Below are 125,723 nucleotides of genomic sequence, written 5' to 3' on the forward strand. Positions count from 1 at the left end.
GTGAATCCTCTCACCCTCCACACCTCTGGCCTGTATCCCAGTTCTTGTATGCATAAATAAATAAATCTTTGGGAAAAAAAAAAAACATGCAGGGGAAACCAAATTGGAGAAGATGCAACCAACCAGCTCAGAAAGTCCTGACCCCAGGGGAAGAATGTCCAGGGGAGCCACGTGAGCCCTTGTGCCCACACCACTGGAAAGAAAAACAGCTGGTGACCACACGGGGTCCTTCTGATGAGTCTCAGACTTTAGAAGCATGAGATCACCTGGCTAGCTCTTTAAAATGCTGGTTCCCGGGTTCCATCCCAAGTGATGAGGATTCAGTAAGTCCCATGGAGGCCCAAGAACCAACATTCATCAAGTAGTGAAATGCTTCAATTACACTTTTAAGGAACACTCCTTTAGCTGGTGCAATAGACCTGTCACCCACATGTGCCTGAGAAGTCCCTGATTTCTTCCTACACCAACCCTAATGCCTTATTCAGCACTGGCCTCACACCCTCCCTCCATCTCTGGACACACACACACACACACACACACACACACACACACACGAAAGGAAAAATCCTCCATAAGCCCCTCCCGAGTAGTGGAGATCTACCTAGGATGCTCAAGCAAGGTTCAAGCATGTGCCGTGGCAGCATGCATAGCATTTCCCTGCCAACCTCCCGTTTGTGCCTCTCTTCCTTGGTCTCTTCATAACACCATCAGGCTCCATCTCTCTCTTTCTCTCCTGATCTTCCCCAACTGTTCTAAATGTCTGGTCTCCTCTCTCCTTCAGATACTGCAGCTTTCAGCCAAATGTAACCCCTTCCCAGTTCTACCAACTCTGAGTACTCAGAATTTGCCAGCAAGATGCCCTCTACCTGCTAGGATCCATACCTGAACCTTTATTAGGTGAGCTGAGAGTAACAGCTTCTCCCCAATAGCCAGAACAAGGGTGGATTCCTCTCTGGTGAAGCATCAGTGGGGAGGAGGCCAAACAATTGACAGCCAGACACACCAGGAGACCCAAAGACAGGGTGATTACATGGGTGACAGAGGCCAGTGGGCCATCAGGAAAGTGCAAACTAAAACCACAATGAGAACCATTTTATTCTAGGATGGCTAGAATTAGAAAGTCAGATAATACAAGTGTTGACAAAACGTAAATTGGAACCCGCATATATCACTCATAAAAATGTAAAACGGTGTGGCTAATTTAGGAAACAGTCTGTAAGTTCCTCAAAAAGCTAAACTTAGAGTGATCCTATGACCCCACAATTCTACTCTGAGGTATGTACCCAAAAAGCAGAAAACATATACCCACACCAAGTCTTGTACATGAGTGTTCATAACAGCATTCTTCACAATAGCCAAAAGCCAAAAACAACCCCAATGTCCATCAACTGACAAAAGGATGAACAGATTGTGGTATATCCATACACACTGAGCAGAATACAGGAGACTATTATTCAACAATGAAAAAAGAATGAGGTAATAATACAAGTTACAACACCACGTGAAAGAAGTCAGTCATGAGAGGCCTCCTATTGTGTGATTCCATTTACATGTAATGTCCAGAATAAGCAGAGCCACAGAGACAGAAAGCAGACCAGTGATGGCTGTGGCTGGAGAACACGGGGGGCAATGATGATTGCTCCTGGGCACAGTGTTTCTTTTTGGAGTGAAGAAGATGCTGTAGAATTGACTGTAGTGGTGGCCGCGCAAATCTGTGACTACACTGAAAACCATGGAGTTGTATGTTTCAAATAAGGGAATTATGCGGCATGTATGTTATATCACAATAAAGCTTATCAAATTTTTTTTTAATAGAGAGAAAGAAAGGGCTGTCAGCAGCGTACCACTGGCCTTTCAGACATGCAGGCCTGTGCTGAAAACCAGCTCCTTAGCTTACTGACTGTGTGGCTTTGGGTAAGTGACAACCTCTGTTTTTTTTTTAGCTTTTTAAAAATTTTTTATAGTGACAACCTCTTGAAACCTCAATTTCCTTCTCTATAAAAGAGGGACATAAATACCTACCACATGGGTTTCCTGTGAGTGTTGACTAAGATCACGTGTGTGAACTGCATAATGTGAAAATAGAACACAGACTAGATCCCGCTCGGTAAGTGGATGCTAATAGTAATATCAGTAATGGTAATAAAGGATGTGTCTTGCATGACCTCGGAGGTCTTTTCACTCATTAATTAATTCACTCATTCATTCATTTGCTCATTCATTCATTCAGTAACTACATACCAGACACTCACTTCTCTTGAATCTCACACTGTTCAAGCCCTGGGGATGTAGCTGTAAGCAAGAAGGAAAAATCCCTGCTTGTGTGAAGCTCACACTGAGACACAGGAAAGATCAGATCGGGACAAACAAGGGCCTCCAGGTCCTCTCCTCTCCCTTCCCCTCCCCTCCCCTGAGCACAATTCACTTTCAGGTTTTGTACACTGCCCTTTAAATAAGGTCATGTTTGAGGCTAAAATTCCCAAGACTTAGAAATCCTACATTCCTCGAGTAGACAAAAATTCTGCCCACTCTATTCTCAAAACATCTTGAGCTCCATTTGGGGGCAAACAGGGCAACTCAGGTGTAAATATTCCTTCCAAATTTCACCGTATGACATGATTTAAGACAGGCCCTCTTCCCAAGCCTTACAAAATTGAATTTCCCATCACTCTCAGTGAAAGCTCTGCTTCCTAGCACAAGCAATTCCAACTAGTCATCAAGATTCATGCTGCTAATAGGGCTTCATGTCTTTCTGATTCAGTTTGGAGCTTTCAAAACTGCCTTGATTAAATTTGGCTCTTCCGAAAATGTCAGTGGCTTTGATTCAGGAAGTGTGAATTCTCAACAAGTTTGCCAAGTGTAGGATGCTTCTCTTCGTCATACTTTCTTCAGTGACTAAGGACTATGTCTTACACAAATGGGTACATTTTTAGCCCAATGGCTGAGGAAAAACACTTGCCACAATTAAACCCCCATTTCTCTTTGTCTCACAAGATCCCTGTGTTGTGTAAGTCACGTCATACCCAGGCCCCCTGAACACATCAGCTGTGCAGGTTCTGTGTTTATTCAGCAGTGGCCCTTGGTCAGGACGACATGGCCTTAGCTGCTTCGTCTGCCAGAAGGTGTGCTTGGCTGCAACAAAGGACCTCCTTATTTTCAAAAGTGTCTGCAGCCTCCTCTGTCTCCTCATCTCCATCCTGATCACACAGCAGACTCTCTGATGCGATGCATTTGGCATTGGCTGACAGCGCAGACACAGTGATAGTCCCCTCTGGGAAGCAGCTCCAGGAGCTGGTTGCTGCATTTTCTGACAGATGACAGGGGAGGGGTATGAAGAGACCAGGTCCACCTGTCCTGTAAGAGCCTGAGAACTGTGACAATGCTCCCCACCCCCCCCCATACACACACCCACCCCACAACGGCCTAGAAACAAAGAACAGGGCTGGAATGGGAGTGATGGGGAGGCTGCAGGGGGATCAGATCATGTATTGTCGGGAGAATCTGGAAATCATCGCTGCATTTCCTCACGCATCCTGCTTCTTCCCCAACATCTGTGACCTCCTGGGAGGCGTGGAAGACAAAAGAATCTAAACCTTGGCTTGTCTTTTAAATTTTAAAAGTCAATTTTGAGTTGTAAGAGTCAGAAGGACTCAGGACATGAAATTTGGAGGTAATCCAAAAGCCTCAAAAATCTGTGATCCATCAGAGCATTTTTCCTGCTCCAGAGGAAAGTTTGCCAGGATGGAAGGAGGGAGAGCCTCTGGGGAGCTACGTGGGGACCAAGGGAGGTGAACACTGGGGGTTTCCCTGGAAATAGCCCCTTTTTCTGACCCACTGCCAGATGGAAACTGTGTGGGTGAAGAACATGACAGAGGCCTGGAAGGAGCAGGGGTGCCGGGGAGAGGGCGTCCCATCTAGGGTTACCAGATAAAATACAATCCATGGAACATACTTACACTGAAAAATCACTCTTTCTTTACCTGAAGTTTAAATTTAAATGGGGTACCTGTCATTTTATTTGCTAAATCTAATAGCCCTACTTTCACCTCACCCCTAGGGAGACCCTCAAGGCCCCCTTGAAGAGGAAGACAGACAAGGAAAGGCTGTGGGCTCACGGGCCAGTCAGCCTGGGGACCGCTGCCACCTGGCGGCTAGCGACAAGACAAGGAAAATGATCGATTATCCAAGGGAGCCCATTCTGGATCCCAGAAGTCAGGTGAGAGAATACAGCTATCACCTCCTGTGGGACCCATCACAGATAGCATGATGCGAACTGAGATGCGTCACCCAGAGCAGCTTTCACACACACACACAAACACACACACACACACACACATGCACTGCACCTCTGCACAAAAACAATAAAACCCCACACTTACCAGACACTTGCTAGCTACCAGTGTCTATATGCAGAACTTTATGCTCCACACTCTAAACACCCTGCACTTTCCCTTGTCATCACCTCTCATCCTTGGAAGCTCCCACAAGGTAGCACTTTTGCCTGATGAGAGAAAAGACAAAGAAGTCAAGTACCCCAGGGTCACCTAGCTGGCAGGTGACAGAACAAGGTGTGAGGCTGGCTGTTCAGTTCCAGAACCCACACTGTTCCAAACTCTGTGCTTTCCAACTCACATCACTGGGCATTGGCTACAACAGCAAGGCACAGAAACCTCAGTTAACAGTGACTGAAACACACCAAAATTAATTTTATCATGTTTCTATGTGTGTATATGCGTATACAACGGTATATAATACATTAATGTTATATAGTATTTTATATATATATATATATATATATATATATATATGAGATGCCAAAGTGGGCAGAAGCCAGGACTACTGTGCCAACTCCACAGAGTTCCTTCTACTTCCCTCTACCATCTGTCATTGACTTTCAAACTCGTGATTCAAGAGGGCTGCTGGAGCCTCAGCCATCACATCTGTGTTCCAAACAAGAGGAAGGAGGAAAAAGTATGGGCTCCCTCCTTGCCAAAATCTTCCTGGAAGCTCATGTCCCACCATGATGTTATTTTGCTGCAAGAGTCGCTGGAGGAAGTAATCTTGTGGTTGGTTGACAATATGCCCAGCTACAATTAGGAAGAAAAGGAGAAAGTGACTATGAGCAGCAATAGCTGTCTCTATTACTCCATCTCCAAAATGTTTGGGTCCCTGGAACTACAGTCCTCTAGGAGATTTCCCTGCAGCCCAAACCCCTTCCTCTAACTCCACCAGAGGTGGCTTCTCAAGGCATCTCCAAGAGCTAAGGCTGGAGGGCAACACCCAGAAAATTCCCAAGGACTCTCCCCTCATCCCTGCCAACCCCACTTTGAAGCACCCACTGTTCTGATTTCACCATTGATTCATTTGGCCTTTCCTAGAACTTCAGAGAGACAGAATTGCAGAGCTTAAGTTTTTGGTGTCTGTTCTTTCCTGCACTGTATCTGTGGATCCGGCCCTGCAGTGTACACATGGTTTGTTTCTTCTTTCTGCTGTGTAGTGCTCCAGTAGGCAAATGTGCCACAACTGTCCATCCACGCACCTGCTGAGGGGCACCTGACCTGTCTCCACTTTGAGTTATCATGAGTAACCTGCACAAGGCTGTTTATGGATATTGCTTTTGGTAAAATACCTAGGAATAAAATCACAGGTCAGATAGGCCTGAGTTATAGGACAGATAGACATTTAAACTGTTTCTGTAACTGTCAAGGGATATTCCAGAATGTTCACAGCATTTTACACTTCCCCAGGTGACATGTGAGCGTTCCACATGGTGTGTTCTAGGGAAGAGCCCTGAGGATGACACTTTGTCCTCACCTGGACCACAAGGGTCCGGTCCTGGCAAGATCACGCCGCCGAGGTCCTGGGAAGCTGTGGCAGGGGACCTTTTGCGGGGTAACCACAGGAGGCTCGGGCTATGGAATTCCAGAGCAGGAGGCCCCTACAGCACAGCCTGTGATTGAGGGAGGGTGGCAAAGGCATTCCTGAGATGGTAGAGACTTGAGCCCCACACTGAAGATGCTCAGGGATCTCCTGCCAGCTTTCCTGGCTGCACTGCCCCCCAGGAATGCAGGAAGACATCAGATATAAGAAGGGGGGTTAGCAGATGAGCTTCAGACATCCAGGATAGGCGCCAAAGATGAGTAATGGCCCCAAAAGAGAGCCAGAAATATCTTCCTCACAAATCCCTACATATTCTAAGAAGCCAGGATGCAAGCATCCCTCTGATCTGGAGGAGAAAGAATTTGCAAGGGTAGGAGATGGGGGTAAAGCTCTTCTCCCCAGTGGAAAACATATGGTTCTTGGAAGAGTTTTCCAACAGTCTTAGGTAGGAACTCTGGAAAACTGACAAGGACTTTGGTTGACCAGATCAAGAAGCATCTATTTCTTCTGATTTTACTGTCTCCCTAACATTTAGTCTCTGTCACAGGCTATGACTAGTGACAGTTGCATGGAAATAGGTTGTAACACACCTGGTCTCAGAGATGGTACAGCCTCGTAGTTAGTAGGAGGGGCTCTGAAGACCCCATTCTGGGATTAATTCCCCACTCTGCTGTGTGACTTTGGACAAGTTACTGAATGTCTCTGTGCCGCAGTCGCTTCATCTGGAAAATGAGGAAAATGAAGTAGAAAAATCTACTTCACAGATTTTTCTGAGGAGTAACTGAATTACTATATATAAAGATCTTAGAGCAGACCTGAAATATAACAAACCCTTAATAAATTATGATTTGGGGATATTGGGAATTTTAGTTTGAAAGTTCAGTTCTGACTCTAAGAAACTGAGACACAAATCCAATCCTGGCTTATGGACTGGAACCACTAAGTGACAGAGCAGTAATTCCCACTTCATCTGGGTGGCTCCAAAGCCAGGTCTCCATCCCTCACACCCATTCCTTTTATCTACTTGAAGTAAACTGGGCGGAGTGGTATCCTGCAGCCTTAGGACATGGTGCCAGTGCCACCTGGTGGTGATGCTGCCACACTGCCCAAGGCTGGGTTCCCACTGAAGACAGATGGAGATGTCCTCAGATCGGAGGCCAACCATGGGCATGTGACCAATGGATGTGACGGGTCCCAAAAGGCTCGGGAGTCTTGCTAGAATCTCTCCTTGAGACAAAGACTAGTCCAGGTTTGCCTGTGTTACTAATTCATCTCAGTGTTGTTAGTTTGTAGATTGGCTTGTGCAGAAGACAGAAAGGCCAAGGACGTAGGACAAGGACAGGTAGGTTTTGATGGGGAAGATACAATATCAGAGGGCCTCGGAGAGGTCGGCTTTGGGTGGAGCACAAAGTGGGAGCCTCCTTGATACCTTTGGCCCCACTTGGCCTTTCTTTGTCAACTCCGACTCTTAAGTGGAAGAAGGTGAGTGAAGCCCTTGATAAGGACAGCGTTCTGAATCCTGGGACACATCAGCCCTGTGTCCCTGTCCCATTTTATACCCTTGGGCAGTTCTACTCTCTTGGCAGTTAGTGTTCCTTTGGGTTGTTCCCATTTTCTGGAAAATGCTCTCCATCCCTTTAAAGGAGCAAAGTCTTTTTTCTTCTACAAGATCGTCAGAGGCAGTCCTGTAGCACAAGATGCATTGACAAAAGAAAAAACGAAAAGGAGGTTATAAACACGTGCCCCTAGCGTGTAACCTAGGGGACCAGGCAGGAACAAGTGGCTCCGAGGGGTATTTGGAACTTACAATGCATCTTAGGCTAAAGGAAAAGTTGGGGAGACAAGCTATGGGAAGGCGACTAGAAAAAGCACCATCACAAGGGCTGTGCAGAGACGTTTCTTGTGCAGCCACAGGTAACTCCTCCACTGCAAAGAGTGGCTCTCCTCTTCCTTCCTGGTCAGGTAAAGGAAGATGTCCCTAGAAATGGAAATTTCCTTTATAATAAATGCAAATTCCTTTGTAAAAAAAGGCAAAGTTGTGCCCTGTTTCTAGAGCACTTCCTAGATCTACTCATTTTCAGTGACCTTTAGCTCAAAATAACCCATATGCCGAGAGGCATCCTTGGGGGTGGCATGTTCTGATGACCCTCCACCACTCCAATACTAACACCTCTATGTAAGTGTATGACGATGGGACCCAAAAACCCTAAAATGTTAAGGGGTGCACATTCTAAGAGTTTGGCCATTCACAAAGGCAAAGAAAGTATACTCTTAGTGTGAACAATCTTTAATTGGTGTGTGGAGAGAGAGAGAAGAATTTCAAATAACAGATTTCCAGTAAAACTCCAAAAATTACCTATCCCCTCAGGGGCAGAATGTCCAACCAAACAGGCTCAGCTAGAAGGGAGGTCATTGAGACCCAAAAACTTGCCATAAATTTAAGGCACCTTCTATCAGGGAACCAAAAAAAGAGGTTAGGCAGGTCCCTTGTTAGGTCAAGCAAGGATTTCATCTTTGTGCCAACATCATAAAGATGTTTGAGGTTGCTGCTGGCATCAAACATTACAACTTTATGACAGGTATATATCACAAGGCAAATAAGTTTCGGGTCATCATATATAACTGCAGGTTTTTCGCTTGTTTTGTTTTGTTTTTTATTTATTTATGCATATAAGAATGGGGGTGTAGACCAGAAGTGCCGGGGGTGAGTGGATCCACCAGAGACAGAGTGGGGAGCAGAGGGAGAGACAGGAGAAGTCTGCTGCACCGTGTGGGTTGCTCCCTGGATGGCTGGGATCAAAATCATGCTGCAGAGGCTGCGGATAGCTTCATAGTGCTGTGCTTAACCCCTTGAGACACCAGGGAGGCCCTATAACTGGAGGTTTTAACAGCTCAAAGCTGCATCACTAGGATGGCCCGACTTCTCCTTAAGGTCCTGAGGATCTGTGCCTTTGGGTCACCCAAGGAGACCAGAGGATGACACCCAGTGGGCTCTGCCCTGGGTCAGGACGCTGTGGCTCCAACTGAGGCCCTGGGAGGCTGGATCACACCCTGCAGTCACAGGACCATGGAAAACTTAAGAGAACACCGTGGTCAGAACTACTGCTTATTAGAACCAAAACCTGATAGTAAACAGGTCCCTGAAATCCCTCCCCTTAGAACACCTACTTCAGGAAGCTTGCTTTTAGAAACTCGTTCTCTCTGCCTTTGAGATGTTAGTATTCCCCTACCCAGAACTGTTTTAAGGACCTGAGCACTATCTCTTTGAAATGCAAACATTTAGGGAAATGACATGCTGGCTCTGACCTGGTCCTTGTTCCCTCCCAGTCCAGTGGGCACCTTGCTAATGTGCTCTACCCCACCAAGCATAAAAATGGAAGGTGTTTGCTTCTCCTCCAGATAAATACCCATGAACAAACCCAGTCTCGGGGGAACCCCCCTTCATTCCCCTCCATGCTCCTTTATCTTCCCTTTAAAATACCATCCTCGGGCCTCCCCGGTGGCGCAGCGGTTGAGCGCTGGGTTGCAAAGTTGCCCGCAGCCTCTGCAGCACCGGTTCGATATCCGGCTGCTCCCGGGCCACCGGAGGAGGGTCCCACATGGCGCGCAGACCTCTCCTGCCGCCCGCTGCTCCCCTCAGCAGTGTATTTCAGTCCATCTGCCTGCTCTGCTCCCCGCTCTGTCTCTGGTGAATTCTCTCACCCTCCCGTGCTTCTGACTGTACCCAGTGCTTGTATAAATAAATAAATAAATAAATAAATCTTAAAAAAAAAAAAAAATACCATCCTCTCTGCAAAATGGACCCTCACCCCTGCAGCAATGATTATTATTGAACAGACTATTCTTACGCCTTTAACTAGTGTTGGGCTTTATCTTTGACAAGAGAAATGAAACAACTATCCACTGAGAAGGAGAGATGGGAAATGGGTTCCAACATGGCCAGGACCAAGTCCCTGATTCAGGCCATTCCAGGGCACTCCTTCATTCCTGCCTCTTAGACCCAAGTGATGTTCTGTGACCATATAATATACCCCTACTTCCTGCTTAAGCTAACTCATGTCAGTTTCTACATTTGTAATGAATTCAGCCTTCACTGAAAGCTTCCTCCTTCTGGAGAGGCCTTCTCAGGCTCTCTGCCTGGTTCAAAGCTCCCCATCTTTCAGCACAACTGCAGGCACTCCTCCTTGAAGCCTTCCCTCATAACCCCCTCTACAGCCCTGGTGCGTGCTTGCCTACCCACACGCCTTGAACATGGCCACACACCTCTTTGTTTACAGTTAGAGAAGTCCTTAGAATTGATATGGAAGTGCATGCCCCTCTGGACTACTATGCATTGTTTAGAGGAAACTGATACAGTTATCTAACATTGATTTTATGGGTGATAATTTACATCTCTGTAAGTTATAGACAGCTGAGAGCAATGCAAAATCATTCTCGCTAAGACATGTAAATAAATTCTGTGCAAAGGAGGAATGACTCTCCTCTCTACTTAAAAGTCAGTTTTGCATCCATTAGTACATTCATTTCAATATTCAACATTCCTAATATATCTATAAACGTGTCTGTTCTTTGGATTCTTCCCTCTGATCTAGTTGTGAAATTTTTATCAATTTTCTCACTAATGAGATGAATAAAAACTTTAACGTGTTTATTTTTATATCTGTACCGGAGTCATGATTTTTACCAGTTGTTGAAAACTTTCCTTTAATAGAACATTGTGGTATCTGGTTTTAATCCTCATAATAAAGGCTGCCAAGAACTGGATGCATCTGATTTATAGTGGGAAGTTTTGTTCACTACTACTGTCCTCAACCCCTAGTGCAACCCCTGACATATAGAAAGTACTAAAAAAATTATTTATAACTAAATGAATAAATCTTCTTGGCAATGGCAGGCAAAACTGTTGTCATCCCCATTTTAAAAACGAGGAAGCTGAGGCACATCACTGGAAATCAACAGAATAAGAATAAGAATAAGAAACCTGGATGTTTGAGGTCCCCAGATGAAAGTAAGAAAGCAGCGCTCACCCTGTGACGTGTGGAAGATTCAACTTCCACTCAGGGACCATTTCTGGCCGTAATCCTGAGCTGGCAGGCTAAGATTCCTTCCCTGTTTAGAGACCTCAGGTGAGACCACAGCATCCCAACTCTGGGTTTGACCCCTGACATGTCAGGGACAGTCTCAGCTTCTTTCCTCGATGAGGGATTACACACTCCAGCCCCTGAAGCATGTATTTATCCACATCCATTCACCTAAGGGATCACACAGTTCAAATTCCAAACTCACCTCTCTGGCTATGGGCACCAGGACCTAGAGGTTTTTCTCTTTTCTTATTTCTATTTTGTTTAAGTTCAACTCAGAAAACTTCGACTATTATTAAATCATTCATTCGTTCAATATTTATTAAGCACTTACTATGGACAAGGCATTGGGTATACAGCAGTAAGCAGAAGACAGAACACAGTTAACAAAAAGCCAAACCCAGTGTTCAAGGTCGATGAAAGGACCACCCTCAATGACAGAGGCAATGATGCAGCTGAGGTCTGGGGCAGACTGCAATTCCTGGCCTCCCTGTAGTTGCTTTGGGGTCATGTGACTAGTTCTGAGCAGTGAAATGTGGACAGAAGTGACTTAGTTAATGTAACCGTCCTGGGCTGTGACAGTGAAACTCACATGCACAATCCTCCAGGTTCATTCTTTGCTTGGCCATGGGTCGCCAGTCCCCGATGCAGTGACTGCAAAACGATGGTGCTTCCGTGAGTCTCAGATCCTGAGTGTATATTAGTCCCCCATTTCCTCTGCCAAGTTATACAGGAGAACTATTCCCTATAATAATTTGGGAGGTTATCATGGGGCTAGTAAACTAGTACTTCTAGGGGAAGCTTGGAAATGCAGCAATAGAAGGTGATATTGATCTCATTGGCAAAATATAACAAGAAAGAAAAACATTTGGGAAATCATTTGCCATCAAAAATAAAGAATTATGCAACTTGGAGTTTTACGTTCCCAAAAACAGTGACTTTTCTTGGAGATCCTAATTACTAGAAGATAAAATTGAAAAAGCTGCCAAGAATAAAACCCACCGAAACTCCAAATTTTAACAAAGACCAAACTAAGAATAGAGCTTTCCCACAGTCATCTGCTGGTCTTAAAGTGTCCCTCTTTTTGTTCGGAGGAACGAGAACAAGGGGGTTGGCACAGGAGAAAAAGCAAAGAATTATATTGAATCTGAGAACTAGATCTTAGAAAGCACTGTATTTATTGTTACAGAGACATGGAACTAATGGGGATAAAACAGACAATAAATCTACTGTTTTTGAACTGCCAAGAAAATTATCCTGGACTCAAAGAATACTGTGACTGCTCGCCACTCTGGTCCCTCAACTTCTTTTGTTAGGCAGGAAGTAGTTTGAGGATTCCAGGCAGCCCCAAAAAGAATACATTCCCAACCTCCACCTCCAATTAGCCAAGGACAATGAAGAAAGAACCTCTTCATAAGAAGAACCAAGACATAATGAAGAATCCTGCACCCCCACAATAGGGAAACACAATATTCACCCAATGACAGCTCAGAACTGCTTTTGAGATACATTTGTTGGTCATGGAAGAAGCAGTGCTATGAAGCTGGCCCGCTGCTCCCCTCAGCAGTGTATTTCTGTAGATCTGCCTATTCTGCTCCCCACTCTGTCTCTGGTGAATCCATTCACCCCCATACCTCTGACCTACACCCCACCTCTTATATGCATATATTAATCTTTAAAAGCAAAAGGAAAAAAAAAGAAAAGAAAACTTCTGCTCATGGGCAGTCACTCCACATCACCCTCCTCTTAACCTGCCCAGACTGAGGAGACCATCCATCTACTCTGTGTCTCTGTGGATTCACACACTACTGGATATTGTTGGTCATAGAATTTGGGGGTCACAGTTCTATACAGAAGTACTTGAGGCTGTAAATCTGGAAGAAATTAATAAGAGTGAGTGTGGACAGAGAAGGGAGATGGTCCAAATACTGAGGCGAGGGACACTGTGAGGTTTAGAAATCAATGAGATGAGAAAGAACTAACAAAGGGGCCCGAGAAAGAGGATTTAGAGAAGGAGGTGGAAACAAAAAGAGCATAGAGATGTAAAAGCCAAATGAATAAAGTGTGCCAAAGAAAAACTTAAAGACATTTCATTTGTGCACAGCTAAAAATGTATTCACATACCCGAAGAGAGAGCAGCCACATATAAATTGTCACTCTAAATAAAGGCAAAGGAAGGGGTTATAAAGCAAAACTCTCTTAACGCTTGTGGAATGATGTCTTGAATTCTGTCTTTGGGTAGGATAGTTGGCTGGAAGTCCTGGGGGGCAAGGAGGAGGCTGCATGCCCCTGAGAAAGTTGACAGAACTAGGGAAAGAATTTAGTTCTTTGTGGGGTGTCTGAGAAGCCCTGGGTAAGGTCTTTCTGTGGGGTCTCCACTTTCAGTAAGCAGATGGCTTTGGGGTCCCTCATTATGACTTCTCAGGCTCCTACTTGGTCAACCTTAGCTCACTGAGTAGCTGAGAAGGCTGCTGCTAGGATCACAGTTTCCTTCTTTTTTTTCTACCTTTCGATGTTTCTTAAGTATGTCCACAGTTGTATACCCAAAACCACAATCAATTTTGGAATACTTTCATCACCCCAAAAAGAAAACTTCTGGGCCTCCCTGGTGGCACAAGGGGTTAAGTCTCAGTGCTATGAAGCTGTCAGCACCCACTGCAGCATGAGTTCAATCCCCAGGCAGGGAGCTACTCACATGGCACAGCAGACCTCTCCTGTCTCCCGCTGCTCCCCTCAGCAGTGTATCTCAGTAGATCTACCTATTCTGCTCCCCACTCTGTCTCTGGCGAATCCACTCACCCCCATACCTCTGACCTACACCCCACCTCTTATATGCATATATTAATCTTTAAAAACAAAAAGAAAAGAAAAGAAAAGAAAACTTCTACTCATGGGCAGTCACTCCACATCACCCTCCTCTCAACCTGCCCAGACTGAGGAGACCATCCATCTACTCTGTGTCTCTGTGGATTCACACACTATGAAGCCCTTGGTGAGTGACTTCTCTCATTTATTACAGTGTCGTCAAGATTAATCCGCATGTATTGTCACTTCATTCCTCCTTGTGGTTGAATAATATTTCCATTTATGGATATACCATTTTTGTTTATTCAGTCAAAACATCTCAAAAAACTCATGCAGCCTCAACCTCTAATCTGTGGTTGAGCCACAGAGGTAGCCCTGGAGGGGGATTAGAGTTGAGACAGGGTCACAAGCTCAGAATTGTTCTCTTTGCCTTTCAAACATGGAACCTTACCCTGGGGTACTTGCTTGTGTCATTAATATCCAAGTGCTTTAAACTCTGGTTAATTACAGTACTTGGCTGTTGTCCCAGCTTTGGTCCTGGGTGGGGTAAGGCAGGTGTCTCACATACCACAGTCACAGGCTACAATAGTAGCTCCATCTGGAAGGAGATGGGTCATCTGATCTGACTCTCCCTACCACCTCCGTCACTAACTACTCTTGTTTGGTAGCCACAGGCTCAAGCCACAGACACCACTCTGCATTCTACTCCCACATTTTTCTGGTGGTATGCCCTCTGTCCTGCACGCTGACTCTGTGCATCCCATTCCTGCATATAGTCCCCAGATTTTAAAGTCCTCAATGTAGCTTGCGCAGTAGAGTTGACATCAGCAGAGAGGCTCCATATGGTAAGCTCCCCTCCCTCTCCTGACTTGACAGCTCCAGTATCGCCCAGGCACAGTTTAATTAGTTTCTCCTACCCCCTTCACCCAGCTGTTGCTCTTGATGCATACAATAGTCATCAGTTCATCACGCTGGGGTCATTGTCTTTGTTTAGGTGTAATTTGGTTGTAATATGGAGAGGAGTGAGCTTAGCCTCTTCACTTTATGCCTCTATCTTGCCGAAATTGTCACTTTTTGCAGTACCATTATTTAGTCCTCAGGTTGGGATAACAGCTGTAAAGTACCATTTAAGATGAAAGATTAGACAGGGGCGCAATGAAAAACAGGATATATGCAAATACCATAAGATGCTTCATATTTAGTTTCCTACCTCTCACCAAAAGAATAAATCTCACAAATTAGTTGGCCAATATTAGATAACCATGGGTCCTTTTATCTTAATTGGTTATTTTATTTCTCCTTTAGTGATCACCCAGGAATTATAAGCTATATTAGCTATTGTACAGGCACTCCCACACCCACCCCCTTGCTGGCTAGAGAACAGTTAAGGGAAGTTCTACTGTCTATGACTGCTTTAGTCATGGATATCTATAGTCTGTAGTATAATCAGCTTAATATATGGTCTGTAATATAATCTGTTGAGCCCCTGCTGCTTGAGTGTTGTATCTGTTATTTGGGCTGTAGTCAGGAATAAATGGTGGACCACACCCAGGGTCCAGGTCATAGTCTGAAGTCCAGAACAAAGTCCAGATCCAAGGGCCACGTCCTAGTCCAGGGACCAGGGTCAAGATCCTGGTCCAATGTAAAAGTCTAGGTCTAAGATCTAGATCCTTGGTCCAGATACAAAGTTCATGTCCACATCTCCCTTGCTGATCCAAGGTCAGTTGTCCATTCAAGTGCTCCAAACTTCAAGTCCAAGATTCACATCCATGTTCACAGACTGTGTCAAAGTTTAGAGGTTTGGGTCAAAGTTTCAATGTCAAAGTCATTTTGTTTGTTCTAGGTCCAGCTCCAAAGGTACAGTGTTTACATTTGAGGTCCAGGTCCAGGTCTGGAGCTTAGGTCTGAGGAATGAGTCCAAATTTGAGGGACAAAATCAGAATTCCATTGCCAAAGTCCAGGAGCATGGTCCAAAGTCTACATGAAAAATTGTCATTCAAGTCAGAAGTCCCTTTCTGAAATGCACATCCTTTGTCATATCTAGGAGAGGTCTGAGATCCAGGTATGAGATCCAACTCCAAGCTTAAAGGTTAAAGTCCAAAGTCCACGCCAAAGTTCAAGGTACTGGTCAAAAGTCCATATCTAAGGTTAGATCAAAGTCCAGATCAGAGATCTTGGTCTAAGATTCTGTTCCAAGATTAGAGACACTGATCCAAGGCCCAAGCCTATGACCAACAAGAGATCTAAATCCAGGTCCAAGTTCTACAAGAATATGATGATGCCCAAGGTATGGGTCCAGTTATGAGGTACAGGTTGAAGATCCAGATACCAAAACCTGCTGAGATTCATCTTATTTGGAACTTGTTTGCACAAATACTGCTTGGATTTGTTTTAACCTATTTTAACTTACAATGGAAACTTTTGAGAACACTCTGTGACTTGGATCTAGTCATCACAATTACTGCATGGATGTCTCTTATTTGTTCGAACTCAAAATAAGAGGCTCCTTTTCAGAATAAGTGTGACTCTCAGCTTCTTTTCATATATGCTGCTGAGATTCATCAATGTTGTTGAGAGGAATGTGTGTTTTTCAGATTTTGCTCAGATAATGTTGATGTTCCCCACAGTTTATTTTACGAAGCAATGAGAAGTTACTTTGGAGAAGGGTGTCTGAGGCTGATCTTGTTTGTACTAATGCTGCTTTGTTTCAAAACATCATGCATTGTTTTCATTTCCCCCAAGATGAAGTTTTCCCATTGTCTTGGTCCCTTCCCACACCAGTAAAAAGCGTAAGAAGACTCTGAAAGGTGGAGAGTGCAGACTGCCTAGGGACCTCTGGACTTAGGGACAACACAGTGGTGAGACCTTTGGTCTCCTTGCTTCCCACATACCCTGGACAGGGTATTTCAGAAGCTTCCAGAACTACAAATGGCACAGACATAAAAACTCCCAGAAAGCCCTGTTCTCTCAAATCAAAGGACCTTAAAAAGGGTGGTCTACCAACAGAAAAATTTGGCAATATTTCCTTACTCCCTGAATCAGACCCTGTCTCTGGCAGTTTGAGCAAAGCCATCGAGAAGAAGGGATCTTCTGCTCAACCCCCTCATTCCACTGAATAAGTAGCATGGGTGAGTCTGAGCAAGGAACGCATATTTCTTCTTTTCCTGGCAGAAGCAGCAATGCTCTGGTCCCCTCAAATGTGCTATCAGCAGAGCCCACAATGAGCTCAGCGTCCATCCCACCTGCATCAATGAAACTCAACACTGAAAACTGGGGCTACTCACCAGTCCACTGTCCCCCCCCCATCCCTGATGTTGTGAAGGCCAGTTAGGAGCTGAACCTCCATAAGCACCCAGCAGCAGCACACCCGAATGAGGCAGAGCGAGCAGGGCTCATTTCAGCATCGTCATCTGAAGTGCCCTCAGGCCCCACTGGGAGCTGGACCCCATGCCACCCTGCAGGGAGAAAGCCCTACGGGTCAGCCCTCCCTCCCCTCTCTCAGTGAGGAGCTGAACTTAAATCCCACTCAGTTGCAACAAGCAACTACCAGTAGACCCAGCAGTTACAGTATTGGGCATTTATCCCAGAGAACTTAAAACTCGTGTTCACAGAAAAACCTTTATGTGAATATTCAAAAGGCTTTATAATTGATTCCAATGTCCTTCAATGAATGAATAAATATATAAATTGTGGTACATATGTACTTTCAAATACCACTCAGCCATAAAAAGAATGAACTTTTGATACATTCAGCAACTTGGATGGCTCTCCAGGGAATTATTCTAAGTAGGGGAAAAATCCAAATGGTTATATACTCTATGAATCCATTTCTATAACATCCTTGAAATTACAAAATTACAGAAAGGGATCACAGACTCACAGTTGTCAGGGATAGGGATCAGGAAAGAGACAGGAGAGGGAAGGAGGGAGGTGGATGTAGTTATTTACAAAAGGGCTCCTGGAGAGACCCCTCTGGTAGACTGGACTGTTCTGTATCTTCATTGCTCCCAGGTCAGCATCCTGCCAACATCCACACAGTCCTTAGGAAGACTTTGGGGTGTGGCTGAACCTCCACAGGCATCCACTATGGTACTGGGGGATTTTACCATGGGAGGAGGCTGGGTGAAGGGCACACTGAATTGTTTCTTACAGTATAATTTCTTACTGTATGGGACTCTATAATTATCTCAAAATAAGACATTCAATTAAAAAGTTTTTCGAGAGCCTCCCTGGTGGTGCAAGGGGTTAAGATGCAACCTATGAAGCTATCCCCAGCCTCTGCAGCACCAGTTCGATCCCAGGCCAGGGAGTAACACACAGGGTGAGGCAGACCTCTCCTGACTCGCCCGGTGCTCCCCTCAGCAGTGTATTTCAATTGATCTGCCTGTTCTGTTCCCCACTCTGTCTCTGGTGAATCCTCTCACCCTCCACAACTCTGGCCTGTACCCCAGTTCTTCTATGCATAAATAAATAAATCTTTAAAAAAAGTTTTTTGAATACCAAAAAACTGTTATGTAGATACATCTTAATTTGTTCTTACAGTAAAAAATTACAAATCAGTTCATGATGTGTTTCTTGACTTCTTTTAGTCCAGGTAATCTACATTCGTGACTATATTTTAACCAAGCGTAACTACTTTTGAGACTAATTTCTGAGATTGAGTCTGTTTCCACTTAAACTGCTTTTTTCTCAAATGCTCTTTGATTCATTTTGCTTTGCCTGTGTCATAAGTAGTAGGTAGAGGTGAGAAGAAAATGTGTTTTTGAGTGTTTTTTCACATTTGTCTCTAGTTGCTCTAAAAAGCAGTAATAGGTTACTTTAGAGCAGAACATCTGAGACTGAACTGCTTTGTTCTAATACTGCTTCTTTCCACAAATGCTGCTAAGATTCATCTTTGTCTACAAAATTGTCCAACATGGTCTTTTAGAGCAATTTCTTCCCCAACTCTAGGATCCAATTTAGGATAAAGCCTTACATTTATTTGGCTGCCATTTCTACTTAGTCTCCTTTAATTCGGAACAATCCTCACTTTTTTGATTTTTGAGACATGGACATTTTTGAAGAGCATAGCTCCAGTGTTTTTGAAAAATGTTCATCCACTTGAGTTTGTCTGATTGTTTCTTCATGATTCGGGTAATGCGTTGGCAGGAATGCTACATAAATGCTATGTCTCTGAGGATCATATCGGGAGGCAAATGATGTCCCTTTGCTGGTGATGTGAGCCTTGAACACTTGGCTCAGGTGGTATCTGCCAGATTTTCCCACCCTAATGTGCTTGTTTTTGCTTTGTACTTTGTGGTTTCTTTTTTATAAGTAGCATGTCTCCATATTTGGAATATCCATACTGTGAGCAGAAGGGGGAATATCTCATGTGTTTGCCTGCTAAGATATCAATTCCAACAAGGTGGAATTTGGTGTGACCACTTTCCAGCTTCAGAAATGAACATCTCTCTTATTTTGTGTGCTTATCCTTTAAGCAACAGGAACCTGTTTTCACCCCAAGTCAAACACGCATAGGGTGAGTGCTGGTAGTGCCAGCATCTATCCGAGGGAAATCCAGTTCATCTACCATGATGGGCTGGGGAGATGGTCATTTTCCCAGGGAACTCCCAGCAGGAAAAGGACATCTTTCACCTGGGCATTCACTCACACCACCCCTCTCTGCTGCAGCAGAGGTGAAGATAGCCCTAGGTGTTCTTGCAAATACTGTTCAAATAGTTAATGTACCGTTTGTTTCTATGTACATGGACACATGTTATTTTTATTTCCTAGAAAGAGTTTTGTATTTGAAATTAATTTATTAGTAAAAAGAGTTCATGGGTCTACCAATAAAACATTATTGGCTTATTAATCAATACATAATTTTTAAATACATCATCATTTAATATACCCCCTTTCACTTTCAAAAGTATCCCAATTTTCTTAGATGTAAGATCTAAAGCTATAAAATATGGAGCAAAAAACTGAATGACAATTGTGTTAGCAGTGATTTTCTTGGATATGACAGCAAAGGCGCAGGCAACTAAAGAAAAAGTAGACAAATGGAACTTCACTAAAATTTTTTTAATTTTGCACATCAAAAGACACTATCCACAGAGTTAAGAGGCAACACACAGGCCTGAAAATTCAATGCAAATTTGCCCTTGAGAGAGCTAAAGTCCAACATATAGGCAGAGACAGGAGGGAAGAGTAGCTTTCAGCCCTGCTTTCAGCCACCACCCATGCATCAGCCCTTTCTCCATGTTCTGAATATCAGAGCCCTGAACCCCAAGCCCAATATGCCTCACTAATGCACAAGGGTATGTTCTTCACCTCAGTCAGTGGGTCAAAGTCCCAAGCCAACAACCAACCAGAGGGATTATTGCAGAATGTATCTCCATGAAAGGGAGCATCACAGTGCAGTGAATGGGCACCATTTTCCCTGCCCCCACTTACACCCTTGGACTACAATTCCCAGCATGATATGGGCTGGACCCCCTGAATGAGTGGCAGTGGAAGGAACAAAGTATACAAATTGATGGAACAACGGAGGGAGGGAGAGACCAACTCACCACCTCAATCTCTTCTCAGACCCCAGGAATTCAGCTCTTCACCCCCACCTCGTTCCTTAAGGAGCTGTCGGATTTGGAACCAGGCTCCTGGGAAGCTGGATTTGCCTCTCATCCCTTCTGGGTTGGTCTTTGCCAGCAAAACAAAACAAAACAAAACAAAACAAAACACAAACACAAACAATTCATGCTGTGACACACCTAAACCACTCCTGCTGCTTCCAGTCCATTCCCTCTGACTCCAAGGAAAAGCAGTTAAGCAACTTCAGAGCTAGTGTGAGTGTGAAGGGGGGTGGTGCTGGTCAAGACACCAGCCCTGCAAGGTGCCCTGTGTCCACTGGGGATTATGCAGGCCAACATGACACAACCCTGCCACATCTCACCAAGGCAGGAGATGGTGGTGCTCCAGGCGCTGGGGGGCCTGGTCACCTCCAAGAAAGGCATTAATCATCCTCCAGGGAAGCAAGGATTCATGAGACTCTAAATCCATCTATAGCTTAAGCTATATCTCTCCACTAACTAGAACATTTGATTATTCAGAACTTGAGCAGCCAAAAGGGAGAAACTTCCTGTGGAATCAGGAGCATATAGGTGTGTCCTGGGCCTCTGGGCCTCCAGAGCAATCACCAGAGCCCCATGTACTGTGGGGCTTGGGAATCATCTGCTTCCTCTCTGGGTTTCGGCTTCCTCAGAGATGGAGGGGGGCAAGGTGCCTCGCAGGGTGCCTCTTGGCTCTAACAGGCCTGTTATCTTTTAGCTCCTCTAGCATCTCCTCCTTGGTCCTCTGCCTTCATGAAGTAGGGGAGGGGGAGGAGGTTCAATCCTCCTCCAAACCACCAGTTGGCTTCCTGGGGCCTGAAACCTCCAGTTATCCCCCAAGCCTCCAGTCTTTCCCCAAGCTTCTAGAAGGTAACAGTGCTCCCTAGTCCTGGGGCTACCTGCATGCCACAGCTGGATGCCACTTGCCCAGGATGGTGCAAGAAGGCAAAGTACAAAATTAGGGCCTAAGGACTATGACATCCCAGGACAGGTGCATGAGAACAGTTAGCCCTGATTTATTATATGACCGTCCCCTCTCCTGCCTCAACTTCTTCATCAATATAATGGGCACAATATGCACACACAGAGTCCAGGGCCTGGCCTAGATTCCCCTAAACACCTATTCAGTTCTGCTCCCTGCCCTGGCAGGTTGCTAATCTGCCCGCACTGTGCTAATTCTCATGCCACAGGGCCAGCTACCCCTTTTGCACAGGGGAAATCTTAGAATTCCATCTTTAGGTGAATTGAGCAAGCCCAGCACAGCCTCCACCTATAAAGGCCTGGTCTAGCAGGAATCACATACTCCTTCTTCAGAGCCAACAGGGACAGTGGGATTGAGAGGCCCCTGAATAACTAGAAATTCCCCTATACAAGCATAGAGGCATTGCTGAGAATGAAAAATAAGCTCCTGCTGTTAGGTGGTATCACCAGCCCCCAGTGCTATTAGCAACCACCTAATTTCATGGAGAGAACTCGGAGTCTCAATAGCTTTGGACTCACCTCTGCTTCTGAAAAGATTATACTCATTTCTGAAAACGAATTGATCAGTTCTCATTGATTGACCTAAAAAATGCCAATCCATTTCTAGTACATCCTAGAGCTCTATTCTCATGCCTGGCCTCAAACCAAGTCCGAACCCCGACCTAGACTCAGTCCTGACCTTGTGGATGTCAGTATCCTAAAATAAACCTGAAAGCCAGCAAGACACAAGTGTTGTTACCTGTACTATAGTTTATAGAGATAGTAATATAATTATGACATAACACAGCATTGGAGTGAGTGTCACATTAAACATATGAGAATTGTGGGTGATGAGGAAGAGTTTCTTGACAGAAAAAGTTGGGTGAACTGAACACTCCTATTCATTTTGGTACCCCCAGAAGTCAGTTCAGACTGACACAGAGCAGGTCTCAGGAAATGTAAGAAAGGAAGGAACATGTTAGACCATGAAATGAAGAAAGAGAGCCTTCTAGAAAGAAGGAATAGCAACGCAGAAATAGAGAGTTGGGGGGCTGTGGCAGACAGTGGCTCCCGAGATCCCTGCCTCCTGGAGTGGACACTTCCTGCTTCCTGGTGTGGGCAGGAACTGTGACTGCTTCCAGTCGGTGGTACACAGGAAAGGTAACCTGTTAGATAAGATTACGGTGCCCATGTTGCTACAGTCACCCTCCCATCTCAGCTTTGAGGAAGCAAGCGGTCACGTTGGGGAGTCCTACATGAGAAGGAACCAGGTGGCCATTAGGAACCGAGGACAGCCCCCAACTGCCAGGACCCCCAACTTCAGGCAGAAACATGAGGCCCTTAGTCCCACAATTCCAAGGACATGAATTCTGTGAACAACTCCATGAACTCAGAAGCACATTCCCCTAGTCAAGACCCAGATAAGACCATGTTCTTGGCTGACACCCTGATTGCAGCGTCACGAGCCCCTGAAATAGAGGACAGTCAAGCTGAGTTCAGATTCTGAACCACAGAAACTATAAGATAATAAATGTCCATGATTTTAAACTTGTGGACACTTGTTACACAACAATAGATAACTAACCAAAGGCTGTACTGGGCCCTCTTGTCTTGGAGTCGCTGAGGTGGCCGAGGTGGCTGTCAGGTGACAAAACACTGGGGAGAGGGTTAGTATGAAACAGGTGATAATGACTATCTTTCACTGAGCAATTACTGTGCGCTAGGCATTAAGCTAAGTGCCTTAGCGTGCTAACTCAATCTTCACAACCCCTAGGATCTGGGGACTATTATTATCCTCATTTTGCAGATCAGGAAACTGAGGTACAGAGAAGTTAAGCACCTTGCCCAAAATCGCGCAGTTACTGAGCTGTAGAAGTGAAACTCAAACCAAGAAGCCGACTGCCTTGCCCTTATTTCAAAGTGCCTTGTCCCCCTCTCCAGGAGGGAGGGGCTGGGTGCCAGTCTGAGGAACTGTATGCTTCAGGTATCCAGAGCCCTTGGAGTGAGAACAGGGAAGTGGCACAATCATTGTGTGTTTTGGAAAGCCCTCTTCCATAGGTCGGCAAGAGGAGGAGGACCTGAGAATTATGGGTGACCACAGAGAGTTTCTTGTAAAGACAGGCCATGGGGAGACTTGGAGGCTGACACAGCTCATGGAAGACAGAGGAGCTGCAGAAGACACCCAGAATCGGGCACTTGGGGAAGGGCTAAAGAGGAGAGAACCAAGAGGCAAAGGTGAGATGCTGATAAAATGTCACCAAGGGGCCTCCCTGGTGGCACAGTGGGTTGAGTGCTGTGCTGTGAAGCTTTCCACAGCCTCTGCAGTGCGGGTTCCATTCCAAGCCAGCCAGGGAGATACCCACATGGTGCGGCAGACCTCTCCTGTCTCGCCCACTGCTCCCCTCAGCAGTGTATATCAGTCAGTCTGGCTATTCTGTTCCCTGCTCTGTCTCTGGTGAATCTTCTCACCCTTCTGCAACTCTGGCCTGTACCCCAGTTCTTGTATAAAAAATAAATACATTTTTTGGGGTTTTTTTTAATTTTTTAATTTTATATCTTTTTTACATCATTTTTCATTTTTGCGCAATGTATGCATTTTCATCTTGGTTATAGTCCCCATATAATTCCCACCCCCCTTGTTTTGATCCTACTCCCTCCTCCCCTCCTCCCCCGTAGTGTGTCTCTGGTTTATAGTTGCTTGTTGATTTTGATTTTTACTTTATTATAATTAGTCTTTTTCCTGGTCCCTTATTTAGGTTTTCTAAATTCCTGCTATGAGTGAGACCATCCGGTATTTTTCTTTTTCTTTATGGCTTATGTCGCTGAGCATGATCCCTTCCAGATCCATCCATGTTGCTGCAAATTGCGTATGTTTATCTTTTTTGAATGCTGAGTAATATTCCATGGTGTATATGTACCACATCTTCTTGATCCAGTCATCTATTTTTGAGCATTTGGGTTGTTTCCAAAGCTTAGCTATTGTAAATAGTGCTGAAAAAAAAAAGTCACCAAGACCAACAAGCCCTCTGGGGTCAGGGCTGAATCAAAGTGACCCAGTCCAGGCCTGGGCCCTGGCTACCTCCCCACCTCTGCCCTGTAGCCCAGTAGGCTGTTCTGCTTCCTCCTTGGGTATGGTGGTGCTGAGGGATACTGGTCCTCCAGCTAGCCCTTCAGCAAACTCTTCTCTCCCCCAGAGACTCCTGGGAAGTACACACCAGGGTAACTGTCCCTGCCTGAAACACACAGGCCCGGCAGGTCCAGCCAAAGCTACTATAGACTTCAGACCCCTGCTGTCCCACAGCACAGCTCACTCCACCTCCAACCCTTGAGCTTCTGACTCACCCCAACTCCTGTTGAGCCCATTTCTGCAGCTTCCACAGCTCCTACCAGAAAGGAAACAAAACCAGGCATTGATGGGGATAAGCCAGGTTTAAGGCAAACGCTGCAATTAGTTTTTTAACCTAGTGATTTACAGACCTCTAAGACATCCAGCAGCTGAGCCTCCCAGCAGCTAATCCTGCATTAGTTAATGAGGGTAGTGGCTTCCAGAGGGAGCGCCAGGCAGCTGGCACCTCTGGGTCACAGTACCCCAAAGTCAAGATGGGGGTTGGTGGCTGGATAGGCTCTGCCATTGGCCTCCACAGGAGGAAGTGGAGGGGCTCAGCATCACAGAGCTGGGGCCAGCCTGCCTGCTCCTTACTGCGTGTCCTCCCTCACTCTCCAGCCACAGCTCCACTGTGCTTTTGTGCTCCCACTGGCAACCCCTGGCTGTCCTCCACCAGCCTGCAAATCCCACTGGACTTTCACAGGCCAGCATCTCCATGGCAGCCTCTGAACCCCACTTGAGATGTGTTTTCCTTTCTCTAAGACACCCCAGCATTCTGATGGCCCTGACAACAATCTGCCTATTTTAACTGTTCTAGCCTTTCCTCCACACTGACCTGCCTTTACCTGGGGCTGAGTCCGGTTCAGCTGAGCCCTGTCCCCATCCAGCCTACAGACCTTCATTCAGGGCACCCCCTGAACACTTCGTGTAAGAGGAAGTCAATGCATGGGTGAGTATTTTTAAACAAATTAGCTAATATTTCCTCCCCTTTCTCTCCAACAGCTTGTGGACTTTGTCGCCATCCCTCAAGGAAATGGAGTAGAGAGGGGAGGTCTGCTCTCTCCTAAGCCTTTCCATTCATTGTCCCAGATTGTGTTTTTAGAAAGACTCAAATTAAGACCAATAGTAATGGGATTTTTTAGCTGGGCACGTGGTTACCCCTCCTAAAGTCTGTGTGTGTCAACTGTGTGACCATGTGACTAAGTTTTGGCAATGAGATATGAAAAGAGGGGGGCCTCCCCGGTGGTGCAGCGGTTGAGCGCTGGGTTGCGAAGCTGCCCGCAGCCTCTGCAGCCCCCGCTGCTTCCCGGCCACCGGTGGAGGGTCCCACATGGCGTGCAGACCTCTCCTGCCTCACCCACTGCTCCCCTCAGCAGTGTCTTTGGTCCGTCTGCCTGCTCTGCTCCCCACTCTGGCTCTGGTGAATTCTCTCACCCTCCCGCGCTTCTGACTGTACCCAGTGCTTGTATAAATAAATAAATAAATAAATAAATAAATAAATAAATAAATAAATATTAAAATAAAATAAATCTTTAAAAAAAAAAAAGAAAAGAGGGGCCACTCGCAGGCCACTCTGTTAGTACAAAGGAGTGTGCCCTTTCCTCCTCCTTTGCCCTTTCCCGCTGACTGGAAAGCAGAAGCAGCGTTGAGCCAACTTGGGCATATGGACAAGGATCTTCCCCTCTTGTGTCCACGCCCTTGTGTAACCTCCTTCCACACTGACTCAGAAGTGGCCCATGTGGCCACCAGAATATGGCAGAAGTCACAGTGTAAGACCCCCCGGGCCTAGTCACAGAAGGTATTGTAGCTTGCGTCTTGGCTTCCTGGATCCTTCACTCCAGGAGAAGCCAGACACCCCAGCAGAAGGCCCTCGAGCACCCCTGCGGCGAGATCCAGGTGGAGAGGTGCTTAACCTCCTGCAAAGCTACTCGTCTTCAAGTGAGTCACCTTGAGATTCACCTCCTGCCCCCATCAACCCTTCTGATGACTGTAGCCCTGACTTCAAACTTGTGAAGCTCTTACACCAAACCTACCCAGCCAAGTTGCTTCCAAATTCCACAGGCACTATAAGAGAGAAATAACTTTCTTAAGCTATGAAGTGGAAGAAGATATTAGATGACTATTATGTGTTAACTTGTGCCCCTGAAGTTCATAGGTGAACGTCCTGACCCTCAGTACCTCAGAATATAATGTTATTTGGAGATAGGGTCTTCATAGTTAACTTCAAAGGTAAAATGGGATGATAGGGGCCCTGATCCAAGATGATTGGTATGCTTATTAAAAAAGTCATCTGGAGACAGTCAAGCACACGGGAAGGACACCACGTGATGATGAAAGCAGAGATAGGGGGAGGCTTCTACATGCCAAGGAAGGACAAAGATTCCCAGCAAACTTCCAGGCCAAAGGCATGGAATAGATCCCCTCCCACGGCCCTCAGAAAGAGGCAAGCCTGCCGGCACCTTCCTCTGAGACTTCCCGCCTCCAGAACTGAGATGAGAATTCTAAGCTGCCCAGTATTTTGTTACACCTTGGCAACTAGGACAGACACATCCTGGAGACACAAATGTTCTGTTCCAGACCACCATTAAGCAACTCTCACAATAAAGTGAGTCACGTGGATTTTTTTGTTTTTTCCAGGATATATAAAATTTATGTTTACACTAGACTGGAACCTATTAAGTGTGCAATAGCATTATGTCTAAGTGAACAGTGGGCACACCTTAGTGAATGTGATACAGAGGCACACAGTGAGCACAGGCTACTGGAAAATGTCACCAACAGACTTGCTCAGGGCCAGGCTACCCCAAACCTTCAATTTGTAAAACATGCTATATCCGCAATAAGTCTAAGTACAATAAAATGCGTTTTGCCTGAACCATAACTGATGGAGATAATAACTGGGGCAGCAAGACAGAAGGACCATGGGCCCCAATATCACAGGGACAACCTCCATAGCAACTCCGGCTTCTATGTGCTCAAGAAATAAATGTCTATCTAATTAAGCCACTTTTCTTTGATCTCTATCACATGCAGCTGAAGCTGTATCCTAAGTAACACAGCATCTAAAACTTCCTCTCCACATGTCCGTTTTTGACAGCATCCACATGGAAATGGAGACCTACACTTCACTGTGTGGTGAGGGCTGCCTCCCTTCCCTGCTGACATTTAGCATTTCTCCAGCATAGCAAGCGGGGCGGGGCTGGCTAGCAGAGAGCAAGGCTGCTCCCCACCCTCCTCGCTCTGAAAGAGTAGCTCATCTTGGCAGAACTCAGGGAGAGGCCTAGGAAACCAATTCTCCCTGCTCTCTCTGCAGAGATGTGCAGAGGCTCTTTCTAGGGACAAAAAAGTACCAGATCTAGGAGAGATTCCACAGATCCGCAGGAGAGGCCGACCTTGGAAGAGTCAAAGGGAAAGCTTCTCTTCTCCTGAAAGAAGCTTGACAATTGCACTCTTCTGACCCTCAACAACTTGGGCCTGGGAGGCAGGGGTGACACAGGATTCAAATGCTTTCTGTTTCTTGTGACAAAAAGTCAGCACGCATTGGTTTAAGCAACTGAAAATTCCATGGCTAGACTGGCTTTAGGTCCTGTGAATTCAGGGAACTCTTTCTCTTGGATCTGATTTCTTTTTTTTTTTTTTTTTTTTTTTTAAGATTTATTTATTTATTTATACAAGCACTGGGTACAGTCAGAAGCGCGGGAGGGTGAGAGAATTCACCAGAGCCATAGCAGGGAGCAGAACAGGCAGAAGGACTGAGGTTCACTGCTGAGGGGAGCAGCGGGCGGCAGGAGAGGTCTGCGCGCCATGTGGGACCCTCCTCTGGTGGCCGGGGAGCAGCCGGGGATCGAGCCAGCGCTGCAGAGGCTGCGGGCAGCTTCGCAACCCAGCGCTCAACCGCTGCGCCACCTGGGAGGCCCCTCTTGGATCTGATTTCTATAGCTCAAATCTGAGGCAGGGAAATATGACCACAACAGGCATCCCTTGGATCCCAGCATGATAGAAAAGAGTGCTTCTTTCCCATAGTTCTAACGAAAGTTCCAGGGCCGGTGCTTATCGGCTGGAGCATGTATCCATCAGCATGGCTCTCACTGGTCAGGCCTGGAGCAAGTACCCACAACTGGAGCCAGAGTGAAGCATGAGTGAAGCTCCACCCAACCACTGAACCACACAGGGCAAGAGAAGGGGAACTGTAGTTTCCGCCCCAACAATCAAGGAGCCTCTGCCAACAGGCCACTGGATGACAGACGCGTTCTGGGTGGACGTATTTTTCAATGACCTGAGGAATACTAACAAAGTGACTCCAGCAACTGAATGGCCAGCACATGCCAAGCTGGAGCGACCTGGCTGTGGGAAAACATACCCCGTCACTCCATGAGGAGGGGAGGCAAAGACCACAGCCCTCCACTGGCCCCAGATTAAGGAACCCTCAGATCCAAGCTTTCCCATAACCTGGTGCTTCCCCTAAACCACAGATGGGACATTTCTTTAATGCATACAGAGCACTACTTTCCTCTTAGCCACCTGGTAGTTTCTCTGGTGGTGCCCCAATTGCCCCCAAATGTGATTTTGGCTCCAGCCTGCAAGTTTTCTGCCTTCTACCCATTTTCCAGACCCCCACTGTAGGTTACATGCACACACACATGCACACACACACTAACACATGCACACACACACATGCATGAGTATGCACACATTCCTCCTCCACCTGTAGTCCAAGGACCCCTCCCTGCTCCTCCATTTTCTTCAGAGCACAGTTCCCACCGAGCCCTTCCTCTAACTTGTACCACTGCAGAGGTCAAGCCCAGCCTGCAGGCCCCACTCTCTCCAGTGCCTCCTTGCAGAGGATTGTGGTCTCCCCAGTCAGCCTAGAGAATCCCTCCTCCTTGCTCCTTCTCTCCCCCTGCTCCCCCAAAGAACCTTCCCCTGCAAGGCAGAGAATAGCATGTCTACACACCCCAAGGATGGATAAATAATCTTATATCTGGAGCTACCATTAGGCCAGAGAACCAACAGCCAATCCAGGGTGGCTTCCCAAAGGGAGCAGCAGGTGTCAGAGTTCACTTGGGCCGCAGCAGAGCCACTGAGAGCAGCAGACAAGTGACTTGGGTCTGGGCAGAATCCAGAATAGGGAGGAAGTAAGAGAGGCTTACGTAGCTGAGTCTATTTTTACCCAGACCTGTGCAAACAGAGGTGTGGGCTGGTCCAGCCTGTTCTTCCCCTCTCCTGGTGCCTGGCCTCAAAGTCCCTTACCAGGTTGGCAGCACCCACTGGGTTGGGAGTCAGAGGGAGGGATGGGTGGAGGAAGGGCAGATGTGAGAACTGCCCCCAGGGACCTCAGGGACTCCCACTCAACTCTGGGCACTGTGGATTCAGACTCACAGGCACCTGCTTACCCAGAGCCAGCCACACATGTCAGAGTGTCAGTTGGGCTTGAAATAAAAGCCAGAGGTCAGCCTGGGGTCCGAAGTCAGGCTGTACTGTGGTCTTTGATCAGAGTTAGATATTGTCCGGAGCTCATGAGTCACTCTGGGCTGAGGCCAAAGATCGGGATCAGAGGTACTGGCTCATGGTTGCAGTTAAGGGTCAGACTGGGGTTAAGGGTCAGTGTAGGGTTATGGGTAACTCTGGGTGGAGGGCCAAGATCTGGGCTAAGGATCAGTCCATGGCCCGTGGTCAGACTTGGCCTAGAGTCAGAGACAGGTGAAAGCAGGAAAGGCCTCCTAGGGGAACTCCTGACTGACCTTCACCCACATCCACTCCAAGCCTATCATCCCAGCCAGGGTGGCCAGGAGTCCTCCCTGAGTGGGTGATTGACCCAGATTCAGGCCCCAAGTCATAACAAAGTGTCCCTGAGATTGTAAGGATGAATGCACTCCTGGCAGAAGGAACAGCCCTGAGAAAGGCCAAGAAGCATGCCGCATGGCTTTCTGCAAGCCGAACCCAGTCTTAGGAGGAAGACCTCACACCAGACTAAGGGGGGCCATGAAGGGTTTCCTCAGAGAGGGAAGCATTAGCAACTTGGGAACAGAGAGAAGGTGGCTTCAGTAAGAATCATTCATCCCCTCAATAAATATGAACAGAGGACTTCCAGGGGACTTGAGATACCCTGGGACCAAAACATCTGAAAATCCTGCCCTCATGGAGCTTCTGGCTCCACAATAATAAATGCAGTCAAGCACACTCACAGGTAAAGGGCATGGGACCTCAGAAGGTGGGAAGTGCAATAAGGAAGGTGTGGGCTGTAGGGCCAAGAATGGCAGGGAGCGGGCAGTTTGCAGCATGAAGTAGGGGTCTTAGCATTGAAGAGTGAGGTTGGGAGCCATGGGGGCTACTGGGGAAGAGCATCCTAAGCAGAAGAAGCAGCAAAGACCTGAAGGAGAGGGGTAGGAAGGAGTTCTTGGAATTGCAGGGGACCCTGAGCAGCTAACAGGGAAAAGCGGAGAAAGTGATACGGAATCTTGTAGGCACTTTGAACTAAGGATCAACCGCATCTCACCAAGTTGAAGAAGTGTTTTAAGGGCCTCCCCTGGTGGCCCAGCGGTTGAGCACTGGGTTGCAAAGCTGCCGCTGCCTCTGAGCATGGGTTTGATCCCCGGCCACTGGCGAGGATGCCACATGGTGCGACAGACCTCTCCTGCCACGCCCACTGCTGCCCTCAGCAATGTGTTTCGTCGGTCTACCTGTTCTGTTCCCTGCTCTGGCTCTGGTGAATTCTCTCACCCTCCCACACTTCTGACTGTACCCAGTGCTTGTATAAATCAATCAATCAATCAATCTTAAAAAAAATAATCAGTCTCGACAATTATAAATCAGAGACATCCTGCAGGGAGGAGGAGGGAGAGGGATCAGAGGGAGGGAGGGAGGAGCACAGGGGACTGAGGTGATGGTGCCAGGGTGCATTGGGGAAGGAAACTCTATGGGCCCTACACCTGAGAGGGGGCACAAACATTGTTTAAAAATGAACAGTGATGTAAAAAATAAATAAAATAATCAGTCTAGAGAAAAAGTTGAAATAACACTACAGGGTCACAATCAACAGACTCCAACCAAGGGAGGCCAATGGATTAGACCAACTCAGTTTCTTCAAAAGAGAACTTGCAAGGAAAAGACAGGCTGGGCAGAGAGCTGCAGGGGGCCTCTGCTTTAAATTCTAATTGCGCACCTTATTAAACAAACAACTATTAAAAAATGAAAACATGTACCAGGAATTTGGGGTTTTTTAGGTATAAAAAATGATATTGTATGGCACTGGTACCATGGTCTTTGTTTGCTTATTTAGCCTTTATCCTTTAGGGATACATACTGAAATATTTATACACAAAATGATTCGACGAAATGACCACAGTTGGGCTAGAGGCACAGAGAAAACAAAGTGATGGGTACATGGAAGTTCATTCTATTATTTTAGTCACCTTGCATTTTTAAAAATTTATTATTATTTTTTTTTAATTTTATATATTTTTACATCATTTTTCATTTTGTACAATGTATGCATTTTCATCTTGGTTATAGTCCCCATGCAATTCCCACCCCCTTGTTTTGATCCTACGCCCTCTTCCCCTCCCCCACAGTGTGTCTCTGGTTCATAGTTGCTTGTTGATTTTGATTTTTACTTTATTATAATTAGTTTTTTTCCTGGTCCTTTATTATTTTAGGTTTTCTAAATTCCTGCTATGAGTGAGATCACCTCGCATATTTTGAAGCTTTTCTTAATACATTTAGAAAACAATAATACTCAATCCAGCTGCTGAGGTCAGAGATGGGAAGCGAGTGGCACGGAGAAGCAGAGATACCAGGAAGCTGCTACGGTGAGGGTGAGCCGGTGCACAGACCAGCCTGTGAGCAGGTGGGAGATGAGATGAAGATGAACTCAGATGGGGGTAGTGAGCTAGGGGGTGTAGGGGGCATAGATGAGTGTGCAAGAATTCCACTTGCAAAATGGCCCCCCTTGCTCCAGCATTTGGCTTCCTCCTGTGCCCCTTCCTCTCCTCCCTTTCAACTTTCCCCCCTCCACCCCCCCTCACCTCCCTCCCTTTCCATCCCTTCTCCCCCAGCTCTTTGTCTTCCCTTCTCCTTCATCTCTCTCCTCCCACCTCTCTTCTCCAGTAAGCATTTTCCTGGCCTGGTTCCCAGCCCAAGCAGGTGGTCCCACCCAGCAGGTTTTTCTCTGCAATGGGGTTGCCAGGCAGCTCCAATTAGATTCCTCTGGTCACCACCCCAGCCTGGGCCTGCACCCTTCGTGCTGAAGGCTTCCCTCTCCAAGTTAACCCCAAAGAAGGAAAAGGGGTACTGATCTCCAGAGGAAACCCCACCTTAGTCTAAGCACTTGTGGTCCAACTGGCGGGGGGAATGGGGTGCAGCTGGGTGGGCCCATCTTGGCAATGAGAGCATGAGATGGCCTTGACCATTCTCCTGAGGAATGATTCTTCTCTTAGGCAAATGATATCTCACAGCAGAGAAACATGAAAGCTGGGAGGGAAGCAGAAGTGGCCTAAGACATTTCAGTCCAGGTTTGTGTTTTTAAGTGTCAAGCCTGGAAATTGACACTGTGGGGTAGGACAAAGGAAGAACTTGCTTGGGATTCTGAGACTACCTTCTCTGAGTAGTGCCCAGTTCCTGCCTGTTCCCCTCATGAAGGGGACTGCACTGGACACAGGCCTCCAAGATTCTCAGGCTCCAAAGCCTCAACACTACACAGGCTGGACTAATAGGCTCTTGGCACCAACCATGCGCCCAGAGGCTGGGGAGGATAAAAAGAAGGGTGTCCCTGACACTTTCCCAGAGAAAACCACTCAGGAACTCAAGAAAGCCTCAAGTTGTTTTTTCTGCCCATCTGGTGTAATGAGGGAATAAGGCCAAAATTAATTTGAGTTCTGGAAAATAAAGACAAGCTTTTTTTTTTTTTTTCAGACCCCAGAATTTGTGGACTGAGATTCCACTCCAGTGGAAATGAAGGCTGGAAAGAGAACCGAGGACTGCTGGCTCCAGTGAGCAGGGTCTGGGCCAGGCCCCAGGGTGCAGGCTGTGGCCCCTGTCAGTGGAGGTGCACCAGCCCACCTCATGACATAGGGGCTACCATCAGTTCTGTGCCCCAGGGATCCCAAACTATCTTGTTTCCACAGAGAGGGTAGCCACACACTCCCAAGAGCTCAGAGCCCAGAGCTGGAGCTGTGATGATAATTATAATAATAAATATGATCACGGGATGTGGCTGTATACCTGTGGCCACAATCCAGCTGTGAGGACCCCAGAGACCTTGTTGCCAGACATCTGCAGCGGCATCTGCAGACATCTGCAGACTGCCCATGGAAGGCCAGTCTTTGGGCCTCTTTCCTGAATTGCTCTGGTTTATGAAGCGCATTCTCCACGTTACTAGTTAGGGTCCCCTCCTCCAGTCTCAATTCCCATGTGGAAGGTGAGATTTGCCTCTATACACACAGCTCCTGGGCCCACATGCCCTCCCTCGTCGGCAGTGCCTGGCAGCACCTTGTCTGAGACAAATCAACTGGCAACAGGCCTGCCCCAGGCCTTCCTGACAGGCAATCACACTATCCTCCATGTCTCCGCTCAGGAAGTATGGTGATTTTGCAGCCCAATGATCTCACTGTCTCTTAATTTTCACTGCTAAGTAATTCCACATGAATGAAATATTAAATTATTATTAAATTAATTCATCTAGTAATTTATGTACCAATATCCATTAAATTAAAAATGGAATTGCAGGACCTTCCTGGTGGCACAGGACTTAGCACTATGAAGCTATCACTAGCCACTGCAACACAAGTTTGATCCTCGACCAGGGAGCTAACCCACATAACCCACCTCCCTGTCTCGCCCGCTGCTCGCCTCAGTAGATCCACCTGTTCTGCTCCCCTCAGTCTCGCCCACTGCTCCCCTCAATAGATCCACCTGTTCTTCTCCCCACTCTGTCTCTGGTGAATCCTCTCACCGCCCCCCACGCCTCTGGCCTGTACCCCAGTTCGTCTATGCATAAATAAATAAAAATAAATCTTTAAAAAAATAAAATAAGAATGGAATTGCCATTTACTTGGGCTCTCTTTGCCTTGGTTTGACATCAGCTACACCTCACAGAACATGGGGGAAGCATCCCACCTTCTTTTCCTTCCTCTAGCTGTTGGATTACATAGAAATTGTCTGCTCCTTCAAGGTTATTGAATTCTCCTATAAAACTCTCTGGGCCTGATTTCCTTTTTGTAGTAAATTTAATCATTGACATTTTTCTAGAAAAGGAACCATTTCACCTACAAGCTGAAATATTGCTATATTGGCATAAAAATAGCCTAACAACTTTTAACATTCTCTATTCCTGGAACTGTGTGCCTTTTCTTGTCTGTGTCCACTGGTTTTCTTGACCAGGTTCAGTAAACCTTTGTCTGTATACTTCAAGGGGCAAGTTTAATTATTTCATTCATTAATTCAAAATTTTATTTCCATTTAATTACTTTCTGCTTTATCTTTAATAAGTCTTTCTTTACAGTTATTTTGTTATTTCTTTTCTAACATATTACATTGTAAATTTATTTCACTAATTTTCAAACTTTCTCATTCATTTTCTACAAATATATATATATGGCTACAATTTTAACCAAATTACTATATCTTAGGTCTTAATATCCATTGCTACTCATTTCTAAATCATTGATCATATCAATGGTGATATCCTAAATACAAAGCTACTTAGAAGGGTAATTTTGTGTGTGTGTGTGTTATTAATTGTGTATGTGTATGTGAAATATTTCCAAATATACAGGAGAAAAGAACAAGAAAATCAAACCCAATGTATCCATTACCCAGCTTTATCAGATCTTAACATAATGCCATTTTTGCTGTAAACATATTTTTTTTTTATAGAGGCATGTTTTATTTATTTGTTTGTTTGTTTGTTTGTTTTGTTTATACATGCACTGGGTACAGTCAGAAGAGCGGGAGGGTGAGAGAATTCACCAGAGCCAGAGCCAGGAGCAGAGCAGGCAGAAGGACCGAAGTACACTGCTGAGGGGAGCAGCGGGCGGCAGGAGAGGTCTGCGCGCCATGTGGGACCCTCCTCCAGTGGCCGGGGAGCAGCCGGGGATCGAACCGGCGCTGCAGAGGCTGCGGGCAGCTTCGCAACCCAGCGCTCAACCGCTGCGCCACCGGGGAGGCCCTGTAAACATATTTTAAAGAAATAAAATATCCCTATGATTTTGAACGCCCTCTCTCCCCCCCCCCACCCCCCGCCCCCGTATGCCTACTATGCTTGACAGAATTCTAAAGTGGCACCCAGGATTCCTGCCCCCTGGTGTGCGGGCCAGGTGAAATCCCTTCCCCTTGAGTGTTGGTGAGTCTCCCAATCAGGTAGCCCTATTTTTTTTAAAGATTTATTCATTTATGCATACAAGATCTGGGGTACAGGCCAGAGTTGTGCAGGGGTGTGAGAGGATTCACCAGAGACAGAGTGGGGAACAGAACAGGCAGACTGACTGAAATACACTGCTGAGGGGAGCAGAGCGCGAGTCAGGAGAGGTCTGCTGCGCCATGTGAGTAGTTTTCTGGCCAGGGATCGAACCCGTGCTGCGGAGGCTGCGGACAGCCCCATAGGCTGGGGCCTCAAGCCCCTGTGCCACCAGGGAGGCCTCAGATGACCCTTTTTTAAGAGGGTCTGTAGTTCTGAAGTCAGAGAATCGCTGAGCTGCAGCAGATGCTCTTGCTGATGGTGGGGGCGCTGTGGAGGAGAAAGCAAACATTGTGTGTTGTGAACTGATAATGAGGCTCATGTGACTAGGGCCTCAGAACAGCTTCTAGGAACTGAAAGTGACCCCCTTGGTCAACTGACAGTAAAAAAAAAAAAACTGGGGACCTCATTCCTACAGCTGCAAAGAATTGAATTCTGCCAACAATTTGAAGGAACTTGGAAGAGGACCCTGAGATCCATTTGGGATCACGGCCTCGGCCAATACCTCCATTTCAGCAAAAGACCCAGATACCCCACATCTGGACCTGTGAGCTACAGGAAATGTTTTAAAGGACTAAGTTTGTGATGATTTGTTGCGCAGCAGTACAAGATAAACACTCCTCCTGTGTTCCATTCCTCTCCCTCTCTCGGCACTGGTAAAACACTTTGTGGGCGTTTATCCTTCCTCAGCATTTTTGGACTTCTACTAAGTATTTATGTTTCCATAAAAGTTACATAGTACTATTTGCTTATTGTCAACTCATGTAAATAACATCGTATTGTACATAACATCCTGCCACCAGCTCTGGTTGTTCCCCACCCTATTTTGAGAGATCCCTAGAGGAAGACGTGACTTCACTTCATTAATTTTGGTAGTTGACTGGAATTCCTGAGGGAAGGGTATTCAAATCTTCCACATGACCGTAGACTTGACAATTCCTCCTTTTTTTGTCTTTTCTTTTCTTTTATATCATCAGATGCATGTTTGGTTGATTGAATGCTCTAATAACACGCACTCTCCCTCCTAAATTTTCCATCATAAATTCCTCTTCATTCTCATTGACTATAATGACTGTAATTATTCCTGATATCTGCTTTTATGCTTCTATTTACATGATTTTTATTTCCAATCCTCCCATATTTACAAACTTCTGTTGACTTGTTTTCTTCTTCCTTCTTCTTAGTTTTTTACAAGTTACACAAAGGCTTCCCTTTTTTTTTTTCAGTTGCTATCCATAAATTTTTTACAACACACTACTTTCTGATGGCATTCATTGTTACTTAAACGCCATGTCTGCCTTATCCCACCCACATTATCTTTCTTTTCCAGAATCTCTGCCCAAGGTCAGCCACATACCAATTCACAGGAATGCAGGGCTGGAATGGGGAAAGTGAGTGGGGGGACAGAGCTCTCCTGTGGAGCTAGTCTGGACCCTTCTGGTAACCTGCAATCCAGCAGTCCCAGGAATGCACTCTTTTTTTTTTTTTTTAAAAGATTTATTTATTTATTTATTTATACAAGCACTGGGTACAGTCAGAAGCGCAGGAGGGTGAGAGAATTCACCAGAGCCAGAGTGGGGAGCAGAGCAGGCAGAAGGACCGAAGTACACTGCTGAGGGGAGCAGCGGGTGGCAGGAGAGGTCTGCACGCCATGGTGGGACCCTCCTCAGGAGGCCTGGGAGCAGCCGGGGATCGAACTGTTGCTGCAGAAGCTGCTGGCAGCTTCGCAACCCAGCGCTCACCGCTGTGCCAGCCACCTGGGAGGCCCCCAGGAATGCACTCTTAGGTGCCCTGGGTCTGTGGTCTTGAGCACCCCTCTGGGACTCATCCCCTCCCTGCCCTAGTTACCCAGAACCTTGCCTCTAACTCCACCTCTCCCCAACACAAACTAGCTGAGTCCAGCTATTGGACCCCAGCTGGGAGCAAATGGGTCCTATGAACACACAACTCGTACCATACACAAGGGCACACACTCACGCTCGTCCACACTTGTACCATACACAAACGCACAAACACTCGCGCACACACACACAGAGAAGGATGCCTTCTTAAGCTCTTGACCGAGAGACCATGACTGCCATTTGGAACTACAAGGAGGAAAATGGTCCTCCCCTTTGGTGTCTTCCCAATTCAATCTGTTATAGAACAGGGAGAGGGGCAGCCCAAACCCCGCAAACCTGCCTATTCTACATGGGTTCTGCCATCCGCTGCATCAACACAAAACATAGGAGACTTTAATGGGAAGGAACTTTAATAAAACTAGGAAACAATACAGGTAAGGCCAAGAGTCTAGTTTCTAAATGAAGCATCCAGAGTTACCCGTCCCCTCATGGGTAAAAGTCCATCCAAATGGGATTGGCCCACTCCCTGTTGGCGCAGAGGTTAAGCACTGGGTTGCTAGGCTGCCCACAGCCTTTGCAGCACCGGTTCGATCCTCGGCTGCTGGGCGAGGGTCCCACATGGCGCACAGACCTCTCCTGCCGCCCGCTGCTCCCCTCAGCAGTGTACTTCATCGGTCTGCCTGTTCTGCTGTCCGCTCTGGCTCTGGTGAATTCTCTTACCCTCCCGCGCTTCTGACTACCCGGTGCTTGTATAAACAAACAAACAAATAAACAAACAAATAAATAAATAAATAAATCTTTAAAAAAAAAAACAAAAAAACAAATGGGATTGGCCCAGAACAAGGCCCCAAATCCTGCTACAAGTCTAAAGCATCTTCCAGTGGGGACCCACAGAAAAGGATCAGAAACAACTGGACAAGCCCGGAAGGAAAAGAGCAAAATCAACATCAAGATAAAAGCTGCCATGGTCACCTCCCCACGGGTCTCACCCACATCTGTGTCACCCAGTCCACGACCAAAAGACAAGCGCAGTTTCTTCACGTGTCTCTAGGCTCCATGCGCCTCCTCCAGGTCTCCTTCTGGCTCCATCCTGCTTCCTTCCTCAGTCTCTTCTGCAGCTTCTCCTCCTCCTGCTCAGCTCCACCCTCCCTTGGGTGGGGCAGGGAACCTCCCCCTTTCCTGGGGACCACCCTGTTACACTTCCACCGAGACCCCCCAAGGCCAAGCAATATGATGACAGACTGCTAACTCCCTCGGACCCAACAGAGCCCAGGGATTACTGAGGATGGGACTTTCTTTTTCAGTCATCTGTCCTAGTGCCCAGACTGGGAGCTTCTGAAGGTAGGACTTAAGTCTCTTTTCCTTGTCTCCTGGAGCAGGAGCATTGCCAACCCCTTTCATTTTCTATGCCTCAGTTTCCCCTTTGTGATAGATTTAGAGGTGCAGCACTTGGATTTCCCCTGAAGAAAGAGCTTGCTATTCAGTTGTGAGGAATGCATTGAGCTGACAATCCCTAGCGGCAGCGCCTTCAGGATCCCCCACAGCATTTGAGCTGAGGTCCTGTACTTCCCAGACAGCCTCAGCCACTGACTGAGCACAGGAGGATGTGCAGTCTGTGCCCTGGAGCCCACTGTCAGGCTGGCAGAGGCTCTGGAGATAGACACCACAGTCGGCTTCTCCCTGCCCATCCAGCTTTCTCCTCCATTATCTCTCACAGCATTCCCTAGTCATCTGCACCTCTGGCTCTGCAATCCTATCTCATCTTATTATCTGCTCATCAGCATGACCCACCTACAGCTGGCGCTGTCCCCTCCCCTGCCACATCCCTGCTCTAAGGCCTTGATCTAAGGATCAAGGGACTGCCTAGGCTTTTTCAGAATGGGAACTGGCTTCGTTTCCTCACCTGTCAAGTCAGGACAATGGTCCTTCACCTACTGCATGCTCACAAACTTTTCTCCCTCATGCAGCTGCAGCACCAACAACAGATCCCCTAGGGCTCCCCTCAAACAGTGCTAGTTCTCCTGGAGGGGGACACCCCATGTCTATGTCACTGTGACATCTCCGGAGCCCACAACAGGGCCAGGCCAGAGTAGGTGGTGATCCATGAGGGATGAAGGATGACACTTGACACGTGCTGTTACAGAGGGGGAGGGAGCACAGCTTCTTTAAATGCCTGCCTACTTCCCTCTTGCCCTCCCTCCACCAAAGCACAATTTGGAGTCCACATACATTTTCTCACAGAAAGAACTGGCATCCCCAAAAGGGGTAGCCTGGGGAGGTGGTGAACACATCAGACACCTGGAGCTGCCAGTCTCACTCCAAGCTTGAAGATATAAGATGTAGGTCCCTTCACCTCAGAAGCACAGAGAAAGCAGAGCTTGCCTGTGTCCCTGGCAGCAATGGAGATGACTCTGGAAGGGAAGTCTTAGAACCATGACTCCTAGCAGAGGTCCCAGTCTGGCTTTCAGCCTGCAACCCAAGGCCACACTGTGCTCCCCAGCCCCCCTTATCACTCCACCACAGAAACTCCCACATTGATTTCCTGAGCTGGGAGCCTCAAAGTGGTGAGTGCACGACTCAGGGAAGTAGGGGAAAGCCTGGGGGAGTCAAGGGTGGCACCTCCTGCTGGGCTCTGGCAGGCAGCCAGGAAGCCTGGCAGGTTCTAAATGAGTAACTGCAGATTTATTCCCCACCACCAGGCCTGTCATCACGGGGCATGGCAAGTGACTGCCTCTCTCTCTTCCCCCCTACCTTCTGCACCCCTGTGATTCCTGGCATCCCAGCAGGCCGGTGGGGCTTGGGCCAGAGATGGGACAGGTGCCAGAGTACCAGAAAGAGAGACCGCAGAACAGAATACCCCAGGAAGGAATCGATCCAGGGGACATGAGGACAAAGAGCAGGAGTGGCTGTGACCCCACCCTAAGCCTGGACAGGTGGGCAAAGGCCAACACCAGAGAGACTCATGCTCTGAACTGGGTAGGAGGATGGAAAACAGATTCAAGTCGCTGCTTCCCACCCACTCAGGAAGCTTGTTTTCCCACCTCCTGCCTCTGACATCCACCCCTCCCCAGCCCAGGAGTCTTCCCAGATCATCGGATAATTGAAAGGGTGGCTTCCTTATCAGATCCCACAGGACAACCCTGCCAAGGCTGGACCTCTAACTGATTTCCCTACTGCTCAAAACCAGGACTGGACCTGCAGGAACAATTAGTTGAAATGCAATCAGATTTAGCCTGGGTTGAATTTTTTAGGTTATTTTTTTGTTTGTGTTTGTTTGTTTTGTTATTTTCTGGTTTCTGCTCCTTCTTTTACTTCTGAATTTGTTTTCTGCCTTTTGATAGGCGAGGAAGGGTGGGTCTACCAAGGGAACAGTTCTGAAAGAACAAAAGTAATTTTCATTTCAAGGAGTCTGCCGAAAACTATTTTCCCTCAGCACCTTCCTGGGACTCTGGGAACGGCAAGGGCATAATAGATGCCATGCCAGTCACTCTTCCTGCCCCCAGCCTGCCCGCGGGGCCACGAGCTAAGGAGGGGCTTCTCGTGGAGTGCCCTCCAGAACTAGGGAGAGACAGCCTGCCCATCCTGTGCTGGCAGCCTAAAATGTTCTGCTCTTCTCCCTTCCTATCAACCATGTGTTGGACCTGGCTTAAAGGTCATATGGCAAAGTGGGATCTGGTTCCCTCCTTTTCCCCAGTCCTTCCCTGCTCCATGCACTGGCCATTGCCGAAGACCCCTGTCTTCAGAGGGAACAGAACTTCAACAGGCCAGGGACAAGCATTAATGGTGAGATGTCATTGTTCTGCAGCTGGCTGAGCAGGTAGTGAGAGTGGAAAGGCAGAGGAGAAAGCAAATGCTAGACCCCAAAGAAGCCCAAATGGAGGAGAGGTTGTGTGCTCATCCCTTGCAGGCTTTCCCCGGACTCCCCAGAACTCCACCTCACCCCAGGTCAGCGGCCGGCGCTGTGGTGAGGGAAGTCCTGTTGGGTCCACACCTGTTGGTGAGCCAGCGCCTAGGATTCGAGAACCTTTTAAGCGGCTGCTCATGCACGCCAAGTGTAGGGGGACCTGCATCCCTCTCCCCATCCACTGAACACCTCCCGTCCCCAGCCCCCTACCATCTTTACCCACCACTAGCCCCATCCCCCCCGCCCCTACAGCCACCTCCGCCCCTCAACTATCCGGTCTCCAGCACCCCGACAGAGGGCATTGCTGTCACTTGCGCTTGGACCTCAAGTCCAAGAGCTACCGGAAAACGCAGCCTGGGAACCCGCACCTCATTTCAGTGACAAGTAAACCGAGCTCTGTGTCCGGGAGAAGGGGATGGAGTGTGGGGGCGACAGGCTGACCCGAAGTCGCCCAGAAGCCCATCCGCCGAACCTTGGAAGTTGGGCCCTCGAGGCAGGTGGCCCAGGTCCTGGCCCTTCTCTGGACCTCAGTTTCTCCGCTTGTAAAACAGGGAAGGCAGGAGGCAGAGGGAGGTCTCCGGCTGGTCTTGGGTTCTGAGCTCACCAGGGGCCAGTGCGCTGGGAACAGAACTTCCCTGCCCGCTTGAGGGCGCTGGCGCTTCGGCCCAGCCTCCCACTCCAGGGGCCGGGACCCAGACACAGGAGGATGAAAACGCTCCAGCCCGTCTGGAGCGCGGCCTCCTCCAGCCTGACAGGGCTGGGAAGCCCAGCCGGTGCCGAGCGCGCCCTGCCAGGTCGCCTAAGCGCAGGGGCGGCACCGAGTGACCCAGAGTCTGGCCTTACTCGCGCGGGTGCTTCCCCGAGTGGCGGCGATTGAAAAATGGATCAAACTACGCGTCCCCACTCGCCCCCGGTGGCTTCCAGCCCAACAACGTGCGCAAAGCGCATCCGGTGAGATAAGAAGGGACAAATCCTGTCTCCAGCCCTCCACACCCTCCAGCCTAGGCGCAGGGGTGGGACATGCAGAGGCTGCTGGAGGCCTCCTGGAGGAGGCGGCTCTGAGGGTGGACGCGACAGCGCCCCGGAGTTGAGTCGAAGGGGCGTGCGGGGGTGGGAGACCGCAGCCGAGCTCTTCCAGACGTCGTGAGCCAAGCTGGGAAAGGCAGGGCGTGTTAGAGGATCAAGACTCCGGGGGCGCGGACAAGGGGCAGCGCTCGGTCACCTCCTCACTGCCGAGGGCTGACTTGGGGGGTTGGCCAGCGCGCACCAGCGCTCCACGCTGCCAGGGTCGCCCCGGCCCCGCCCCACACCTGCGCGGCGGCCCCGCCCCTAGGATCCATTGGCTAGACCTGCCGTCCGTCAGGCGAGCCCCCGGGGCCCGCCCCCAGCCCGGAGCGGCGCGTCCTCCGTCCGGGGCCACCGCGGCGACACCTCCTCGCCAGGCTCGCGCGGTCCACAGCGCGGTGCGCTGCCCCTGCGCGCACTGTCCGCGCGGGCCGCCCGCCGCGGGCTCGGGGCCGACCATGCGCCCGCCCAGCCGGCTGCCGAGCCTGCTGCCGACCCTCTGGCTGTGCGTGTTGGCAGGAGTCCTCGCCTGCGCTCTCGGCCCCTCGGTGAGTGTCCGCCCCGCCGCCCAGGGTCTTTGTAACTAGGAGCGGTGCGGGGCGGTGGGATCCGGCCGTCTGGCCTTACGTCTGTGCGAGGGGAATAAGACCCGTCTGGTCTCCCCAACTCCGCCTCGGGCCGAGTCTCCACCCGCGGAGTGGGGTCTAGAGCGTGCCCAGTCCCTCCCAGTGCAGCCTGGAGCGCATCCAGTTCCGTGCGGGAGCCGGGGGAGAGAGTCTCTAGGCTTGCCTTCCGCACGCTATGGGCGTGCGGGGTGCGTAGGTGGCGTGGTTACTGGTTGCAGGGTGGGCTAGGTGTGGTAGACCGTGGGTGGGAGGCTGGGGGTTATCTGTGCGCCGTGCGCCTCTGGAGGTGTCCAGGCATTGTGTATCCTGCACGTGGGAGAGTGAGGGTCCTGCCAGGAGACACAGTGCTGGGGGCCCAGGGACCTGGAAGGGGCGTTTGGGATCAGGTGGGTGACAAGCTGTTCCCCCCTGTGTCCTCCCACTAAGCAGAGCTGAAAGGCATGGAGGCCATGGAGGGTGGCGAGCAGTGAGGCGCTGGTGTGTTTATCAGGAAGACATGTGCATGGGAAAACTGAGCAGGGTGCCAACAACCAGCAGACAGTGGTTTCCCTCTTGTTCCCATTTCTTCTTCATCCCCACATGGGACCGTGTATGCCCTGATTTATGTGTGTCAGTGTGCCCCAAGTGTATTTGTGTCCGTGTGTTTCTGTGTCTCAGTCTCCCCTGGGCTGCAGGGCAGATAGATCCTGGTTGACACGGGCGCTGCATGGATCATCTCCCTCTCCGTGCAGGGAAGACATTAAGACTTAGTGGGTCTACCCAAGCCCATTTTACAGATGGGCAAAATGAGGCCCACCAACACCCGGAGCCACACCTATCCAGTCACACCTGAACAGCAGTTGATTTTCCTCCTACCCGGCACTTGAGGAATCTAGAGTTCCTGCTTGGGTGTGGCCTAAAACCCTAGGGTTGCATGTCAGTGATCAGTTCCAGGTGGGAGAGTAGAGTGGCTTGATGATCTGTTCGCCTCTCTCCTGTGATTACCTCCCTGGCCATCACCTCCACCGGGACAGGAATCTGTTTCTATCTAGCTGATGTCTGACACACCTTTGGCAGAGGTAGCTTATTGCTTGTCCTGGGAGCAGACCTTACAACCGTAGGCAGGAGCCTCCTCCTCTTCTCCCTTTGATAGCCATGAGAACCACCTCCTGAGCACTCAAAGCTTCACTGAGTTCTAGCCCCAAGTCTGTCACTCTGGCACCACTTACACATGTACCCTCAGTGTCACAGAGCCCCCAGGTCTCACTAACAACTCTCTGATCACCCAATTCTGGACGTTGATCACTCAAACTCTCCTTGGGTTACCAGGGATCTTGAGACCAACACTGGCACCCCTGAATACTCCTCCTCCCTGAAGACTCTCAGCCCAAGGGCAGAGTGGTTTCAGTGGGGCTTCCTCTCATTCTAGGCCATACCTGCCCCCACTTTCTGAGGCAGTCAAGCCTGGCTCCTCTAGTGCCTCCCCTGTCTTTCCAGAACTTACTCATTTAGTACCTATCTCCAGCACCTCCCTAAGCAGCTTGCCCTGATTGCTCCAGCCCATTTGGTCCTCCCCATTCTGACCCCACCCTTCAGCCCTACTCACCTCCCTGCCCAGGCTCTTCTGACCATCCCATGGAACCAACGGCTAAGGTTTCTCACCTCTCACACTCCCCACAGCCCAGAGCAGGATGGGGCCCACAGAGAGGAGAAGTCACGCAGCCTTGACTGGTAAAGGCAAGGGTTGAGCAACATCATCTCCCTCTTTACTTCTCCCTCCTCCCTACTGGCCACGATTTGCTTTCTCACTGAATGTACACCTAGCCATCCTGCTCCAGCAAGTGGGGGGGGGGGAAGGGAGGGGGAGGAAAGGTGTGCAAATGTTATCAGAGCCATAAAGTGGCAGCTGCAAAGTTCAGTTTGAAGGCCCCGGGCTTATCACTCCCGTATATGATGCCCTGACCTCAGCCAGGGAAAGGGAAATCTCTGAACAGGGAAGTAAAAAAAGGAAAGAAAACCTCCAGTGTCTCAGAAGAGGAAGTCTGCCCCAGGGCGATTCATCAGGACTTCCACTGCCCTGCCCCCAACACCAGGCATAAAAGCTCATCCCCGGTAGCAGAACCACTCAGGGCAATGCTCATAGAGGAGGAGAGACCCAGGCCCTGCCCTGGAAAGGTTGTCAGGCTGGTGGGGGGAGAAAAGACCTGTGCCCCAGGAGGAAGAGACCAGGAGGGTGTGGGCCTCCCCAAACTGGAGCAAGGGTTTGCAGAGAGGAGCTGTCAGGGAAGGCTCCCTGGAGGAGGCAAAACAATGCCCTGAAGAGTTCAGCCAAATGGACGCAACCTTCCATTCAGATTATAAAACAGCCTCCACCGGCCAGATCAATGGACCTGACCCCCAGAAAGAAGAGGAATCTTCCAGCTCCCCCCACCCCCTACCCCAGAAACCGGGATGGCCCAGGGGTGAGTGAGGCTATCTAACTCACTGAGGTGATTGCCTGTCAGCAGCTCCTGAAGGCCTGACTTACATAGACCTCCTGCCTGGCCACCTGCTCTCAACCTCTCCAGAGCTTGTCCACAGCAGCCTAAGCCTCTTGTGCCCCAGCAGGCCATCCTGCGGGCTTTAGGAGGCATGGCTGCTGTAAAGTGAGGTCTCCTCAAGTGAAGTGATCAACCCAGTTAGGCCTGCCCAGTGCTCCAGGGGACTGTGCTGGAAGGGCAAACTCCCATGACAGATGTCTACCCACCATCCTGGTGCCCCGAGATTTGGCCTTCCCTGAGATTTCGGGATCTTCCACGAGGAGTTCCAAGCTGAGGTCCAGAGGCCTGGCCCTCCCCACTCCAAGGCAACAGCCAGTTGATTGTGAGACTATCTCTAATTTCTCTGGAAGAGCCTCAGTTTCCTCATCAAGAAAATGATGAAGGAGGGAGATGGGAGGTGAGAAGGAAGGAGGGAGGTGAGAACCCTTGGCCCCCCGCACAGGGGACCTGGGAAGAGAGACTGAGCTGGAGACCAGCTCCACCCCTGACTGGGGCAGAATCTCTGCCTTAAGCCTCCTGACTTGTCTTCCGGCCAGGATTCTGTGAGGTTAAGACGTGAACGTGCTGCGGAAACTGTGTGACCGTCATTCCTTCCCCTTGATCCCTTAAAACTCTGGACATCATGAACTTTTATCCCTTGATACCCAGGGGTCCCTCAGACAGGCAGGAGTCCTGGGGATGGAGAGGAAGTGTCCTCAAGAGGTGACCGGCCAACTCGAGGGGTGAGGCTTCAGTGGGCAGCCTCAGTGGCAACCGCAGAGGCTGAGACTGCCTCTCACGTGGCCGCTCTCAGATGCAGCCAGGGCATCAGAGGAAGCCCCGTCCCTTTCCCCACTTCTCCTCGACCTCCCAGACTGCCCTGTTTGACTTTCTAATGCAAAGCCATTCTCGTGGCACCCGGGATGACGCACCACACAGGTCAATCATCATATATCTCAGGCTTATTTCAGAGACAAAGGGACACAGTTTAAGCACATTGGAAATTTTATTGTGAAAACTTTCAAACACACAGAAAAAAACTCAGGAGAATAGTATGATAAATAGTATGATAAGTACCCATTCCTTGGAGCAATGTCAACAAAATGGCGGTATAGGAACTTCTAGCCCTCATTCCTTTCCAACTCCCAGGTTTGACAAATGATAACCTTTATTTATTTGCATCATTTGCTTTTTTTTAAGATTTATTTATTTATTTATTTATACAAGCACTGGGTACAGTCAGAAGCGCGGGAGGGTGAGCGAATTCACCAGAGCCAGAGCGGGGAGCAGAGCAGGCAGAAGGACCGAAGTACACTGCTGAGGGGAGCAGCGGGCAGCAGGAGAGGTCTGCGCGCCATGTGGGACCCTCCTCCGGTGGCCGGGGAGCAGCCCGGAGAGGGGGGTGCGGGGGGGGTCGTATCGAACCAGTGCTGCAGAGGAGAGGTCTGCGCACCATATGGGACCCTTCTCCGGTGGCCAGGGAGCAGCCAGGGGGGATCGAACCAGTGCTGCAGAGGCTGCGGGCAGCTTCGCAACCCAGCACTCAACCGCTGCGCCACCAGGGAGGCCCTGCATCATTTGCTTTTTTGAATGAAGTGCTCTAGACATCATGAGCTTTTATCTCAAAGTATTGTAAAACGTGTCTAAAACTAAAGGATGTTTTCCTAACTACAATGCCATGGTCACACCAAACAAAAATCAACAGAGATCCCTTCACATCCAACCTTCAAATATCCCCAAGCAGCATTTAATCAATCAGCCCATACTTGTGGTGCTATTATCAGAGGCTTTGGTTTTATCACAAGAAATTTTCCAGCCTGTGTTACCATGTAGCTGCAGGGTGGGTGAGCACGGAGCTGGTCTTCACTGAACGGGACCTCTTCTTTATCTGCAGTGTCCATCGAGGGGCTCAAGAAATGCCTCCTGCTGTCTTAAAAGCTAGTTCTTCCCGCACAGTGGGTCTCGGGAGAGGTCCCCAAGCAGTCTCTGCATGTCTGGGGCCCACAGCCTCGTGGTTCCCTGGGTAGGTACCCAGTCCTCGCAGGTGGCCCCAGTGCCAACTCTGGCCATATACGCCATGCTTGTAAACTGAGTCCCTTCGCCAGCCATGCCCGGGATGACGTCATACAAGCAGAGGCTATAAACCAAATGTTTACCCTGCTGCCCTGCTTCACTGTTGAACCTCTGCAAAGAAAACCCTGAATGGCTTCGTGTGCAAAAGCAACCTTCCTTTGATGGGACCAGGCTAAGCCACTTGCATTCCCCTAATAACCCTTGTCCTGGCACCACTCTGAGCTGTAAAGAGTTCATTTTTACCCCAAGCTCAAATCTATGTCTTCCTCTTCCTCAGCCTCCAGCACACACTAGTTGTCATTCTACCTTCCCAACACCCAGGACGCAGCCTTCCCCAAAATTTGGGGATTTCGGCAGAATTTGAATTTGCAGAGAGGGGAGGTTTCAGATCATTGCAGAAAGGACGTGAAAGTTCGGGGAGAAGAGAAATGGCTGCAGCAGGGGGCACAGCAGCCTCTTGTCAGCAGGTAGGAAGCCTGGGGCCTGGGCTTATGCTGGCATCCAGGCTGAGTCGGGGCTGGGGTCCTGGTGTGGATGGCAAGACCAGCCCGGGGTGAAGGCTGGGGTTGGAGCTTCATTAATGACTGCTAACCCCTCTGGGAAGCCCCCTAGTGCCCTTCAAATTTGATCCTTGACACAAATGCAAGGAGATGGTGTGGCAGGTGTCCCCATTTTACAGAGGAGGTGGAGAAACTGGCCCAAGGTCACCCAGCCAGGTAATGACAGTCTGATTCCAGAACCTGTGGACTTAACTAGGCTCTGCCACCTTACTGAGAACAATGACTCCTTCCAAAGGGGCTCTGTGATGCCACATGCTGCCTTCGGGCTTTAGAGATAATTTCTAATTAGTAAAATGCACCAATCTGATGTGCCAACGCAGGAGATTCTCACACATGTGTACACCTGTTTAGCCACCACCCCAATTAAGCTATCACATATGCCCGTCGCCCCACAGGCTCCCTTGTGTCCCTCCTCAATAAAATGAGGCCTTGTTTCAACTTCCTTCAGTGTCCTCTGCAGAGCTAAGAGCATCTGTCTCCTTTTTTCTGTGACTTCTGGATTCTATGATCCACCTTTCCGTGTCCCTTGCCCTCTTTCCTGCTGTCCTTTTCTCCTCAGTCCTCTGCTCTTCCCTTCACATCCTTAGTTTCAAGATCTCCAACTCCTCACCCATCCAAACACAAAGCCAAGTGAAGGGAGCAGCCTGGGAAGTGGGTTGTGGTCCCATGTGCCTTTGGCCACACTGCTTTCCCCCTCGGTCCTCAGTTTCCCCTGTGACTCTTTCCTGCCCTGTTACTTCAGTGGGGGTGGTCATCTTACATGGGGGGGTGACTCCTAAGGCTACTGCCCTCCCCATTTCCCTGCCTCCTCCAATAGTACCAGGCAGGGAAAAGACCCTCCTTTGACAGACCCCAGAAGTGTAAATCATCCACCCTTGCTCCCAATGCTTGTAAATTTACAAGCAGGGATTTCTTTCTCCTGCCTCACCTATGCAGCCTGTTGCATTCTAGACCCCTCTCAGAGACCAGCTTCCCCTAGGAGGTACTCACACTTCCCCCCTCTCTGTTTTGTCTCCCTCAGCTACTCCTGCCTGAGTTCACAGGCTCTGGTTGAGATTGGGGGTTCTGATTTCAGGCCAGTAGCTGTGGTCTCAGGCTTCCCTTGAGGGAATTGAGTGACCCTCTCAACACCTGAGTACCTCTACAAACACCTGAGCGCCCCCCACTTCAGAGCACCTAACATCTAACAATGCTCCAGCATCTTCACTCTCAACCACACACAAACCCAGCCTTTGCCCCAGACCTCATAGAGCCCCATGTGGAAAGTAGGGTTTTCTTCCAAGCCCCTCACAGCAGGGGATAGAGAGGAGGAGACCTATCTGAGCAGGTGGAATTAACAAGACCTGGTTAATCCCTGCCCCCTACCAGAGACGGAGGATTCCACTGTCAAGTCCCTGGCAGTCACCTCCCACAGCCAGGCAATACCATGGCAGGGTACAAGAGAGCCAGGGGTGAAGACATACTATGGCCTTCCTCACCCTTGTCCGGGTCCCTTCTGGGTTCAGGAACTCTGTACAGGAAAGGTATTGGTGGTCTAGTTTGTCCTGAAACTCTTGCCTCAACCCAGTGGCAAGGTCAGGCTGACTTCAAGCTTTCTTGGAGGTAAGCATGGCACAGGACTTTGTGAGGGTTTGGGAGAAACTCCTGTTTTCTCTTCTCCAGAGTGAGTCAGGAGACAAGTTGGTAGAATTGGGAAGGACCTTGAATGCCAATTTTGAAGAGTGGGCTTTGACCCCAAAGCCATGAGGAACATCAGGGATTTGAAGCAGGAGAATGAGGATGGGGATACACTTTGTACAAAGATTCCCTCGGTTGCAGGGGCCACTGCACCTACCCAGGAGGGGGAACTGATGAGGCCTGGCTCCTGCTCACATTTCCCAACTTCCAGGTCCCTTACCATCCACCAGACTTTTGCAACCTTAAATGTATTGGGCATTTTCATGCTCCATACTTCTGCATAAACATTATTCCTACTTTCTGGAATATTCTGCTCTATCTCTGATGGTGCACCTCTAGTACCCATTCTCTGTGAAGCCCACACCCCATATTCTACCTGGGAACCTTTCCTTGAGATCAGTAGGCTTTGCTGTGTCCAGCTGGGAATTTTCCAACTTTGTGCGTTTGGAGTCCAGAGGGATAATGAGGATGTTTAGAATACGGAAATAAGTGGAAGAGGAAGTCCAAAGTCTGCCTGAATTCCTCAGTGATAAGGGTTAGAGGGAGCTGCCCTGGCCGTGGCTCCCAAAGGGCAATGGTTGACCAGATGGCCCAAGGCGAGGCCATGGAGAGAGGCTGATGCAGTCCAGACCAGTGGACAGAGGTTTAGGTCCCATCTGGAAATGTGCATTTTCTGGGTGACCCCAGGTCCCTCTTGGCTCTCTGTTTCCTCTACCCTCTTCCAGATAGGGTCTAGCACTCAATGAAATTGTGGTGAAAAGAGAGCTCATCTTTTTTTTTTTTTTTAATAATAAATTTTATTTTTATATTCCCCATACAATTGCAACCCCCCCCATTTTGACCCCAATCCCTCCCTCCCGCCACGCACCCCCCCAAAAGTGTCTCTGGTTCATAGATTTTTGTTGATTTTGATTTTCACTTTCTTATAGTTATTCATTTTCCTGGTCCCTTATTTAAGTTTTCTAGATTCCTGCTATGAGTGAGACCATCCGGTATTTTTCTTTTTCTTTCTGGCTTATTTCGCTGAGCATGATCCCTTACAGCGCCATCCATGTTGCTGCAAATTGCATGTGTTTATCTCTTTTGAATGCTGAGTAATATTCCATGGTGTATATGTACCACATCTTCTTGATCCAGTCATCTATTTTTGGGCATTTGGGCTGTTTCCAAAGCTTAGCTATTGTAAACAGTGCTGCTATAAACATAGGGGTGCAGGTGCTCTTTGGAATTGATGTTTCTGTGTCCTTTGGGTAAATACCTAGGAGTGGAATTGCTGGATCATATGGAAAGGAGAGCTCATCTTCATTCAGAGACACCCCAGGCTCCCAGGTTACCCCGGGGACCCCTGCCCCTCCTCTGCAAACTGCCTCTGAGGAAAGATTCCATGGCTGTGCTGCTGTGAGAACAGAGCTGGCTAAAGAGGTTGGTTCAACACCCTCACTCACTCAGAGAGTGGCAAGCAGGAGCTGCCGGGCACCCTATGATGCCCTCCATGATCGGAAAAGAAATATCTCTTGGCTGACAGCATAGCCCTGGCTGAAGAGGGCCCAGTAAGTAGGATCGCCCATTATCCAGTCCTTAGAGTGCAAGTCTGGACTCTTGATGACAGGGACAGAAAACTCAAGTGGCTCAAGCCATAAAGGAAGCTCGAGCACATCGCTAGGAGCAGAGCTGGTTTCAGGCGTGGCTGCAGTCAGAGGCTCAGACAATGCTGAGAAGACCCAGTTTTCCTGTATTTCTCTATTCTGCCTAGAGCTGTGTGACTTTCATCATTGTGTTTCACTTGGAGGCAAGATGGCAGGAGTAGCTCTAGCCCTGTATCCTCTGAGTTTGCTGGTCCAGTGGGAAAGAACAAATCCACCTGCCTGGTGGATTTGTCACAGAAATGAGCCTCCTGGTTCCAAGCCAACTGACTTGGGCCACATGCCAGGTACTGTGGCCTGAATGCTCTAACTGGCTCACGTGTGATCACCTGTTGACCCCTTCAAGAGGGTTCATTAGAACCCCATGAACTTGAATTGAGGAAGGAGTTGGTTTCCCACACAGAGATGAGGACATGGCACCAGAAGAGGGTGAAGGGTGGGAGGAGGCAGCAACAACAGGTATCTGCAACCATTAATCTTGCTATCATGCTGGGAGTGGTGGGAGAATGGGAGGCTTGGGAAGGGTCCAGAGGCAGAAGGAATCCTGTTGCTGCAGGAGAATGGGCATGGGAAAGTGCCTTGCAGAGAAGAACTCTGCAAACACACCAGGTAGACCAATCTTGCTTGGGGACACAAGCCAAAGTGGCCGTTTCCAGGCCCCTTCCAGAGACCACCTGGAACCCCATTTTTGTCTAAGTAACACTTATGGGCAAAAGGAAAAGCGTGTGACCCCAAGGAGGGACCACAGCACATTTCCTTTGAGTCTCACATCTTTTCTTTTAAACAGTCATAATCTATCCATGTTACTTTATATGCCAAGTTTTCAATGACTTGCCAGTTTGTGTCTTTATCCCAATTGGCTGGGAAAGTTAACAGTCCAAGATGGATGGAATTCATGTTAACTTGGTGACTTTCAAGCATGTGGCACATAAGCAGATGAGGTCTGGATGTTGGGAATCTTGTCTGAAAGACATTGTGGCAGGGAGGAGGCCTTCCCTTGGACCTGGGCTAGGCAGCCGGTGCTTAGCTACAAATGGGGAAGTTGGACTCTGAGGACCTCTGTGACAACGAGTCTGGTCCAAAATCCTCAACAAGGGGTGAGGAGCTGTCAAGGTGGAAGGGCCTCAGCTGTATGGCGTCTTGGGCACCAATTGGCCAGCTTCAGCTTGGACACCCTCTTCCCCTACAGCAATGGAGAGCTCACTAGCACCTGGGACTCATGCCCCAATTGGGTCAATTCAGAACAATGGTCAAAGACACCCTTGGTATCCATAGATATTACAGAAGGAAATGAGGGGACACCCACTACTTATACTCTCCTTGTAGCCTGACCGCAAGTCTTTGAGACAGTAAGGGAGGTGATTGAGGCTCATTATCCATCAAGGAAATTGAAGTCCAGGGAGATGAGGTCCTTATCCCAGGATGGGAGGGACAAGTTGGAAGAGACATCGAGAATCTCTCATTCTGGAGCAGTTTTCTGGACACATACCCACAGCCCTATTGAGGGCTGTGCCATTCTCTTCCCTAGGCAGAGACAAGGAAACCAGTGTGGGGTGGCAGCCACTTCCCTAAAGCCAGACAGGTAGAAGGTGCCATCAACCCTGGGTTGCTCCCTGGAGGCCTTCACCTGCCCTCCCCCCTAAAAGCTCCTAAGACGTGACTTTTGCTGGCTGCTCCTTGGCAGCCATCACCTCTGTTCACATGTCTGCTTCAGTGCCAATGTCCCCTTGGTGCACAGATCTGGCTTGCTTGCTCCCTGGTCAGGGCACAATGCATGGGAAGGGAGAAGCTCAAACCTTTTTACCCCTTCTCCCTACCTTCCAAGGGCAGGGGAGACCTGATAGGATGGTAAACCATCCAAGAGAGGCTTCTCTCATCTTCTTAAACCTCCTCTTCCTTCATTAGATCTGACATAGGTTGAATTATTTAGAACTAAGAAGGACACAGGTAAGACCTGGGCCAGAAGGGCCAGGCATGTGACCCAGGGGCTGAACATAGGCTCCTAGATTGGGAACAGAGTCTGAAAGGTGTACCCAGACTCCTGAATTCCTCCCAGTTGGCCCCCAGACCCCATGATGAGGTAGCACTAGCTGGGCCCTGCTCATCCGTGGAGACTGAGGCCAGGATAAAAGACTACCTACCCAAGTTGGAGAGCCAGAGTCCAGTTAGCCAGCTGTGGGCTCTAATGAGGAGCCCCCATACCTTTATGTAGATTTGTGCCATGCACAAAGAGACAAAGTTGTTACAGCCTCAACACTGTGAGGGAGCCATCATCTGGTCCTCAAGGTGGACTGAGCCTTGGGGACAATGGATAAGTGTTTGGGTTCAGATCCAAGTAGGGGTCAGCCTTCAATGCAGCACTGGGATCGGGACTCAGTCTGGGGTTGGGATTGGGGTTGGGGTTCATTCTCGAATCTGGGTCAGCCCGGTAACTGCTCGTGGAGTCTATGAGCATGAACAAGAGGTGGGCCCTGCACGGGCTGATGGGGCCCCATCCCTGTTTCTGTCCCCTAGGGCGGCCAGGCAGTTGGGCTGCAGCGGGAGGAGTGTCACCATCTGAAGATGATTGAGGTGCAGCGCAAGCAGTGCCTGGAGGAGGCCCAGCTGGAGAACGAGACAGCAGGTGAGATTCCCAGCAGGAAGAGAAACACTGCAGACCCCCAAGGAGACCCATTTTTTCTCACAGAAGCATATTTATTCCACATTTGTTGTATAAAGAGAGCACCCATCTTAGCAGTCGGGAGGGAGAAGGGTAAAGCAGGCAAGTCTGCACAGATCTGAAATACTCACCACAGGGGAGAAACTGAGGCCCAGTTCCTCCTCTCAACCCCAGGCTTTCCCAGTCAGCTAGACATTAAAGGGTGACACCTCCCCACCCCAACCCTCCCTCTGCAAACCAGATGAATCACTGGCTCTAATCCAGACCATCAAGTCAAGGTCACATTCAGAAGCTGAGCTCTTGGGGGCCCAGCTACTCCTCCTCAGGGGGCCTAGGGCAGCTCAGCCTCACTTTGTGGAGGATGGTGCCATGCGGGGGCCATCAGATCAGATGACAGCATCCTCTACTCTTCATCCCCCGCCCCCACCCCACCCTCCTGGCCAGAATGGGAGGAATTGCAGAGGACTATCTTCAAAAGGCTCACCTTGAGCCAGACTTGGAAGGAGGGTCAGGATTTGGAGAAGCAAAGAGGCAGGAAGGTGGGAGGCACCAAGGCAGACCGCCCTAGGGGAACAGGGGGATCAGTAAGGGGCCTGAGGCTCACTGAGAGGGAGGGGTGGGCTGGAGGCACTGTGGTGCCTGGGCCTGCTCTGGGTCTCCCTTCTAGTCTCCCTCCCTCAGCTGAGCTTACAGTTTTGTGGCAGCCTCACTCAGGAGCAGGGGACATCATCCCCAGCTCCCCCACCTCTCTGGGGTGGACAGTTATGTAATCCCCTGCCCCAGACCCTCCCTGTTGTCCCTGGTACCCATGCCTTAGGGTACCATAGGTGAGTGTGTATTGCCCCATAAATGGGCTTTGCCGCCCCCAGCTCTCAAGGAAGAGAAGTCTCCTGTCTCCTGGGGCCCCTAAGACTGAGGCCTGGGTGCAGGGGTGGCCAGACCCCACCAGGACCAGGTTGCAGACATGCCTAGAAGGCAGTCCCCAATGGCAGATCATGGGCGGCCCAAACTCCATATTCTAGGCCCCAATGCAACACCTCCCAGGCCCCAAGGGCAGGCCACCCTCGTGATCCTGATGAGATCATTGCTGGCACAGGGTGCATGTCAGATGCCAGGTTTCTGTCACCATGCAGCCAGCCTGGGATCCAGAGGAAGGCAGGTCCTCTGTGGGCCGCGGGTCGGCCCATGTGTGGGGCTCAGTGCGTGTCCATGCATGTCCCTTGTGTGCTTTTGGCCCATGTCTCTCTGCGACTGTGCCTGCACCTCTGGGATCTGTAACTGTGTCTGACTCTGAGCGTCTTTCTATGTTGGGGGTGTGTGTCTGTTTAAGCCTGGACATGCTTACACACGTCTTCCCGGTGTGCCTGTGTGCCTCTGTGTGTGTGCCTCTCTGTGAGGTATGTGTGTCTCTCCCTGTCTGTGTTTGCCTGGGGGGGGGGGGGTCTTTTTCACGTCCAAGCAAGCACACATGTGAGTATCTTTGCACGTGCCCATATCTCTCTATACACAAATCTTTAAAATGACACACACAGCAGAGGCCCCTACCCTACTCTGCCTTGCCACCCCCACTTTCCCATTTGGACTTTCCTGTTGAAGAGGTAGCCCCTACCCCCAGTGGGCACAGTCAGCCTAGACCCTCTGAGGGCCTAGTGACACTTAGGAGGTACCTATGAGGCCTCTCTAGCGTGTACACATAGAGAATACTCCCTCCAGGGCCCAGCTCAGGACAATAGGCCCTCCAGGTGTCCAGCATTTTCTTGGCTATCATCCCCTTCTCAGCCTCCTGATCCTTTTGCTGCCTCTTGCTTCCTCACTCCTCCCCGGCTCTCCCTCCCTGCCCACTGACCGGCACCCTAGCACCACTCACAGCCCGGCCTCGGTGGTACTGAGATTCCCCATGAGGCCAAGAGTGACCTCCCCTTGGCAGGGCCCAGCCTCCTCCTCCTCTGTGCTGCCTCTAGTGAAACTGTGCTCAGAGCCAAACACCCAGCTCCTAATCTACTCCCCAACCTGCCCCGGAGGTGGAGATGCAAAACGCTCAAAGCCTGGCGGGGACCCACACACAATAGGCGGTCTACAGAGTAGGGTGTGCCCAGCACTGTCAGAGAGAATGAAACAAAGTCCAACAGAACAGAATTCCCAAAGAAGCAGCATGGAGACCTACAGACGAGGAGAGTGTAGTTTGCTGGAGAAGGGGATGCAACTGGGGGCTGGTTACCTAATTGCTCTATGCCTCAGTTACTCACCTGTAAAATGGAGGGTTAGGCTATTCATTTAAGGAGGCAGAACAGTGCCTGCCACATACAAAGGCTACATAAGAGAGAGCTGATAGCAACAGGGTCCTGGACCTCATGCGGGACTGAACTGGCCTGAAGGGCCCCTGCATGGCCCCTAGAAAGGCTGGCACAGTAATAGAGGCGAGTCTGGCAGCCACAGTAAGGTCACAGGAGCCTCAGGCCAGGGTGGGGCAGGAAAGGTTGGGGTCCAGAAGGAAGGGAGGCTGTGCTGTCTGGCCAGGCCCCAGGGATCCAGGTGTCCTTGGTCTTCAGGACCAGGTGCCACCTGGCTGTGACAACCCCAGATGGTAACCCCTACCCCGACACACACACTACCAGCCCACTGCAGTACTCAGTGCCCAGACTCTTCCCTTGTGAGAAAGTCCCTCCACCTCTCCTTCCCAGGCCCCTTTCTTGAGAACTCATGAACCTTCGAACCTGGGCTGGGCCGGGCTTGGCCGAGCTTAGCGTTGACTTTGGCTCAGGGGTTGGGTTTCCTGCATAAATCTATGGGACTGGCAGGATTGCAGAGACAATTAAACCTTCCCCAGGGGCACCCGGCCTCTGAACAGGCAAAACCATGGTATTTGCTTCTGCTTATTAAATCAGATCCCTAGAAGCCCCTCGGCACACCCTTCTCCAGCCAGCTCCTGCCAGGTTAATCAGTACATGTGGCAGACACGGCCAGTGACGCAGGGTTTCTCTGCTCTCAGCATCACCCATCTCAACTTGTAGTTCTACTGAGTTGGGGACATCAGTGTTGCTTTGCGAGTTTTGTGAAGACTCAAGAATTAAATGGGGGCCTCCCTGGTGGCACAAGAGGTTAAGACACAACCTATGAAGCCACCCGCAGCCACTGCAGCAAGAGTTCAATCCCCAGCCAGGGAGCTACTTACATGGTGCAGCAGACCTCTCCTGTCTCGCCCGCTGCTCCCCTCAGCAGTGTATTTCAGTCAGTCTGCCTGTTCTGTTCCCCACTCTGTCTCTGGTGAATCCTCTCACCCCCCACACCTCTGGCCTGTACCACAGTTCTTGTATGCATAAATAAATAAATCTTTAAAAAGAAAAAGAATTAGATGAAGCCCCATATACCATCACCCCATCGTACCCAATATTTTCTGATACCTCCTTCACTGTGATAAAATGAAATTCAGGACACACTCATTCACTTTTTTTTCACATTCATTTTTTTAATGATGTTCCGGCTGTCATGTGATAGGAAAGTCAAAAGGAGAGTTACTTATAGTAAAATATCTTATACCTATTCAGCCACAATTACACTGAAAAAGAAGACAACATCTGAAGCTTGAACTTACACATAGAAATTCTGGGCACGTGGGAGTCTAAATGTAGATTGACATGCGGGGTGGACACTGACTCAGGCACCAGCATTACTGCAGGTGACATGATTTTGCAAAACATTGAACATCACTTAGTAAAGTCCAAAACACAAGGAAGCAAGTCTGAGCTCTCTGACTCAGTAGTTGCCTTCCTAGAAAACTCTGTTAAGTTAAACCCGTACATCTAGAACCTTGGCTTAGCATGTAAACTGGAGTAGGAACCCAGGTTCTGGTTATTACAAAAGGTTTCCACCCACACGAGTGCCCAGCAGCTCGTCGGAATTCTTTGCCAATGCTGAGCAATTCGTCATGGTGTAGGATTATGCAGATACCTGCTGGCACCTGCCCATCAAATGCTGGGGGAGGCCCCCCAATCTCTGCAATAAACCAACCCCCACCCTCACGCCCCACCACAGTTCTAAACACACTCAGGCAGCACTCCATTCCTCACTAAGGACTATGGCGCTGTAGCCCTGCCTCCTTCCCTGCTTCTGGCAGGTCAGGCCTGGCAGGTTGGCACCTCCCCTCTCAGCCTGTAGTTTCCTCCAGGTGGGAGCCTAGAGGAGGAGGGAGAGAGTGGGTGCCTGTGGGCACAGGCCCCAAGGCTGGAGACACGTGGTGCCCACATTGACTCAAGTGCCCTCTGCCTTCACCCGCAGGCTGCAGCAAGATGTGGGACAACCTCACCTGCTGGCCGGCCACCCCTCTGGGCCAGGTGGTCGTCTTGGCCTGTCCCCCCATTTTTAAAATCTTCTCTTCCATTGAAGGTAAGAGCCTGGGTTAGGGAGGAGCTGGTGGCACAAGTAGACTGGCTGGATGACTAGAGTGGGGTCTTATTAGGAAGTAAGGAGTAAGAGGGCAAAGCAAAGGGGTCAAAGGGACAGTAGCAATGGGCAGGGGGCACGTCCTGGAAGAGTATGCACTGGTGCAGGGTCTTTAAAGGACTCAGGATTTGATTCACTCTTCACATAAAGATAAGCCTGTGGGAAGGGCTCACTAAGTATTTGCTCAGCAATGGATAACTCATTGACTGGCGGTGCTTGATTAAGTTATGGCTCCCATGTTCCGTTGTTTTGGGCTGGTCACAATTCCGTCTTTCACTACCTGCATCCAATGACCTCTTGGGCTCTGCGAAACCACCGCCTTGCTCACACACCTCGCTGGGCTCTGCTTGAGTGAAAGTTCACAGGTACGGCAGGAAAGAAAAGAGGCCTCTCTCAGAAGTGGGCTCTCTTACTGCTGTGTAATTAAAGAGGCTGACCACATCTATTCAGTCATTCTTGCACTTAGCAAATGTTTATTAAATACCCACAAGTACGACAGGCATGGGCTAGACAAACGTGTATGTGTTGGTGTGTGTGTAAAATAACTACACTATGCCCCCAGGAGCTAATGTTCTCGTTGGAGAGAATTTTTTTGTTTTTTTTAAAGATTTATGTATTTATTTATACAAGCACTGGGTACAGTCAGAAGCGCGGGAGGGTGAGAGAATTCACCAGAGCCAGAGCGGGGAGCAGAGCAGGCAGAAGGACCGAAGTACACTGCTGAGGGGAGCAGCGGGCGGCAGGAGAGGTCCGCGCGCCATGTGGGACCCTCGCCTGGTGGCCGGGGAGCAGCCGGGGATCGAACTGGCGCTGCAGAGGCTGCGGGCAGCTTCGCAACCCAGTGCTCAACCGCTGCGCCACCCGGGAGGCCCTCGTTGGAGAGATTTTTAGCAAGGAAACAAACACTGGTATCTTAAATGATATGAAGGGCTGAGAGGGAGAAAAATGGGTGTGCTGCAACCAGAGGTCCAGGCCTTGTTGAGGGTGATACTTCAGCTGCCCTCTGAAGTCCTGGGCGGGAAGGAGTCACCACACTGGACCCTAGGTAGACTAGAGGCCCCTGAAGGAGAGAATCAACAGCTAGTAGCAGGAAAACCTCAGGAAACTCCATGTGGACCTGTGTGGCTGGAGCAGAGATAGCGCAAGGGACCAAGGGCTGGAAAGAAGGGCGGGTGGAGGCTAGCTAGGCCTGGCGGGTCCTTAAGGGTGACCCAGGACTCAGGCTTTTTCCTAAGTCATTAAGAAGCCACTGAGGTCTCCAAGCTGACACAGTCCATTTTTGGTTTTTAATGGGTAACTGGTTTCTGTGAGAAGAAAGTGTTCTGCAAGTGCAGATCCAATCAGGGAGGTAAAAGCTGATGATGATTTGAATTCCAGTGGAGCAGAGAAGAAAGAGACTTGCCTGAAGTCGGGTGGGTAGAGGTGGGGGAAGGAGGAATCGAACATGCCCCTCATGTCGAGGTTTGATGAGCTGGGGGGAGGAGAAGGCTGGAACGGGATGGGGAGGCCTGAGGGAGGAGCAAGCCGAGTGGGGAAGACTAAGGGCGAAGCTGGCAAGGGTGGAAAGCAGGACTTAGATAAGGATTCAGAGGGTGAGCCAAAAGAATCTTGGGCATTGCTCAATCCAGGTGACGCTCTCTGGATCTCAGTTTCCCTGTTTGTAAGATGGACCCAGAAGGCAGAGGACAAGATGGTTTCTTTGGGGCAGGCCAGTTTTACCCCCGCCCCGGGGCTCAGTGTCCTGACCTCAGCAATGACAAAGAAATGTGGGCGCCCTCCCTGAGGAGTCAGGGAGCAGTCACAGGCTTGCCGCATTCCAGGCCAGCACCCACCTAGTCCTGCCCCCCTCCGGGGAACCTGGTACCTGGGCACACGGGCAGCGAGCTCCTCTGGCAGCTCTCACCATGCGTCCTATCAGCAGAGCCTGGCAACCAGCCTCCTGTCGGATCCCTGGAAGCGCCTGCTAATTGCGCTCCTCCCTGACATGCTGCTAATTGCATTCCTCCTGATGGCTCTTCCTTCTGTCTCTGCTGGAATTGTCAAGGCAGCTCCTGCACTTGAGAACCTGGACTCCAGCCTACATTCTGGCTAACCCTGAGTTGCCAGTCTCAAGGGGGTCTATACAGCGCCCTTGAGCATATAAGAAAAAGGCAACTCTTCCTCAGGCGCAGGCAACTTCTGACCAGCACCGTCCTACTGACAAGCTGGATTTGAAGTAGAGTTTAGCCCCCACTGTCCATCGGCTGTACCTTTGGGCAGTTGACAACCTGCAAACCTGCCCGGCTGGTACTCAGCAGCCCTATTTCCTCTGAGAAATAGGATTAGCGGCTAGAAATGGGTGAGGGGCTGAAAACGAAAAGGAAAGAGGGTGTGCTTTCCTCGGCCAGTAGATGAAGAACGAGAGAGCAACTGACCTGGAAGTTTGCAAGTAAGGGTGTGCAGAGCGGGGATGATAGCAGCCCCTGCTCCTCGGGTAAAAGGACTAGGGAAGGAGTGTCCTCGCTGAGAGAGTCAGAGGGACCCTAGTTCTACAGGGAAAGTGGGGGGAAAATTATGGAAGTTTAAAGATTGTGGAGAGTTAGAAAGACGTCATCTACCCAGACTGAATAAGAAACCTGGGGGCAGGATCTTCATGTCTTTCATCTGGGGTGTTTTTACCTTCAAATATATGAAGAGACTTTTTTTTAGGATGAACCAGAGGATAGCTATTTTGGTTGAGGAAACTCAACATACAGTCTATGTTAACCATATTTCTGGGGTCCCTGGGTCACCTCCTTCACTCATCCCACTTCCTATGCATCATGAGGTTCATAGTGAAGTCTTTTTTTTTTAAAGATTTATTTATTTATTTATACAAGAACTGGGGTACAGGCCAGATGCGCAGGAGGGTGAGAGGATTCACCAGAGACAGAGCGGGGAACAGAACAGGCAGACAACCAAATACACTGCTGAGGGGAGCAGCGGGCGCGACAGGAGAGGTCTGCCGTGCCATGTGGGACCCTCGCCGGCCGGCCAGGATCGAACTGGCGTTGCAGAGGCTGTGGACAGCTTCACAGCGCAGTGCTCAACTGCCTGCACCACCAGGGGAGGCCCCATAGGGAAGTCCTGATGACAACCTAAGACTGCCTTGGCCGGCTGGGGTCAAGTGTCATTGACAGGATTTCAGCAGGGGAGTGGCCTGATTGGGTCAAGCTCAGTATGGGGAGCAGCTCAGATGGGGGAGAAAAGCAAGGAGACCCATCAGGGGGCTCTACAGAAATGAGTCCCATTTTCAACCTCCAGTCACAGAGTGATGTTTTTCAGACAGAGAGCCCCGGGGAGGAGTGGTTGGGCAATGTGTGACTTCCTTTTGAAACATGGTGAGCAGGAGACTGGGAGAAGTGTGGAGTGTCCCTTCCAACATGGAATGAAAGTCCCTTGCCCTTCCCACCTCACACATAATGCCTGAAAAGCCACTGAAGTCTCCAGGACTCCCCTTTATCCATCTGCCCGAATTAATGGAGAACCTGCCCTTACTGGCTTGCCACTACAGCACGTCACTTCATTTCTCTCAGCTTGGCATCCCTGTCTTTTAGTGGAACTGAGGGAAGCTCCTGATCACTAAACAGAAATATCTGAGATCCCTGTGGAGATGCTGATGAGTCAACCAGGTTCACTAGCTTACTTCATGGGCCTGGCCTCACTGAGCCCTCATCCCTACAGCAAGTGGGGAGCCCAAAGCCATACCTCCCATCCAGGATTCGATGCTTAGAGGGACTGCCCCCACCAGGCTGGGGCAAGTAGGAAAAGCAGACAAGGCCAAATCAGCCAGCCTTGAAGCTGGAACACTAACACCTCTGGCTTTGGGCACCCCTCTTGCCAGAGGGACTAGGAGCAAGACAGAGCTGGCGTCGAGTTTCATGAATTAAGCTAGTGAGCCTGTGTGACTCCTTAGATCTGAGGCGGAGATGGGCTGCAGTTTGATGGGGTAATTATTTGAAGCCTACAAGCTGGCCCTCCCGTAGGGGAGCACTGAGGGCCTGAGTCGGGGCAGCTGGAAGACTATTCTCCCACTCTGGGAGCCTCTCACTGGTTAGTAGTTGGGAGACTGCAGAAAAAGACTGCCAGGGCAGGAGATCTGCCCAGCCCAGTGCCCCTGCCTCATCGAAGCCCTTCCTGCCCTCGCCCACCTCACAGTGGAAAGAGATCCAGCCCCAGCTGCTCCTTCCTGAGTTTCTCCCCCGCCCTGAGCTGCCCCTCAGTTCCTAACCATAAAGTAGGGTAATAAGAACCTCTTTCACATGGTGGCCAAGTGGATTTGCAGAAATAGTTAGTAGGCGTCTGCCTGGTGTGGTGTGAGCGCACATTGTGGGAATATTCAGTGCACATTCGTGGGGACCCTCCCTGTAGAGGACCGCTGGGCCCTGCCAACAGCTCTGCACCTGGGCACCAGGTCACCTCAGTGCAAGTGAAGGCCAGGGTTATCTGCAAGACTCTGGGGACCCCACCCAGTAGAGCAGAGCTAGAGCTCTTCTCCAGAACTAGAGCTCCCAGCTGGGGGAGATCCCTCACCTGACAGGGCCCCTCTGCTGTAGCCTGGGACCTCCGAGAACAGAGGAGAGTGCAGATCCCTGGCTTCAACTTGCCTCAGCCCCAAGACCCTAGTGACTGCTTGCACAGGCCTTCCCCTGGGCAGGTTCCCCTGCCAGGAGCTCCCTGCTTCTTCCTTCTCCATTTATCAGGACTTAGATGGGTGCTCTTATCAAGCGTTACCCAAGCCCCATCCACCTCCTGTCTCATTTTTGGTCCTGCTCCAGCAGCACCAGCCCTGAGTATGGGAGGAAACCCAGGCCCCAGACCCCAACAGACTGGCTGAGGAGGACTCGGCACACGTGCAGTCAGATGGCTGCTGCCTATTCCCGCAGGAGGAAGAAGCCAGCTCCCCACCAGCTCCTGCAGTTATGTGACAAGGGTCAGCATTCAGCTCGTGGCAAGGGCCAGGGATCATTCTGGGTGAAGGATCCAGACACAGGATAGGAGTTTATGGTGCCACTGGGGCCAGCTTCAGACCATGAGGAGGGGCAGAGGTGAGCTCAGGGTTATCTGGAGGGGCTTCTCTCTGCCCCAGTTTCCCCCATGATGCCCTGGTTATCCAGATCAGGGCGGCTGGAACCCGACAGGGCAGGGGTCATAGCATTGGGCTGAGCACAGAGACAGCCAAGCCCCATACCTGCTCCAGAGATACTCCCTCTCCCTGGCCTCAACCTCTCTTTACCCTTTTCTCCACCCAGGCCGCAACGTGAGCCGCAGCTGCACCGATGAGGGTTGGACAGACCTGGAGCCTGGCACCTACCCCTTTGCCTGTGGCATGGAAGACAGGCCATCAGTTTTGGATGAGGTGGGCCTCAGTGTACCCCGCACCCCCAGAATGCCTTAGCTCACAAGGGCCCTTCTACTCTCCCACCAAGGGGAACTCTCGCCATCTATGTGGGAGCCGGGACTCCTTCCTCTGCAGGCTTGCTTTCCCATGGGCTCACCCCCCCAGCTTGCTTTGACAGGGAGCAGGAGAGGGTTTCATGAGGATGACTCTAAGCACCAAAGGCTGAGGTAACACCCCCAGGCCGGGCCGCCCCACTGCCTCTGGGGAGCCTTGCTGCAGCCCTGGATGTCATTAGGCAGGTGGAGACCATCTTCCCTGTTGCATGCAGAAGAGAAGCCAAAGTGTGGATCCCAGATGAAACCAGTCACAGACCCCCGGCAGTCAGCCAGGGAGAAGGAGAGGACCCTCTGTCCCGGCACAGGGATCTGCCTCGTTAAACACTAGCAGTGTCCTAGGGACATGGGCCCAGGAGCCAGGTGGGGTTTCTGATGGGAGGCCCCTCAGCTAGGTGACCCCCGTGGCTCTGGTGTGTGAATGTACATCTCTATGTGTGTCTGTGGGTCTGCGGTGACGTCTGCCCTGCCCACAGACATCCTCTCAGATGGTCTTTCACTTCTCCTGAGAGGGCAGCAATTTCCTCAGAGGTTTTCAGAACCCACCAGCACCTCAGGCAGCATCTAAATCCTCATAACCACCTGCCTCTGCTGCAGCGGGGGAGGGGGAGGAGAGGAAGGGAGGCCTTGCCTACTGACTGACTCTGTGTGTGTGTGTCTGTGGGGAGAGGAGCTGGCAGGGGAGCAGCAAGGAGCCCTCAGATTCCAGCTTAATCCTGCACCCCCAGAAAGACCAAATTGCCCTCATCCTGCTGACTGCAGCCCCTGAGACCCCCAAATAGGAAATTATCTCCCCAGTGTCTTGAAGATTCCCTCTTCCCTGTGTGCCTCCCCCCACCATGCAATGAGAGGGCTTCATGTGGGGGGTCTGAAGGGCAAGCAGTCTGGACCCCTTAGGGTGCCAAGCCCAGAAATGGCACAAAGGAGTCCTGAGCCCCTGATTAAGGAGTGGATAGATGGAACTGTGAGGTCTTTGCTTCACTTGGGAAGGAGCAGAAAGGGTTGAATTCAACCCCTGCCCCTACCCTGGAGAGAAGTTCTGTGCTGTCTGTGGAAACTGAGGCTAGGTCTGGGGACTATAGGGGGCCATTCAGCTGCTCTGGGGAGCCCTGGACTCCACCTCCTCATCTGCCATGACAAGGGGAAAAGGGCACCCGCAAACACCCCTAGGTGAGCTCATCTGCCCCCAGCCAAGATCTTCAACCACCTCCCTCTAGCAGCAGCAGACAGTGTTCTACAGTTCTGTGAAGACCGGCTACACCATCGGCTACAGCCTGTCTCTCGCTGCCCTCCTGGTTGCCACTGCCATCCTGAGTCTGTTCAGGTGAGATCCAGCCCCCACAACGGGCCTCAAAAAGACTGAGCCGGTTCACCACCGTGGTGGAGCCAGCCCAGGCCAGGTCACCCCCCAGGCTGCACAGAGTCCCGGCCCCAGCCCCCTTGCCAGGCCAGCCTCCCCTGGAGATGACAGGCTGCTCAAAGTGTCCTGCCTGTCAGTCACCCCCACAGGATGACCCTGCAGTGAGGAGGGGGGGTGGGGGATAGCAGGGATGGAATGAGGCCCTCGAGGCTCGAGGGCCAGGCTGCACATGGAGATGGGGCACCTGGGGCAGGGCTCCCCTAGGGGACAGGGTTCACGACAGAGGCCACATGTTCTCCCCACCCTACCCTTGCTCAGAGCACCAGGCAGAGTTGGTGGGGGGTGCGGGTCCAAGGGCCCTTCGGCCTCCCAGAACCGCCTGCCCCAGCAGGAAGCTGCGCTGCACGAGGAACTACATCCACATGCACCTCTTCATGTCCTTCATCCTGAGGGCCATCGCCGTCTTCATCAAAGACCTGGCCCTCTTCGACAGCGGGGAGTCAGACCACTGCGAGGGCTCGGTGAGGGCCCCCCACCTCCCCCCTGCTCATCTCCTCTCCGCCTTCTCCCTGCTTCCCCTCCTCTCTTCTTCCCTCTCTCTGGAAGGATGACCAAGCCTCCTTCCAACCCCACCTGGCAACCCCTGAACCCCTCTGTCCTGTCAGCAACACGAGACGATGCTCAGCCCTGTGGGAGCGCACAGATCTGCTCCTGCCGATGAGAACTCCCCTCCTCCATGGGAAACAACGGAACCCTTGGTGGCTGAGCCCAGAGCCCCATCTCATCCCTGTTGCTGATGTCCCACGTGCCCCTAGGGAACTTCCTGCCTGTCTCCCCATCTGTGCGGGACTTCCAAGATCCCTTCCAATTCTCCCCTCTGCTCTCTGTGTGCCAGGGTTCCTCACCACGCCGCCCTTCCCGCTGCCCCTACTTGCCATCCAAACTCACACAGTCCTCCAGTTCATCAGCCTAGTTCTGGGCCTTCCTAGGAAGTGGAGGTTAAAAGGCCCCCCCCAGCTAGGATAGAGAGCTGGAAACCAGCCCTGACTCCCACCTATTCCTTGGGGTGAGTGACTCATGGCTTCCTCAGTAACCCCAGAAGCTTATCACCATCTCAGGGGTCTGCAGGACCTGCTTCCCAAAGAATGAACCTCTAATGGCAAAATCTCAGGTATCTCGACGAGGGGGAGGGAGAGTCCCAAGGAGCCACCTTGACCATTCAGAGCCCCTCAGCAGATCCAGTCCAGAGTCAGACAGCGGGGCATGCACTGGAGCTTGAGGAGCAGGCTGGAGCCTGGGCCTCCAATGCACTTGTTAAGGATAATTGTGGAGACTGCCTTCCCCATTCATTAGCAGCTCTGCGAAACTTGTCTAAGAGAAGCACAAATAATCGTCCTGTTAAAGAGCAGAATTATTCTTGTTATAAAGCAAATGGGGGGAAGGGAGAAGTAGGCAGCCTGTAGCTGTAGGCACCGAATGCAGCCTGTGGAAGGGCTTTTCAGCCAAAGGCAGAAGAGGACAGGCTGTTCTCTGAGGATGTCTCAAAGCCAAGGGCACAGGAAGGAAGGGTGGGAACCCAGGTTGTGAGTACAGTGAGGTGTGGAAGCTCGAGGGCTTCCTGGAGGAGGGTGGTGGTTCTAAGTTCTGGCTCACAAGCTTCTTGGCTCAATTCTAATTAGGCCAGATGGGCAACCCAGAATCCCAATTGCCCTGCTCAGGGGACCCCATGACTCCTCCATTGTCCTCATCTCCCTGATACCCATTCTTCCTCGAGCCCCCAGAATGAGTTGTCCTCCCTCCTCCTCTTGTTCCTCATTTCCACCTCCCCTCCTCATCTCTCAGTCCTCATCTCTCCTTAACATTTCCATCTGGGCCTCCCTCCATGCCCTACATCCCCACACATTCGGGGGACTTTTGCACACTCAGGCAGGATTTCTCACATATGCCTCCTCCAGCTACCTTCTATCCTAATTGGAAGATGAATGAGTAGATGTGGGAGAAAGGGGTTAAGTGGATGGGTAGGTAGACGGGTGGCTGAGTAAACAGACATTTGGGTGACTGAGTAGGTAGAAGTACAGATGGATAAAGTAAGAAAAATGGGATAAATGATGGCGAGAGGGTAGGTGGATGGATGGCGGAACAGATTGATGGATGGGTGGGTAGATGAACACACGGATTGAGCTAGATGAATGGCTTGTAGTGGATGTGGTCTAGGTAGGTGGACAGATGAATGGAGAGGTAAATGAGGGTGAGCAGGCTGGGAAGATGCCTAGGTAGAGATGCACGGATGGCAGATAGAAAATGGGAGTGTAGGCAGTGGATGTCTAGTGGATGGGTGGGTAAATAATGGATAAATGGGTAGGTCGGTGGGTGGATGATTGGATGAGTAGTGGGGTGGATAGAAATATAGATAGGAAGATGAACAGATAATAAATCGATGAGTCTGTAATTTAAAAAAACAAGTATCAGATGATCTAAAGTCAGGGAGAATAGGAAAATCACTGAGTATTTTCAAAGGGGATAATGCAAAAACAACAAAGTGATTAAGTCAGCTGTACTGCAACTATGTCACCCCAGATAGACACGTGGGCCAGCAGGAACTCCGGGTAGCCCTAGTGAGTCCTCTCTGTTCCACCCTCTGCAGGTGGGCTGTAAGGCAGCTGTGGTCTTATTCCAGTACTGTGTCATGGCCAACTTCTTCTGGTTGCTGGTGGAGGGCCTCTACCTGTACACCCTGCTGGCCGTCTCCTTCTTCTCCGAGCGGAAGTACTTCTGGGGGTACATACTCATCGGCTGGGGTATGGTACCAGGGAGGGCTGCCAAGCTGGGGTTAGAGGGGATGATGCCTGGGGAGCTCACTGGGGGAGGATGGCAAGGCAGCCTACCATTTGAGGTCCTGCCGGGCTGCAGATCCTACCTGCAAGGCTCCCGGCCAAGGTTTGGCAACACCTCCCACATGTCTGGCCCAGGGCAGGTGTCCTTGGACAATGGCTGCACCTAGGGCTGATGAGTGGGAGACAGTCAAGGTCCATAAAAGTCCTCCCCCTTCAGCCCTTGAAACCCACAAGGCCACTGCTAGTCTATAAAGTGCCTCCATAGAAAAAGATTCTCCCTTTAGGTGGACAGAGATTCTCAGGCATCGGGTTCACTCCCTCGGTGCAGCATCTTTGCACAGTGAACAGTTTATGCTACTGTAGGATTGCAGCTCTGGAAACACCACCCCCCCTTTTCTCTCTCCTTCCTTCTCTCTGATTCTTTCTCCTCAATCTTTCCCTTATGTCCCCCATCCCCCCCTTCTATGCCCTTCTTTCTTTTTCTCTCTTTTGGCCCTGACAGGGGTGCCCAGCACATTCACCATGATCTGGACAATCGTCAGGATCTATTTGGAGAATTTTGGGTGAGCTCTCACCCCACCCCCTTCCTCTGGCTACCATCACTTGGGGCAGATCCCCAGGGTAGGATGAGGGGGAACTGGGAACCACAGACTCTGGGCCTGTGATCTCTAAAGGGCTCAGGGGCAGAGCCAGGGACAACCTCAAGGACTGCTGGCTCTCTCTGTGGCTGAGGACAACCTCTCTCCTTCTCCCCCACCCTCCCCTGCCCAGATGCTGGGACACCATCGACTCTCCATTATGGTGGATCATAAAGGGCCCTATTCTCACCTCCATCTTGGTAAGGCTCCCTCCCACACTTAGAGATGGGGAAACTGAGGCCCAGATTGAAGAGTCACCTCACCTGTGGTCACACAGGAGATCTGTGTCTAGGTCAGAACTGAAACCTTGGCTTCCCAAAAACCTAAAGCAGGATTGTCGCCATCCTTTCTACTCCTATCCCCCAGTTCTTCCTGTAGAGCAGAGAAAGCAGATTGGGATGCTCAGTCTTTAGGGGTATGAAATAGTTTCCTGAAGACCTGCCCAAAGAGGGAAGAGCTAGGGGAGAGAAAAGATGGAGGGGAAGCAGGGTCCTAAGGAAGATGAGAGGCCCAGGCTGGAGGCCCAGGCTCCCCTCTCTGACCCCCCGACCTTGGGCTCTACTCACCAGGTGAACTTCATCCTGTTCATTTGCATCATCCGAATCCTTGTTCAGAAACTTCGACCCCCAGATGTCGGGAAGAGTGACAGCAGCCCGTACTCGTGAGTGTGGGCCCAATGCCCTGGCCCCCTATGACCTCCACCCACAGTCCTTAAAATATCCCACATCTCCTTGAGCCTCCAGAGTCACCAAAAAGATATCTTGCTCTAACCCACCTCCACCCCCATGGTGGGGCTCAGTGCACAAGTGTCGGGCCTCGCCCTCAGCAGACTGCCCTCAGGCCCAGGTCTGCTTCTCCGCGGTCACCCACCTGGCAGGTGATCAGACCCAGGTGTGTACCTGCTGCCAAGCCAGGAAGCTAAAGAAGACAGTAGATAACCCGTGTCCGATAACCCATGTCTTGTTCACACCATGTGCCCAGTCCCTCGCATGTGCCTGGCGTAGAAAAGGGGCACAATAAATGCACAGTAGGTGAATGCCCTGGGGAACCCCCAGTCCTCAATAAGATGGCCATCTTCAGGGCTCAGTCCTCCCCAGTAATAACAGCTGCAGGTGTGTGATAGAGGGTTTTCCTAAGGGGGTGCATGTATCCTCTTATTTCATTTACACAGCCTCCTATAAATTGCCCCCATTTTACAGATGACAAAACTGACGGACAATCCCTTCTCCCCAAGGTTTGGGGAGCACGTGGCCATGGCAGAGGCAGAGCACAGTGTCCGTGGGACATTGATCATGCCCCTTGTTTAGAAATGTGCGAGGACTGTTCCCGATGCTTGAGAGCATGGAAAACCAGGCAGGTTTTTGTGAGAACAACAATGCTCAAAGATAGAACTAAAGAAACATTTTTAAAAGGGTGGCCGAGGGAAGGGAGTAGGGGGTCTGCATGCCCACAGATGGGAACAGGAAGTTATCAGTGTTGCATAGACAAGACAAACCTGGGATGTCCCATAGGGCCTTCCAGTCCTGGGATTCTAGAATGTTCTTCCTGGCCTGGCTTCTCTTTGGGGAGTTCTAAGATTTCTGGCTAGAATGTCAGGAGCTGGATTTAGGATTCTATTCTGGAATCCTGTGATTCTCTCTGATGAGACTAAGGCTCACGTTCCTGGTGTGGCAGCTTTCTCTCCCACTGGGTGTGTAGGCAGAGCTTCCCTTCCTGTCTGAGGAGGGAAGGCTCTGCGGGGGTCTGCAGCCTGCAGTCTGCTGAGGAGTACACATCAGGCCTGTGCACCCTCTCCTCTGCCTGTGGGGCCTTGTTTTCCCCAAGGTACACTCAAAAGATCTTGAATCAGAGGCAAAGACAGCTGGTCATCACCAGGTCCGTGTGGGTGAGATGGAAGCTGCACAGCTGTTAGCAGGCAGAAAGGGTGGGCAGAGTGGAGATGGAGCCCCCATGGAGGGGCTGCCAGCTCCCACTCTCCACCTCTCCATAAGCCTTCAACTTAAAGAAAGCCTCCATCTGTCTGCCTCGGCATGTGGGGTAGGTTTGCAGGCGGAGCGGGGCAGGTCGTGCTCAGGATCTTGGTGTGACTGGGAACTGAGACCAGGAAGGAGTGAGAGGGTCAGGGCCCTCAGGCTCAGGGCTTCACTTTGCAGAACTGGCTGCCAATGTGGGAGAGAGAGAGGCAGAGACCCTCCCTCCCCCCCACCATTCCCCCAGCCAGGGAACCTGGGCTGACACCGCCTGGACCAGTTAGGGGGTTCGGGGTGCTGAACCAGGATAAGCCCTGCTCCATGGGACAGGGACAATCATTCAGAGAGATATGGACGTTGCCCTAAGAGCAGGGTGGCAGCATATGTCCTGGTATGGGGAGGTGGGGGGAGAGGGAAGCCATTCCAGAAAAGGTGGCAAATCCCGAAGAAGTGGAGAAGCCAAAAACAGAGGTCTGTACTCGCTGACATCTTGGTGATGGATGAACAGGCACAAAGTCGAGCACCCACCAACCTTCCAAGGGGCCTCGGGCATGTGTGGTCAGCATCCCAACTACAAAGTTCCTCATTCTCAGTCTCCTATTGATGCACTGAACTTTATAGCACCCCACACATCTCTGAGTATACAGTGGGCTCCGTTTTTGTAATTTGACCAAGTATATATTTACCCCATTATACAGACTGGGGAAACTGAGACCAGGAGAGGGAAAAAACAGGGTCTTCTGGTGCCTGGGAACATCTCCCCATTAGCTGCCACAGAGCCTGAAATACCATCATTAGGCTTCATCCTCTGGGTTCAGCACTGGCCTTCCATTATACTCTGTCCTCTGGAAGGGTGAGAATAGGGGCTTCTCTTTCATGCTTCCTCCTGGGCAGAAGGACTCAAGTGCACTGAAGACAGGGGCGAGGACCAGGTGTGGATGTGTTGTTTCTAAAATAGCACAGTCCATCCTCACTTCCTGGTCACTGGCCCTTCTCCTGCGCCCCTCGCGGTCCCCCTGGCAGGCCCTATCTATCCACACGTGTGGATACACATACCCACTGCCTGCTCTCCTCTGTCCCCAGGAGGCTGGCCAAGTCCACCCTTCTGCTGATCCCCCTGTTTGGAGTACACTACATCATGTTCGCCTTCTTTCCCGACAACTTCAAGGCCGAAGTGAGACTGGCCTTTGAGCTCGTCCTGGGCTCTTTCCAGGTATGCACCGCACCATTGACTTAACTGGTCTTCTGGCCTTTAAGGGAATTCCACCTGGAGAAGTGTCTCTTTTGAATGTATTCTAATCTTTTCATTGTACTGAGTGTTAAGCACTTGCTATGTGCTTAGCCCTTTGCATAATCTGGGGAACACTGGGGTTGGGGCCAGCAGTGGGGCAGGCCTGAGGGCTCCTGGGGTATGTCGCTCACCTCTTCTGCTCCCTCCCTCCCAGGGCTTTGTGGTGGCGATCCTCTACTGCTTTCTCAATGGGGAGGTAAGTCTCTGCCGGACCCCAGGGTGGGGGCAGAACGCAGAACTCATATGGTTCTGGGGTCCAGAAGCAGAGCAAGGACAGATAAACCTTGCTATGCAGGTGTGGTCCTCAGACCAGTAGGTTAGCAGTGCCTAGGATAGGACCCTGCTAAAAATGCTAATTTCCTGACCCACCCCCATCTGCTTAGGATTTACATTTTCAGGCAATCCCCCAAGGAATGCGGGAGCATGTCCAAGTCTGTGAAGTGGTTGTGTAGAGCCCCTGGGGAGGGTGACGGCAGCAAGGCTGAGTAACTGTGGTGTCTTGGGCACAAACCACAAAAGCCCACTTGGATAAGCTCAAGTGAGCTGAAGGGTAGGAAACAAAAGAAGGGACTGCAGCCACCTTCAGGGAGTGTCCTCTCTAGCCACCCCCCTTACACTCCCCCCCACCCCCTGCTCCTGGGTCCTCTCTGCCTCCCACCTCCACCCACTCCAATGACTTGAATTGACCTTTGCCCCTATGGGTATCAACTCTGCCTGGCCCAGGTAGCATCAGGTCTCTCAATTTAGACGGAAGGGAAAGCAGTTCAATCAGCAGTGGACAGGGCTCTGCAGGGGCGCACCTGACACTGTCCCTCCTCCCAGGTTCAGGCAGAGTTGCGGCGGAAGTGGCGGCGCTGGCACTTGCAGGGCGTCCTGGGCTTGGACCCCAAATACCACCACCCATTGGGAGGCAGCAATGGGGTCACGTGCAGCACCCAGGTTTCTATGCTGACTCGCGTCAGCCCTGGCGCCCGCCGCTCTTCCAGCTTCCAGGCCGAAGTCTCCCTGATCTGACCCGCAGGAGCCCTGGAAGGCCCCTTCTGCCCGCACCCACCTGCCTTGAGCTGCACTGGGGGGCCACAGGCCTGCCTGGGCATGGCCAGCCCCAGACCTCTGCTTGGAGGATACCAGCCCCCAGGTCACTGCCCAGAAGCCCTGAAGACATTGCTCCTGTGCCGCCTGAGGAGAGCAGGGAGCAAGGATGAGCGTGTTCTCAGCACGCTGGAGCGCTGGGAGCTCCTGCCCTGGAAGATGTGGGGTGGAAGCCGGTCATCAGACACCTTTCCCAAAGGCCAAGAAACCTGCACACTCGCCTGACTCTGCCCCCTGGTATCTCTCCTGACCCATCGAAGGAAGGCCATGACCCCTCTTCCAACAGTGCTTGTGGGAACAGAGTGTGATCTGAGGGGACAAAGAACTTGCCGCCGCCACCCCAACAGTGCCTGAAATTGCACCTTCATTGTCAAGTTTCTTTGGGTTGAACAGTGCCACTGAGGCGGGTGTCTCTCTGAAGACACAGTCACCTCCCCCAGTGTCCTCTTAGCTGCCAGTTCTTTTGGGTAAATGAGTTTCTCTGCCTCAGGCAGGTGTGGTTGTGATATGGAGTTTTGGTTTGGGAAGCATAGGCGTCTTCATAGTCTCCACTAAAGAGGAGCAGGATGGTATTTGGGGTCCGAGCCCAAGTCCCCAGAAGAATGAGACAATGAGGGAGAGAGCGTCAGCCCTCCTCTTCCCCTGACGGCCCACGTCTATGCCAGCTACTAGAACAGACTCAGATGTGCGCTTGTGGGCCTCTCAGTCCCCACATCAGCCCAGCAAGATGGGAACCACTGTTTCTATTTCACAAATCAGGAAACCTAGTTTCACAGACAGCAGGGACCTGGCCTTGTTACACAGGCAGGATTTGAACTCAGGTCTGATTGATGGGAAGGTGAAAGCACAGACACTTCACTGCCTTTTGTACGTTGTCACAAATGATCCTCTTGGTTATATGATCACCACTGATACTGTTATTACCACTATCCCCATCCACCCTCCCTGGAGCGTGGCCGACCAGTCCTCCAGCCCACCATCAGCTGGGCCTCAGGCTGTGGTCATAGCATCCTGTGTCTGCCCTGCACCCCCATGACCACACAGCTTCCAACCTGCGCCACCACCAGAACTGCAAATAGGCTTGTGCAACAATAAATGCTGGGTTGAATGAGCTTGGTTTCATTGGTGCTTGATGTTCCTGTGTGGCCAAAAATGGGGAACAGTTTGCAAGTTGGGATCATCCTGACCATTGCAAAGAGGCATAGTCCAAATATCACTGAAGCTGGATGCTTTCCTACCCACCTTGGGAAACCTGCATTTCCACGTGAGGAACACGTAATTCTAAGGGCCCTTGAGTCACATCTGGTTGAGTGATATCTTCTCTCTTCTGAGCATGATGGAGTTATACCAGGTTGTCACCCCCTGAATCTAGAGATAGCCAAGAGGAGATAGCTCTATTTTTGGATCAACCAAAAAAAAAAAGCTGACAGAGCTGTCCAAGGTCTCAGAGGTGGTTTAGAGGGACATCTCAGAGGCCCCAGCCACTCCTGGGGACAAGGAACACACAGGCTCTGAGATGATCGTGTTTCCGTTGCCCAGGGTTCAGCCAAGAGGAGACAGAGAGGACAGTGCAAACACCACCCAAACAAGCAAGTGAGCAGAGACAATTGACCAATGGAAAGGTTTAGACACAGGGGCAGTAGGGTGAAGAAGATGACGTCAGTCATAAGAGATGTCTCCAAAACCATTGCCTGAGCTGACCTCTTTGGGTTCAACTTTTTGCAAACTTGCAAGGAGGTTTTCTTGCTGCAGGAGCAGGAGATGGATGCCAAACTGGGAAAAAAAGAGGCCAGAATGGACTAGCAAAGGCTTGGATCTGCTTGCATGGGTCCTTCCAGAGCCTATCTGACTCAGTACCATTTCAGGACCCATCACCAAGGACAGCTCTAATCTAGCACCCTGCAGAGGACCTGAGTCAAGGGTGGTCCTGGGGCAAAAGGTGAACAGGAGCAGGGGCAATCCTGGGCAAATACCCTTTAGTCAGTGGTCCAGCATACCCAGGTGAGGGGACTCTCCATCCAGAGCCATGCTCCAGCCAAGCCATGCCCTGGGCTTGGTCAGCTGTCAGACAGAGAAGGAGGTGGCCCTTGACTCCAGACTTCCCAGGTCTGGCAGAGAATGCCCCTTCTCCCTTCCCTACCCTGCCCAGGCCAACCGTGCTAGTGGTGCTGGTGGGATTCCCTGATAGCCTCATATCCCTAGTATTACAAGGCATGGAGGATGATAGACAGGGAATAGGCAATGCTCCTCTCACCAGCTGGGGCATGGCACTCCCTCTCTCACTGCCCTCGCCCCCCTCCCAACTCAGTGCCTTGCTGAATTGTACCCAGAGGCCTTGTCCACTGCCATATTCCTCAGTAAGGTCCAGAAGACCCAGTGCCAGATTTTCAGTTCCCATTCTGCTTCAGACTTTTTCTGGGATCATGAGCAGGTCCCTGTCCCTTTCTGGACCTCATTTTCTCCCCCTGCACAAGAGGGGAGGGTGATAGGTTGCCTCGTTTAGTCCCTGACTAAAATATGGGTGGCTAATGAGGAAAGGGACTGCCCAGAGTCTTCTACCCACTCTGTCCCCTGGGCTTTGGCAGAGGACAGCAGCTAGAGAGGGGAGCCCCAAGAAGTCTAGAGGTCCAGGTGATATGCAGAGCCTATGCAAAGAACTGAGAGATGAGCTCAAGCTGGTACAAGATGGGGATGGCACAAGGGGAAATAAACGGGTTGACCATAGATCCTAGAAGCAAGGTGTCTGCAGAGGAAAGGGAAGCACCCACTTTCCATGTCAGGGTCCCCACAGGCTTCCTTGCCTATGTGAAGTCCACATGTAGAGCCCTGACTAAGCTGGACCTGACCATTTAGCACAGAGCCTGAAATTCTACCACTCATGAGTCATGGCTTCAGGGTGAGGAGAGAAGGCTGGGGAGAGAGCAGAGTCACCAGCCATGAGGGTGGGAAGTGAGTGGAACAAGAGTGATCCAAGACTTGGACAAGAAAAGGGAGGACAGGGAGGGGCCCTGCCCTGAGGTGGAAAGTCCAGGGTACATATCCAGGAATGGGAAAAGCCAAAGCACTGCCTTGGGAGGGCAGGAGTCACAGGCAGAGATCCCAGGCTGCCTATGGGGTGGGGGTAACCACGAGCTGAATTTCTCCTGCACCCCTTCTTCCCTTCAGCTCCCAGTACCCCCTCCTGCTTTATGGAGCCATTGTCAAGCCAGATCAGCTCATCTCTATCGCCACCTGGTGGGCACTTTAGTAATTAGCCAAAGTTGGCCCCTGAGACCCCCAAACCTGGGGGTAGACCTTCTCTAGCAGACCAGGTGGCACAGAAGTTAGGTCTCTTTCCTAGCTCCCTTTCAGATCTAGATAAAATATGGAGGAGGTGGTGAGGACCCAGGATTGGTGAGACCAGGGACACCAGGAATCAAGGAGAACTGACTGTGCCCTTAGACCCATGCCTACTCTGGCACCGTGTCCCTGGCCCTGACCCTGCTGTGACCCCAGATATAGAGTAAAAAAGGAGGAGAGTGTTTTGGGGAGATGATGACTTGGTTTGGGACATGCTGAGTGAAATGTCTGAGAAACTTCTGGGAAGAGGCCCCAAGGCTCTGAGAATCAGGACCTAAATGACAGGGTCCAGATGGGGTAGGGAAACCAGGGAAGCCCCATGGGCTGGGCCAGGGTGGGGTTAGGCATCTGTTTCAGCCCCTCCATTCCCTCCACTCACCCAGGGCCTGTTTTAATGAGCTGCGGCCATCCCCCACTCCCACCTCCCCCCATGTGGGAACAGGAACTGCTCTTATCTCTCCCTGGGGAAGGGGCCAGAGCCACAGCTGGCAGTCATTAAACACCCTGATCAGGCCAGGGATGGCTGAGATATTAATAGCCAGGAGTCAATGGCCCTGGAGACACAGCCTCCCAGGGAGAGGGATAGTAGCCTTGGCCAGCTGTGGGATGAGGAGGACAGATCGGAAAAGGCCATCCTGGCAATGCCCCAGCCCCCATGCAGGACAAGATGGGGTAACCAGTGTCCAGAAAAGGAAAGGGACTTGATTGGGATCTCCAGCAAGTTATTGGTAGAATCTGGCCTTAAACCCAGCTCTCAGAGACTTGCCTGTGTATGTGAACTGTCACGAATGAGATTGGCAAAGTCAATTATTTTGCCTCTTTATTTAAACAATCTTGATATATTTTTAAAAGATTTATTTATTTATGCATACAAGAGCTGGAGTTTAGGCCAGGGATGTGTGGGGTGAGAGGATTCACCAGAGACAGAGTGGGGAACAGAACAGGCAGACTGACTGAAATACACTGCTGAGGGGAACAGTGGGCGAGTGAGGAGAGGTTTGCTGTGCCATGTGGGTTTCTCCCTCGCTGTCCAGGGGATCGAACTTGTGCTGCAGTGGCTGCGGACAGCTTCATAAGTTGTGTCTTAACCCCTTGCGCCACCAGGGAGGCCCATAATCTTGATATTTTGTTCATTATTTTTTGCAGTCATTTTACCTTTCTAAAATCATACATTAAAATATTGTTTATTCTGATTAACAAGTTTTTGTCACCGCCTTAAATTTTGCACCCAAGGTGAGTACCTCCCTTGCCTCGCACTAGTCCCAGGCTAGTCTCCAGTCCCAGCAGCCTTGGGTCCCAGCAGGCAGCCTGGAAAAAACTTGAAGGGCTCAGAGCCAGCTTCCATATGGCTCAGAGGAAAGAGATCCTGCCAAGGTGATGCCAACTAAAAATAGACAGCTTCTAGTTGAATTTAGTGGCTCAACGAAGTCAACATGGACCTACATCGTCCTTTCAGTAGGACAATGCCATCCTCAATGTGATGACTTTTGTCTATTGACTTAGCCCCTCAGGATTGCAAGATGGCTGCCACCGCCCCAGGCATCACACTCACACAGAATCCCATCCACTGGCAGGGAGGAGAATGTTTCCTGTGTATCTCCTTTCATCTGGGAAGATAGCTAACACGGAGCTCATCTTCTGCACACTCTCTTAAGTCACAGCCCTGCCTGCGAGAGAGACCAGCCTTCCAGAAGGGAAGGCTGAGATAGGAGGGGAGGGGAAGAATCTATCAGACATGTGTCCTGTTCTCACTCTCTGGAATGAGGTCCTGAGGGTGCAGAAGTTGAAAGTTGGACATAGAAGGGCCACCATGCCCATTAGAAGATGCTGCTAGAGAGGTGGTATGGAGGTTGTGGAGGGAGGTTCCATGCAGAAAATGGAAACGCTCTAGGTATTCTGTGTAGAAAGAGATTTAATGTAGGAATTTAAAGGAAGAAAGGCTTGAAGGAATGAATATTGGGGCACACCTCTATCCGCATGGTCACATCACCCCAACGGCCACCTGCTGCCACATAAACCAGATCCCACCATCAGCCACCACACTGCAGGGGAATGGCCTCTCCTTCTCCTGCTCCATGCACTGGTCCCTTCTGGCAAAGCCTAAGTAACATCCAGATCCCCAGCAGCAATAGATATGGGAAAGGTAGTGGTTAACCTTCCAACCCCTCAACTCAGCGGAATAAGGAAGGGGCCAACGAGGATGCCCAGTGGCAAGAATTAATTTCTAGCACAGGGCTTCAGGTGGCTTGTAACCTGGTCCTCAGCAGGTGGCCTGAGACAAACCTTGTGACCAGGAAACAGGAGCTGGTAGCCAGGAAGTACGAAACAGAGAAATGGCGAAACCAACACAGGAGGGGTAACGAGCTGTTCCCTGCTCAGTGTGAGCAGGAGCTCAGGAATGAGCTGCAACTCATTCTTCCAGGAATCTTCTGAGGAGCTGACAGGACATGCCTCAGACCCGTCCTCCCAAGGCACAGGACAGGATAACCGCTGGCCCCAGCACCTACTGCTCAAGGGTTGCCAGTGTCAAATCCCTCACACTTCCAGGGGTGGCAAGTGTGTGTCCAATGGGTTCTTGTGTCCCATACTGCGGGTCAGAAGAACTCCAGAGAAAGCGCTGTCTGGTGTACAACTGACAAGGAGCCTCACACAAAGGCCTTGTGCTGTTCCCTGAACTAGGGTCTCCATGAACACTCAAAATGGCCACTACAGCTGAAGTCTGTGGCTGGGATGACCCATCCTCTTGGCTGGGGCCCTCAGCCCTGCCCTGGCCGACCAGCTCCACATTGACTCACTCTGGCCCCTCAGACACTCCAGTCTCAGTCCTGTGTCCATCCAGCCCTGGCTATGATGTGTCCTGGCACCTGTGGTGGGCTCATCTCACCACTAGCCATGGCAGTGCCATGTCAGGCCCATCAGCTCCAACTCAGCTGCCTTCCTCATGCCCCACGGAGCACACAGGAACTCCTGGATTCCTTCCAGGTCTCTGGGAGCTGAGGGAGGCTTGGTGGTGCTACTCAGGCCATCAAATCCACAACACCACTCTAGCAGGGTCTTCTAATGGGCACAGTGGCCCCTCTATGTCCAACTTTCAACTTCTGCACCCTCAGGACCTCATTCCAGAGGGTGAGAACAGGACACATGTCTGATAGATTCTTCACCTCCCCTCCTGTAGTATCAGCAAGGCACAGAGCACATTCTCTATGATCCAGGCAGACCGGTCAAGGAGCATTCTGGAGTCCTCAGTGGCTTTTTCAGGCTTTTATTGAGCTTTTTACATCAAATGTAGTGCAGCAGTAGGTACATGGCAGGCAGGGGAACCAGCAGGTCTCCCAGCCCCCAGCAAATCTTCACTCTTCCTGGGCTTTCTGGCCTTCTCTCTAGTCTCTGCTTCTCTGCTTCTTCTTTGCTCCTCTGCTGGTTCTGCTCTTGTTCTACCGCTGCTGCTGTTGCTGTTTCTCCTACTCTACTGTCATCCCTGTGACACCACTCTTATAACCCCAGTCTCAGCCCAGGTGCGCCCACCCATGCGCCCACACCTACTCCAGGTGCCTGCCATTAGGCACATGTGTAGGACCGCAGGGGTCTGTCATTAATGCTAATGGCGGGAGGGTAGAAAATCCTGATAATTTTCATTTACCCTATACCTCCCCACCGCTCTCTAGTTACAGGGGGCTTTCCTCTTCCCCTCCGTCCTACCTTCCTCTCCTTGAGATGGCCTCACTCTCCTCCACCCTCCCTCAGGCTCTAGCTGGTGGAGTCGCTTTGGGAAAAACAATTTCAGGAGAGTCAGGGACCGGGCTCGAGCAGGTGTCTTTCGACTCTCCCACAGGTAAGAAAAGACTCAGGTGCTTCTGGCTTGCCAGTGACTAGGAGGGGATGCCTGCCTGCACACGGGAGGCTTGTTTCTGGGGCCTTCTGTTGTAGCAGAGCTTGGGTCCACAGACTCCATTTGGGTGTGGGGACCAAGAGGGCCCCACCCCCCCACCCCTGGCGCAGAGGCCTCGGTGCTGAGTGACAGAGAACAGGCACTCTTGAAAAGACTAATATTTACTCTTCAAATGGATGCTGGCACAGGCTGTTTCCTGCAACTGGCGTCTGGCTCACCCCACAGGATGGACACAATAGGAGGCACCCCAGGAGATAGGCAAACATCCCCTGGGGACAGCAGCATCCAGTTTGAGACAGGGTCTTTGAGACAGGGGCTGTGTGTGCCAGGGTCCCATCTGACACCACTCCTTTCTGCTTGCACACCTTCACTGCAGAACGCTCATGACCTCCCTGAGCTCTGTTGGACAGCTCTGTGAGAAAGTGCACTCTCACGCTGGCCCTGTGTTCCTTGTCCTGGCCCTTGCTCTGACCCCTGGGGCCTCAGGAAATGTGCCTGGAACAACCCCTCAGGGCAGGGTGGTCCTGGTCACCTTCAGCCCCTCTAGCTTCACTTCTCCAGGCTCACACTGTCTGCTTGGTGACTAGAACAGGTTATTTCTGGGATGGAAGTGAGGCCTATCCTGGGGGGCACCTCTGTTCCCCAGCAGCTGTGTTCCTTGTCCTCGTGAGAGCCCATCAGCTGAGCGCCTCCTGTGGGAAAGAGTCTCCGCCAGGAAACTACTGGTCAGGCAGCCTGAATGTGGAAGGGAGAGTCCCTAGTGGCCAGAGCAGGCTCCTACCAGCCCGCTTTCCCCTCTGGATCCCTCTTTGTACTCCCCCCTCCCCCATGGGTCCCAAAAGCCCTCCCTGACCAATACAGCCAGCCCCTGTCCTTGGCTGCAGTCCCCACCGCCCCCCTTGCCCACCAGAGAAGCCCTGGAAGCTCAAACAATGGCAGCTTGTGAGGCTGTAGAGCCCTCCAAGGCAGGCCTCTCTGGCCTCCTTAAGTCCAGTCAGAGCTGGTCACTCCTGGGCAAGTTTTCCAGGGGCACTGTGCCCCCTTCTGATTCCCCCAGGGCTCTCAGGCCTGACTACTGACTCTAGCAAGCTGCCCCCCCCCTTTTAAATTCAAAGTCACTATCTCCATATGCCAACTCCACGCTCCCAGCCCTTGTAGACAACCAATATATTTTTACAAAATATTCTGCAGACATGTACTTCCAATCTCATAAATGCATTTTCCACCCAGTTCTGTTGTGAAGATCCGCCCACGCTGCCACATTTCATCTGCTGCTTGTGCCTGCAGCCAGGGCTCGAGGTCAGTCCCAGCATGGACACCACACTGCTCTCCATCACCACAGACGATGCCTCAGTAAACATTCACTTCACATCTGTCCCCTAAGGGGCCTGTGCAAGAATTCCCCAGGGATATAACCAGGACTGAAGCTTCCACATCATGAGGTATGCACACTCGTGGGTAAATTCGGGAAGTAACTGGAGGAAATTGTCAGGGCCACCATAACAAAGTACCACAGACGGGAGGCTTAAATAACAGAAATGTATTTCCTCACAGTTCTGGAGGTTGGAAATTGAGATCAAGGTGTTGTCAGAGTTGGTTTCTCTTAGGGTTGGTTTCTCTTAGGTTTCTCTTGGGGTAAATGAAGTCGATCAGGCTTTTACGCCATTGGCCTCTGGCTATCACCTGCGGCCTGGATCTTGTTAATATAGAGGGCATGTGACTATGGGGCACTCATGCCTGATTATGGAGACCTGAGCACAGGTGTGTGCGCATGTGCAAGGGTGCACACCTGTGCCTAGGAGGCCAGGGGCTAAAAGGGCGGCAACACTCTGGGGAAAGGGCCTCAAGTTGCTGCCTCCCTACTGGCTTATGTCCTCTGTTTACCATCAGAACCTGTGAAAATGATGCCAAAGACTCCAAAATTCTCCTTCAAATTTCTAGAACTGATGGTGAGCCTACCTGGCTTGGGATGATTGCAAAATGGGGCCTCGTGGTGATTTGTCAGTGGGGATCGTCTCTCGGTGTTCCTGTGGTCTCTGTGTGCATCTATGTCCTGAATACTTCTTATCAGGACACCTGTCGTACTGGATTTTGACCTATCTATATGACTTTATTTTACCTTCATTTCCTCTTTAAAAACCCTTTTAAAGTTAGTTATGCTCACAGAACGGGGGAGTTCACATGTTATAACTTTTTCTTTAAGAAGATTCTTCAGTTACTATCACATTGTAATGGGGGCGGGCTGAGGGTTAGCACTTCAACATATTAATTTTGGGAGGACACAATGCATCCCATAACCGTGGCATGACTCTTCAGATTTTCATGCACAAAGTCCAATGTCCTCTCCTTGTAAACACTTAGTGTCAGCGAAGGTTTGCCAAAGGAATAGGCATTAGGTGGTGTCTTACTGTTTTAACATATTTGTCTGCTTTTAGTAATTTTAAACATCTTATACTTAACGATCTTTGGAGGGGGATTCTCTTCTGGAAAATGCCTGTCTTTCTATTGAGGTTACTATCTTGCTGATTTATAGGAATTGTTTGTACGGTTCATTCTTATTGGTGTTAGACATTGAAAAATATCTCCTCCCCATTCTTTTAGCTTTGCCCATGAAATCCTTATTTGTGATCAAATCCATTAGTCATTTTGCATGAAAGGTTGTGCCTGTGGTTGATTGGTTGGAGTGAAAACCACTCTTCCATCCCAGGTCACAAAGATACTCTCCGAGGTGCTCAAAATTTAATGACTTTTATTTCACCTTGCGCATCCCATCCAGGGGCAACCTAGAACTGAGTCCGCGGAGCCAGACCTCACATCCCCACCAGGTGCACCCAGGCAGGCGCCTCCTCCAAGCTTCACTCCCCTGAGGGCACCGTGGGTGCTTGGCTGCTACCTGGCCCCAATGGGGTGGGGGAGGGCCCAAGAAAAAAGAAGGCAATTCATCAGCTTGAACTGGCACCTAGCCCTCCTGGCAGAAAAAGGACCCTTCCTGGGCCAAGATCCCCTTTTATTCTTTGTGAGTGCTGCCAAGTGATATACAAACACCTTGTTCCCAGCCCAGAGGACAGAACTCTGGGCAACCCTGTCACTGGCTCCATAGGACAGGCCTCAATTTCTATGCCTGAGCGATAAAGGGGTTGAACTAGATGGTATCTAAAGACAGCTCCCAAATCCCAAAAGTCAATAGTCCAGGTGTTTATTTTGGAAGTCTGTGCCCGCTTCCAAAAGATTTGCACTCAGGACAGATTACAGAGAGGCTTGGGGTGTCCATGCCCCCATTGTGTTTAGAATGTGGTCAGGAGGGGTTGGTGCATTTGTTGCTTTTCTGGGAATTCTATCAGCTGTGACTGGAATGGCTTTTTTTTTTTTTTTTTTAAACGATTAGTCTTCTTTTTTTTTTTAAAGATTTATTTTTATTTATTTATACAAGCACTGGGTACAGTCAGAAGCGCGGGAGGGTGAGAGAATTCACCAGAGCCAGAGCGGGGAGCAGAGCAGGCAGAAGGACCGAAGCACACTGCAGCAGCAGGCGGCAGGAGAGGTCTGCGCACCATGTGGGACCCTCCTCCGGTGGCCGGGGAGCAGCCGGGGATGGAACCGGCGCTGCAGAGGCTGCGGGCAGCTTCGCAACCCAGCGCTCAACCGCTACGCCACCGGGGAGGCCCCCTGGAATGGCTTTTGCAAGAGTGCAGTCCCCTGGCTGCGAACTCCAGGATGTGTCTGGCTGCTGCGCCACCTAGTGACCACTTCATGACAGGGCTGGTCCTGAGAGAAAAACCTCATCACCTCAGTGTAGATAGGAGCCCAGAGCAAGGCAAGGGCAGTGTGGCAGGGCAGGGGCAGAGCCTGCACTGAAGGCAGGACGCCCAACCTCCAGGGCACTGCTGGCACTGATTCTCTGGTTATGCCACGCTCGTTTTGGACTCCAGGTTGTATTCCAGAGTCTGAGGATTTGAAGCTGAATGCAGACTATTCGACACTTTGTCCCTGTGTAGACTTCACTGGCTAAGAGGCACCGAATTTCTCTCTCCACACCATTATGCCAGACCCACATCACACCATCTAAAAAAATGGACTCGACTCATAATAATTGTTCACACAAATACAAGTTAATAAGCACCTTAGATTTATTCTTCTCCCACTCCTGAAACCACCGCATTTAATTTATATATACATAGTATATAAATGGCGATACAACATTCTTTACATATATTAACATAAGTTTAGGTTTCACTACTGTGTGAAAGTTTGTTAAAACATACTCATCATTTACTCAAAATAGATCTTTATTATTACATGAAAATGTAAAAAGCTGTGTCACATGGACAGCAAGCCTTCAAAATGAATATGGGAAGTAAATGGTTTTGCCCTGGTTAAAACAGCCTCAATCTTTAAAATAACAAAATAGAATCCTGGGGGGAGGGTCAAATGATATGAAGGATTTATTAAATAATACGTCTGAAGCAACCCCAGAATCACGGAAGGGTTAAAGGCGGTATCAAGCACAGATTAGAGGAACAGAATAGATTTAGTAATTTTACCCTAAATAAAAGGCGCTTATGGGCAACAGCTCTGCCACAGGTACACATGGGCAGATGTTTCCATATCCGGCCATTCCCAGATTTTACTGGCAAGCCCTTTTCCACAGGTTCTCTGCCAGTGAGGTTTCCCCAGCAACAGCAGTATGACATCACTGCTTTCAGATGGATAATCAGAACTCTTCACATTTGGGTCAGAACAGACCTGGAGGTCTGGCCCAAACTGCAGAACCAGGTACCCTGGGCGCTGGAGCAGACCCAAAGCCTCTGGTCCCAAGGGCTCTGTGCCTGGAAGGAAGGTGTAGTTCTGGGGAAGGAAGAGAGGCCTCCTCGACCTGCTGTCTGGAGTGCAAAAAAAAAAAAAAAAAAAAAAGGCCATTGACATTGCATTATTAAAAAATGCCCTTTTGTGTGAAAGCTAAAAGGCATGGTTGTGTTGCCTGAAGCCTGCAGAACCTCCACATGAACCCAAAGCCATTCTGTACAGAAACAACGGATTCACCCAGTATACTCCTCACTATCCCTTTGATGCCTGTGACAACAGGCCAGAAGGCTGCGTGATGTTATCAATACTGAACCAGGGCTGCCTGGGCAGTGACTTGCCCACTGAGGCACAGGACTGAGTGGAAGAGCCAAGTCACTCTCCAGACCTTCTGACCAACTGACCAGGACACTCCTCGCCTCCCTCATCTCTCAAGGGCACATAGTCTCTTCCTCTATCGCTATTAGCACTCCTGTGCTTAGTGGAGCTGCCCTGCACCCGTGTGGGATTCTGTACCAGAACATTTGGAAGGTAACATCTGAGCAGGGGCTTGACACCATATCAGGTATCCATGAAAACTCCCATCCTGCCGGCTCTCACCTGCGCCACACTGCAAGCAGCAGGCTCCAGGGCCACGCCCCCCACAATGAAGAACAGAAAATGGCAACCAGGACAAAAGTGCAGCATGTGGTCCCCACGTGCCATGGGGCAGCTGTATTGTCTCCAGCAGACAGACAGCGCCCAGCGCTGCTCCCCGCCTATCACCTGCTTCCTGCGCCCTAAACAGCTAGCCTTGCTAGCTGCTGTCTTTGACTCTGAGATGTGCCGACCACAAAAGTGCTAATCCAAGACACGATTCCCAGATATACACAGGTGCTCCTTGGGGTGCTCAGGAGATGGGGTGGGCCCCAGAGCAATCTGCTCCCACTTGGAGTTCCTACGCCCACCCTACTGATGACACTTAAAGGTGGCTTTCCAGCCCCTCCAGAGACTCTAATTGTAGCTTCTGTTCCCAGGATTGGGGTGTGTGTGGCAGAGGTGGAAAGAGGCAGGGGAGACCTGGAGAATGGGGGCACCTAGGAAAAGAAAAGGGAGCTCAAGGTGAGGAGGACAAAGATGATGATTCAATGTCTTCATCCCAGCACTCCTGACACCCATCTCCCACCCCTTAAAATGCCAGGCCTTGATTCTTGATGCCTGTCCACAGAGTTTGCAGATGACAGGGGTCCAGTAAAAGCTGAAGGGCGGGCACGTTCCGCCCACTGCAGACAGTGGGGTCTCTAAGTCCCCAGGGGGTATACAACCTGCAATGTGTCCTTGACAGTCTCTACTCAGGAAACAGTCTTGCCACAGTCGGGCTACCCTGGGGAAAAGAAAGCCAGAGTCTATGGCTTCATCGGCACACCTGGGGAGGGGGACCCTCTGGACTTTGGTGGCTTGATCGGAAAACTGTCCCAGACCACTGAGCCACATTCCTGCCGGAAACAGTAGGTGGGACATAACACATTCTGATGGCCAAGAGCTAGCAGCATCCGATCCCGGAAGGCACTTTTGAGGTTTTGTTTTCAGCAGTATTTCATCTATTCCCAGAGAGAGCCCTGTGAGGTCGGTTGGGCAGGTGGTATTTAACTACTGGGAAAACAAAGGTGCTAGCACGGCAGGGAGTCCCTGGTGGAGTGAGGCCTGTGCTGTGGAGCCATTTTCTGGCATCAAGGATGACACAGGGGCCTAGAGGCCCGAATCAAGCCTACCCTAAACCAGGTAATTCCCTTGGACAAAGTATCTAGGATTTCTTTCCTATCATGAGTCACTTGCTCCAGTGAGCTGAGGCTTCTTTTGGTTAGAGTTTATGTAGTCATTATTTTGTACTGTTTATCTAGTGTGTCTTTTCCCTTTAGTTTTCAAATGTAAATCTCAAATCCCATGTAGCTATTGAAAAAGCACATCCAACAGAGTATGGATAACAGGTCCACTAGAGCCTCGTGTACCGGAAGCATTCCTAGGAGGAGCTCCTGCTCCAGTATCAATCTTTACTCTTCACTGAATATGGATCGCAGGCTCAGCCCACCCCCCACCCCCCCAGAGCACCTGGAATATGGGGCACATGGCAACACCACCCCCATGGGCTGGAGAAGAAATTTTTAAGCTTTTCTTACCAAGTCTTAAAGCCCTCTTTTTTGTGCTTCTAACCTAAAAGGATTTGTCTCTGCTCCTTGACTTCCCATTCTACTTTACCATCTCTTCAAAATTATCTCCCAGAAAGTCTGAGAATTCACCTGCCAGACATGCAGAAAACTACGGAGTTATAAAATCAATGGAGAGACAACTTTGAAGTTTCTGAGGATGTTGCCAAAGTAACTTTCATGTCCAGATACTTGCTTAAAAATAGAACATTTCTATTATAAGAAAATAAAATTACTATGGCAACATTTTTCCCAACACAGTTACCAGTCACGTAAACTTTTTTTCAAGCGATACCAAGGTTGCTCGCTAACAATACACCACCAATTAACAAAAACCAAGTGCAAGTGAACTTAAAAGGATATTTTTACTTTCCCTATCAACTCAATAACTGCTGCAAAGGCTTTCAACCTTTAAAAGCTATCAAAATAGAGTCTTTAAAAATTTATCAAAACCACATATTTCATCCCAAAGCATCCCATGCAGTTGTGGTTGAATTCTTTAGATTCCAGACTTCTACCAAGAACAATCTAAAGGGCAAACTCCTGAAATGGCCTCCAGAATGGTACTGGACAACCCAGGCTGAAATTTCTGGAGATGGAAGAGACCTTGTTCAGAACCACATTTTGGAAAACGATGACTAATCAGTATTTTGACAATGAGAGTGAGAAAAGAAATTTTGAGAGTACAGGATCAATGATATGTTTTATAAGGACTTTAAAAAGTTAACACCCACTTAACGCTTGCTCATTAAAAAAAAATGAGGCCCTTGATCTAATGAAGATGAGTGGGAGACCCTCTGGGGACAGATACACAGGATCGAGGATATGTTATCATTAAAGTGACAGGCAATCGGCGGCTACATGTGGGGCTGACGACAGCGCCTCTCCCACCGGGGTGTGTTAAGTGCCGCTTGTGAATCCTGTGTTTCACCGACTCCAGTTTGTAGCCACCTATAAGGAATCCTAAAGTTCTCATTTCTGCTCATGCTTATAAGCCTATGATCACTAGTATTGGCTACTCAATTAAATTTTAAAATATTCAAATATACCCTTCAAATAAATACAGAACATGTATGTACCTATACAGTTCTACCACCATAAAAGGTTATGTACAAATTAAGTAAGCTCAGCTTTCTTAACCATTGTCTGATCTTAACTATGTCCTTCCCTAAATGAAAATAAGTTCAATTTATATTCAAAATATATTAAAGTATTTTAAAGGTATTACATAGGACCCAAATTATCAAAAAATGTAAACAAAATTTATCTGGCTTATATTTATGAAATCATAGCTTGAAGTTTTAAATTCACCCTGTACTCATCCTCTTGGAAAAAAAAAAAAAAAAACTTACCAAGTCACATTTAGAGTGAAAAGTTGATATGGATTTTAAAGTGGTCCTTGGAGACAACTGCCAATTACTATAACTAGTGTTACTAAATCTAGTGGTTTATTGCCTCATTCAATTTAAAAGACCAAAATAATTCCATTCTGATCTTCCATAATGCTGCTTCTGATTAAGCCCTCAGATTCCACCATCCTCAGTAAACGTGCTGACCAGGAGCTTCTGCAGCCACACTCAGCACACAACAGGGACTGGGTATCAAGCCAACCCAATGCCTTCACCTGCACCTCTTAGAAACCCCCAATTCTCAGCTTATTAGTCCAGTTTGGTAGAAGGAACTTCAAGGGTGGAAGCTTGAGGTGAAGTTGAGAAGCAAAAAGGGAATCACAGATGACCCTCAAAGGAAATCAAAGGATCCACTCATCTCATGATGTTGTCCTCACACTCCACAGTCAGATGGCTTTTCCTGGAGCTGCCTTGTCAGGATCTGATAGGAAGACAGAAAAGCCACTCCTATGTGGAAAAGGATTTGCCAGAGGTTCCTTAGTCCGTGCAGGTACATGTTGCCCAGGCAAATAAAAAGCAGCATCAGCACCACCTTCGTAGTCCTGGCAGGACTGTAGAACAGGTACAAATAACACTGAAATGATACATGAGAGGAATCCCAATCAGAGGTAATAACATCAAATGCAAGTTCACGTCTCACACCTGCCATACACTGTGTCATTTCACACACATTAGCTTTTTAAATTGAGTTAACTGTAATGAACCTTGGACTCTGTGGATAATCACTGGATAAAAGTGGGGCTTTGGATGAAAGAAGTGACACAAGAAAAGTGTGCACAAGAAAAGAGAGCACAGCACTCTTGAAAGAAGTGTAAGAAATACAGACAAAAATGCCCAGGCCATGGGCTGCAAAGAAAGAAAGGATGCAGGTGAAAGGCAGATAGTGAGGTCCGGATACCCTAAGGAGACGGACTGACCTACACATGAATTTTTCCTTTTTAGGAAACCATGGCAGGCAAGAAAGCCAGGGAGAGAAGCCATGCTTTCACTACTGTTCTGCTGTCAAAGGTCCCACTGCCTCAAACAGGGCTCTGCCTTTCTGAGATCAAAGTCCTTTCCCTGCAAAATGAGAGGAGTGGGCAGGATGAGCCTGAAGTTCTTTGACTAAGGACTGGTATTGTCTAAGACTTGAGCCAAGGACTTGGTGGAACAAAACTACAATCTAAAAACTTGCTGATGGTTCCAACAGAAGAAAAAAATAAGGCAATGGGTTTAACTGATTCACCAAAATATTAATATTTCACCCACCTGGAAAATGCAGGCTACAAAAGGAATAAAAAAAGCTAGAATATTTCCAATTTCCTCATGGGCCATCTACAAGACAAAGAATGTAAGAAAAGAAATATTTAGATGAAAGGAAATATTATGGCAGAGTACTCCTTACTCATTCTGCTCTGGTTGAACCTAAAAATCCCTGGCTGGGTGAGACCCAATCAGATCAGAGGTTGACCTGCAACCATCTTCAATGTCTTGGATACTCCATGCACCCTCCTGTCCCCAGCCATCTATGCTAAGCCCCCAACCTGAAATGTCCCCCAACCCCACCACCTCCCAAAATCATCTGTCATTACCAAGCTTTCTCTAATTCCCGCCCCCATAGTGATGTCACCATATACAGCTTGTGGTCTTAACCATCTTGCTGGCCAGGCACCTGTTCTTGTATGTGCAGACACTTGGAAGTATCTTCAGATGAGTAGTTACAAACAGTAAGAAGAAACTACAGCACACATTATTGGTCAGCATGTGGAACAGGTGATTACTGCCCTACAGCACAGGCCTGCTGCCATTCTCCTAACAGGCCAATCTATGTTAGTCTCCTGAGATTCAGCATCAGCAGGCCTAAGACTTTTATTACCATACACAAGTGGCAGCATTATAGCTCCATTTTTTAAAGCAGTATCTTTTTATGCTCATATTGGCTCTACCCTTTTAAAAAAGGTTTTGAAGAACTTCAAAAAGATATTTAAAAAGCATTGTTAATGGAAAATTGCTTTGAAATGAGTGGGCTAGCCAATCAACTTCCTAGTGTGCAATTCTTTGGCCAATAAATAGGGAAGGTGATATCTGGATTATATAAATCAGACTATAAGACAACTTTTCCTAGGGAATAAAGGAGCCTGATTGTTAAAGTCTGAGAATCAAACCTTTGCCCTGGGGAAAAGATCCAGCCCCTGGAGTGACTCCTGTGACCCCCAAGGTCACAGGGTGGTCTGAAGCTCCCCCATAGCAGGCTGTCTGCTTCTCAGTATCCCAGCAGGTACCTTGACTTCTTAGGACAACAGATACAAAAGAGCAAGTTTCATGTATTTCCTCAACTTGCTATAAAGTATAAAATCAGAAATAAAATTTTGTGAATTTTTAAATTTTAAAACCTTAGGACATAACCACCTTAAAAACAAAATGTAGCTCCACCAGTTTCTCCCATCATGTGCCCTTCTATTTAAACTGTAAAGAACAGGTTACCTGTAAAGAATGTTCTGCGAGATGAATTCCCCGAATGAGATTCAGAGCAGCACACATAATGTTGAGAATAAGGGAGAGGATGCCCAAGGCTGTCACTGGTTCCATTCGGAAAGTAGGAGCTTCACAAAAAAAATAAGTGTCTAGTGAAAATAATTTCTATATGAAAGAAAAATAAACAAAGACATTAACTAGACCTCCACTAATGATAAGTTCATTATGTTAAACACACAATTACAAACATTAATTTTAAAAGCAGCTGTGGTTAGGCAGGAGAAAGGCAAGAAATGAAGGACAGAATGGGTCTGGGAATCTGAGGTGACTTTCTTTTTTTTTATTTATTTTTAAAGATTTTATTTATTTATTTATTTATTTATTTATTGATACAAGCACTGGGTACAGTCAGAAGCGCGGGAGGGTGAGAGCAGGGAGCCAGAGCCAGAGCAGGGAGCAGAGCAGGCAGAAGGACCGAAGTACACTGCTGAGGGGAGCAGTGGGCGGCAGGGGAGGTCTGTGCGCCATGTGGGACCCTCCTCCGGTGGCCGGGGAGCAGCCGGGGATCGAACCGGCGCTGCAGAGGCTGTGGGCAGCTTCGCAACCCAGCGCTCAACCGCTGCGCCACCGGGGAGGCCCTGAGGTGACTTTCTATCAGAGCAAGCACAGGTTTTTCAAGTGCTCGATTTTCTTTCGATTTAAAGCAGTGCTTCTCAAGCCGGGGCGAAATGGCCCCTCAGTAGACATTTGGCAATGTCGAGGGACAATTTGGGTTTTCTCATAACTGGAGACATCTAGCAGGTGCTAAACATCTAACAATGCACAAGACAGCCTTACAACAAGGAATTTTCCAGTACAAAATACTAATAAGACTTAGGCAGAACCTAATGATTTAAAGCAATTTATGGCTTTATTTATAAACTTGTTACCAAATTCTGAAAGCATTTCCATTGTATACCTCAGCTAGTAAAATGCTCTACTCTTTTCCTGACAAGAGAATATTCAGTGTCATGTATGCTTCCAGAATTCATAACAAATGCTTTTTTTTAAATTATAAAATAATTGGGAAGAGGAGAAAAACAGATAATTTTAACTACAAGCTATTTCTGAAACTCTAATTAGAACAAATGATCATTCTCTCTTTAAATATAACAGCTGAGAGCCTCCCCTGGTGGCCCAGGCAGTTGAGCGCCATGCTGTGAAGCTGTCCACAGCCTCTGCAGCACCAGTTCGATCCCGGCTGGCTGGGGAGGGTCCCACATGGTGCAGCAGACCTCTCCTGTCTCGCCTGCTGCTCCTCTCAGCAGTGTATTTCGTCAGTCTGCCTGTTCTGTTCCCCGCTCTGTCTCTGGTGAATCCTCTCACCCTCCCGTGCATCTGGCCTATATCCCTGTTCTTGTATGCATGAATAAATAAATCTTTAAAAGTATATCTATATAATGGCTGAAATTGATTCTGGTTCACACAATTAAATGGTGTTCTACCCATTCTCTTACTATGCTCTTTTTAAATCATCCTTTCTTGTCCTTATATTTCACACACACACACACGCACACACACACACACACCCACCCCTACGGCTACCCAACTGATGATTATTGTTAGTGTGTTAGAGGTTCCAGTGAGCAATTCAAAGTCCTGTTAAAACAGAACATACTACCTATAAAGATTCTAGCCTCAGGATAATAGAGTGAGTCAAACCACAGTAAAATGTCTTAGCAACATGGGCAAGTTGACACTTTCTGGATTTGTTCCTCTTGTCTAAGTGTTTAAGAAATCTTTTTTTTTTTTTTTTTTTAATAGAGGCATGTTTTTATTTATTTATTTATTGTTTGTTTGTTTGTTTATACATGCACTGGGTACAGTCAGAAGCGCAGGAGGGTGAGAGAATTCACCAGAGCCAGGGCGGGGAGCAGAGCAGGCAGAAGGACCGAAGTACACTGCTGAGGGGAGCAGCGGGCGGCAGGAGAGGTCTGCGCGCCATGTGGGACCCTCCTCCAGTGGCCGGGGAGCAGCCGGGGATTGAACCGGCGTCGCAGAGGCCGCGGGCAGCTTCGCAACCCAGCGCTCAACCGCTGCGCCACCGGGGAGGCCCTTGTCTAAGTGTTTAAAAAACAAAACACAGGTGACAAAGTTACCCCTATCTGCAGAGATGGCAAAGGAGAAGCTTGGTGTCAATAACACAGTCTCCCTTCTATAAAAGTTAAGTTCATTCCCAAAATAAATTACAACTTATTAATTGGCATGAGAGCCATTCCAGGAATTTTACTGGTTGGATCTGATTAAAATAAAACACAAAGTTATGCCAAAATGTAAATACTTTTAATACACCACTTTAAAATTGAAGCAATTAGTTTAATATAAAATAAAATAATTAGACTGTTATACTGTAAACAGCTCTATCTTTCAGAGAAGGACTCAGATCTTACACCATTACAGAATTCTTAAAATGTAAATATACACTAACTTGGTTTACTTACTCTCTTGCAAAAAAAAAAGTAGGTATGTGCCAATGAACTGACTGCGCAGACATCTGATATTTTATATGCCCTTTGAGCTCTGTAACTTAATATTTGGATACATGTTAATTTATTATGTAATGGAAAATGGTGATGTGGGGCCTCTCCCCTGGTGCAGCTGTTGAGCGCTGGGTTGCGAAGCTGCTCGCAGCCTCTGCAGTGCCGGTTCAATCCCCAGCTGATCCCCGGCCACCAGAGGAGGGTCCCGCATGGTGCGCAGACCTCTCCTGCTGCCCGCTGCTCCCCTCAGCAGTGTATTTCGTCAGTCTGCCTGCTCTGCTCCCCACTCTGGCTCTGGTGAATTCTCTCACCCTCCCGCGCTTCTGACTGTACCCAGTGCGGGAAGGGAAGGAAAGGGAAGGGGAGGGGAGGGAAGGGGAGGGGAGGGGAGGGGAGGGGAGGGAAGGGAATTGGTGATGTGTATTAGATCCAGTCAACCATATATTTTTACTGTCTGGAAATGTGTGGTTAAAGTTCTGTGGGAGAAATAATTTGTTATTGTTCACTAGCTTGTAAAAATCTAGTGCAAGGCTTTATACATCTAAAAAGTTAATGAAATACATTTATTATCATTGAAAGAAGTGAGTTTAATTATGTGTAACTGTAAGCTAGCAATGCAGGAACCCTGCTTCATAATGTACACTGAGAACTTACTACCAGAGGAAGCCGTGGAATGCCGGGGCACTGTGCTCCTGCCCACTAACCCCAATCTTCAGATAAGGACTCTATTCACAGGGGTAGAAGGACACCCCCAGGTCTCATGGAGTCAGAAAAGAAGAGCCCTGGCTCTGACCTCTGCCCACTCTCGTGCCCACAGCCTTCCCCCCTCCCTCCATCAAGGAGAGAATTGCAATGTTTCACTACGTGATATGATGAGATAAGGATTTGTTATCTGTAAAAAGAGAGGGAGAGAATATACACAAATGTCTATCATTCACTAAGTGACTTCTAGTAAAAGAGAACGAATCCCCTTACAACATTTAAATTTGTAGACCTCACCCTGGTTAAGAAAATAACCTGCCAAGTCACTCTTCTGAATTTCATCAGTTGCTTTCCCTCAGATCAATCCACTGTCATTAATATTCAAGTTTTTTATAACAACCACCTGGAAACAAGATCAGTTCATATTAGATACCCTTCTCACCCTGGACCTCAAAAAACAGCTTTCTATTGAAAAAAAAAAAAAAAGACAAAAAAAGCAATGCCCATTTGAAACACTAATATCACTCATCTTCAGCAGCATCAGAGAATAGCAGGTCACGTACCAGGCTCTAAGTGCATCCGCGTGTGACCATTCATCATCCCATTTGCCATGTTTGTGTCTGCCAGAGTGAGAACCACTGGAGGCTGGAACGCGAGCTCCTCCTGAATTTTTTCTAAACTGCTCCCCATCTGAGTAGAACTTGCATAGTTAAAATGCCACTTCACTTTCTGAATGATGCTATCTGCAAAGACAGAGCAACCCAAATTGAGCATTTTCATCAGAACGGAGTACATAAGACCTACATACAAAATGCAGTTCTAAGCAAGTTAATAAGTCAGCCAGATTCTGACAAGTGTCAAGCTATACATAAAGGTCAAATGATGACCACATGTCATTACTAGTCTTATCAATCTCTTCAAAGCAGAATAATTATATGACATAGTCTGTCTATAAAGAAGGCAATATTGCCTTCCAGAACCTCAATGACAAGGTAGTCAGAGGATAGGGGGCTTGAATCTTAGCTCAGCTGTTACTCACATTCAAGTACAAGTTCCACCATCCACCACCCCACCTCCATGCTCTGGAGGCCAGAGAGTTAAACCTTGAAGCTTTCCATGCCACTTCTGTAACTGTGAAATCTAATGGCACAAAGCTATTCTTCAGTGACACATTATAGCACTTTCAGTGGTTTTCCTAGAAGGTCAAAGCCAAACCTAAAGTATAAATTCTACACCTACATAACAGAGAATAAATATGAAAGAGGTTACAAACCAAATTCCAGAAAGGCATATGGCCGGACAGCTAGGCCAATGTGGGTGTTGTCATAGGAAGCTGTGAATTCCCACCACAAGGTCTCCAGAAAGCAGAAAGCCATGGCGGCTGGACACTGGTGGGAGCAGATAGCCATGCAGGCCACATGCCCTGAAGAAGAAAAGCTGCAACAAAAGAGCAACGTGTACGTTACCAGGGGAGAGACCCAAGTATTCCCAAGACACACCAGGCACAACCTTGCCTTAATTCTGGACTCAGTAATCACATCTGTGTCATCTCTTCAGCCAGACCTGCCTGGAACTGCCTTTCTTCTACTGCCTCTATAAGGTATAGCATTATTTGCCACGCAGTGCATGATCACTCTTATTTATCCAAGCATAAGGGATGCGTGTCCCACTAGAGGAATTAACCTCAGACTATACTGCATCTATTGAGAAAATGTTATTCTTTAACCTATATCAATAGAGCTTCTAATATTAAATCATTCTGATATACCGAAATAAACCCTCCTTGATTGTGAATTTGTGCCTACTCATACACATACAACTGCTAGGCTTAGTTTCCTAATGTTTTATTTAGGACTCTGGTATCTATGAAAAGTAAAACTGGCCTATAATTTTCCTTTATTATACATCTTCACATGGTTGTGCTAGTAAGTATTATCTGGTCTAATAAAATCAATGCAGGGCTTTTCTTCTCTGGCTTCTTTTTCAGCTGTCATGATAGCATTTCAAGTTCTGAGGCCTCTCGTTCTGTCTGTGGTGTCTACTGACTCCCCTCATTGTGGAATAGCTCTTTTTTTTCTTTTTTTAAAGATTTATTTATTCATTTACACAAGAACTGGGATATAGGCCAGATGCATGGGAGGGTGAGAGGATTCACCAGAGACAGAGCGGGGAACAGAACAGGCAGACTGACGAAATACACTGCTGAGGGGAGCAGCGGGCGGCAGGAGAGGTCTGCCGCGCCATATGGGACCCTCATCGGCCAGCCGGGATCGAACTGGTGCTGCCGAGGCTGCGGACAGCTTCACAGTGCGGCACTCAACTGCCTGCGCCACCAGGGGAAGCCCATGGAATATCTCTTTTAGTGTTTTGTCATTTTTAGCTGAGAGCTCATCGCTATGAAGGCTTCTTTTTTTCCCCATAAGAATCTCTTAATGCCTGAGTTGTGGTGCATTTCCAGGGTGGTTCTGTGCTTCCTCTGGCCGGCTACTCTGGGAGTGTCATCAGTTTGGAACCAATACTGATATTTGAACCTTGGCTGAGTGATTCACAGACCCTGAGGAGTATAAACTCAAAGTCCAACCTTGCATGAGACACAGGGGCAAGGATTCCATTTCTTAGGTGAGAGTTATTTCTCCTTCCCACCCAAAGTCACGCAGATATGAGTAAGGCCTGCACTGGTGGACAGGCCATTTCTCACCTACCATCATCTCACAAGGGTTGTAGCCTGACAAAAATCCCTCCTTGATCCATGGGTCTGGCTCCAACACCTCGCCAAGGCCTCTCCCTTCATGGGTGCCAAAGCTCAAGCCCAGCGCTCACTGTGACTGATCACTCAGGAGCCTCAGTGTCAGCTCACACACTCACCTCCATGATACTCTGTTTCTCCTTCATTTGGGGGGATTTCTTGGGAAATCCCAAAGATTTCTCATTTGGGGGGATTTCTTTCAGGTTCCTCTATCTATTTAAAATAAACTTTACGTATTCATATTTCTGAGTTTTCTTCCTCAGAGAGGGAGTATGGTCCTTCCTACACCTTAATTGCAAAATTCTAACCTCCAGAGCTGTGCAAACAAATTTCTGTTGTCTAAGCAGTTTGTGACTTGGTTATGGCAGCCTAGGAAAATAATTCAACTCCTCAACTACAAAATAAGCTGTGGTACTGCTCACCTGTAGATAAAAATGTTCCTCTGTGAAAATAATGCTAAATATTTAATTCAAAATACAAATGAGTAGGACATTTAATACTCCATTTTAAAAAAGGCTGAAGCAGCTAGGATTTCATGTGAGGTCATAGACTTTTTTTTTTTAAAGATTTATTTATGCATACAAGAGCTGGGGTACAGGCCAGAGATGCAAGGGGAGAAGGGGAGGGTGAGAGGATTCACCAGAGACAGTGGGGAACAGAACAGGCAGAATGACCGAAGTACATTGCTGAGGGGAGCAGCGGGCGAGACAGGAGAGGTCTGCTGCACCATGTGGGCTGCTCCCTGGCCAGCCGGGGATTGAACTCGTGCTGGAGAGGCTGCGGGTTGCTTCATAGTGCAGTGCTTAACCCCTTGCACCACCAGGGAGGCCCCAGACTTTTTTTCTTAACAAAGAAAAGGCTTCCTATTTGTAGCACAGCACCAAGTTCCCACAGACTGTGAGTTAATCACAGCATATTGAGGAAAGGGCCATCAAGGAAGGTGGGTACCAGGCACCCAGAAAAAGAAATCACAAAGGTGGGCAGAGGCAGCTTGGTTTCTGCCCCTCAGCACCCAGAGTCCACACCACAGGGTGACCGCTGCCCCGGCATGCCTCCGGTACCCCTTTTCTGGCCAGGCCCCTTCTTGCCTGACACCACCACTGAGCATTCAATCAGGCCTGGACTTTTCCCATGGTTTTTCTGGTTTGGTGACTGAATCCTCTTTAAAGGCCCTACATCGTGTTGGGTCACCTAAGAGTTTACTACTCAAGGGAGCAAAAGGGATTTGGTAAGTGAAGTGTAAATACTGGAAAAGAATGATATAAAGTCTATAACAAGTTCATTTCGATATTTTAAAAGCCAGCCTTGCCCCTGATATCTCCATAGAATGACTAGCTTCATGCTCTTAGCCCTAAAATAAGAAATGATAAAACACTTGAGGAGCAGACCTTGGGGCCGGCTGCCCGCAATCAAATCCTGCTCTAACACCTACCAGAGGTGGAATCTCAAGTGAGTCACCTAGCCTCTGTTTCTGCTGTAAACACATAGAACACTATTTTTTAAAAAAGATTTATTTATTTATGCATACAAGAGCTGGGGTACAGGCCAGAGATGTGGGGGGTGAGAGGATTCACCAGAGACAGAGTGGGGAACAGAACAGGCAGACTGACTGAAATACACTGCTGAGGGGAGCAGAGGGCGAGACAGGAGAGGTCTGCTGCGCCATGTGGTTTCTCCCTGGATGGCTGGAGATCGAACTCATGCTGCAGAGGCTGCAGATTGCTTCATAGTGCGGTGCTTAACCCCTTGTGCCACCAGGGAGGCCACACAGAACACTATTAATCCACCTCAGAAGCCACAGAACACTTGGGTCATGCCTGGCATAGATAGCATCAGCTATTATTACTGTGACTATTGGTCTCTCCTGATTCTTACTCCTCTGGAACATCTCCTTTGCTATCATATCCAGTTATGCATTTCTCTTGGTCTCATTAGATTTGAAGTTCCTCAAATCAAGAGACCATACTTGTGCTCATTTTCACTCTCCTACTCCTGTTTCATATTAATTTTTTTTAATTAAAAAAGCAAAAAACTGAAGGCAAGAATTATAAGTCAAGTTTTTTTTTTAATTTTCTCATTCATGCCCTTTTCCTTCCCCCACGTTGTAATCTATTATCTCCTCCCCTGTCACCTTTTTTCTACCCCTGCATCTAATACAGGGAAAACGACCAAACCAAAAGTGTGAAAACTGGTTGAATCTAGATGTCCAGTTCTCCTGGGCACTCCATTAAGAGAAAGGCAGGCGATGGGGCAGTAGTGCCTGGGGCACCCATGACTCTAATGTTGCAAATTATTGACAACCATTATCTGGGGCTTAGTTCGACTTTTAATGCACAATATGATCAGCACAATATTACCTCATGAGGTGGCTAAAGTAACGCACATTTTGCTGATGTTCTGGAGAAGTGAAAATGCTCGCTTACTGTATCCTGAAGTGAAGACCTTCTGCAGTGCCACGACCTGGATACTGGGCCAGTCGCGAGGCTAACATCTTGAGCTGTCTCCTGCATTCCAGAAAATCTTGAGCGTGATAAAAGTCAGTGGAAGCTGAGAGGGGTAGTCCATCCCTCACCCTTACCACACAGGCAAAAAGGATCATGGACATGGTCCGCAAGAGAAGTCATCAGGACACCTGAGGAAAGCAAGGTTCTCTTGTTACTGAGGTCAGATGATGGTGGCGGAGACCTGACCCCTCTCTTGAAATGTCCACTCCAGGTTGCTTCACTCTCATCCCCACCGTAATTGCAAATTTTGTATTTATTATTTCTGTGGCCTCTACTGTTATGTTACTCCCAATCTCCCTTCATTATTCCCCTAGTTGTCTCTACTCACTTGCAACCTTCCTTTTCCTTCTCTCTACTGAATCGCTCCCTTTTCAGAATGAACCAGACAAGGAAGAAAGGAACACAAAAGTAAGGAGGCAGGGCCTCCCCGGTGGCACAGGGGTTGAGCGCTGGGCTGTGAAGCTGCCTGCAGCCTCTGCAGCACCTGTTCAATCCCCGGCCACCAGGCGAGGGTCCCACATGGTGCGCAGACCTCTCCTGCCACCCGCTGCTCCCCTCAGCAGTGTACTTCGTCAGTCTGCCTGTTCTGCTCCCCGCTCTGGCTCTGGTGGATTCTTTCACCCTCCCGCACTTCTAACTGTACCCAGTGCTTGTATAAATGAATAAATAAATTTAAAAAAAAAAAAACAACCAAAAGTAAGGAGGCAGGATCCGATGGACTCAGGAACAACAGCAATAATAGTGGGTAGCAAGATACAAGTAGCAAGGTGACCCCAAAGGGATGGAGTGCCCGACACTGCAGCAGTGGGGATGGATGTAGCTGCTGAGCAGTTTAGTTGCCATATCCTCACCCGCAGGGAGGTGGAGGAGGGTGAAAGGATTCTGAGCACGTAACCTAACGTTGGTGGCAAACAGAGCAGAAGGGGAAGAGGAACTGTGAGAGTCAAATGTGTGCTCCTACAAATGAGAGCCAGTCTCCACAATGATGACTGAGCTCCTACAGATGGCTAAAGAAGTCATTTAGCAAATTATAGTAAGCTCCTAAATATTTGGCTTGGATATGTGAGCACTATTAAGAAACAAAAAGAAACAGATCTGAAACCTCATGGTAAATGAGAAAAAGATGCTTCTCAGGATAGAAAACAGCCCTGGCCCAGCTCTGCTGGCAATCTGACTGGGTTTAACCTCCATACATTAACTCTGCAGGTGCCTGTGCAGGACAGGACCCGCCTGTGATTGCCCAATTAGGGGGCCATTACAGCTGAATTACAGCTTAGTGAAGGGGCCATTACAGCCACAGTGGGTCTCCCCATGTGCCCAAACAACCTATTTCACACATCCTGTTTGTAAGGCCTCCTACTTCACGGGATGTTGACAGGTATGTACAGAGGTGGGCTTTTCCAAAGAAGTCTGCCTGTAACCTTATTTGGCATCTCAATTCCCGTGAGCAGTAGGAAAGGGGAGCCCCCATGAGGCACAGTACTTCCTTCACCTCCATCTGTGCCTCAGTGTATTCTTCACCTATGTCTGCCACAACTCGGCTTCCCCATATCCAACCCCACAAGGACTGTCTCAAATCTACTCTTTCCATGAAACCACTGCAGAATGCGTCTCCACAAGGGTGGGGGGGTGGGACTGCAACACAGCGAGTGGACACCATTTTCCCACCCCCACTACACGGAGCTAAGACCCCAGTGGGCCATGAACCAAACTTTCTGAGCAGGGGGAGCTACTGGGTACTGGGGGCAGAGCTAAGCAGCCAGGTGAAGCTATGCAACACAAAAGACTTGCTTTTTCAGCTCTGACTTCCACCCAGAGATTTAGGGAAGAGACATGGAAGGAGGCACTTGAGACACATGGGTGAGACACAGGGGAAGGCTGTGATTGAGACAGCCCCCCTAGGTTGAGATAATGGCAGCCATTATTTTGATATTGCATTGTCTTTTGCTCTTTTTGTCCCAAACCTGCTCTAGCTCTTTCTGGTTGTTCCCCACCAGAAGGTGCCTTATTTTTATGGCAAGCTTTTGGACCTCAGCAGTCCCATTTTAGGTCAATCCTGTTTGGTTGGGCATTTGCCCATAAGAAATGGGTAATTTGGGATGTTTTATTAGGAAACATTTTTAGGACTATCCTTTCTTCTCCTCTTGCTCTATGCACACTGATTCTATTAAAGATCCATCACACTAAGCGTCTGTTTCCTCTATCTTTACGAGGCAGATGGCAGAATCCCTTTTAAAGCATGCACCCCTTAATAGTTTGGGATCCCTGAGTACCTCTTGGTCATGTGCTAACAAAACCCTCCCAGATTTGCCAAGCTGGAAACACTTCTTCCTCCTCTAAATTCCCAGAAAGTCTCTTTGTTTTCTATTTTGCTGATTGATCACTTTCACTAAGTGCAATTTCTAAGAATAAAGATCATATCTGAAATGGATGAATAAATAATAATTACTATTTTAATCACACAGAAAATGCAGTGGTATAAAAACACAGAGAAGGGAAAAAGAAAAATGAGTCTACCAACCAACAGTCCCTACACAGTCTGTTTGTCCCACCCATCTCCCCACACTTTTCATTGAGGAGCAAAAATGTGAAAAGTCCCAAGAAAAAAACTTCCACAAACAAAACTGCTAAATTGGGACCTCCCTGGTGGCCTAGGGGTTAAGTTTCAGCGCTATTATTGCTATGCCCTGAGTTCAATCCCAGCCAGGGAGCTGACCCACATGGCGCAGCAGACCTCTCCTGTCTAGCCCACTGCTCTCCTTAGCAGTGTATTTCAGTGGACCCGGCTGTTCTGCTCCTCACTCTGTCTCTGGTGAATCCTCTTGCCCCCACATGTCTGGCTACACCCGAGTTCTATGCAAAAATAATTTAACATATACAGACACTCAGACCAAAAAAAAAAGACGACTCAATGAGATATTAAGAGAGTCAGAGATGGGACAAAACCCCAAGGTGAAAAAGGAAAGGTAGTTTTTAGGGAGCTTAATAAATTTTATGCTCTTCTAGGGGAAAGTAGTAGGCACTTATTCCAACTGTGAACCCCCAAATATCTTCTCTATGGCAGTCTTTACAGAGGACCTGCCAAAGTGCCAGGTATTGTGTTAAATCATTAGAAAGGAAAACAGCAACCTTTCCAAGTGATAGTAAACTTAAGGACCAGTTCTACCACTTTTTAAGGGACCCAGAAGTCCCTCCAGGCTCTCTACTTCAACTATTTTATCCTCTGGTGATCAAACCTGCTTCTAAAACAATAGCATTGAAAATAAATAAAAACTCTGTTTTCCAGCCCTATCAAGTTACACAACTGTAACCTAGTAAAATCCACATCCATTTAAAAAAATATTTATGATGCTTAAATGAAGGTGGCATTCGCATTAACTGCCTCCTGTGTTCGTGTACATGTGAGTGTGTGAATGTATGGTATGGCAGCTGCCCAAGGACTGAAGGATTGTACATGCTACTGTGGCTGTGTCTAAATGATGACAAAAGCTTTAACAAATTTTTTTTTGTGGAAATGCACTTTGTATTACAAAGATGAAAAAAATTAATACAAATAGGGATTCACCTTTGTGTGCTCCACAGTGCTTTGTATATGATAGGGATGTGATGTTTATAAATTTAGATTATGCGCTATTATGAGACAGCCAAATAAGAGATCTGGCTACTGCCTTAAAAGAATGAACTGGGGACTTCTTCCAGAAAGACAGACTTGAAGTACCTTTTCCTCTTCCCACTAAATAGAACTAAAAACCTGCATATTGTATAGAAAGCAAACATAAGACAATTCTCACAGGTGGAGAGAAGGAGATGGGCCAGGGACCTTGGGGCCTAAGGAATGCTTTCACTCAGTTTTCTTTTTGCCTTGTATATCCCATTCTTGGTGCTGGATAAGCTGACAACCCAGAAACACCAACAGGCATGAACACACACTAAAGTCCAACAACAACTTGATCCACCCCAAAAAATCAAGAAAGGTACATTCTAGCAAACCATAAAGTTTTCAGACAAAAATGCTCTACTCCAGCCAAATACCACAGAAAAAAATCTCCATCAGCCTTGCCTGGTGGGAATGAGTTGCCCCCCAGCTCACCCATCCTGCTAGGGTAGAGTGACAGACGACCAAGTAGCGAGCCACGGGCAGCAAGGAGCCAACGGCAGCAAGGAGCCAACCACTCCCACCGTGCCCCTGGGAGACAGGAGGCCCATCTCTGCAGCTATAATGAGCAGTCCTTTCCCTACAGGGCGCCCAAATAGCCTGAGTTGAAACCTGGATTTTTACTCTTCCCTGGCAGTAATCAGATAGTATCCCCACTTCCCCTGGGAGAGAAGAGTCAACAAAGGCCAACTGAACCTGAGGATCTAAGTAAGATCCAGAGACTCATAACGTAACACCCAATGTCCAGGTTTCAATCAGAAATCACTGATCATACAAAGAAACAGGAAATCTAATTTAAACAAGCAAAGACTATCATCTGGTGCCAACACAAGATGACAGAGATGTCAGAATTATATGATAGACTTTAGAGCAGTCATCATAATGCTTCAACAAGTAAACTCACACAATGATATCAATTAATACAGAAAGGGCATTTGACAGAATTCAACACCCATTCATGATAAAATCTCAGCAAAACAGGAACAGAGTGGAACCTCCTCAACTTGATAAAAGACATCTACAAAAAGCCTGCAAGGAACATTACACTTAATGGTGGAAGACTGGATGTTTTCACTTTAAAATTAGGAACAAGGATGTCTGCTTTTGCACTACTCTTCAACACAGTACTGAACTTTGTACCCAGTGCAATAAGGCAAGAAATAGGCAAGAAGGAATATAGATAGGAAAGGAAAGAAAACAAAATCTATGTGTAGATGACCTAACTGTCTAGAGGGAAAATCCTAAGGGAAAAAAACAAAACAAACCTCCTAGAACTAAGGAGTTCAATAAGTCTGTAGGATATAAGATCAGCATACAAAAATCAATTGTATTTCTATACACTAGCAATGAACACAGAATATTTCAAATAAAATACCACTTACAATCACTCCAAAACATTACCTCAACAAAGCTGTAATTTTTTAAAATAAAATACTTAGGTTATACATATAACCAATATGTGCAGAGCTTGTATGCTGAAAACTACAAACACTGCTGAAAGAAATCACAGCATTCCTAAATACATGAGGATATACCACATTCATGAATTAGAACACTCAGCATAGTAATGATGCCAATTTCCCCCCAAATTGATAGGCAAGTTTAATGCAATTCTTGTTAAAATATCAAGATAGTTTGTAGATGCGGTTAAGATTATTCTAAAACTTATATGGAAAGGCAAAGAAACTAAAATAGCTAAGGTAATTTTTAAAAAGAGTAAAGATGGAGAGAAGCTTAGTCCCAGTCCTTGCAGATTTGTTCTCCTTTCCTGCAACTAATGGGGAAAACTAGGTAGAGGGTATATAAGACCTCTCTGTATTATCTTTATAGCCAAGTTCCTGTGACAATAATTAGCTTAAAATAAAAGCTGGAAAAAAAGTAATAACTTAAGGTCCTTGTATCCCTTACTTAAATTATATAGCATTTTATGTTTAAATGGCATTTCTAATCTCTCTACTCTAGAACAATCTTTTCTGCTAATCAACTGTAATTCTGATGGTTTATGCATAAATGCTGAAGAGCATGTTCTGTACAAGTTCCGTATAAGAAAATTTACAATTACAAGACATTTCTAAACTGGAAGGTTTGGAATGAATTTAATGAATCTCAAGATTGATTAAAATAAAAGATGCTTGAAGGTAACTAGTATTTGGTTTAAAGCAGTACCATGAATCTGGAAAATCCTGCCACAATAAAAGAAATTATTATCGATTACACAACGACAAAGGCAGCCTCAGAGTGCTCACATGGAGATACTAGTTTGTTTTCTAGGTCTTACCAGTTCCTTTTATAGGCCAATGGGTCTTATAACCTGGAACCATGATGGGCACATATTAGGGAGCACTTTGGTCACAATAAGTGAGTGACCAAAGGGCTGGCTTATTTTTGCTCATTGAAACATGAAATGTAAGTTTGCAGATTCCCTGCCATATTTTATATTTTGAACACTTTCAACAATAAATCTCACTTGGAGAGCAAAAAAGAGATTTATATAGATGGAATTTTTTAAAGTAGAAACAAGTAGTAATCAAATATACAGCACCAGAGTTACTACTAGATTTTATAATTCTATTTTAATCTGTAATCCCTATTTCCTAAATCCTCTTCTCAGATTTATAAATTACTCATCTAATTATAAACTGCTCATGTCATAGATTATCCCTAGTCTACAACACTGTGCATCGCAGGAGGTCACCCTTGTTCCCAGTTTTTTTCTCTTCCTTTTACCCTAAACCCTCTCCCAAATCCTTACCATGTACACCCACCCTCCCTCCAAAAGAGAGAAAAGGAAAGAGAAAAACAGCATTAAATGACCAGGTCTCACAAAATAGTAAACAGGCAAAATGAATTTCATTTGGCATACAAATATTCAAACAAACGTCACATTGATATACTGCCCACTCAAATACAGAAGACAAAATTGAGTTGTTGCTTTTATTGAATTCACCTTCACCTATGAGACTTGAGAATTGATTACCTAAAATGTAGATCAAGAAGGCTCCTTTGTTTCACATTGTTTGGGGATGGGATGAGCAGGAGGGTAGAAGTCAACTCTGTCCTTTATTAGGAGCTAAGAAGAGTAGGGAAGTATACTTGATAGCAATTAATATATGCCAGGCACTGTGTTAGAAACTGTTACATTGATAATGTTATTTTGAGTACCTAACTATATGCGAGGTACATATAAAGTAAATCTACATTGCACAGGGGAGAAACAGTATTTCCAAGACTCAAGAAGTAAAGCGAAAGATTCAAACTCAAACTTCCTTACTCAAAATGAAATATTCAAAAACCTATGACCTTTCCACTACTACTTCTCTAAATCCAATCTTGGAATTACAACTACTCTATTTCTCTAAAATAATCCTTTCTCTTAAAAGTAACTAACACTCAAAACCAGTAAGAAAACTCTTAATAGGAGTACAGGCCTAGGGTTACACTGGTCATACTTGCTTCTCACTGGATTACTTTGAATAAGCCAGTTTTCCACTCTGACCATCAATCACTTTTTGAATGCGGTTATCTCTGAGGCTCCTAAGAATAAAAAAACTTGAAGACACCAAGCTGGACTCTGTACCCTAAATACAAACACTAAGAATTATAACAACATTATCCAAAGTGTATTATCAAGAGCAAACCCTATCAGGTTAATTTAATTCTATTTAGAAATATTAAGCCATGGGCCTTCCTGGTGGCCCAAGGGGTTAAGCACCGCACTATGAACAATCCGCAGCCTCTGCAGCACTAGTTCGATCCCCCGGCAGCCAGGAGCCAGGGAGCAACCCACATGGCCCAGCAGATCTCTCCTGTCTCGCTGGCTGCTCCCCTCAGCAGTGTGTTTCAGTCAATCTGCCTGTTCTGTTCCCTGCTCTGTCTCTGGTGAATCCTCTCACACACATCCTCACTCCCCGCATCTCTGGCCTGTAGCCCAGCTCTTGTATGCATAAATAAATAAATTTAAAAAAAAATTAAGCCACTTTCATCTACATTTTGATTTTACAATTATCTTTATGAGAATTAATCCTTTCTTCACAAAATTTAATGAAGATTTACCCTGTCCATCGGTATGAGCTTTACTTTTTTTCTGATCGTGTTACAAATTTCACCAGTTACTATCCACCACTGGGAATATTATTTTGTGGCTTTGAATTTTTCCAATCCTAATTTTTCCCGGACTCCTTTGTCCTTCTGGCTCTGAAGTCTAGATGTCAATGGACACAAAGGTACATCACCTCCTACACACCACACGTTCAGAAAACTGGTCCAGTGCATTCATTATCTGGTAATCCGAGTCTTATAATATCGGCATGCTACGGGAAGTCTTGCAAATAAAATAAAAGTTTTGCAATGATCCCGAAGTGAGCTTCCGGAGAATTAGGGAAACAATCACCCCCTCCCTCGCGTGGACACACCCCGGTTCCTCCTACTGCGAGCAGCGCCCGGTGCGCATCTGTCAGCTAAGGACGCCAAGAAGCGCACATCTCCGGGCATCCCGGGGTCCGGGGAGCAGCCGCCGGAAGACAGGGGGACAGATAACTCCGAGGAGCCCCAAGAATCCCAGTGTGGGAGGCCAGGCCGAGGGCGGAGCTGGCCGGCACCGGCCTCCACCTCCAGGCCCGCCCTTGCGCCACACCCAGCCCTGCCTGCGCTCTGCTAACGGGCCGCAGGGCCCGCCTCCGCCCACCAACCCTCACCTCGGCCAGACGGCGGCCTCCGGGAGTCAGCGCCGGCCGGCCGCGCCGCCGCGCCACCTGCACCACCCGCCGCTGCCTCGGCAACCTTAGCCCACCCGGCGGACCCGGCCCGGTCACGGGCGGCCTGGGCGCAGGTAAGCGATGGTGCGCATGCGTGAGTCTTGAGCCCTCATTGGCTGTTGCTAAGCGACACCCGCACCAGAACCAACCAATCCCGGAGCGCCTGCGCCGCCGGGGCCTAGTGAAGCGGCGAGCGGAGCGCTCCTTAAAGGGCTGAGACCCAAATGCGGACCCGCGTGTCTGGGGCGCGCGCCTCGCCACTGTCTTCCCTGCTCTTGGCTCTTACCCGCGTGGGTTTGAGGTCCAGGCCGGTAAGTCCCACGTCCGGAGGTTCGCGGAGGCCTCGCGGTCTCAGCTCGATTCCGGTCGGAGTGGAAGACTGAACTGACGTGAGGCGGCAGGGAGGCTCCGCGTGACGGCGCGACGACACACCCGGGCGTGTGTTCCGCGGCCCGCGCGCCTGGGCGGGAGATCCAAGATAGACAAAGCAAAGAGCACGGCCTCCTGCCAGCCTGGAGGTGCTGCCAAAGTCCGACCCTGTAGGGACCCGCCCCAGGCTGGGGACCGAGGCTGTCAAAAGGAGGACTGGTTGAAGGAAGATTGAGAAACAGTCCGACAGTTAGTCATTCAAAAAACGTTGAGCACCCACTGTGTGCCAGGCACCGTGCCGGGCACTGAAGATACAGTGAGTTTTAACTCTCTTAGCAGCTGTGTTAGAGAGCAGGGCAAAGTGAGAGCACACACCAAACAATTAAACCACGCGTGTTTAAATACAAACAGAGATATGTGCTCTTCCAAGAGGGGGAAGGTTTTTTTTTTTTATAATAAATTTTATTTTTATATTCCCCATACAATTGCAACCCCCCCCCCCATTCTGACCCCAATCCCTCCCCTCCCGAGAGAGGGGGAAGGTTTGAGAGAATATTTAGAAGCTTCTGGTATCCGTGGAGGGTTCTCTGAGAAATGACACTAGCTGAATAATAGCTAACTTGACTACTAGGGGAGAAGAATGTCACAGAGGGAACGGTGTGTACAACAGGTCTTCAGATAAAGATCCATTGGGTTTGACTTGGTTCCATGCAGTTTGGTTATAATGCCGCTGTGAGAGAAAAAAACGAAAATCTGGACTGATGTTGAACAAAAGCATGTTATTTTGAAGTCCTGCTTTCTGGTATAGCCTTGCTAGCCACAATCTTTGAAAGCTTCACTTGATATTACCTCAAACTGTATATGTCCACAGTTAAAATTATCACTTCCACTTCCAGTGCAATTTTTCCTCCATCATGTCCTATCTCCATAAATGGCATCACTGGTCTCTCAGTTGCCCAAGCCAGAACCCAAGATGTCATCCCTAAATCTTCTTTCTCCCTAACTTCTCCATTGACAAGTCCACCCCTACTGTCTTCCACTGCACACATTTTTCACTGCTCCCACCATCTCTTGCCTACACACCTGCAGCACCCTTCTCAGTGTTCTTGTTACTTCTCCTCTGGCTGCTCTACCCACTTTTCATCATCTTATAGCCCAGAAAAACTCTAAAAGGCGGGGCCTCCCTGGTCGCGCAAGGGGTTAGGACACAACCTATGAAGCTATCCACAGCCACTGGAGCATGAGTTCGATCCCCGGCCAGGGAGCTACCCACATTGTGCAGCAGATCTCTCCTGTCTCACCTGCTGCTCCCCTCAGCAGTGTATTTCAGTCAGTCTGCCTGTTCTGTTCCCCACTCTCTCTGGTGAATCCTCTCACACACACCCCACACCTCTGGCCTGTACTCCAGTTTTTGTATGCATAAATAAATAGATCTTTAAAAAAAAAACACTCTAAAAGGCAACTCTTACTTCATCCTTCTTCTACCATTGGCTCCTATAGCTGCAATGAAAGGGTCCAGACCCTAGAGTCCTGTCACCTACTTACTCTCTACTACTATAGTAAAATACCTGTTCCCCTAGAGGGCTTAATCGTATGTTGGACCACATTGGTCCTCTCCACGTGCCCCACCTTAGCACCATTTTATGTTATTATCATGCCTCGTTTATCTAAAGAGGAATAAGGCTAATAAGGTCCATTAAAGACTAAGCAAGGACTGCTCCCTGCTCCGATGATTCTCCTCTGCCCACTGTGTTTTCTGCAGAAACTTCAGGGGCGTATCCTCTATTATAGCATGGAGTAAACAGAATCGGTTTGGGAACCAGGAAGCCCTGAGCCCTGGGCATAGCTCATGCATGTTGCCCCCCTTCTCTCAGTGGATTTACCGCTCTGAAATGGGATGAAAACTGCCTCCCCATAGAGTTGCAATAAGAAGATTGCGGAGGAAAAGCCCAGCAAAGCAGACGAACCTATTCTGGATCGGGGTCACAAAGCTTTAGGTAGAAGAATTTTATCCCCAGGACCCTTTTAAGGAGTAAAGGCCTCCAAGATATCCCTCCTAAATAAAGTGCAGACTAAGCACTCTGTGCTGCAGGGAAAGCCGGGTTTGTCGCCTCAGCTGCCCTGCATGGGCTGAACAAGAAAGAAGACATGCACTTCAGCGTTTAGTGGTTCCAGCAGTTGCCAGCAGTAATCCAGCTTCTGGAAGCCTCTAGGCCCAGCTTCCTCCCTGTACCTGGCAGCAAACCACGTCTGCATTGTGGTGCATGACAGTATGGAGTAGCAGTTATGAGTGAAGGTTGTAAAGCCAGACGATCTATCTGTACTCGGATCCTGGGCAGGTTACTTAATCTGTTTTCTCATGTGTGAGATGCAGAAAATAATAGTGCCTTTTTGAGTTGTAACCTAGCAAGCATTATTATTGCCCAAAGGAAAAATGGGCATTTTATGTGAGTTTCTCCCTCGGCAGAGTAAAGCTGACATCAGTGTTTTCCTCCACCCTGCAGGATTTGGTTCGGCAGGAAGCTGCGGCCTGGGTTCATACTCCAGACAGACACCAGAATGATGGCGGGACAGGAGTGGACTTAGAGCCAGTAACCTGGGCTCCAGTCCTGACTCCCCTGCGGCCCGGGACAAAGCCTCCCGCAGATAGAGCGCGCTCTGAGCCTGGAAATGGACCAGCTGGTGCAGGCCCCGCCCCGGAGGTGAGCGCTCCAGTCTGCGCAGATGCCAAGGGTGGAGCATCAGCTCGGCGCTCTACGGGCGGGGTTCCAGGCGAAACATCGCTCTTGCGCGCCCAATCGCAAATGACGTTCCCCCCGTTCCCCGCCCTCTAGGCCGGAAGACCCAATCAACGTCGAACGTGGACCCCGCTGCGGCAGTAGTGCGTCTGCAGCTGCAGATTGGCTCGGGTCTACCTGCGCGGGGTCCCGGGGCCTGAGTCCAGGTTCCCACCTGGCTACGCAGGATGTCGGTGGCCTTCGTACCCAACTGGATGAGAGGCAGGGCGGAGGTTAATCAGGAGACTATCCAGCGGGTGAGCGCTAACCCGGGCCGAAAAGAGGGGTTCCTTAGCGGAGATTCCCCCAGAGTGCAAGAAACTTCCTGAGCGAGCGGCTACCCGGCTGAGACTTGTGGTGTCTGTAGATGCTGAGCCGCAAGCGTCGCGCAGGGTGACAGGGAATTCAGTCTGCAAAACCAGTGCGGCCTGGCTGGCTGGCTGGCTGGGAGAGGAGGTGGGTAGGGAGTAAGTGTTTCCAGCCATCGCGATGTTGCTCGGCATTGATGCTTTGTCTGATCTCACAGCTCCTGGAGGAGAATGACCAGCTGATCCGCTGTATCGTGGAGTATCAGAACAAGGGCCGGGCAAACGAGTGTGTCCAGTAAGTCCCCTCCCCTGACTCTTGATTTGAGAAGAGCAAGTGTGGTGATACCCCGAATTTGGAGTCATGGATTGATCCCAGATGAGACTGAGAGGTTACTTACCTGTCCAACACCATTAGTACATTGTGAAGCTTCTTCAAAACTTGAAGGATGCTCATTGCAAAGCCTCTGTCACAAGAAGCCATGTCATCTGTGACAACAAGGATGAGTGGGGACCACATGCCAAACTAGTTTCAGGCCATGAGAGAACAGTGGCTGCTTTCTCATCGTGGGTCCCTACCCCATCCTTTTTTTTTTTTTTTTTTTAGCAAGGGCTCATGCTTTTTCTGTTAAATTTGATTGCTAGGTTCCCCCCTCCTATTTCTAACTTTCAGATTGCCAGTAATACACACAAAGATCAATCAAATATTTCCAAGTTGAGCCAAAGGTAAAATTTGGACAGTAAATTAATGTGCTCTCTAACCATATGCCAAAATTAGAGAAAAAAGAATCAGTCTCTTATCTAAATGCAGTCTAGGACTTGTGCCCCATCTATTATAGGATAATGTGTCTCATTGTCACTGAAAACATGTTTAAGAAAGCTATGCTTTCTCCACCCCTAAAAAAAATCGCCTATAATCTTTCACTGAACAACTCAGTGAAATAATGTGATTGGTCTTTGGCAAAATCTTTACATTTTGACTCTGACATTTGGTAATCTGCTTTTCTAGTTTATAGTAAATACTTTCTCATACTTCTGTAAAGAAACTAGTTGCAAAATATTCCATTTGGTGCAGTGTGTCTCAACCTATGGGTAGGAAACATGTCAAAATCTAGTGGGCTTTTTCAGATTGCACCAGCCATGCTTCCTCACCCATAGTCTGATTGTCCTCGTCATGGGAAACTCTATCCCTGACTAAGAATTGCTAGTGTAGTAAGCTCACATTGATCAAGAGAGTGTTTCATCCCTTATTTACACTTGTTCAATAGGTATTTTAATAAGTATTACTGAGTACCAGGCAGTTTCAGTTACTGGAGAATCAGCACCAAGATAGATCCCAGCTCTGCTCTCATGGAACTGTAAAATCTACAGGAAGGAAATATGGGTGGGCAATATGGGTGGACATTCATGTGAATGTGCTAAGTGAAATAAGTCAGAAAATGAAAGGTACCTACTGGATGATTTATTTTTCTTTTAAGATTTATTTATTTATGCATACAAGAGCTGGGGTATAGGCCAGAGGTGAGGGGGGTGAGAGGATTCACCAGAGACAGAGTGGGGAACGGAACAGGCAGATTGACCAAAGTACACTGCTGAGGGGAACAGTGGGCGAGTCAGGAGAGGTCTGCTGTGCCATGTGGGTTGCTCCCTGGCTGGCCGGGAATCGAACTCGTGCTGCAGTGGCTGCGGATAGCTTCATAGGTTGCGTCTTAATCCTTGGGCCACCAGGGAGGACCCCTCTACTGGATGATTTAATCGTTTGTGGAATACAGATAACCAAAGCAAACTGACAAAATACAACAAAAGTTACTCTTAGATTGAAAAATACGGCATTACCTGAGCGGGGTGAGGAGGGGCTAGTGGGGTAATGTGATGGGGTAGTGGCACTGGAGCTTCAGTGGATGGTGAATGGAGCATGTGCACGTGTTGAGGTGTGAAGCTGTGCCTCTGAAATTACACTGTTTTTTTTTTTTTTAATTTATTTTTTTTAAGCCTGACTTTTAACTTTTATTTTTTTTAAATAATAAATTTTATTTTTATATTCCCCATACAATTGCAACCCCCCCATTCTGACCCTAATCCCTCCCATCCCGCCCCCCACCCGCCAAAAAGTGTCTCTGGTTCATAGATTTTTGTTGATTTTGATTTTCACTTTCTTATAGTTATTCATTTTCCTGGTCCCTTATTTAAGTTTTCTAGATTCCTGCTATGAGTGAGACCATCCGGTATTTTTCTTTTTCTTTTTGGCTTATTTCGCTGAACATGATCCCTTCCAGCGCCATCCATGTTGCTGCAAATTGCATGTGTTTATCTTTTTTGAATGCTGAGTAATATTCCATGGTATATATGTACCACATCTTCTTGATCCAGTCATCTATTTTTGGGCATTTGGGCTGTTTCCAAAGCTTAGCTATTGTAGACAGTGCTGCTATAAACATAGTGGTGCAGGTGTTCTTTGGAATTGATGTTTCTGTGTCCTTTGGGTAAATACCTAGGAGTGGAATTGCTGGATCATATGGAAGCTCTATGTTTAGTAGGTCCAGAAATCTCCACACAGCTCTCCATAGTGGTTGGACCAGTTTGCACTCCCACCAACAGTGCAGAAGAGTTCCTTTTTCTCCACACCCTCGCCAACATTTGTTGTTGCTAGTTTTTTTAATATGTGCCATTCTCACTGGTGTAAGATGGTATCTCATGGTAGTTTTGATTTGCATTTCCCTGATTACAAGTGATGTTGAACATTTTTTCATATGCCTGTTGGCCATGAAATTACACTGTTTTGTAAACAAATGGTTAATCAATAAAATTTGATCAAAGTTAAAAAAAATTCCTTTTATTGTCTAGTCCAGTTTTCACTTGGTTTTCTATTACTTAAAATAAAAATAATCTCAGATCTGATAAGAATGTTCTGTGAGGGGTGGGATGGTGGGCTAGCCCATGTGTCCCTTATATGCATCAGATCAATGTTACAGCATCATGATACATTTTTCAAACAATTGAAGTGTGTGGATGGGGTGCCGTGTTATACAAGGTATCTCTAATGTGACATCTGAGTAGACACCTGAGGTAAGGGAGCCAGCTCTGCAGGTAGATGAGGCAAAGAGCATTAAGTACAAAAGACCCCAGGAAAGAGTATGCTAGATATCTTTAAGACACAGCAAAGAAGCCATTGTGGCCAGAACTCTGAGCAAAAAGAAGGTCTTGGGAGATGAGATCAGGAAAGTAATTAGAGGCCCTAGTCACTTAGACCTTATAGGCCATGAGAAGGGCTCAGCTTTATTCCAAATAAGATGGAAGCCTTTGGAGGATTTTAAATAGATGTATGAAATGGTCTTGATTTAATTGTATAATGATCACTCATGCTGCTGTGGAGAATAGAATAGGGGTGCAGAGGTAGAACAGGGGGACCAGTTAGACTGGTCCAATAAAATAGCCTAAGCAAGAAGTGATGGTGGTTTGACCTTGAGAGGTAGCTATGGAAGTAATCACTGAGAACAGGTAAGATTCTGGATATATTTACCTTTTATGTGTTAAACAAGAAGGTTGATTGATAACACTGAGTCACCCAATCAGTGAGTGAATCATTCCACTGGAATGGATAAATTCTCAGCTTTTTCCATCATGTTTGGTAAAAATAGTCCTCTAATTTTTGCCTATTTTTCACTTGTAGGTACCAGCATGTGTTACATAGAAATCTCATTTATTTGGCTACCATCGCAGATGCCAGCCCAACCAGTGCTACAAAAACAGTGGAATAATCTTCCAGTTGACAAGTACGAGGAGTAATTCAAAGTAATCCATTTCCTATGAAATGGAGGTAGGATCTTTAACCAAGCAACTGCTTAAAACACAAATAAAACCTCTGTGACTTTTAAAAATGTGAAAATGTGAAGAAAGCTACTAAAGGAACAATTCTCAATGTAAATTTATTTTGAAATTAAGCTGAGTCCCTCGATAAGTTGACTCTGGTTGTCCTGTTTCCTGATATAGGCGTATTGGATATCAAACACATCATGGACATCTTTAAGCTTTTTAGTTTCTTTTTTTTTTTTTAAGATTTATTTATGCATACAAGAGCTGGGGTACAGGCCAGAGGTGCAGGGGGTGAGAGGATTCACCAGAGACAGAGTGGGGAACAGAACAGGTGGATTGACTGAAATACACTGCTGAGGGGAGCAGCGGGTGAGACAGGAGAGGTCTGCTGTGCCATGTGGGTCAGCTCCCTGCTTGTGCCATGCTACAGTGGCTGCAGATAGCTTCATAATGCTCTGACTTAACCCCTTGCACCACCGTGGAGGCCCCCAAGCTTATTAGTTTCAACCTGAAAAGAAACTGATCAGGTGTTAGTCTATCAGCAAGCATTGGCAACACACCAGGCTGAGCCCCTGCCAGGTCGACCTCTAACATGTGCTCCCTCTACTGGTTTATAGTTGTAGGTGCCCTGACTGTTCTTTCAGGTTGCTTTAAAATAAAGCTTGCCTTTCTGTGAAAGACTATTGTGGAGGAATAGGAATTTTCAGGTAATAAGTGTTTCAGTGGTGTTCCAGAAAAAGTAAGGATTTTAAAATATATATAACAACCATATCATGATTGCCAACAAAATCAATAGTGATTCCTAATTATCATCCACTGTCATCTAATAGACGATATGGGAAAGGAAAAATACCTTTTTCTATTTACTTTTTTAAGGTTTTTTTAAATTAAATATTTATTTATGCATACAAGAGCTGGGGTACAGGCCAGAGGTACGGGGGGTGAGAGGATTCACCAGAGACAGGGTGGGGAACAGAACAGGCAGATTGCAGAGGGGTGCAGCGGGCGAGTCAGGAGAGGTCTGCTGCGCCATGTGGGTCACCTCCCTGGCCAGGGATCAAACTCGTGCTGCAGAGGCTGTGGACAGCCTCATAGGTTGCGTCTCAACCTTTTGAGCCACCAGGGAGGCCCATTTTAAGGTTCTTAACTGGGGCTTTATAACGAAAGACATATGAACTAAAGAAAAGCATACAGTTATTTAATATAAGTTTAATTGACATGGAAACCTTCATAATGAAATGGAGATCCAAAGAAATAGTTAAACCCAAGTGGAGATGTTTAGTTTTGGGGGGAATGAAGGGATGAAAGAATTCATCAGAGACAGAGTGGAGAACAGGAAAGGTAGATTTATTGAATATACTGCAGAGAAGAGCGGCAGGTGAGATGGAGAGTTTGTCAGCACCAAACCTGAATGTCTTTATACTCACTTTGATGAACAGTGGAAAGTCATAGAAATGTGACAGGACAGACCGTTATGTGCCAAGGGTAGTAAAATAGAGGAAATTTAGCAAGGGCTTTTCATTAAATCTTTAGTGTCCCTCTGTCTTCAGAGATATTCTTTTCTCTAGCTACATGGAGAGCACCTTGTGAAGGTCTCACAACCGCTTCATGGGGGAAGCTCAGAGTCCTAACACCTACCATTTCTTGAAATCCCTTTAGTTTAAAATATTTAATATGCCAAGATGTGATATTTTGAAGTGTTGTTTCCTGAGCCCAGTTGATGTTCCGTTTCCTTCATTTATCACAAAATGTCTTCTGTTGATTTATCTGAATCAGGATCCAAGCAAGGTTCACATACTACATTTTGCCAATGTCCCTTAAATCTCTAAACACGCTTAATAGTTCCTTCTTTTTTTCCTTTGCCATTTAAAAACAAAAACAAAAAACAGAAACGAGGTGATCTACCCTAGCATGGCTAACATTCTAGTTGACTCTCCTAGTTGTACCCCTCTGGTGTCATGTCATGTCCCACTATTACTCATTTTCTCATTAACTAGTAGGTCTAGAGGCTTACTCAGACTCTGGTTTTTGTTCTGTTGTTTTTGTTTGTTTGTTTGTTTGTTTTTGACATCATAGGAGGTGGTAGGTACTTGTTTTTCATCACAGGGGGAAGATCTGATTTGATATTTTTTCAAACACCCAATAGCCTTTCACTTAATATCTACCCAGCTTTGATTTCATCAGGGATGGCATAATGCTGATTTTCTAATGCTGTCTCTCCTTCTATAAAGTTCTATAAAGAACTTTCCCTCTTTGAGACTTATGAGGCAGATAGTCATAAGTGAACTCAAAATTAGTACCTCAGGTACCTGATTGCTTTTGTTAGGCATCAGGGGTTGTAACCCTGGGATGCTCTGATGTGTCGACAGTGCAGAGTGACTTCATGTTGAACTCCAGATCTATCACTTAACCTCTGACAGCTGCTTTCTCACCTCTTGAATGGGGAAAATGAAAGTATATGTGTCTCCTGGGGTCATGAGATTGAGATGATAAGGTTGAGAAGTGGGCACAAGGTCAACACTCAGTGTGTGTGAGCTCTGCTGAGGTGCCTCTTCATTGCCTCCTCACCCACTCTGCCATCCTTAGGGGGCTAGCCCATAATTGGGCTACAGGGCAGGCCACTGAGGTGGGCCTGACCTTGTAAGAGCTGTTCACCACTGCTGCAGCCCATGCAGGCCAGGGTCAGTGACAGCGCCAGAAGCCCCAACACCAGGAAGTGTGGGCTCAGAGCAAGCCAGTATAGCCCATGGCAAGTATAAGCTTCCTGTTTGGCAGGGAGAGCAGCCTTGATGACAAAGCCCAGCTCTCTCCCAGAGGAAAGGGGTTTGTGTCCTGCTGTGTCCCCTCCCTTCTCTTGGAAGGCTATTTCTGTGTACATGGAGGGCTGAATCAGAAGTCTCTGAGAATAGCCCAGGCCTGAGAACACCCTATACTCTAGAGAACCCCTCTCAGAAGCATACTCTGGGGAAGCTGGCAGAGGCCAGCCAGCTGTCATGCTATGCACCCCCCACCCCCACCCCATCTCTACCTCTTTGCTTCCAAGCACAAGCATCCACAGTCCCTCTTAAAGGGCCCAGCAGTCAATAGAGCTGTAAAAAATGATTGAAGAAAGTCAACACCAAACCTGCTCAGGCTACATTAACCAGCCTCCCTTCTCAGGACCTCCTGCCTCAAGAAGTGAACCTCCATTCAGTCTGCCAGTCCTTTTCCAACTCTTGGCGTCAAGCTGATTCCCCGACAGTCCACTCAGGGTCTGAATCTGTTCTCTTGCTTTTCCGAGCCTGCTTCTCAGGGTTTGCAACTGTGGTGACTTTTGTCTTGATCACACCTTCCTGGGGTGAGGATATGGCAGCTCAAAAAAAGAACACAGATAATTAAAACATTAAGCTATTTTCCATTTCCTCATGAGGCCTCTTGACAGTTGGGTCTGACCTTTTGGGACTCCAAGTAATAATCTGGCTAGGGAGGAAATGGTGTTCCGTGCTATCTCTTGTGACTTTGAACCTTTGCAATAAATTTCTATTACCGAAGATTATCTGTAAATATCTTTTATTTTTAATCTGTAAATTTCTTAAGATGGGTACATAGTATACTCATATTATTGTTCTACTTCACATATAGCATGTATGTAATATAAATAATAATGATATATATAATACAGTTGCTGTCTTAAATCTACTTTAATAAAAGCAATTTTAAGTTACTCTGTCACTATGTTCCTAATGGAAATCCCACAGATTCCTCTGGACTAAATATTCTCTTCAGTCACTGAAACTTTCTCCTTCCTTCCTAAATCTTTAGTAAGAGACCAGGATCCAAAGGGAGGTTATTTCCATTTGTTTTCGATGCATTAATTTGATTTAAAAATACTGATCCACTCATATGTGCTGAATATACTCCAGTGAGGAGAAGCCAGACAATGTTCCTGCTTTTATGAAACCTTTATTCTTTTTTTTTTTTTTTAAATATTAAATTTTATTTTTATATTCCCCCATACAATTGCAAACGCCCCATTCTGACCCCAATCCTTCCCTCCCGCCCCCCACCCACCAAAAAGTGTCTCTGGTTCATAGTTTTTTGTTGATTTTGATTTTCACTTTCTTATATTCATTTTCCTGGTCCCTTATTTAAGTTTTCTAGATTCCTGCTATGAGTGAGACCATCCGGTATTTTTCTTTTTCTTTTTGGCTTATTTCGCTGAGCATGATCCCTTCCAGTGCCATCCATGTTGCTGCAAATTGCATGTGTTTATCTTTTTTGAATGCTGAGTAATATTCCATGGTATATATGTACCACATCTTCTTGATCCAGTCATCTATTTTTGGGCATTTGGGTTGTTTCCAAAGCTTAGCTATTGTAAACAGTGCTGCTATAAACATAGGAGTGCAGGTGCTCTTTGGAATTGATGTTTCTGTGTCCTTTGGGTAAATACCTAGGAGTGGAATTGCTGGATCATATGGAAGCTCTATGTTTAGTAGGTCCAGAAATCTCCACACAGCTCTCCATAGTGGTTGGACCAGTTTGCACTCCCACCAACAGTGCACAAGAGTTCCTTTTTCTCCACATCCTCGCCAACATTTGTTGTTGCTAGTTTTTTTAATATGTGCCATTCTCACTGGTGTGAGATGGTATCTCATGGTAGTTTTGATTTGCATTTCCCTGATTACAAGTGATGTTGAACATTTTTTCATATGTCTGTTGGCCATTTGCATTTCCTCTTCAGAGAAGTTTCTTTTTAGCTCTTCTGCCCATTTTTTGACTGGATTATTTTCTTTGTTGTTGTTGAGTCTCATCAGCTCTTTGCAGATTTTTGTGATCAGTCCTTTATCATTAGTGTTGGGTGCAAAAATGTTCTCCCAGTTGGTGGGGTTTCTCTTTGTTTTTGTTATTGTCTCTTTTGCTGTGCAGAAGCTCTTTAATTTGATGTAGTCCCAGCTGTTTATCTTTCTCTTCACTATCACTGCTTTGGGTGATGTGTCTGTAAAGATGTCTTTGATGTGCAAATCCCGTAGTGTTTCGCCTATATTTCCTTCTATGTATTTTATGGTTTCAGGTCTTATGTCTAGTTCTTTAATCCATTTTGAGTTGATTTTTGTGTATGGTGTGAGGTAGTGGTCAAGCTTCATTCTTTTGCATGTAGCGACCCAGTTTTCCCAGCACCATTTATTGAACAAACTTTCTTTGCTCCAATGCATAGTCTTTGCTCCTTTGTCAAAGATTAGTTGATCATAAATCTGTGGGTTTATTTCTGGATTTTCTATTCGATTCCATTGGTCTGTATGTCTGTTCTTGTTCCAATACCATGCAGTTTTGATGATTATGGCTTTGTAGTATAGTTTGAAGTCTGGGAGTGTGATGCCTCCATTTCCTTCTTTTTTTTTCAGTAGAGCTTTGGCTATTCGGGGTTTTTGGTGATTCCATATGAATTTCATCAATAATTGTTCTATTTCTTTGAAGAATGACATTGAGATTTTGATTGGAATAGCATTGAATCTGTATATTGCTTTTGGTAGGATGGCCATTTTAATAATGTTTATTCTTCCAATCCATGAGCAGGGGATGTCTTTCCATTTCTTTGTGTCTTCTTCTATTTCTTTTAACAGTGTTTTATAGTTTTCTTTGTATAGGTCCTTTACCTCTTTTGTTAGATTTATTCCCAAATATTTGATTTTTTTTGTTTCGATAATAAAAGGGTGGTTTTTTTGATTTCTTCTTCTTCAGATTTATTGTTTGTGTATAGGAAGGCTACTGACTTTTGCGTGTTGATTTTGTATCCTGCCACTTTACTGAATTGATTGATGAGTTGAATTAGTTTTTCTGTGGAGATTTTGGGGTTCTCTATGTATATTATCATATCATCTGCAAATAGTGATAGTTTGACTTCTTCTTTTCCTATTTGGATTCCTTGGATGTCTTTCTCTTGTCTTATTGCTCTGGCTAGGACTTCCAGTATTATATTGAAAAGCAGTGGTGAGAGTGGACATCCTTGTCTTGTTCCAGATCTTAATGGAATTGCTTTCAGCTTTTCACCATTGAGAATGATACTGGCTGTTGGCTTGTCATAGATGGCCTTTATGATGTTGAGGTATGTTCCTTGTATCCCCAGAATTTCAAGGGCTTTTATCATGAATGGGTGTTGCACTTTGTCGAAAGCTTTCTCAGCATCTATTGATATTATCATATGGTTTTTATATTTCTTTTTGTTGATGTGTTGGATAACGTTGATTGATTTTCGGATGTTAAACCATCCTTGTGCCCCTGGAATGAATCCAACTTGGTTGTGGTGAATTATCTTATGGATACATTGTTGGATTCTGATAGCTAAAATTTTATTGAGGATTTTTGCATCAGTGTTCATTAGGGAGATTGGCCTATAGTTTTCCTTTTTTGTGTTGTCCTTATTCGGTTTTGGTATTAGTGTAATATTGGCTTCATAGAACGTGTTTGGTATTGTCCCTTCCTTCTCAATTTTTTGGAAGAGTTTGTGAAGGATAGGCACTAATTCCTCTCTGAATGTTTGGTAGAATTCATTTGTAAATCCATCAGGTCCTGGGCTTTTGTTTTTGGGGAGGTTTTTAATTACCATTTCAATTTCGCTGCTTGTAATTGGTCTGTTTAGGTGTTCTATTTCTTCTTTATCTAGCTTTGGGTGATTGTAGAGTTGTAGGAATTTGTCCATCTCCTCTAGATTGTTGAACTTGTTTCCATATAACTGTTCATAGTAGTTACTGATTATTCTTTTGATTTCTGCTGTGTCCGTTGTGATTTCTCCTCTTTCATTTATGATTCTGTGTATTTGTGCTTTCTCCCTTTTTTCCTTTGTGAGCCTGGCTAGGGGTTTGTCTATTTTATTTATTTTTTCAAAGAACCAGCTCTTGGTTTCATTGATCTTTTGGATTGTTTTTTTAGTTTCAATTTCATTTATTTCTGCTTTGGTTTTTATTATTTCTTTTCTTCTACTGGTTCTGGGGTTTTTTTGTTGTTCTTTTTCTAGATCTTTGAGCTTCGAGATTAGGTTGTTTCTTTGAGTTCTTTCTTGTTTTTTGATGTGAGCTTCTATTGCTATATATTTTCCTCTTATTACTGCTTTTGCTGCATCCCATACATTTAGGATATTGGTGTCCTCCTTGTCATTCAATTCAAAGAATTTTTTAATTTCTTCTTTGATCTCCTCGTTAGTCCAGTGGTCTTCCAGTAGTGTGGCTTTTAATCTCCATGAGGTAGGATAGTTCCTTGCCTTCTTTTTATGATTTATTTCTAGTTTGATGCCTTCGTGGTCAGAAAAGATGGTTGGTATGATTTCAATCTTGGTGTATCTGTTGATGTTTGTCTTGTGCCCCAGTATGTGATCGATCCTGGAGAATGATCCGTGTGCGCTTGAGAAAAATGTGTACTCCGTTTTTTTTGGGTTTAGTGTTCTATAGATGTCTGTTAAGCCCAAATGCTCTAGGTCCTTATTTAGAGCTTTAGTTTCTTTACTTATTCTTTGTCTTGTTGATCTATCCATTGTTGATAGTGGTGTGTTGAAGTCTCCCACTACATATGTGTTTTCTCTGATGTCTGTTTTCAGAGAGGACAACAGTTGTCTGATATATTTTGGTGCTCTTTTGTTTGGTGAGTATATGTTAATGAGTGTTATTTCTTCTTGAAGTATTGTCCCCTTAATCATAATGTAGTGACCATTGGGGTCTCTTTTTATTTTTTTGAGTTTGAAGTCTGTTTTATCTGATATAAGTATAGCTGTTCCTGCTTTCTTTTTTGGCCCATTTGCTTGTAGGATTGTTTTCCATCCTTTGACTTTGAGCCTATTTTTATCTTTTGTAGCTAAATGTGTTTCCTGGAGACAGCAAAAGGTTGGGTTTTGTTTCTTAATCCAGGCTGCAACTCTGTGTCTTTTTATTGAAGAGTTTAGTCCATTTACATTTAGAGTTAATATTGATATGTTAGCATCTGTATTTGCCATTATGTTTGTCTTTCCTTTGATTTTATTTATTTATTCTTTTAATAACTTTTTTTTTTTTTTTTTGGTCTTCTTTCGTTGTTATTCGTCCCTCTGAGGTTCTGGCTTTAGGATTCCTTGTAGTATTTTTTGGAGTGGGGGTTTAGTCGCAATGAAATTCCGGAGTTTCTCTTTGTCTGGGAAGGTCCATATTCTTTCTTCATGGAGGAAAGAGAGCTTTGCGGGATAGAGTATTCTTGGTTGGCATCTGTTTTCTTGGAGTCTGTTGACTATGTCCCTCCACTCTCTCCTTGCCCGTAGTGTTTCTTCAGAGAAGTCTGATGTCAGCCTGATTGGTTTTCCTTTGAATGTTATCTGTTTCTTCCCTCTTGTCAGCTTCATTATTTTTTCCTTGTCCTGGATTCTTGGGAGCTTTACTATTATGTGTCTTGCTGTGTTTTTCCTTTCGTCGTGGAAGTTTGGTGTTCTTCTTGCTTCTTGTATATCAATTTTCAGCTCCTTCTTCACATTTGGGAAGTTCTCTTCAATTATATCCATGAATATTTTCTCTGTTCCTACATCTCTCTCCTCTCCTTCTGGAATTCCTATAACTCTTATATTTCCTTTCCTCATGGAGTCAGATAGTTCCCGAAGTCTTTCTTCATTCTTTTTCCTTCGTACTTCTCTTTCCTTTTCTGTTTTGGTTCTTTTTATTTCTGTGTCTTCAAGATTACTTATTTGTTCTTCCATTTCATCTATTCTGCTTTCATTGCTTTTCCCAGAGTTCTTTAGTTCCTCCATTAATTCTTTGATCTCCTGCATTTCTCTTACTTCCCTCTTTAGGGACTCAATTTCCTTCTTCTGATCTATCACTTTTTTAATCATGGCAATTTTAAATTCTCTTTCTGGAAGGCTCAGAAGTTCTTCCAAGTTGCTGTCGTTGCAATCTGGGGAGTGGTTTTCTTTTTGTGGTGTGCTTCTTTCCTGAGGAGTTTTTAGGTTGCGTGTGGTTCTTCTACTCCCTACTGTCTGTTTTCTAATTTGTCGTATGCGTTGGGACACTGTGTTGCTCGGACTGACTGACATCTTGGGTGAACTTCTCCGCTCCCCTCTGGCTCTTCCAGGAGCCATCTCTGTCTTCTGGGGGAGCTTTCTGCTGGTTTTAGGCAGTTTTTACTGAAGAAATGTCCCTGTTCTCAAATGGCGAAGTGGGATGCAGTCCCTGCGCCTCCGGTTTCAGGCACACTCTTCTGCGCACCCGGTCTGCCCCGGACGTGGGTGCCTGCTCCCTCTGTGGGCTCAGACTGCTGGTCGGAAGGGGCCTGGCGTGGAATAACTTCCCGGCTGGCCACTGGGTCCTCCAGAAACCTTCTGCCCTTTTCAAGCAGTCTTAAGAAATGTCCTGTTTTATAGGGTGTTAGTGACTTTTTTTTTTCCTGGTCGCTAGGTGGCGCCAGAGATCTCTCCTATTGTCCTTGGGGGGCTGTTTTTCGCCTCCCCCCACCCTGTGGGACAGAGAACAGAGCGGGAATGGTAGGGTACACCTCAACAGCTTTGGGGTGCTGTGTCTGCCTTGTGCCCCACCGTCGTGGAGAAACCACGCCCCGAATTTTCGTGCCCCGGGTCTCAGTTCAAAGCCCTCAGTTCCAGGACGCGGGCTGTAGCCCAGTTCAGTGGCGCGGGAATGGCGCCTTTTGCACCGCTCCCATGCCTGGACGCCTGGGCCTGCTCACTCAGGGAGGGACCTTCACCTCAGTGAGGACCTCCGCGCGTCTCCCCGCAAGCCTAGGTCGTCTCCCCGCAAGCCTAGGTCGCAGGCGCGGGGACCTGGGCAGCCGCGATCCAGGTCTGCACTTGATTTTCAAGCGCGCCGAGCGCGACACTTTCCCGCGCCAGCTTACCGGCAGCCCGGGCTGTGTGCGCGTCTCCCGGGGTCTTTGTTCTTCTCTAATGGCGCCCGGAGCCGTTCGCTCACCGCCGCGGCGGATCCTGCAGGGTTCACCTCAGCTCCCGTTCACGGGGTGTGGTGGCTGCAATAGTTCCTTTCCACTC

General features: G+C 48.2%; 3 protein-coding genes and 1 long non-coding RNA gene across 7 annotated transcripts; 2 read left to right on the forward strand and 2 right to left on the reverse strand.

Moving 5' to 3' along the window:
• The first annotated feature begins 42,462 nt into the window (after positions 1 to 42,462).
• VIPR1 (vasoactive intestinal peptide receptor 1) lies at positions 42,463 to 77,698 on the forward strand. 2 transcript variants are annotated; one of them, XM_037526849.2, is made up of 13 exons: positions 42,463 to 42,567; positions 54,273 to 54,381; positions 58,693 to 58,800; positions 64,128 to 64,234; positions 65,550 to 65,653; positions 66,081 to 66,210; positions 68,334 to 68,487; positions 69,026 to 69,086; positions 69,295 to 69,361; positions 69,731 to 69,822; positions 72,215 to 72,344; positions 72,577 to 72,618; positions 73,245 to 77,696. In XM_037526849.2, the coding sequence occupies exons 2-13, from the start codon at positions 54,321 to 54,323 to the stop codon at positions 73,434 to 73,436; spliced, it is 1,248 nt and encodes a 415-aa protein (XP_037382746.1). In that variant the 5' UTR covers positions 42,463 to 42,567; positions 54,273 to 54,320; the 3' UTR covers positions 73,437 to 77,696. The 2 variants fall into 2 exon arrangements, with proteins under 2 accessions (XP_037382746.1, XP_037382737.1); XM_037526840.2 differs by lacking the exons at positions 42,463 to 42,567; positions 69,026 to 69,086 and having other exon boundaries at positions 54,279 to 54,381; positions 65,547 to 65,653; positions 68,334 to 68,467; positions 73,245 to 77,698.
• LOC119258600 (uncharacterized) lies at positions 66,813 to 70,705 on the reverse strand. The gene is made up of 5 exons (XR_005128280.1): positions 70,657 to 70,705; positions 70,032 to 70,156; positions 69,425 to 69,533; positions 68,607 to 68,692; positions 66,813 to 67,060 (listed from the first exon to the last, which is right to left on the reverse strand). It is a non-coding gene; the product is annotated as an uncharacterized LOC119258600 (long non-coding RNA).
• Positions 77,699 to 84,812: 7,114 nt separating the features above from the next.
• On the reverse strand, positions 84,813 to 108,774 carry SEC22C (SEC22 homolog C, vesicle trafficking protein). Of its 2 annotated transcripts, none has more exons than XM_037526865.2 (7): positions 108,755 to 108,774; positions 99,979 to 100,187; positions 96,083 to 96,246; positions 95,373 to 95,552; positions 91,598 to 91,716; positions 90,383 to 90,448; positions 84,813 to 89,708 (listed from the first exon to the last, which is right to left on the reverse strand). In XM_037526865.2, exons 2-7 carry the CDS (start codon positions 100,158 to 100,160, stop codon positions 89,508 to 89,510), a joined length of 912 nt encoding a protein of 303 aa, XP_037382762.1. In that variant the 5' UTR covers positions 100,161 to 100,187; positions 108,755 to 108,774; the 3' UTR covers positions 84,813 to 89,507. The 2 variants fall into 2 exon arrangements, with proteins under 2 accessions (XP_037382762.1, XP_037382757.1); XM_037526860.2 differs by lacking the exon at positions 108,755 to 108,774 and adding an exon at positions 108,409 to 108,462.
• Positions 108,667 to 119,672, forward strand: SS18L2 (SS18 like 2). Of its 2 annotated transcripts, XM_037526879.2 has the most exons (4): positions 111,342 to 111,539; positions 111,672 to 111,871; positions 112,141 to 112,217; positions 115,590 to 119,672. In XM_037526879.2, the coding sequence occupies exons 2-4, from the start codon at positions 111,803 to 111,805 to the stop codon at positions 115,675 to 115,677; spliced, it is 234 nt and encodes a 77-aa protein (XP_037382776.1). In that variant the 5' UTR covers positions 111,342 to 111,539; positions 111,672 to 111,802; the 3' UTR covers positions 115,678 to 119,672. The 2 variants fall into 2 exon arrangements, with proteins under 2 accessions (XP_054549307.1, XP_037382776.1); XM_054693332.1 differs by lacking the exons at positions 112,141 to 112,217; positions 115,590 to 119,672 and adding an exon at positions 108,667 to 108,779 and having other exon boundaries at positions 111,672 to 111,791.
• Positions 119,673 to 125,723: the final 6,051 nt, after the last annotated feature.

Source organism: Talpa occidentalis, unplaced genomic scaffold, assembly GCF_014898055.3.
Source record: "Talpa occidentalis isolate TD23 unplaced genomic scaffold, MPIMG_talOcc4v2.1 talOcc4.10, whole genome shotgun sequence".
Taxonomy (NCBI): Eukaryota; Metazoa; Chordata; class Mammalia; order Eulipotyphla; family Talpidae; genus Talpa; species Talpa occidentalis.

Bases quoted from the DNA above. Each gene is read 5' to 3' on its own strand.
- SEC22C (XM_037526865.2), bottom strand. From the start codon at position 100,160: ATGTCCATGATCCTTTTTGCCTGTGTGGTAAGGGTGAGGGATGGACTA. The intron at 95,553-96,082 runs GTTTGTAACCTC...CTGTCTTTGCAG, and splicing joins ATATGCCTTTCTGGAATTTG to ATAGCATCATTCAGAAAGTG. The intron at 91,717-95,372 runs GTACGTGACCTG...TTTTTTGTGAAG, and splicing joins GCGGATGCACTTAGAGCCTG to CTCCTACTTTCCGAATGGAA.
- VIPR1 (XM_037526849.2), top strand. From the start codon at position 54,321: ATGATTGAGGTGCAGCGCAAGCAGTGCCTGGAGGAGGCCCAGCTGGAG. The intron at 64,235-65,549 runs GTGGGCCTCAGT...TCCCTCTAGCAG, and splicing joins GGCCATCAGTTTTGGATGAG to CAGCAGACAGTGTTCTACAG. The intron at 72,619-73,244 runs GTAAGTCTCTGC...CCCTCCTCCCAG, and splicing joins ACTGCTTTCTCAATGGGGAG to GTTCAGGCAGAGTTGCGGCG.
- SS18L2 (XM_054693332.1), top strand. From the start codon at position 108,693: ATGCGGACCCGCGTGTCTGGGGCGCGCGCCTCGCCACTGTCTTCCCTG. The intron at 108,780-111,341 runs GTAAGTCCCACG...TCCACCCTGCAG, and splicing joins TGGGTTTGAGGTCCAGGCCG to GATTTGGTTCGGCAGGAAGC. The intron at 111,540-111,671 runs GTGAGCGCTCCA...CCCGCCCTCTAG, and splicing joins GTGCAGGCCCCGCCCCGGAG to GCCGGAAGACCCAATCAACG.